The sequence below is a fragment of the Aythya fuligula genome, chromosome 1 (genome assembly GCF_009819795.1).
Source record: "Aythya fuligula isolate bAytFul2 chromosome 1, bAytFul2.pri, whole genome shotgun sequence".
NCBI classification, from domain to species: domain Eukaryota; kingdom Metazoa; phylum Chordata; class Aves; order Anseriformes; family Anatidae; genus Aythya; species Aythya fuligula.
The window spans coordinates 179742676-179886854 of NC_045559.1; the positions used below are offsets into that span (position 1 = coordinate 179742676).

The window sequence follows — 144179 nt, forward strand, 5'->3', positions numbered from 1 at the left end:
CAGGGCCGGGGGGGCCGCGGCCACAGGAGGGGCGAGGGTCCCCTGGGGAGCCGTCCTGGGGACTGTCCCCGCACCAATCGCCCCCCCTCGGGCTCCGCACCTCGCCGGGACGGCACCGACTGCCGCCCCCTTCTCGAGCTGAAGGGCTCTCGCTCCCCGTCGAGGGGAGGGAGCCCAAAATAAGCCCAAAACAACCCCAAAACACAGGCAAACACACACACACGGAGCCCCCCCCGGGAGCAGCCCGGGGGCACCGGCACCCTCCCGCCCCGCGGCGGGGGGCGGCGCGGCGCTGCCATTGGCGAGGCTCGGGCCGGTCCCTCCCCGCCGGGAGGAGGAGGAGGAGGAGGAGGAGGAGAGGAGGAGGAGGAGGAAGGCTGGAGGCGGGCCCGCGCGGGGCGGTCGCTCCAGTCGGTCGCTGCCGCCGCCGAGGAGCCGGGCAGGGCGGCGGGGCCGGAGCCGCGCCGGGAGTCGGCGGCCGCGCCGTCGGGGCCGCGCCGGGAGCCTGCATGGGGCGCTGAGCCGCCCCCACCCCAAAAACCCTCCCCCGACAACCCCAAAAGCCTCCGCCGAGCTCCCCGCTCCCGCTCCCGGCCCCGCCATGGCCGAGGCTCCGCAGCTGGTGGACATCGACCCCGACTTCGAGCCGCTGCCGCGGCCCCGCTCCTGCACCTGGCCCCTGCCGCGGCCGGACTTCAACCCCCCCAGCTCGGCCACCTCCAGCCCGGCTCCGTCCTGCGGCGGGGCAGGAGCAGGAGGAGCAGGAGCAGGAGCAGGAGGAGGAGGAGGAGGTGGCGGGGGGCAGCCCGAGGGGGCGGCCGGCACCGCCGCAGCCGTCGCTGCCGCCGCCGCCGCCGCTGCCGCCTCGGGGGCGCTGGGCGCCGACTTCATCAGCAACCTCAGCCTGCTGGAGGAGAGCGAGGACTTCGGGCCGCTGCCCCCCGCCGGTCCCCCGGAGGCTGCCGCCTGCCGCTGCGGGGACTTCCCGGCGCCCGAGGCCGGCTGCCGCCTCCACCCGCCGGGGCCGGTGCCTCCGGTGCCTCCGGTGCCCCCCGCGGCCGTGGCCGGGCTGTCGCCGGGTCCCGTGGCCGGGCAGCCCCGCAAGAGCAGCTCGTCCCGCCGCAACGCCTGGGGCAACCTGTCCTACGCCGACCTCATCACCAAGGCCATCGAGAGCTCCCCCGAGAAGCGGCTCACCCTCTCGCAGATCTACGAGTGGATGGTCAAGAGCGTCCCTTACTTCAAGGACAAGGGAGACAGCAACAGCTCGGCCGGCTGGAAGGTGAGGGGAGGGCTGGGGGCACCGCCGGGACCCCCCCGAGGGGCTGGGGGGCTGCGGGGTGCTCGGCGCCGCACACGCCGGCTGCGCTGCCCGCCGCCCGCTTTGCAGCGTGCGCGTGCCTTTCGCATCTTATTTCATTTTTCCCCCCTCTTGTTTTAATTTATTTGATCGTATTTCATTTTATTCTACCCTAACGTGTTTTATTTCATCTTATTTTTGTTTTATTTCGTCTGATTTTATTTACTTTTACTTATTTCATTTCGTCTCGTCTCGTTCCGTTTCACTTTTATCCCGCTCCGTTTCACTTTATCCCACCGCGCTTCATTTATTTTATTCCCAAAAGGAAGAGAGGGGGAAAAAAAAAAAAAAAAAAAAAGAAAAAAAAAAAAAAAGAGCCGCTTCTGCCCTCCCCCCGCGGGGCTCGGCCGGGGCCGGGAGCGGAACGGGGGGGGCCGGGGCTCGCCTCTCTCCGCCTTCCCCCCCCCTCTCCGCCCTGCCCCGCCGAAAGCAAAAGTTCACGCCGTGTCACGGCGCCGGCCCCAGGCACAGAGGATGGATTTTGGGGGATTTTGGGGGCTGCCAGTGTTGAGCCCCCCTCCGTGCGGCGGGGTGCGAGGGGCGCTGCTCGCCCCCGGGACCGCCCGGCACCACTGGGAGGGGGACCCGGGGAGCTGGGGCAGAGGCAAACGGGGCAGGGGAAGGAGAAGGGGCAGGACAAGGGTTGCAGAAACACCGTGCGTTTAATGAGTAAGCTGGCTTTGCCTGGGTGGCTGTGCTGAAGTCGGCGTGCGGGAGCGGCTTTCCCATTAATTTGTGGGGTTTTGTGCGCTCCCGGGGCAGGGAGGACCGGTGGTGAGGAACCTGTTGGGCTGGGGGGGGTTCAGCGCTGCCCAGCTCGGCGACACTTTGCTTGGGGCTGGGCACCCACCGTGGTGGTGGCCACCCCCATCCCCGTGTCACCCCCATCCCCCTACCACCACCCCCAGCCCCTCTTCTCCCCAGCCCCTACCCCAAATCCACCCACAACAGACCCAGAGCGCCCGCTTTTTCGGCACCCCGTTGTTGCGTGAGAGCGCTGTCAGAGCGAGCTCCCGCTGCCTGCACGAAGGCACAGCCTCCTCCTCCTCCTCCTCCCTGCGAAGGATGGCAGCAAACGTGCAGGGTGCATGTGCCGAACGTGGGATCGGCGTGTTGTGCTGCTGTGCTCCTGACTTGGCTCCAGTTGGGGCAGTCAGACTGCCGGTTGTCGAGTTTTGCTCGCCTCACCTTCTAGTATCTGTAATATTTGCATTTTTTTTTTTTCCAAGTCAAATCCTGCATTTATATAGATTTTTACATGCACAGCTAGGAGGGATTGTTACGTCAGATTTTCGTCAACGTCATGTTTTTACGGGGGGGGGCAGCACCCTGCTAGGGAAATGCAGATGGATCTGAAACTCGTTGTCAGCTGAAGGCTTTTAAGACTTTTAAAAAGTAATTTGTTAGTTCCTATCAATGTGTTTGACTAAAAAATTTAAAGGATAATTGTCTGAAGACATCTTTCATGAAAAAGGCTTAATAGGAGGGGAATGATTGATAGCTGACAACTTTTAGAGAAAGTAAATTGTCACCTGAAAACGCTGTTTTTTTTTTCCAGTGGTGTTTCAGTCTGTCAGAAATAAAGCAAGCCGCCTCGAGTGCCTTTGCAGAGCGAGTCGGAGAGAATTGAAAGGAAAACAAACAAAACTAAAATCAGAGCAGAGAACTCCCAAGTTCAAGCAGGCACATCGGGAGCTCTGCTAGCTGCCTAACTTATTAGGTGTTTCTTATTTTATTGCTCCTCTTCCTGTGTTGCTTCAGCCACTGACAAGCCTTGCACACCTCCTCCTGGCAGAGCGGGTGCTGCCGATGCCCATGCACCCACACTGCGCTGCAGCGGGGAGAGCTGGTGCTGGCACAGTCCTGGGATGGCTGTACCCTGTGGCAGGACGCTGTAGGAACCCCAAAAACACACACGTGCAGCCTACACACTGCCCTCAGGCCTCTATATGGCCACATTATGGGCAGGCAGCTCAGAAAGCTGCTGTGTTGGATTGTGTTGGCTCCATGCTGCGTGGGTTTGGTGCTGTGGGTGCTGAGGTCGGAGCAGGGATGGAGCTGGCCATGGCCACTCAGAGCTGGAGCATCACCGGGTCGGTGCCCGGGGTGTGTGGTGTGTGGGTGTTTTGCAGCCTGAGAAAGAAAATGTTTTGTTTTGCTCTGCTTTTTCCCTCCTAAATAAAGCTTCGTCTTGTTGGAGCCTGCGTATTTGTAAGTGTAAACAAGGCACCTTTCAGATTATACACAAACTCCATAAAATACACGAGGACTTGTAACAGAATGTGCACTTTATGCCTGGTGGCAGGGCTGCGTTCGTCACCCAGAAGTTGAGAGCTGCCTACTGTAATGCTTGTGAATCAGCACGGCCCCCACTTAATATCTGATGTTGAACTGCTTTTGCATTTTTTTGCTGAATAAAGAAGTTCAATGGTGTTGACATTATCTGGTGGGAGCTCGGAATAGCGTCCAAGTTCTTCTGAGCTGAAACTTTTAAGCGGAAATGTCATCTTAAATAAGGGTGGTAAAGGTAGTAAGATAAAATTCTCACTGTTAGCTTACTGAAGTAGTTAAAACTGCTCTCAGCTGTATGTGCAAAATAGTTTACTCCAGACTTTCTTAGCACAAACTCTGATTTAAAAAAAAAAAAAAAACACAACAAAACATCCAAAAAAACCCAGTTGAGCTCTGGGGGAGCAAGGGCTGCCCACCCAGCAGCTGGGCCCTGCCAGACCTGCCGCAGGGGTGAACGTAGGCAAGTGCCGATAGCGAGCGGTGCTGCTCAGAGAAGGCTGAAGCAAGAACAAGATCTGTTTCCGAGATAACTAAGAAATTGTTGTGAAAGTTGCATGGAAGAATGAAACTTTTGTCTTGTAGCAGTCAAGTGAAAGCGGTGTTTTCTTCTACCTGTGCGAGTGGGAGACTGTGCATGGGGCTTAGGGCAGTTTGCAGTCCCCAAATGGGATTCATCATGGCCGTAGATAACTTTTCCTTTGCTCAAATCTGATAACTTTTTGGCTGATCATCATAAGCAAGAAATTAAATGCCTTTGTGGCGGGTATATTTCATGATGTCTTTGCTTTACGTCAAAATGGTTGCGCTCTGCTGTGAAGGAGCCGTCAGAGTTAAACTTTCCTGAATGGCCTCAGGCTTTCAGCCTCCTATTGAAAATATGTTTAAACCACAACCTGTAATATTATGTTGGCTACATGCAGTGACTGTTTGGACAGAGGTCTTCATTAAGCAGAAAACACAGGGTTTTGGTGGCTCCCATCTCAAGGTGGCCGCAGTGTTTGTTTTTCCCAGCGGCAGGTGTGAAGGCCGCACGTGCATTTACACCTCCTTGACTTCTAGTCCTGAGGAAACTTGATCACCCAAATATATTTGTTGCCATTGCTGAAGGAGTATAGATGATAGATGGTATTGAGCTGCAGAAGGATGAATGGATGTAGGTCTGAGGACAAAACGGGTATGGGGAAGGAGCTTCGGGTGGCCTCACCATAGACTGGCTCTGTGGTCTCCTCTTTAGTGAATCGGCCTCCATGAAAAATCAGCGCTGGGGTGTGGTATATCCAAGTCTAAAGCCGCACGTGTGTTATCAAGTATTGGGAGGCTCTGGGAAATCCAGAGTGATCTTCATGGCTGCCAAAAGTTTTTGGTTCTAGATTGGGGAATAATTTAAATCAGAGAAATTTGTGTAGAGCTCAAGTAGTTGAAGAGGAAGAAGTAGATCTCAGTGAGGTTTTTATTGCACATTTCTATTTTGACGTGGAGATGTCACTTTAATTAAAGACTGCCTTGATGAATTGCTCGGTGTTCCCTCAGTGCTGGTTGCATACCTGCGGGTATTTAACTCTGTCCCAGCGTAGTAGATCAGATGCTTTCCTAGGAGGTTTGTGGACCCCTAGCGTTGTGTTACACATGCATACAACACACATGAGTCTGCATATAGGTATGTCCATGTGTTTGCTTTCCTATTTATGGGTTCTGCCAGGTAAATCCTATCACAGCCATGCCTTTTTACATACGGCACTGGTTACAGCCTCAGTACCTGGAAGATGCAGTTGTGTCTGCTCTGTGTGAGCTGCTGCAATCTCTCTTCCAGACCAGTTCCAGCCACTGCTCACCCAGCTGTGAGTTTTACTTTTGGTGACTCGTGTACCTGCTCGCTGCCACTATCAGTCCTCGGTGGCAGCCTTCACCGCCTGCCTCTGAGTCACCAGCCTGAATCCTGCTTAGTAAGGGAAAAGGTTCACGGCTGAAAGTTCACCTTAATCATTGCAAGGTGCCTGCACCCTCGTAACTAGTGATAAAGCTCCATGCTAACCCTTCATGGCTTGTTCCTTTTAAACTTAATTCTCTTTCTCCATCTATATTTGCCCTTTTTAATCTTAAACCTCACATGAAGGATAAAGCCTGTTCTGTCCTTAGACCTGTGTGCTGCTGCCCCTGCTTTCAGGCTTGCACTGCCTGGTGCGATGCATCCTGGCGATCCATCCCAGGTGGTTTTGAGCTTCCAGTCCAGGCCTTGAGTTATATGTTGACTATACTCTTAATTTTTTTTGCATGTCTTGTATTTGCTGTAACTGCTGCAATGCTTGTTCAGTTTCTTGTCTGGTTATGGGCAAGATTAAATGCCAAAAGAAAGCACCTGAGAGGCTTTGTGTACTGACACAGTAAGCTAAATCTTCCTGAAGTGACAGGCTTTGAATAAGTTCAACACAAAAACAAGGCAACTGGTCTCTTTGCCACTGTACTCCTTACGACATACTTGGCTTCGTTCTTAATGTCATTATTTCTTTTTTATTACATTACTTCACAAGGGGTCAGTGGAGTTGGTGGATTAGGGAATGGGCTTTTGCTGCCTGGGATAGAAAGGAGAAACAGCATGGTACAAGAGGATAAAGATGGTTAGGTGATTTTATTTTATTTATTTTTTTTATTAAATATAATAATCAACAATAAAGTAGGCAATTTATATAGATATAGTATATATTTTTAATAAGACTCCAGAAATGGTGTACTCTTGAGATGTTTGTTCAGACCTTCTTCAATTTCCAAAGCATAATGCTACCTAAATATATGCCACTCTGTTTACACAACTGGTGAATATTTTGCAAAAAGAGTGCTCAGCTTTTGGAGCAGAAATGATGAGACATTTTGCAGCCACAGATTTGTGAAATATGTAGGGCTGTGGCCACAGCCTACAGAGATTCAAACTTCAGACCCTTCTGCTTTGGGAGAAGGTTAGTGTTTGAAACAGGGATTTCTCATGGAAATGATTTTGTAACCTTGAGTAGTGAATTCTAAAGTAAGATAAATTAAAGATACCCATTAAATAATTTGTTTTCCTCTTTCAGAAATATGTAAAAGATGGATACATTTACTTTATTGTTAATTCCTATGAAGAGAGAACTTCACATTCACTGTTGGTGGCTGCAGCTAAACTATAGTTAAGCGTATGGCAGTGCATTCCAATATTTTAATGAATTTTGTAGTGTTCTGTGTGTAAGTTTGATGTGCCAAAGTGAGTTTTAAATACAGGGGAATACTGCTTTTCATAATGAAAGGCTGCACTACAGAAATGGATGAAGTGTGCAGGGCAGTCACATTTTGAAAAACGGCATCTGTGCTGCTGCACAGAGCTTCAGCATGAATTACGTTCACTTCTGAGGGCAAGTACTATTCACATTTAAGTTATTTCTAAATATATTTGTTGAATGTTACTCCTGTGTGTTCATCAAACAAAGCTGCTTCATTCCTATGCTTTAGTTTGTAATGTGCAAACATCTTCAGTTAGTGCAGCAGCTGTATTGTGCTGTTTCTCGGTAGGTCTCCGTTTCTACTGTAGGAGGTGGAGGAATAAAAAGAATGAAGTCAACTGCTTTACTGTGCTGATGATTATCTCAGACTAAGAACTTCATTAGGCCTTGTGATTGTGCTTAGATTTTGGTGGTGGCTGCTGATCTTTACCAAATAATATCTAAGGAGGTGAGCTTATTTAGTGTGGAAGCACTTCTGCAGTAAGTTGCAAAGGTTTAGTAGTGCTTTCCCTTGTGATACGTGGGACCAGAGGAGAAAAGTCTGAAAATCTGCTGGGACTCTGACAGCAGCTGCATCTTGCAGAAAGTTGCTGAAGAAGTATAGGGCCGCACTCAATTTGCCCCAGGCAGCTTGTTGTTGCTCACGGCATCGACCATCGCTACATGGTATCAATGATGTTACAGTCCTGTTTGCAAACACTTCTTGTTCTAGAGTTAATTCAGCCTCAAGGTACAAGTCTTCTCTTGTTCTAGTGTTCAAAGGCAAATTTTTGGGAATGCTAGGAATCCACACAGCTGGAAATGCTCTCGGTCCTATTGCTGCTCCACGCCAGCGGGCCAGGGATGGCTGTGGTGGCAACTGAGCAGCCTGTGTTCCCCTGACGTGTTAACTGTGTGCTGGTGTGAGCCTGCGGGGCTCCTTTTGCTTTTTGTCAAGGCTGTTTCTGTGGTGTAGTTTAAGTTTTGAAGCCTGGCACATGCATAGTTGAGGGAACACAGCATGTCTGTGTGGGGCATACTCTAAAATAGCACCTATTCAGATTTGACTTTTGATTGATTGTCATTTTGATTGGTGCTCGCAAGCAGAGGTATCCTTTACCTATAGTGTTTGCTAACTAAATACCTTCTGCTACCTCTGCTTTGTAATATGCAAGAGCTCTTATAAAGAGCTCTTATTTTATAAAGAGCATCTTTATTTTTTCTGGGTATCTGTCATTCAGAGGCCATTTCATGCCAGGCCTCCGTGCATCTCCTGCATCAGGATGTGAAAGGATGAAGGGGGCAGCACTCTGTGTCTTGCATGTTGGCATATCCCTCTAAAAATGCTGGAGGCTTAATCCCCGGCGCTACATTTAATTTAGTTAGTACCAGAGTGAGATCTCTTAAATCACACCCAAAAATCAGGAAATTAAAAACTTTATGGAATGAGATGTGACTGGTGGTTGGGCCTCGCTGTCCTGCAGCACCGCTAATGCTGGAGAGGAGGAGGGCAGTGAGTGAGCACAGGTGCTTTTCACCCAGGGCTGTTCTGAAGTCTCCTAAATCTACTTTTCTACTTTTGTTGTTGTTGTTGTCCTTTTTGGCAATTACTGTGAGTGGGCAGCAGAGATGTTTTGCTTTTGCCTTTTTTTGGAAGGGGAACTCCGGAGCATTGGAGCACAGACATTCATTTTATGGGGAAAAATGAAAATGCAGATCGTATGCTTTTTATTTTTAATTTTTTTTGCTTCCTTAATAAGGACTGTTTGCATAGTTCAGAGAATGGACTTTAATTGTCCAAATGCTGTCTGCAGCAATGAAAAAGTCACAACTTCTTCAGTTTTCTTACACTTAACTCCAGAAACTGTGACGTGGGTGGAGTTTCACTTACCCATCACTGACTTTTCAAACTACGCAGTTAGATAAGACTGAAGCAACTCGCTATAAATGTGGTGACTTGTTAGACCGCATTTATTGTGCAAATGAGCTTACATCCTGCAAGATCAGCAGAAATGCTTAATGTTTGCCTGGCTGGAAATTAATTAAAGTTTGGCGACTGAAATTAAAGGAATGGATTTGTTGCCCATTGTGTTATACAGAGTTGCCTTTCAGTTCCCATAATATGAATTAGCACGGTTGCAAATGGTTTTTGGCATGTGTGAGTTTCGGGTCCGAGCTGGTGCTGTCTTCTGGCATCTGTAGTGTTTTTAGATTGAAGCAAAACTCGTTTCGTCTTGGATGCTGTTCTGTAATGTGTGTTTGAATGTATCTGAGGCAGCTAACGGGAGTAAGGATATTAACAATCCAAAAATTTACTCCTGTGGTGATGGGGGGGCTGATTTGCCTGTAGCTTGCATTTGTTTGAAACCGATTCAAGTTAATATCCTAATTTGAATGTAATTGTTAGAATAAAAAATAAAGTACCTGTGCCGTACATATCTTGCACATATATTCAGATTTAAATTTTGATTGCCAAAAGCTTACAGACTGAGAAATCTTTGGTGTTTGCCAACTGAATTATATCTTATAGCGAGGCTTTGCAATATATAGAAACTCTTAATTAGGTATTCAAAAAATGAAGACGCTGTTATTCAGAGATGCTTCATAGCAGGCCTCCGCAGTTCTCCGCTGTCAGGATGTGAAAGGATTATCTGCTCTGTGCTCCCGTTTGCTGTTAACGTGTTGATTTCTCTTTCCAAAAATACTCTGTTCAAATGTGAACTTTCAAATTAGATGAAATTGTTTGCAGCCCCCACAGCCCCTTCTCCCAGAAAACCCAGCTCTGAAGGCATCCTGGTGGTGGGCCGAGGGAAGAGGGATTATTCCTGCTGTCGGAAGGCGTGAAGAGGTGGGGAGGTGCGAGCTGGCAGCTTTTGGGGAAAGCTTGGGGCCTGGCTGCTGCCCCAGCCCTGGCTGGATGCTGCTGTGTGGATTTCTGTGTGTGCTGGAGCCGTGATGCAGCGGCTGCTCCATGCCACAGACGAGCCTGTTGGAGCTGTCCCGCAAACACTCGCCTCCATCTGTCAGGCTGGTGTGCTGCTGTTCCTCTAGTTGTTCATGTGTGAGCAGGAGGAATGAAATCTCCTGTTACAGCAAGAAATATGTAGTAATTCACCATATATAACACTATCCAAAGATGTTAGGGTATGTATCCCTCAGCCTCTCAGGAGGATGCCCCGCTGCTGCGTCTGTCTTTTGCTGAGGTGCTTCAGCTTCTGAGGTCCAGGCCAAGGAGAGCAAGGGTTGTGCTGAAGGGAAAGATCCATGCTGCAAATATTGTGTTTATTGATCATATTTTTGATGAAATATTGATCAAAAAATAAGTGGTTATTGACCAAATTCTCTCAGGTGTATTATTACTTTCCTCCAGGAAAGGTGAGGAGGGGCTCTTTATCAGGGCATGTAGTGATAGGACAAATCTACCTCGTTTTTTAAGCCAAAAGAGGGTAGATTTAGATTAAACATACGGAGGAAATTCTTCACACAAAGGGTGGTGAAGCACTGGCACAGGTTGCGCAGAGAAGTGGTGGATGCCCCATCCCTGGAGGTGTTCAAGGCCAGGCTGGATGGGGCTTTGGGCAACCTGGGCTGGTGGGTGGCATCCATGCTCATGGCAAGGGTTTGGAACTAGATGGTCTTTAAGGTCTCTTGTAGTTATTTGTAGTGTTTCCATCCCTGACACCTCTGCTGCACTTGTCCTGCCTCTTCCCCACCTCTTGTGACTGAGCTCTGCTCTACTGATGCATCTGCAGGTCCAACAACAAGGCATTTGAAATTCAGGATGAGGACACAGCCTCATGTGTGACTGATCAAAATACGTTATGTAATTCAAACATAAATAAAATTGTACTAAATATTTTGTAGCTAGCTAGATAAATTTAGGCATTGATTAGTATCTAGAAGCCTATAGCGCAGAAAGGAATACCAAAAACTCCCTTCCCCTCCCCAATATAAATATAAGTATATATATATATATTGTTTTTTTTCAGATGTGAAAACCCATAGTGTGACTGCATGTTTAAGTCAGACCAACTTACTTTTCTGTGTAGTTGTTATGGTGTCTTGGTCCTGCCATCCTTGGGCCAGCATTGAGGTGGAGCTGGAGGCACTCCTGCGTGCAGGTGACACGATGCTTGGAAAACTCAGAGAGTGCCAGAGAGGGGTGAAGTCTTTAACTTTTGTTTGAAATGGGATGATGAATTTTTTTTCCCCCCACCTTATTTTCCCTTCTACCTTGAGGAATATGTGCAGCCTCTGAGGAGAACTGCACTGTCAGATTTTTATGGCCCTTTGTTGCAAGAGCTGAACATTTCCTAATACAACATGAGTGCATATTCCAGCTAGCGGAGCAGCAATATTGGTCTAGGGTCTGGTCTTTGGTGCTGCTGGTGCATTATGCCCTTGTCCACAAATGTAGTAAATCCATAAATGTGCTGCTGAAATAAATGGCAGGAGAGGAGGTTAAGGCAGTATTTTAAAATGCAGCCTGTTGCAATTGATTTTTGAGAAATAAGTAGATGCTATCTTAATGCAGAGTGCTCCATGCTTGTTAGGAAACTTGAGTCGCTCTTGAATAATCCAGTTTGTTTAGTCTATGAAAACCTGATACTGCACTCTTGCCTACTTCTTCTTTACAGTTCTATGGCAATTACATAGCAATAAGCATTAAAAGGAGAAACCATAATCTTCTCTGCTTGCAGTCCAAGCCAACACCAGTCATCTGCTGATGCTATGAAGTCATCCTTTGCTTTGAGGTTGCTCCCTGAAGCCTTGCTCCAGATGTCTGCTCCAGGTGAGCAGTTGTGTTTTACTCCCAGTGTGTCCAAGCCCTCTGCAGGGCATCCTTCTGGGGCTGGCCCACGGTGGAGGAGAGGAATTCTGCAAAGTTCCTCCTGCCATTTGATGGTCCTCCCTGCTTCCCCATTCTGGAACACTGGAACAAAAATGAAGATGTAAATGAATTTGCAATTATTGCACAACCAGGTTATGCAATGAGGCTGACGTGTAGGGCATACACATGTAGAAAACGCCTGCTTGAAGAGATGGCATTAAGTGCAGTTTCACCACCTTCTACCCAGAGATGAGGCTAACTGTGTTATTGGCTTCACCCCCTCCTTGGTTAACCTGAGTATTAAAGCACACAAAATATTCTGCTTCTGTTGGCTGAGACATATTGTTGATGGAGCAAAAAATAAATTAGTTCTTATGGACTGTTTATTTTGGAAGGGCTTTTTTAGCTTGGGGCCCGGAGTCCAGGCAATTAACGTTGCAGTAGTCGATCCTGGGGACGTGTGCTGCACAGCAGTGAATTTTCGTACTGTCAGCATAGTCTAAAGCATCTCCTAAGTGCATGGGGATTTTTTCTAAATGAGGGATGGAGTTTCAGTCAGAGACATTGTATCCAACAGGTCTGTGAGTGAGCCCTCATCTGGGAACTACATTTGTTATTTCCTATGTTTTAGTATTTCTCTGGAAGAAGTCACACCGTTGGCTCCAGCCCTTCATGTGAGGGAGGGGGATGGATGGCAGGGTGCTGTAACTGCATTTTTGGGGCAGGCTGGTTGGTGAGGCTTTCTTGACACCGATTGTGACACTTGTGTCCCATCCCTGGTGAAAGCAGAACGATACCACAGAAGCGTGCCTTGAGCAGATCTGTGTTCAGCTTCTGGGCTGGTGTAAATTCTTATCCCAGCTATCCCAACCTGCCAGAAATGACTGGTGCTGTTGTTAGTATGATGTACTGTGGCTCCTGGCTTGAGTTTCATTGTACTTTTTTACTTCTCTGTGGGAAAACAACCTCTCCCCCCTGCCCACCCCTCAGTTGCCTCCCTTCTTGCCCCTGTCTGCGTTAACTCCTGAGAGGCGCAACAAGTACGTGGTATCTCCATACGCAACGCTTATTGCTGATTGAAAGAAAAATTCTGCAAAATAAGCAAGTAGACTGACCTGATGACTCCTCATGACAACAGCCTAGTTGAAGTTAACATGCAGAATATTTTTATCCTAGTTTACTCCTTGGAGGCTAATAGAGGGAATGCTGCTAGAGTAATTTTAAGATGAATCATGCCATCTGCCATGCACGGTTTGCTGTTTCAGCAGTAGAGGAGCAGAGGGAATACATACATACGGTGGTCTGAAACAGCATGTTTGCTTTCACTGTAAAACTAATTTGAATTTCAGAGCTTTTTTTTTCTCCTTTTTTTTTTTTTTTTTTCCCCTTGCAGGCATTTCATATCCCCTGCTTTGGTTATCAGTTTAGCACATGGCTCCAGCACTGATACTGCTCTGTCGGATGGTCAGTGCCAAATTTTGCAGCCTCTTTGTTCTGCTGAGACTTGGAAGGCACACCTGATCTGGCTTGCTAGTATCTTGAAGTGGACCACTGCGAAGTCCTTTTTTGAAAATACAGTGCAAATGTTGACCCATGGGACTGCCAAACGGAACCAGATGTAATTTGCACCCCATTTAAAAAAGAAAAAAAGTAGGAGTAGTAGTACTACTACTAATATTAATAGTAATATTAATAACAATGAAGTTGTAGACATATTGACCTGGAGAAGGTAGCCTGGCAGTGTACTAAGGAGGATCACTTGTGGTCTGAATTTTGTATGTCTGATGCTAAGACTTGTTCTTCCAGGAGCTCTCCTGAGCCGGAGGAGGAGCGTCCCCAGCACGTGGCTGTCTTCCCTGTGGGAAAGAGCAAGCTGGCATTTGGAACTGAAAAGTCATAACCACAGCATAGCGTTGAGCGTGTCATGTCTCATCTTGTGTTTTGTCCAGGAGCAATTATTTTAGAGACCGGCGAGTCCGTTAGTAAGGTTCATGGGTTGGGATTTGGGAATTGAAGGGGGTGGAATCAGAATCTCAAGGGGTTTGTACTTCAACTCTATCCTGCCTTTGAGGACAGGCTATGATATTAGATAATGCTTTAATTATTACTAGGGTGAGTAAATTCTTCTGTTCTAATATGTTAAAAACCCTCCCTTGCTATCTCTCCCAAAGATCTAATTTTCTCATAAACTGATAAGGGTGGTGAACTGTTGCACCAAACAGTACTAATAGATTTTGTGCTTTGTTCACGTCTTAAGCTTTTTACAAGAATTTTATCTCATGCACTTGTTTTGAGTGCCCTGACAAACTATATTTGAAGAAACTGAGAGTAGAATATTGAAGCATGTAGCAATTAAACTATTTTCCTCCCTTTCTTGCATTTCAGCCCTTGCCCCTCAAGGGAATTATATATCTGGTAAACTGCAGAATTAATTATGTGAGGTCAGTTGAAGGCCTGAACAATAGCATGCTCTCTTTTTCAGGCAAGAAAGACAGTTTTTAAATGCCAGGAATTAAGAGCAAAGCTTGCTCGCCTTTGGAGAAGAGTTGTTGTACCAGATACTGAGCTGACATGCAGGCAGATCTCTGCTACCCTTAGAAGAGGATTAGTTTATGCCCTGAAGCAAATGGGTTATTAACTCTTGTAATTTTATTTTAGCATGTTTAACAACAGATACTGTTGTTTATAAAATCCATTTAATCCCTTTTTAATCACTGCAAGTTATTTTCCACTAGCTATCCTGCAGCCATGGGTTCCAATGGTTAGTTATTTACTGAGCAAAACATTGCATTTTTGTGTGCTTTTTAAAAGTCGTTCTTTAATGCCTTGAATTAAAGGGTGGTTGTTTTTTATTTTATTTTTCCCCTAAATAAGTTGGGCCTCTACTTTTGTTGCATTCTCCTCCTTCTTCATTACCCAGCTCATTGAATATCTGTAGCAGCCCCTTCTTTTGCTCTTTGGACCATCTCTGCAGAATCCTCATTTCTCTTTTCCCAGGCCACTGCTGTTGCTATTTTTTCTAGCAGATTTTGTTTGCTTGGGCTTTGCTCTGCACCTCAAGGCATTTATTGATAAATAGTGGCCTTGTATTATGGGATGTATAAACACAAGCATGTGACTGCCCTCTGCATTGGATATGAGAATGTATGAAACGGCAGCAGTGGTGGTGTCATGATGCTTCTCGGTATCTTTTAGAGCCTGTGGTATGGGGTGGGGAAAGGCTGGTAAACTTTCAGGTGTTCAGGAGGTTCTGTGTGCATGAAATAAAAGCCATCAACTTTGGGAAGAAAGAAACATATGCACCAGAAGTCACACTTAACAGGTGAAGTGTCTTTAGCTAGACATGTCTTGTAAAAGTAGCACCAAAAGATGCTTGCATAAAATACAACTCACAGCAAGGTCTTCAGGCCACTTACATGAGCTCTTCTATGGCCCCGGGCAGTGCCATGGCTGCAGAGATTTCTTCTGAGGTGGAAATCTCCAAACTGCTCCAGTTCTGACGAACAGCAGGGCATAGTAATTCACTAGGGTTTAGTAATTCACCTGCTGCATTTGTGGTGGTGGCCAGGGTGACATTTCATTTTCACGATCCAGCTCTTGGGTGATCCATCCTGCGGTGCCCAGTAGCTGGTGGCCGTGCCTGGTGGGGACCTAGTGATGTGTGCTCATGCAGCAACTTTACCTGCAAAGTTTTTGGAGTGAGTGATGTGAATCCTGTCTCCCTTCTTCGCTGGAGCTCAAGGAATGGGAAGGCTCTTCTGGATGTTTGGATCCACGTACGTGGGCACCTACCCTCAGAGAGGACTCTCAGATGTGACTGGGAAGTCTCAAGCCTTCTTGGGTTTGTCACACAGTCCTGGTCACGATGGGATAGTATGGGATCTTTGGTACCTTGCAAAAATCTGGCCTCTCTGTGCCAGCTACTGGGATGCAATATAGCAGTGCTGCTTTGCATGTGGGAGTGAGTTTTGTGGTCTCTCTGTCAAGTGTATGAGCTGAAATACATGCCTGCACCCTCTGAGCTACTTTCCAATGCAGTGTGAAAGATTATGAATGAGAAGGAGACAAGGATAACATTTATGTCTTTCTGGCCGTAGGAGCTTTGCCTCTTGGCTGTGATTAAGCTCGCATTTAGCCCATGAATATTTTTTCTTAACGTTGGGAGATCTGCTATTACAAGAGATTTTGCCACTGGGGCTGGCTGGCATAAAGCAAATACCTGACTGACTTGAAATAATTTGATTAGTCTGTCTTGCGCTGGGAGAATCCCTTGCTCAGGCCTATCCCAGGGATAAATGAATCATGCAGAGGAGAAATCGAAATTGCCAACCAAGGCTTTACGTTTGTTGCTATTAAGTGACAGAGAAATGAGCTTTGCTGTGGGAAACATGCCTTTTCCCAGAAATATCTTGAGCTTGATCTGAACTATACTGAAACGTGAAAATTCCTTTCAAATTAAAGGGAAAAAAAAATCAGGAGGCAGCATGCACTTTTGTTGTCAGAATCTTCTGACCAAGTTTATTGCTTGTGTTGCTGCTCTGCTGAAGTACCTCTTACGCTGAATTTTGTTACATGAAGTATAGAAGTAGAGTAGCAAAATGTGTCCATATTGACCTGAATATTCCTCCCCTGATAACATTTTTTTTTCCACTTCTGTGTAAATCTTGCATGAATGTTCACACAGGTAGCTTTGGTCAGAAAAATAGATCTCATTTAACATCTAAGATACAACTTTTCATCTTCTGTTGGTGACCTGAAGATTATGGGTGTTGCTGCTGAGGGAAACCTGTTGTGTGAGAGACTGATGTGGTTCTCAGAAATTTCTTAGGAATGTCGAAGGTTCATAGTGGGACATAGAGATTTATTGGGTGCTTCTGATCAGCTAGCTGGTGTGGAGACCACAGTCCTCTTCTGAACTCCTTCTGAGGTTGTCTGTAGTTAGAAAGCCTAGAAATTGCCTTCAGTTAAGTCTAGTTGGTCCTTCCCATGCGTTGACCTCTTGATGTTTCAAGGAAAGCCTTTGGTTAGACAAAAAGGGGAAAGAAGACAGCTAAATATGATGAGGGTTATATAGTCTCCTTTTGGCTTAAGAGGCTGGTCTGTTTGGGATCCTTCTGTAGGCAGTTGAAGGGTGGCAGGTTCTTGCTTTCACTGTCCACGAGGTGAAACTTCATGAGGCATAGTGAGTAACTCCTCTAGAAAGGAGGCAGCCCTTGTGAACATCCCTACAAGTCCTTTCAGGCTCAAATTATGAGACACCATCAGTTTAGGGAAAAGGCCGAGGGACACAGCTTCAATTGCTGACAAAACAACCGTGTCAAATTCAAGCCTGTAGTCCTGAGTGCATAGGACTAAGATGGTATCTCAGACCATGTTGTTTCGAGGACTTAAGTGTTTTGGCTCCATGAGGAATGGGCTCCATTTGCCCTGTCACACAGATATTGAGAGTTTAGAAACCTCTGCATTTCTCTTCGTACAGGCTGTGCTTTGGCAAACTGATTTGGAAACCAAGCTCTGTGCTTGTCCATACCACAGTAGCTTTGGGTAGGCCATTGAAAGACTGGGGAAGAAGGAAGGCTCTCCAGGAAGGATTAAAACAGCAGGAATCTCCTAGTCTGTAGAGAAGTAATGGGTGTCACATGCTGCAGCAACAGCCTGCTCCTCCAAAGAGTTGGGAAGGTGATGGGATTTGCATGGGGTTTAACCAGCACCCGGCTCTTTGGCCTGCCAGCACGAGGAAGCCTTAGCTCAGGTCTCATACAAGACAGAGCCCAGCCACACCATTTACACATAGCATAAGCTGTTTTTCAAATAAATAGCATAATTTCCCATATTTGCAGTCTGCAAGGGTTCTCCCCCTTCTCCATTTGAAAGTAAGATGGGATACAATATGCTGTGCATCCTGGTTGCATGGGGAGAAATATGCTCCCTGAGCCAGAGATGGCCAGGACGTCTGTCAGTCCAGCCTCCGGGACAGACGTAAGAAATATCTCAACTGCAAGTTGTTTTGTGCTTACTAGAAAGCCTGCAGAGTGGATGGTTTCAGTACGGGGATAAAGGCTATAACATACTGGTAACCTCAGTGGGTTGCAGGGAAATTTCCTCATGTTTGGGTGCAGTAGAGTTTTGAAAATCAAAGCAAACAATTGTGTTTTGGTTGTGGTGTTTATAAGAAAGGGCAACAGAGGAAATGAGAAAACTTTGAAAAGTGAGTTAAATAGGGATTGGCATGAGATGTGTTGTTTTTTTGTTTTTCTCTCTCTTTTTTTTTTTTTTTTTTACTTTGTAAATTCCTGCTTTCTCTTGCTGAGGCTTAGTGAGGAAAGTTTCTCTTTCTAAAGAGAAGACAACATGTGTCATAAAGAAAAGGAATATCTTAAAGGTACGCAGCCTGTTATGTAATGGAAGATTTTGTTATGGAGAAAAACTGCAACAATAAGATCTTACAGGATTTCCTATTAGTTCAGGAAAAAATACAAACTTTACCTGGAAGCATGAACTCTTCAATAACATTGTAGATGCAGAAGTGAATAATAAACATAAAAAGATCTAGAATCAAATGAATGTTATAAACAAGCTGAAATTAAAGGGGAATGTAACTTGCTGTGAATCATATTTAAGAAAAGGCAGAAAATAAAATAGCAATAGGAGTCAAAGCAGGAGCCTGTGTAATTCAAAGCATATATGCTTTTTTCAGGTGTTGTTAGTTGTCCAATACAAGGTCTGTCTGCAAATCTTGTTTTTAGACATTTATATTCCATGATATTTGTGTCTGAAGGAAGAGATTTTTGCTCTTATTGGTGTGCAATAGAAAAGAGCAGACTTTTGCTTGCAGAAGTAGTTCTGTGTAGTGTCATTGGACGGATCTGTTCACATCATTAGCCAAAACAGGAATAAAAATAATCCAGCAGCTTAAAATGCAACATGCTTCTGTACTTTTAAGGACTGAAATCCAAAATGTGAAAAGGATTAGAAAATTATAAACAGACACTAATTGATACCCATCTGTGTAATATTTGTAAAACCTCATTTCTTGCCATTCTAAATACTGTGTGCTTGTGCATCCCTGTGTTGTTATTGAAACTGTATTGATTTATAATGCTTTTTGAACAGTATCTCAGATACAAAACGTGGCCCTGAAATTATGGAAACTTCACTCAGGTTAGATTTTTTTTTTTTTTAATGAGTCATAAGGCAGTAATGAATCCAACTTCTGTGCTCGTTGCTCTAATATTCGTTATTATGGCTAACTGTCATAAAACATCATCCAAAAAAAAAAAAAAATCAGATCAAGAGCTAAGTGGCCATGCCTGGGATGGCATCTGAGCTCTGCTGGGGGCTTTGTGGCCCCGTGGAGGGGTGTTGTTGAGGAGGGACTGAAGTCTGTAGGAAACCATGGCTTGGCTTGTGCTTGCATAGCCTGAGTAGATCAGCCTTCTGCGTGCTGGTATTTTCACTCATTTTGACCTGAGTTTTGATGGAGGACAGCTGAGAGGAGCAACCCTGAATGTGCCAGAAGCTCCACCAAACACCTTACAGAAAACCAGTCTGAAGCCTAGGGAGGCCCAAGAGGAGTGGGATGTCGGTGCCCTCGCTGGCAGTGAGGGGGCAGCTGAGGAGGACAGGCAGGAGGAGAGGCTGGGACTGCTCGAGGCATCACGGTGGAACCTGGAGCTGAAGCTGGGGCCGTGAGTCAAAGTCCCATGACTCCATCGCAAGACCATTAGTCCTTTTAAGTAGCTGCGTGAGGGGCTGCCAAGAATTAGGGCTGATGGATAGCACAAGAACACAACTCGAATTATTAATGACTTTTTTTTTTTTTTTCAATCTGGAAAGCAGCATGGGGTAGAACCAAGCACTGCTGCATGGCTCACAGGCAGACCCTGGCATGCTGAAGGGTGCATGGGGAGAAAAAGTCTTGCCTGTTGCAGTTGCAGCTCTGAGTCCTGACCACGGTTACCCAAAGGATCTTGTGGTTTTAAAGGTCATGATAAATTTGAGTTACCAAAGCATGCGTAAAAGGCTGCAGAAAAGACAGGCAAGGCGTTGTTGAAATGGTTCATTTGTACATTTGAACTGCATGTTTAAAAACTTTGCAGTCCAGAGACAACCCTTTAAAAGAAACTTTGTACTTTTATCTGCCCTTTTTTTTTTGCTACAGTATTTGGCATTTGGTCTTAAATAACTTAGTAGTTATTGATTAGCAGTTCTATAGCAGTGGTGCTCTGGGAATTAACATTTGCTTTTCATACTCTGGTCTACAGCATTAATTTACAGCTTGTTATTTTATGCATAATGCATAAAAAATAAATCATTTTTCCACTACAATGAAATATTGGAGAAATTTTATATTTTCAATAAGTGTTATTTTCATACAAATAAGAATGCATTTTTTAATGTCTAATGTCACTTATTGTGTATTTCAAATATGCAGTCTCTTTGAGACTGTGCTCAGGGGAAATATCCATCAGGGCTGTCTTCATGATATTCACTCCAGATTTTTTTCCTTTTACAGTTTGTGCAACTTCTGGTCTACTTGTATTTTCTACTACTTTTTGTATTTTTCTTTCTTTCTCTTTTTATTGATTTTTTATTTGATGCTACTTAAGTTATCTAGATGTGTATTTTTAATTGATTTTTCTATGTTATTTTTATTTTTTCTATATTACTCTTTTGTTCTAAGGGTTTTATGTATATGCTACTCTGTGTATATGTATAAAATATACATGCTGTGAATTTGAACTTGAAATAGCCATCTTAATACATCTGTGCCTCTGGTCTAAGTATGTAGAATGACGATGCCTATTTTCTTCTACTGGTTATGATTCCTTTAGTTTCTAAATGGTGTGAGGACTCATTGCACCTTGCTTGCAGTACTCCTGCCATTTTATGTACGTCTGTGTTAGGTAAGGGATGAATATTTTGTGGGATGCTGGTGTGTTATCTCTCTTTTCATACTCTACAGTGAAGTTTTTAAGCAGTGCATGGGCAGACCTGCCAGAAGTAGGGCCCTATTTGCTTGGTAGCAATACCCAAAGCAAGAGATGGCACCTTTCCTCTAGAGTTTTCAGCCAGGGGTCCTGACTCTGCCAATACACAGTGGAGTAGCTTTGAGCATGTTGCACTGGAACGTGATTAAAGGCAACTTCTTGGGAGCAAAAGTGCAGGCGAGGTTAGAGCCTCGATCCTTACCTCAGCTCAGGCAGCCAGTTGTTTACAGGAGTGAAGTGGTGGAATCACTTTGGCAAAGAGGCTATTTGTCACAAATTTCATATTCTTTGGCTGTTTGGGCAGTATTTTTTCTTGTGTATTTTTCCTAAGGTATTGTTTTTGCAGACCATATTGAAAACATGCTTCTTTTTCTTTTCTAATTTGATTGTAATAAGGGCTTTGTTAATCAAAAATAAGTGCAATAAGACAGAATGAGTTGGTTATTTTTACATTTTCCTGTTTAAAAGAAAAAAAAAAAAAAAACAGCCTCAGTAAGTGAGCCACAATGAGCCGTGATGTATTTCCTCCATCAGGATGGAAAATAAGCCATTTATTATTTCAGCTCTGACTCACAGTGAACCTGCTGACACTGAGACATTTTATAATCATAAGGAACAGGTTAGGGCAGTAACTTGGACGCCAGGCTGGGGATTACCTACTTATTACAGTGTTTTACAACCTGGATGCTTTAGGTTTTCTGGCAGAAAGTCCTAAACCTCACACTAAACACCATGTTGTTATTGTACAATTACTGCTTGCAGGTCTTGCTGTAGGTGGTGCCAGCTAGACAGATGCCTTCATTATAATTATCCTTTTTACTATATATAAAGATTTCATCCCTTTAATCCATGTAAATTTTACTGTTCTTGAAAGTGACACTAATAGTTATACTCTGAGCCCTTCCTCCTTGTCCCGTGTTCCCAAAGTGACTTGGGGATGGGCTTGGTCAATACAGAAATGGGAGATTTCCAAGGAGAGCCCAGGTCCTGCAGGAAGCGGCGCTGATGACTCAGTAGACAGCACTGGTGGTCATTGCATGGTCCCCTGACACAGGCTGCAAGAATAGCAGTGCTAACTCCAGCGTCCTGGCCAAACTCCAGCTGAATAATTACTTTCTGCCTGCCTTGAATTCCTCCGCAGCTTCAGCTGGAGAAGTTGAGCTTCGTTTCCCTTCTTATAAACAATCCCATAGCGTTCGTGTGGAGCGGTTGCTCCTTCACGCCTTGGAGGTAACTGTATTTTGATGCTGGGTAGTGACTTTATCCTCGCACTCATGGATAGCCTGAGAAATGCCAACTCCTAAAATCTCATTTTACTATGAAGAGTATGACAGGTCATCTTGTATTCTATTTTTTTTTTTTCCTCCAGTAATAGCTTGTGAATACTATTGCATTTGCTGATAAATGAAGGCATCTTTGAAATTCATGACCTTTTGACAGCAAGATGTTGAAAAACGACCGAGGAAGTGATAGTGAGATCCTCATTAGAGTCCAGTGAGGCAGGAAAACTCTTCCTGCGTAGCTGTTTAACACCACTTACTGGGTCTTGCTCTTTGACAGGCATCAGAGCTGGATACCTGTAACTGGATGTCTCTAGTCTACTTGAACCTGCAGCTCCAGATGGACATATGGACAAGTAGGGTGGTGGGTCAGAAAGTGATACCTCTCCTTTGAGAGCATCTTCAGAAATAAGGGCATAGCCAGAGCTCTGCTGTGGATGTTGGTGTTCAGAGAGCCTCATCCCATTACCCTAGGAGGATAGCTAGGTTGCCCAGTGAGAAGGACCAGTCCTGCCTGCAAGTGGGCATTTTGGCCCCTTCCTCTGCCAGTATTTCATCTCTCTCTTTCCTGTAACACAATGACTTGAGGCAATCCGCCAAATTGTTGTTTGCTGGTCAGTTGGTTTATTTTGGTACCTGGTTAATGCGTTCCCTGATCTGCAAAGCTGACAGACCCTTGTGTCAGCTTGATTTTGTCAGTGAGTGACAAATTGTGTGTGATTCACATGTGCCTTTACTCATTTAACATGAGCAAAAGTTACCTGTGAGAAACAAACTGTAGGTAGAAGAACTGGTTGACAGGACTGAAGGCCATGAGCCCCCAGTTTTGTGGAGGAGACCCTGTGCACAAGAGCTGAACAGCTTTCTTGTGAGGGAGGTGGAGTAGCTAAGCTTGGTGTTGTGCTTATCTGATGGGGCCTGGATGAGCTTCCATTTGTCAGATATTCGGTACATGTTTGAATACAAATACTAAGCCAAGATTCAGTGAGACTTCCCTTGCATACAAGAGCTACCTTTTTGCTGTTTCTTCTCTTGAAGATGTTAGGCTTTGAATAGTCCACTCTTAACAGTCCTTTAATTGCTTCATCCTCTCTCTTCTTGATCAGGAGACTACTCATGACTTCTTGAAGCCTGCTACTTAACAGCAATCTGTAGCAAAACACCATATCTTCTTCATATTTAACCCACACTTCACCATTTTGTCTCCCTCTCCATGAGTGCTCTGGAAATACAGTGGTGTTGCAGCATTTGTATCTTGCAATGTTGGGTATATGCAATGCTGGATGTTTGATCAGAGTCAAAATAATTGGTTGCTTAACCTACGCAAGTTGCCTACTTAGCTGTGCAGGGCAATTTGAGCAAGCCATCAAGAAGAGTGCTTGGTAGGTTCCTGTAACAAATTCTGTTTGCTGGTTTGTTTTGAAACCATCTTTTGAGAGTATATGATACTTAACGTGTTGTCAAAATCAGGACAAAATAAAGCGTATGGATTAATACTTAGCAGAAAGAATCTGAGAGCTTCAGGCTCTGTGGAAATGGCAAAATGGGAGCTGCGAGCACTTCATCAGAGTAGCCCAGGAATTTTTATTAGCTGTGTTTAAGCTCCAGCGTGTGATAGGTTCAATACCAAGAAAAATGGGTGCTTTCTGACCATCAGTATCTGTGATAGCTGAAGGCATCGTATGAGAAAGGAATATGATAGTGAACATTAAATTTCTATTAATAAATAAATGTTAATACCAGACTTTATAATTTATTGTATGTTAGAAAAAGCAAATAATGTTATCAGTCTCCTTGCTTTCCTCCTTTTCTTTTATTTTTGAGGCAGGGAAGATCTGTGTATGAATTATGTACTTTAAAATGCTTCTTCATAAATACATGATCTCTGCATATTTGCATGCAGAAAAAAATGAACTATGCTATGAGTGTAGTTCTCCTTAAATCATCTGAGGATCAAAAACCTTATCTGTTTTTATTTTATTTTTTATTCTTTTAAAGGATTATCAGCTCCCACTGCCACGGGTCTACACAGATCTTCCAAGATGAAGAGGTTGTACTGGAGTCTAGGCTAAAATACACACTGGCGTTATCTAATCTGAAAAATCCCAGTATGGGAAGAGGTTATACAAAGTAGGCAAGTGGAAAGGCAGTGTGGGCCCGAAGGGAGAATTTATATTACAAACGTTTTATTTATCATATGAAGTATGTGGGCAATCTGTTAGTTACTTTAATGAATGATTATTATGATTATTTTTTATTTGGCCTGGAACTCAGGTTGAAGGGAGAACTGGAAGGCACAGGTTTTGGGAACAGCGGCTGACTGCATTGTGGCAGAACCGGAGCACGTCTCCCAGTACAGGATTAACATCTCAGCGCCACCGGCGTTCCCGTGTGAAAGAAAGGTAGCAATTTGGGAACCCAGCTGTACTCAGTACGTGCTTTCTTTGGGGTCATGTGGATGTGTGTGCAGGAAGAGTCGCCTAATTTGAGGAGTTATTTAGAGTAAGAAATTGGTTTTGTATGTGTATCAACAAGGAATGGTTAAGTAGATGTTCTTTGGGAGTTACAAAGTTTTTTTTTTTTTTTTTTTTTTTTTTTTTAAGCTGAGATTGTTGTGTTTGTTGTCAAAATACTTTGTATTTTCTCTCCTGCTGTTACTTGGTCTGGCTGTAGCACAATGTTGCATGTTTGTTACCACAAGTCCTTTTCTAGGCCAGCCACATGCCCAGCTAGGGTGGAGAGAAAAGGTAGTGATTTATAAAGTATTCCTGTAGAAGTATGGGTTAAAGACTGTAATAAATAAAGGTCTTTTAAGTTGGACTGCTAGAAATTTATGTAAGTGTAAGTAAGAGAGTTTTCTGCTTGATATTTTCTTTGAAACTTCAAAAGACAGATGCAAATAATTCTATATAAAGAAATGGTAAAGGTGCTATTGCACATGTTTGGGGTGAAAAAACGGTGAGATTAGAACAACTCAGACTTTCAGGGACTAAACTCTAGGTAAGTTTCCTCTTAACTTCAAGGAGGAACTCTTTAACTGTTAAGTTTACTCATTTAAGTAAATGCAGGCTAGTACAGAAAAAAATAGGGGTCTTCCCTTACAACTTTCCTTAGTAGCGTGGGGCTGGATAATGAGCAGCTTTATAATCATGAAGCAGGAATGTGGTGATGATTATATGTGCTAAGCGTCTTTCTACTACAGTTATTTGATATGATTAGCTTCACACTTATTATGAAAACTGGTTTAAGGCTAAGAATGAATGAAATCCTACCAACCCCATCTTCCCATCAGCTTCAAAAGCTGGATTTGCATTAGGCTCAAGTATTTGGGCCTCTCTCAAGACATTTACTTTATGATAAGAATTTTTGCTGAGAATCTGTAGCTGAATATATATGTACATTTTAACCTGTATTTCTGACAGAAACAAGGTGTGATCCTTGTCTCCAATCACATCATGTCTTTGAATTGCTGCTTGCTCCTGAATATTCATCTGAGAAGTCTCTGCCCCCTGCAAAGTGATATCCAGGGAAAACTGGAGAAGGCAGCAAGAAGTCTTGAGAAGTTGTATTGCAGGAAATACTTAGGTTTGGGTTTAATTCTTTCTCTGTGTGATGTGGAAACACTCCTTTTTTTTCTTAACTGTAGGGTGTACATTGGGATGGAGAAAGCCATTGCTTTCTGCAGCTCTATTCCCCTCCGTTTTTTTTTTTTTTGTTTTGTTTTGTTTTGTTTTGTTTTTTTTTTCCTTTAAATTTAGAAATAGCTTGTTCTTTGTTCTACAGCATTCCTGTTAGCATCCCTCTGTTACAAAATATACACCCAGAAAATGCTGCTTACAGAAGGAGATTGTGAATTGCATTTAGTGGCATTTGCTTTCTAGCTATGGAGAAAGGGACCTTCTAAGCATGGTCTCCACAAAACTCAGTAAAACACCTCCCTACATCCTCAGGTACCTGCCCTCAAGCAAGAGTCACATAGGGATGTCAGAGCCTGCTGTCACAAGGGTGAAGCCAGCAGGGTGATGGCCGCTGGTGTTGTTTGGACCAGAGACCACGAAGATGGACCTGGTGCCCAGATTGCTTATTTTGTTTTTCCTCTGGACAGCACTCTGTTGGTTCAGGAGGAGCAGCCCACATTTTGGTGGGAGGAAAGCCCTCCTCAGCAGCATCAGTCATCACTGTAGATTCTTCAGACTTCAGCAAAAGAGGAAAAACAGATGAAAACTGCTTTCCCCATTTTCCACTGCCTCATTTTCCCAAGGCAAAGCAACCCCCAGCCCTATGTTTGCTCCCCTACTGCAGTGGCCATGATTAGGGACTGCAGCAGGGTGAGGAGGAGGATGAACAGCTGCTGGGGAAGGACAGAGGCTCTGGCAAATGTGGTTAGTTGAGTCTGGGTTTGAGAAGATGGGGTGGGCATGTGGGAGTGTGTGTGAGCTGGATGTATGGGGGATGTCATACCGCAGGGAATGGAAAACACCTTTCGGGGGCTGTCCTCAGCTTACTGCTTGCCACCCTGCTAATGCCACCAGATTCAGTTTTACCTACGCTGTTGAGAAACCTTGAGCTGGTCCTAGGCAAGTATCAGTCATCTGTGTTTTGTCTGGGTCAGGGTCTGATGCCAGAATTGCTAATCGGATCAGGAAGTCTGGGTATGCTTTTTTTTTCTGTAGCAATGTGTGGGCAGAATGCCGTGCCTTCTGTTCCCTCGGGTGATTGAACTTGCCGGGTTTTACAGCTTTGAGACTTTGGCCTCTATCACATGTATCAGCATGAAAGTGGTGCCAGGCTAGAGCTTCTGAAAGAGGCGTTTATGTGGGGAGGCTGAGTTCAAAACCACCCTTGCAGTCACTGGCTGGAATGGCATGCTAGAGGGGCTGTAAAGTGCAAGGGAAGCTGTTACCAAAAATACGACAATATGCGCAGCTAAATCCCAGCGTTTCTGCCTTGAATAGGCTGGGCAAACAGAAGTTTCAGCTGAAATGGGATGGAGAAACACAAGTTCAAGTGGTATTTTTATTCCAGTACGTATGGGCAAACAAATCGGAGGCTTTGTCAAGATGGGCAGCTTTTAGAGGATTTTAAATTCATGTTTATATTGGAATTTCAGAAACTATAAATAAATGCATGAAGTTAAAAGTGTGGAAAACAGGATAGACACATGACCGAGTGTTTATGAACATCTATCCTGTCCCAGACCTGCAGCACAGCATGTGATGTTGTTGTTTCTCCTCCAGCAGAAGGTGAGGGGAGACTGCAGTCACTAGAGCAGTGAACACAGCTTGCTTTGGTGTGACCTGAAATCCTTTTACAGAGATTGCTTCAATTCAGAGCACATGGCATCCTGAATCATTTAAAATAAAGGTATATATTCTTCAGAGATCCTTCGTAATCCATTCTGTGTTGCATGCTCCCTGTTGCAGCCAGTGTTCAGTGATGTTAGAAGACTGCAGCCATTCAGTGCTGCATCTGAGTCTCTTGGAAGCCACAAGCCTGTGTTTTGGTTTGGCAGATGCTTTTCTGCAAAGGACTAACTTGTGGCTACTGCTGGAAGTCTTCAGAGGAACCAACCAGAGGAGTCCTTCCTCTGCGTAAGGCAGTGCTGAAATTTTTCCCAACTGGAGTGGGAGAGATGCTCAAATACCTCTCACGGTGCTAAAACACTGAAAAGCAGACCCTGGGACAAATTTTGCAGCAGCACAGAGCCAGGCAAAGTTGACTTTAAAGCTGTAAAGAGCAAAGTACATTTCCGTCTCCTCTTCCCTCCACTGCCTCCCGAAACCTGTGGCTGCAGAGGGGCCCCGTGGCGGCCAGGGCAGGGTCCTGGTCCTGCTATCGTTTCCTGTGTGAACCTCTGCCCTCCTGTCCCCGGGCACCGTAAATCCGCAGCCAGGCTGTCAGGAGTCCTCTTCCTGTGATTGTTATCCCGACATGGGCCCTCGGGTTTGTTTTAAAGCACAATGATGGCTAACGCAGGGAGGAAGGAGCGGGGAGGAGCTCCGGTCCTGAGCTGGTGTCCTTCCCCCCACAGCATTGCTGTCTGTCCAGGCAGTGCTGGGCCTGGCCTCCTCCCAGGCTGGGGGAAGGACAGACGGACAGGGGACAGGTAGTACCCCATGGTAGGGGGTCTCTGAGGTGGAGCTGATGGAGACAGGAGGTGTTTCATCCATCGTGCTTCATGTCTGGATTAAAACCAGTTCATACAAGCGCAGTTACCTCTGTCTGCCTGCAGGCTTGGTTTGGTGCCTGACTGTAGCCAAATTAAAGTGAATTTCAGAATATAAATATGACTTTTACATAATATCCTTCTACTCCAGTATTTTTCCTGGGACCTGTTGTACTTAGAGGTGTAGTCCCAAAGCACCTACAGACAACAGAGTTCCCTGTCAAGACACATATCTGTCTAGTGAGACACCTTCACATTCAAACAAGGTTTGCATTTATTTTGTAGAAAGTAGGTGATTATAACTTCAGGTAAATGATTAGGTGCAACACACTGCATTTTCAAGTTACGTGTGTATGTTCCTCAATAGTATATTTAGGTTTTCTTAGTTTGTCGTGTCAGATTAAATGAATAACAAATAATATTAATGATACCACAGTGGGTTTCTTAAGTATCTTCTATCATAGAATCACAGAATGGTTTGGGTTGGAAGGGACCTTAAAGATCATTAATTCCACCCCCACTGCCATGGGCAGGGACACCTCCCACCAGCCCAGGGTGCCCAAAGCCCCATCCAGCCTGGCCTTGAGCACCTCCAGGGATGGGGCATCCACAGCTTCTCTGGGCAGCCTGTGCCAGGGCCTCAGCACCCTCTGGGTGAAGAATTTCTTCCTAATGTCTGACCTAAATATACCCTCTTTTTTAGTTTAAAGCCATTACCCCTTGCCCTACCACTACACTTCCTGACAAAGAGTTCCTCTCTAGCTTTCTTGTAGGCCTCCTTTAGGTGCTGGCAGGCTGCTACCCCCCAGAAGTAGTATTATTCTTAGTTGTATGCATAACATGCTTGTTAAATTTTACAAATTGAGAACTATCAAGAAGGTACTTGCTGCTCATTAAAACGAAGCAATCTTTTTCTCATTAAAAAGAAGCAATTATGACAATATTAAAAAAAAAAAAGTGAATTCTCCTGTTTGTTAAAAAAAAAAAAAAAAAGCTCTAAGAGTCAGTTGTGGTCTATAGTAACTTTCAATAAAACCATTGCAGCTTTCTTAGAAAAGATGTCAACTGCAGATTCTCTCAAGTCCTGGAAATAAGAAGGCAGAATAAGGCTGACTTGCATGTGCAGACACGTTGCAAATAGCAGCAAGGACAGAGTTCACTTGTCAGCTGCGAATGGACTTGTGAAGACAAATGAAAATACTATGGGTTACTTAATTTAAACCTTTGGTTAAATACGAAGTCGGAGCAAATGTGGTACACAAAAAGCAATTGAAAACACGTGGCAGGCAAAAATGTTCTAGAATTTGTGTGTTGGCATGTACACTGCATGAGAGTAAGTGATCTGAGCCTACCCCTGCTGGTTCCTTTGGGGGATGAGCAGGGAAAAAGGAGGTGACACCAGCTGTTGTGCAATGTAAGGCTGCAGGCTGCCTCATCTAAACAGCTAAAGATATACTTATATATATACACACACACACACAATCTTGTATATCTATAATATGTTTTGTATGTAAAATATTTCAAATGTTAGTCTTTAGATGATAACTTTTATATGATGTGTATATATGCATGCATATGAAAAAAACAACAGGCAAACAAACAACCCATCAAAAACATGTAAAGCGGTTGATGCCCAAATAATTGTCCTGCTACAAAGGAAGATACTTTAATTCTATGAAGTCTTTAAGAGACAAGAAGCATCTACGTGCTAAAATCCTGTTTCTGCAGCAGTTGTCCTTGTGTCATGAATGTAAAAGTGGAGCGAGTGCATTGTGTTGCCGTCTAAAGATTAAGGTGAATCAGACTTGATACATTTCTGCTGGTTATGAGGCCTTTCGGTTTTGTAGTCTGCTAAGTTTCCAGGCAGATACTTTCTTTTTGAATAGAAACTTATGTTGCTCTCAACTTTTCTCTGTACCATGGGTCATAGTTATTTTCAATCTGCTGACACATTGTTTAATAAAGACCATTCTCATAGGAAATCACTGAGTAAGAAATACTGTTTGAAGGGTAAGATTTAGCTCTGATACAGGGCGTTGTTTTCTGTTCTTATGAGATCGCCACTAGATTTAATGCGCAGCCTAGGAGAGCTATTTTCAGTAATGTCTACATAAATAACATGGCTTTAGCAGTATGAATGGAATGAAGGTATCCCAAGACCCAATTTCAAGCTTAATCCATTTCCTCTATTCACTTTTCATTTGGTCTTTAAGGATAGAAGATATTCTGGAAACAGTCATAATCATGGAACTTGAGAGATGAAGAGGGATTTTCACTGGATCACGTGACATAAATAGGAGCAGCCTGTACATTTTGCAGGCAGAATGATCTGCTATCCCAGAACAATTTTCATATGCAGCATTTTAGAGGAATCTTTGCAGGCAACAAAGCAAATGAAGCTGCTAGCTGATCAGCTGATAGCATCTAGAAGATGAACGTCCACTTTGATTTTGCCCTTGCAGTGTAGTTTTCTGATGCATAAAGAAGAAAATGTCTTGAAGATAAGCCAGTCCTCTCCTCCATTCACATCTCTTTGGTTTCTCAGACAGTGTGGTGGTGGGAGGTTGGTGCAGAATTTCTGTCTACAGCTCAATTGTGACTTGTAGAAGAAGTCTTAATGGGTAGGTGTAGATGTTCATGGGGATGAAGGCTTGTTTCCACTGTAGTATACATAGTACATAACATCCTCAGTCTCTTTTTGTAGCCTGATTGTCTTGGGCTGTCAGCTTTTTGGGTGACTGACTCCATAAGCCTCAGTGCCTGGCACAATTAGGCCCCTTTCCGATCAAGGTCTCTGGGTGCTACTGCAGTACAAATATTTAATGATAAAACATGCTTATCTCCCGCCAAAAATCTGGCAACATCCTTATCGAGATATTATTAAATTGTCAGTTCAACCATATGCCGAGCGTTTTAGGCGAACAAATGTTCACGCTGGCTCTCGCATGATACGTGAAGACTCAGAGAGACAGGTGGCCGTGTTTGCACCATCAAGTACTGCCCGGTTCCTTACAAACAGAAAGTTGCATTAAGTGGCTCTTGCTTTATAGAAGCCTAAAAATTTATGGACTTGATATGCTTGAGACAATGTTAATTTGATTACACTTAAAATGTTAAGTGTAGATTGGTGGAACCTATGCGGTTTGCATATTAAAAATGTCTCTGCACTTCCCATGAAAAAGAAGTGGGAAAAGCAAATTTTTTAGAACTTCCCCACCAAAAAAAGCTTTTTTCAATAAAACATGTTTTTAAGTTTAATAGTGTTGGTTTTTCCTCTCAGAATAATTAATAAAAAAAATGCCTTCATCCATAAATTTCACTACTTCTAGTATGTAACATTGATAAATGGTGAGGAAAATCCTTGTGCTCTTTAGGCATTCTGTTCCACCTTTTCATCTGTTTTCTCCAGATAACATCACTTACTATTTTACACTGGTTCTTGGAATACGTGAGCTTTAAGATACACAAAATAATTGTCAGCTCTTTCATTTTATCTTCGGTTTGTCTCTTTTTAGGAATGAGAAGTGGAGATGTTGTTCTGTCACTGTACTAGCATTTTTTCCCACACTTTTATTCTTGGAAGGTAGCCTGTCTGGCAAAAAATCAAAATAGTCTGATTTTTCGAACATGCTTGGAATTTTCTTTCAGAAATCTGTAGTAGTACAGCACAGTCTTAGCTGTGGTTAATCAAAATGATATTTTGATTCATTTCATTGCTGAATAATTTTTTCTCTCTTATGGTCTTGCTTGAAAAATAAATTAATAAATTAGTCCATTGTGAGAGCTATCTACTATGACAGCTACATGTATTTGCATTTCTTTCACTAAGAACTGTATTCTGTTCTGGGGGCCCAATACAGCTTGGGAGATTTGATTCCTTTTGCTTTTTTCTTTATCTTTTCTTATTTGAGGATAAACTTTAAAAAAATATTTTTTTTTTTTTTTTTTTTTTGAGGATAAACAGTTTTGCCAAACTTCTGTAATGATAAACGAGAAAAGAGGGAGACATTAATTCTTCTTTCTTGTCTTTATCAGATGATGGCTTTTGAATGCATCAAGAGGTAATGAACTGAAAATGAATTAGAGTTTATACTGAAGTTTTTCTTCAGAAAAATAAATGTTTTTGGAATGCATAATTCAAAGGACTTTGAATGAAGTTGCTTTATTGATGGATATTCCTTTGTAATAATTCTGTTCTTACTGCCTGTGTAATTTGTTTGGGAGAAAGAATTTCCTATGCCAAAAAAAAAGTTTTTAAATACAAGCATAAAGGATATGAATAATTGCAACCTTTGATACTGTTTTAGGGGAGCTTCCCTTTCCCAAAGCACCAGCTTTACCAATGTCTTCATTATTTTTCTGACCTGTGCAGACTGTGTTTTGCTGGAATGAGAGCCTGTGACCATAAAGCTGTGGCACAGCTTGAAAGTAAGAGGAGTAATGCCATGAATGCTGTCACCGAGCAGCAGTGGCCTCCTAACACCTCCTTTGCAGGCTGAATCTAAAAAAGCATGGCATCTCCATTGAAAATGCACCTGGATGCTCTCAGAGCAGCCTTGCTGCTGAGGGACACCCCTGGGGCACAGAGGGAGCAAGGAGAGGCTCTCTGCTGCTTTGAGCAGAGCTCCTCTAATGCATGCTCATAGCTGTGTGGGTCTTTTAGGCTGGTTTCATCTTTATCCATGTAGCACCTGGAACACAGCTTGCAGTGACTGCATCTGAACACTGGTTCCCTAAGTAGAGAGGTGGTAAAGTAGCCCATCTGTTCTTCACTCCATCCTGTGCTCTGTGGAGTAGCTGCTGTCTGACTACTGTATTCTGCAGGGGAAATCTGTCATCTCACTGAAACTTGCTCCAGAGCAGTGTAAACCAAAGCTGTGCTGGGCCAGCTCTGTTTCAAGGAATAGATAAAGTATGCAGTGACATGGTTTTGGAGAGCTTGGGCAGTGATGAGTCAGTGTCCAAGATGGTTTGGGAACATGAGGCCCCTTGTAATTTTCCATTTAAGTATTTGAAAGCCTTTCTTGCTTTTCATAAAACACAGTGAGTGCAATTTCTTGTGGGCCAAGTTGTCAGAAGAACACGGAGGCAGCATGGATCAAAGTGCTGTTGCAGACAGGCTACATGGCCGTGCCTCCTGTGGCAGTGCTACTGCCTCCAGGGTGTTCACAGAGACCATCAGAGGAGACAGAGTAAAGGAGAGATCACAGAGTTGCAGGGTTGTTGAGGCAGGAAGGTATTTCTGTGAGATTGTCCAGTCCAGGTCTTGCTTGGAGCTAGACCAGCTGGAGCTGTGCTCAGTACCAGGTCCAGACAGGTTTTGAAGATCTCCAGGAAAGAAGACTCCACAGCCTCTCTGGACAACCTGCACCAGCGTTTGACCACCCTCACAGCATAGAAGGTTTGTCTTAAAACAGGGAAACAGTAATTTCATAGAGAAAAAGGAGAGGGATAGTGCCAGGCACCTGGCAGAATGGTGTCGTGAAAGCAAATGACTGCTTTTGGAATTGCTGATGTGTCTGAAGTACATTGCAAGCACATTGGAGACCAGTGTTTAGAAGCCAGAGGCTGCTTGCTCTGCAGTGGCCCTGTGTCTCTGGTCTTGAGAAAATCACCCTGACCATGCTTGTGTCCATTTGCACTCATAGCCCCTTCCCGTGCCATGCCACATCCTGCCTAACCACCTCCTTCTCCCTACTCTGTTTGTCGCATCAGATCTGGGTGGCTCATCATCCCCTTTCAGGGCCTCATTGAACCCACTGTTATTTTCCCTTCCACTTTTACTCACTCTTGTGGTGTTCACACGAACCTCTAGTTCACCTGCGGTACCTGTCTCTGTTGCCTGCTTCTTTACAAAACCTATTTTCATGGTTTCTCATGTTGGAGAGAAACCTTCAGCAAACCTGCTTCTGTATTCCCATTCAAAAGCCCATTTCAAGTCTTTGTAGTGTTTTAAAGGCCTAGATAACAGCCCAGGTTGCTGGTGAGCTCCTGCTGCTCCCTTACAGATACATGTTCCCCCATTGAGTCCTTGTTGTGCAGCTCCCATGTCCCTGAGAGGCCACTGATTTTATCCTTCTGCAGAAGGCCTAATGGAGTGGCATGCAATCCCTACGTTGATGGGATAATTAATAAAACAAGGGAGTAATGATAGATCTGTGACCTAGAGACCTATTTTTTTACCTAGGTGAATTGGGATAAATGGCTCCCTTGTGCCTGTGGCCTAAAGGGTACAGTCAAGCTTCAAGGTTAAAGTGCAAATTTGTAAAATGAAAAATCCTTTGCAAAAGAAAAATCCTAAGTACTCTCTCAGGTGAAGAAGTCTGAACTCTTCAAAATGCTGCAGCAAACCTGGCTTTGGTTTGGGTTGTGGGGGGAACGGTTGTGGTGTGATTTGATCTCCACAAAGCTGCTGTGAATCAGTTTGGGCAGAATTATTGGGGAAGATCAGTCAGATGAAACCCACAGAAAATAAAACAGAGCAAGGGTGTTTGCTGGGGATTTGGACATAGATCCACATGTCTTTACTCAATGTCCTCCATCCCTGGGTTTGGGGCAGCACTGTGGTCCTGTTGCCCTTGGTGTCGTGACCAGCTAGGTCTGGGGCTTGATGGTGTAACCCTGTCCTGCCTGTGGTTGTGTTTGTAAAGCATAGTGCCTAGCAGCTGGCAAGATTAGGTGTCTGTGAGCCCTCTGATTGCTTTGCTAAAGTTTCCAGGTGTTTTCCCCCATTTTAAGAGGAGCAATATAGGTAACATCACTATATATAGAACTGGAGTGGTCTTGCGGCAGTAATACAGAAAATGAATGTTTCTTTCTTCCTTCTTAAAATGCATCATCTGTGTATCTGTGGCCTAAAGCAGGAGTTTGTTCTTGCCACGACTGAGATACAACAGAAGTACATGACACTGAAGTGGGTGAATGAGTCCATTTAAAAGCAAAGTCACCTCTGTTTGGAAGCACAAAGATGTCTCCTCACAGCTGTGCTTGGGTGTTTTACTAGCAGCAAACCAAACTTTGGGATACTTTAGTAGTCGCACAGACACAGCAGTAGTTAAATGTTGGCTTTGAATAGCTGAGCTTTTTTTTAGTTATCCATTATGAAATAACTTCTGACCAAACTGTCCATTCGCAGCTCTTTATCATTACGATTACTAGTTTTAATACACTTTGTAAAATTTTAAAGGTTGAAATTTCCAAGAAATATACCGTAACGCACAGAGGCAAAAATAAAAGGTTTTAGGAGGTGATTCTTTTGCTGTTAGAAGCTATGCATACAGCAGGTCACTTGATTGCCTTTAGCCGCCCTATGGACAGTTTTCAGGATGAGTGTAGAGCTTCTGGTGTCCTCTGTCAGCTGGTATTTGCATGCACATGCATGCTTCAGGAGTCTGGCTTCTGCTTTTCCCGGTACTGAAGGAAGTCGTCTTCAGTTTATCAGTTTTTAAGCTCATCCAGTTTTGCTGAACTTTGTCCCCAGATGAGATAGGAAGGGAGAAGTATGCAGTGAGGTCTTATTTTATCGTGTTGCCATCTTTCCTCTTTATCAGAGAACCTTCTTCCTGCTTTCCTTGAAATCCAGAGCCTCTGCAGAAGAATTTGCCTTTCTATGGGCTCCAGAAGGACTGCAGACAAGGCTTTTTATTTTGTGTTGCCACTGAATTTCCCTTTCCTTGCTTCTCTTCCAAAGACAAAAATGTCATGGGGATCTAGGGCTGTTTGCTTATCATGGGCCTTTGGGTCCCTGCAGGTTTCCTCGTGCTCGTGTAGTTTCCTTATTCCTTATTTGAAGCTGTGCGTTTTGTAGCACAATTTTTGGATTTCTGCTGCATGGCTGTGAGGCAGCCTGAGATGGAAGTGCTTATATACTTTGGCTGAACTACTGCTCTGCAGCTGGCTGTATTCCTCTGCCCTTTCTGTGGATTACCAAAGGGGCGAGCGTGAAGGGAAATAAATGAATATTCTTTGTGCTTGGGAACTCAGACCTGTATTTACTAGATTATAAGAGTGACTCAAAGTATCTATTTTCAGTTTTCAGTTGACTTGTACATTTATTGAGCTATTTTTTCTCATTTAGCCTAATTCTTCAAGAAAGAAGAAAGATCTTTAAAGAAAATATTTTTTTAACTGTGATAAAAAGTTTTGACTACTTTTGCTTGACAAAATTTTGAACTGGCATGCAATGCTTCCTGACCTGAGTAAGCGGGTCAAGAAGAGCCACTGAATGCTTATGTAGAAGACTGACACTGAATATTTGGGGCAGAGAGCCTTACCTATAAATTCAGGCATATCTCTTGGCAGACAGTACAGATGTCTACAGATTGTGTCCAGTGGGCTGACCTGCTTGAAACAGTTACATTAGATGAGCATTAATTCAAGCCTTTTTTTTGTGTCTTTTTTTTTTTTTTCAAGAGGAGTTTGCTGTGTGGCTTAAATAAACCTTAAATGTGTTGGAAAAATAAAAACTGTGTGTGACTATTTTACATGAACAAACATATTTGCTTAAAGTACACTGGATATGATGCAGGGACAGTAAAATGCTGGGAAGTAGTAGGGTTTTTGAAGTCATCAGCTTGACATGTTTTTGTTGACTTTCTTGGGAACAGAAACTAAGGTTTGGTCTAATTGTCATTTGTCATAATACTGATAATGGTTATTTTTCTTGAAAGCTCAGGATTTGAAGTTGGAAACTTACACTGTGTCAAACAGTAAATACATTTCTCTGTATTACTTCTTAATTATAATAACATAGTTGTGTACTGTATCTGCTGATGCTATAACGTGCCAAGTTTTTCTTTACTCTTACCACATTCCTTTGGGCTCTCTTGTGTATAACCAGGCTTTCAATTCAATGTAACCTCAGAATTTTATGTCATCTCCTAAACTTCCAAGAAAAAGTTTTATTGACTTTGTATATAGAGGGAAACAGGGAAGGGAAGAAAGGAAGGGGCACCATTTGCTTATGTTCACCAGACTGAAATGGTCTCTGTTATCATGAAATCTCATTATTCCATTCTTGTTTCACTTCTCCTTTCCCCAGATCCATATCACATTTTTAAGCCTTTTATGCAAAATACGACAAGCCAGTTATTTAATCATCTAACGGAAAAGTTTGGTCTCGGTTGAGTGCCAAATTTCAAAAAAAAATTATATTAGCTTTTTCATGTTAGGCTAAAACTATGTTAATATATGCCTGTCTCTTACCAAACATTACTAGTTTTGCATAGCTTTTATGAACAGTATTTGTATACGAAGTTGGCCATTGCTGAGAAAGACAAGCCACCAGTGAAAAGCCTGATGAAGGCTTTAGAGAGTGGTGATCTAGATCACACTGACTAAATATGTCTTTTAAAACAGGTGTCTATTTTCTTACTCTTGTTTCAAAATATCCTGGAATTCCCTATCAGGTCAGTAACTATTGACACTGAAAACAAAAAATATAGTAAACATGGTTGCCTGGCTGAGTAAAGTTTTCAAAACCAAACAGAGCCTTGAAAGCAATGCATCTCAAAACCCAGGAATTGTTTAAAGAAAAGTCAGTACTACCTAGTGAACTTTGCTTCTGATGCTATCGCTTATAGAAGGAGAGAAATAATATGCAGTTTTTAAATCTCACTGTCTCTGTTTATTATAGTAGTCTCAGACATCTGTTTCTGCCGCGGTGCAGTCATGCTCCGGTGGCACCCCCTGAAGCATGACGTCTCTCTGTGCCCTGGTTCACACGGCGCCCGCCCCGGTGTTTTGGGGACAGCGAGCATTTTGGAGGTGGCCCCAGCTGCACCCCAACAGGCTGCGAGACCCAACCTGGGTCCCCACGTCCCCCGAGGGCAGGCGGGGACGTTGCTGGTGCCGCTTGGTGGGATGCTCCCTCACCTGCTGCAGCTCTGAGCTGCTGTACGTGGTCCCCGTGCAATTTTAGGTTCAAGTCTGTTGACAGCAAAATAGCTGGCTACACGTAGCGTGCTGGTTTCTGGGTTACGTGGCCAGGACGCTGGATTTGGTTGTGTTCCCCCAGTCTCATGTATGTAGCTATAACTGAGACTTCAGAGGCTTGTGGTTAGCAAGTGCCTCATGTGTGTGGCGAGGGTGGGACCCTGGGGAAGGACTGTAGTGCCCTGTGAAATGAACATCCAGTTTTTGTTTGAATTTAACTCTTATTTTTGGAACCACGGGTGACTTATTCTTGGAACCCCATTTTTCAGAAACCCATCTGCACGCAACGTTGCCAGGATTTCTGGTACAAATATTTTGTCATTTGCTCTTGAGACAATCTGTTGTTTCAGTCCTGGATGAAGTTTTGTAATATGTTGCTTGAGATATCATGGAAAAGTATCTAAGTGGTGGTGTAATCTTCTAGGTGAAAACACAGGGTTATGCATTTTTAGTAGAAAATGAATCGTTTGCTTTAATCAATAAGTAAAATCTGCAAAATCTCCATACCACTTTTCTTTCCATATCCAATTGCAGCAGTTAGACCAGAGAGATGTGACCCACTTTTTCTTTTGCAAGGAGCATTTGGAGCTCTCACATTTGGTGCTCATTTTGCTTCATCCCTTCTCACCGATTTCACTTGCTCAGAGCATTGTGCCTGGAAGCCCATTTGTTTTCATTTGATTTTTTTTCCTCTAGTGACAGGGCTCGTTCCCTTCACTATTAGGTTGCTTAGTGTATGTACAAAATCCTGTGTTTGCTCAACAATGATACAGTAGAAAATGCTAGACAAATTTACCCCATAGGTATATGTACAGAGATGATACTTTGGTGTGCTGTTTTGATAAAATGACACTGTACTAAAAGTAAATGTTGTAGGGAACCTAATCTGAATATTCTGAGACTTATAATCATCACCAGTGCTGGGCTGTCAGTGTTGACACCTCGGGTGTTGCCAGTGATGTGATCCCCAGCTTGAGTGATTGTGTGGGGGAAACAGGAGGATATTGTAGGCTGGCTTCTCATGGTAACCCCATGACTGCTACATTAAATGGTGACTGGTGAAATTCTTATTACAGGATTATTTATGGGGCTACTAATGCCATAAATAGGATTATTGCAGGATTATTTTTTCACTTTTCAGTCTGTGAAAAGTGAACATTTTGTGTTTTTCTTTTTTTCTTCCAGCCCAAAAGAATGAAATGGAGAAGTCCCCTTGTAAGGGTAATGTCAGGATAACTGTTTTTTTTTTTTTTTTTTTAATTACTTTTAGTATTTTTTTTTTTTTCATGGAGCAGGAAAGAAAATGAAATAAAAGCACTTGCAATGGTTGATACTGGAGTCCTCTTGGTTCTCCTGTTTATCTGGCAGGGTCTGAAAAGTTAAATTCCCAACCTCACAGGTAGTTTAAGATTTCAAGTTAATGGAAAAAAAACCCTCTTAGTCATCCAATATAATCTTCTGGAGATGAATCTTATTGAACCTGCAGGCAGGCAGTTCCAACACCTCTGGAAGCAGCTCCAGGAGGAGCAGATAGAAATGGGAGAAAACTCCAAAAGTTTTTTTGGATTCGTACATCTGGGAAAGCCGTGGCGGATTGCATTGTTAGCCATAAAGACAGAACACTTTCCTCGTGCTCCAAAACTGGAGCATGAGTAGAGCGCTTGCCAGGTTGACTTTGGCATAAGAAGCTCTGGAGGTGGTGGCTGGTGTTAAAGGTATGCTAAGAAAAGTTCCCTTCTGCAGTTTAAGTTTGAGAAAGCTTTGCATACTCATAAAATTCATGTAGAGTGCTTGCAAATACTGTTCCTTTAGTTGCTCACCCCTCTTCCCATTCCCGTAGCTGGCCCTAGGAGTGGTGCTCCTTGCATGACCATTGCCAAGCAATTCTTTCTCTGGGTGCTTTGCTTGCTCTTGTTTTGCTCTCTGGAGATACCACGTGCCTGGCAAGCTTTCAAGCTTCAGTGAGTCGGTGCAGGAGAGGTAGGCAGGGCTGACAGCACGTAGCTTTGCTGCTGTCCTTAACTTTCACTTGTCTCCTCTGTGGAAAATAAATAAATAATTGATGTGTGAAGGGGAAAAGCGTGGGAGGAAAAATGTCAGGAAATTCAAAGGTGAAGCTATTTCCTCCCTAAGTAATATTTTTTTTCCTGCATGTTGTTTCTTCTCTTCAAACAATGGGGTGAGTTTGAATCCATTCTTAACTATCAGCCTTGCCATTGTTTATTCATAAATCCTTTCATGTGTGTGACGGACATTAGGAAAATCCCAGAGTTGACTTGGGAGTCCTCTGGGCAGTCTCAGTGCGGTACAGAGCCAGTCCTCATTTGGGGTCCCTGGGTACCACTGCATTTCATATTTATGGTGGAGCACAACAACCATGTGTGTGGTTTAAAGGTGTTTGCTGTTAAACTGGATAACACTGCCAAAGCCTAGCTTTTTAAAAAAGGAAGCAAATGGCCCAGATACTCCGAATGAGGATTCCCAATGTTAATTACTTAAGCGTAACGGTGTTTGTTAACTTTGTGTGTGTGCGTGCATGCACATACTTGCATTTGGGGGAAGGGGTGTTATGCTGAAACAGGTGAAAGTTAGCTCTGTAGTATAAAACAGGAAGCAGATGGGTACTAATTAAAGCTCTGTTGATGATAAAAAGGTGACTGAGTTTTTGAAGCAGCTGCTTTCCTAATTTTATACATAGTTGGTATGTACTTTATATAAGAGCCGGCCTCCCCACGCTTCATTGTTTTCTTGAAGCTGGAGGAAGTGCGTGTGCATGTGCGTGCGTACGGCTATAGCTGAGGGATGGGGCTTGCAGAGCTTGTTGTTTGCTTCCTCCTCTGCGTTGGAGAAAATGGTGTTTTCCAAATGTCTGACAAAGGTGCTAGGCACCTTTTCATCTCCCTCCTCTTCTTTGTCTGCCTTTCCACACACAAATAGGCGCAATGCTGGTGGGAGCGCCTGCTAGCAGTGGCGTTGTGGATAAGGAAGGGCAGCACTCCCCTCGTATTGCAGGACTGGGTGTCTCAACTCAGTTAGGAGAGGTGCATCTGGGAGCCAAAGTTATTTTTCGTGACTTTTTGTTATTGCTCTGTTAGACTTTTGCAAAGTTAGTTGGAGAGTCAACAGCCAAAATACCAGGGAGGGTGTCAGCCTCCTGTGTGCATGACCTGCGGTCATCATTGTGGACTTTAGTCTTCACAAGTGCCCTTTATTCCTCTTTTGCTGCCTTTTATCATGAGGCTTGTAGGATGGGTTACAAACACATCCTAAAAAAAAAGATAAAAAGAATCAAGCATGTTGTATTGAAATGTAGATGAAGGAAAAACAGCACCAAAGCAGTGCAGATCTTAATATAGCAGAACTTTGTTAATTTTATTATTGTAATGCCCTTACTAGAAGATGAGTCTTGGAATTAGAGAAATAAACTGTAAATTTTGCCTTGAGTAGTATAAGTTTTGTCCATAGTGAGCACATTAAATCATTGAAACCACTTGGAATTGGTGTAGGGGATTTGGTTTCTTTGTTGGGGAAAATGGCTGTGTTCAGCCCAGGTGTTGGGGACGTCATCATTCCAGGAAATAAAGAAAACTTGGGGTGGGACAGGAGGAGGAAGAGGAAATTTTTGATGAGATGCAAGCTTGAGTTGGGTAACTGGCAGGTTCAGCAGATGGCAGCTGAGGTGTGGAGGAATGCTGTCAGTACGGGGAAACTTTTTTCATGGGCAATGGTTGGGAATTGAGATTATGTTCAGGTGGAGCTCTGACCAGGAGACCCTCTGTAAGCCCGTTTGAAGAAGCAGCCTTTCTATTGTGAAGCTGCTGCCTGGGCTGTAGGTTCCTGATTTCATGTGAATTGACAAAAACTTGTCTCTGAGTGGCAACCTCAGCTCCTACCACCCCATGTGCTGGAGTGCTCCCTCACGCCTGGCCTGTGACTGACTTGGTGGACCTGAGGACCTGAATTGTTCAGGGAAGCATTGCCTGGTTCAGCAGCTCACACTCTTCCCTCAGCATTGCTGCATGGATGTCAGGCAGAGGAAGTCTTCTGGCGACACCAGAAAGGCCTTCAGTGCTGGGAGACTTGTGCTGGATCAGAAGTGTTGACTCCAGCACCTCAGTCACTTGTCCAGTTTAAGCTTTTGTAACTCAGCTTGCCTGGGACTCTCCTTGCAGGCTTCTTGGACAATCTTTGCCTCCCGCCCTAGCCTACTTCACGTAGCTTTGTGCAATTAAACCCTGCAGTCATGTCATGCTAAAGGACACAAAGCACTGCTATCTGCTGCAGCTCGTAGAGCAGCTGTGATGAAACTGTTGTACAACCCGAATCATGTTCTTTAAATCCTTCTTTGTTAGTGCTGCTCCTGTGGGTTATTCCTTCAATATATTTTCACTGGTAGAATTACTTCTGCTGCTGGCTTATTTTAAACTGAGGAGAACAGGAGCAGTTACCTTCCTCACCATCCTTCCTGCTGCACATCTCCACCACGGGGCCATTCAAGGCCTGATTTTGGTGTTCAGGCCTGCATAAAGATAAATGTGTGGACATCAAATGTATCAATGCCGATCACACCCCAGGTAACCACTGCCATAACTGCCATTAGTTACTTGCCATTTGAAGCAGTGGAGTATGGAAAGTCTCTTTAACGTATGATGGTGGTGGCAGTGGTGTAGTTGTGAAATGGGGGTGGCTGCATTGCTGGTACGTGTGGAATGGTAGGGCCAGCCAGGGTGGCAAAAGGTGAAGTTTCTTGGTGACAGCTGTATGTAATGTTTAAATAAACACCAGAGTGCGTGGGGTGGGGAAGGTGACCACAAAGAGAGCTTTCTGTTGCTCTTGTTTGTTGCTTGCACATGAGGGTCTGACAGATCCCCTCCTGGGACTCACCCCATCAGAATGATTCCAAAAGCTGCTTGCCCCAGTGGCAGGAACGAGAGGAGGCAGCTGAGGAGTCTGCCTCCTTCCTTGTTCCTATCCCTTGATAATGTTGAGGAGTAACTTTTGGATGTCCCCTTCAAAACTGTGCACTCCTCTGCTACTGGATTGCTTCCTCCTCTCCTGGCAGGTGAAGGGAGAACCATGGCTCTTCATCAACCCTGGATGCCAGGAGCGGCCTGGGAAACCAGGCCCAAGGAGTGTGGAGGAATGGTCATGATGCCTTGCTCCTTGGACAACATGGCTCTCTTCTTGCAGGGTTTGTTTGCTGTGAAGTTGTCTGGGTTGGCTGTGTTTCTGGCTACGGGCTCGGTGAGCTGAGTTTACCAGGTGCCAGAACCTGCTCCAGGAGGGCTTTCCTTCATGCACATGCTGCACAGTTAGGGGTTGTTCTCTGCAGAGTTGGTTTCTTAAATGTTCTGGGTTTTATTACCCCTCACTGTTTGTCAAGACGCTGTTGCTGTCTGAGTGTACTTTGACATTTTACTCATGTTAATCTCCTTTGGGCTTATCCTCTAAATCAGCCTTTTGACAAAGTCTGGGGGCTGGGTTTAATATGAATTTGTTCTTGCTCCATTTCTAGAATCAGCAGCTTAATATCATTTTTTCTTTTTGCTGGTATAGGATTACAGGAACACCACTGTAGTCCTAGAGGACATACAACTGAGCCCACCTTCCCCACCTGCCTTCTGAAGGCTTTTAAAAGCATTTTACAGGCCTCAAGGGTTTCTTGGGCTTCAAGCTGAAAACAACTACAGAAGAAAGGATATGTGTATGTCTTGAATAAAAAAAAAAAAAAATTATAAGGAGTGACAAAAGTGGGCAGCCTCTGTGACAATGAAGAGTCACGCAAGCTGCTAGGCGTTAAAAGGCTGTGGTGTGCCCTTAACTGTGCCAGGAAGCAAACACATTGTCACTGCTGTGCTCTGGCAATTTCTTTCTTAAGGTGAAAGGGCCTTAAGCCTGTTTTAAACATGTTTCTGTGGTTTTTATTAGCCAACCATACAGTGCAGAAATTGCTGCAGCTGGGGGATTTGTATGTGTTAGAGACTTTTCTACAATCCTCCTTAGGGGTGACTGTACATCTTAATCTTCTGTTGATCATGCTCGTTCTTGAGTGTTTTCACATTTCAATACTTAAAAAAAAGACAAATAGGTGAGACTTGTTAAAGATTTCATCCATTCTGTTTAAAATCTCACTTCATTATTTTTTTTAAAGATGTAGAGCAAGGAAAATTGTGTTTTTTTTTGTTGTCAAAACTGCTCGGCTGCTGCTCCCCTTGGAAAATCAGTCAAAGGTGTTGAATGTATGTGTGGGGAGGGATGTGGGGGATGGCTGTTGTTTGAGCAAGATAACTCTAAGCTTCCTTATCAGATGTCCCAGAGAGCCTGTCTTTGAAGGAAGTAGGCAGCAGTGGAGGAGTGAAGCAGGGTTCCTTGTATAATTGATGGAGGAGAAAACAGAAGGATTGAGCCCACATCCCTTTTGCCAATTTCCATTATTTGAACCTGACGTGTATAATGAGTTTTTAAGTCATAGCTTCTGAACTCAGCTGATGCCTTGAGGATTTCATTAAAAGGTGTATATAACGTGGTACTAAAATCTGTTAAAACAGTAATTGGTGGAGAAATATCATAAAGGTACTGTGTCCAGATCCTTCGCTCACTGCTCCAAAGCTGAGTTTTGGAAGTACGTTTCTTACAGAGTCTTCCTTGGAAGAAAGCTCCCTCCTCTTACCAGGTAGATGAGGAGCTTTTAGTTAAATCAGAACAGTTGCTAACTGTAGTCTTTTTAAGACAGACTTGAGCTTGTAGCAAACAATGACTAGCTTCTAAATGTTGAAGCCAAGATTTGGCTCCTGTTGTTATCTGCTCTGCATTTATTATTTTTATTTCAGTGGGGGAGTAGCGAATGCGGGAAGAGAAAAGGGGGTAGGAGGGGTAGGGTAGATAAACTTTCGTATTATTATTTAAGGCCAAGCACTGTAAAGTGGATACATTAAATATTGCTCAAGTGTAAAGCAGGTAAACTGCAAATATTTATGCTTACTTTCAACTTCTACCAGTGCTTTTTTGATGCTTCAGACACCAACTCTGTCAGACGGAAGCTCCAGTACAGTATTGCTTTATTGGTGAGATGCCTTTGATGCAGCTTTGTGAAGCTGGCATGATTAAATTTAATTTAACATAAAAGTAGAAGATGGTGATGCCTGATGTCAAGCCTGGCATATGTACAACTGATGGTGGGAGACAAGGAAAAGAAAAATTAGTGGGTTGATGCACATGGTCCTGTCCTTAGGAAAACTGTCTTTGCCCCAGTTACTATTATCCAGTGGGCAGTAATAATTTGGCTCAGTCCAATCTCCAGTTGCTGTGCTTCAGGGCTGATAAAGCAACTTTGTTCATTTACAGCTAGAAAATGTCCATGAACTATTCTGATTTACAGGCATGCTGATCTGCATCATTCCTGCAACTCTATTTGTGCTTTTATTTAGTTAAACGCTTAAAATCTAGGGAAAGGATTTTTTGGATAAATATTCTCCAGGTAAGTCAGCAAGTATGTTCCAGCTTCAAAGAAGAATATTTTTGGATGGATGTAGTTCACTGAGATTTGCTCAAGTAGGTTGCAGATGTCTGTGGGAACAGGGGGCTATCTTGCCAAACATCTTCATTTCTAAGTGTCAGAAGTTTTTGTTCTAGAAAACTTGAGATCTTTCAAAGTTCATGGTAAGAATGATCCAAAATAAGATGCTTTTAGGTAGGGTTATTCTTTCTGCCCATTAAGAACAGAAAAAAAAGCTGGTTGTTGGAGCCTTTTTGTTTAGAGGACTCTAGGTATTAAAATGTTGCTATGCCAAAATTCAAACTCTTAAATGATAAAGATGTGTTTTTTCCCAAAGATGGCCAAAAGAAACATGCAGTGAAATAGTCATGTTTCCTTCTAGCGGGGCAGAAGTGGAAATCCTGCTGTATGAGAACTGAATACTTGAAAAGTAATGTCCATCTTAGCCCTATTAAAAATCCCTGAGAAATTCTTGACATGTAGTTCTGAAAATTCAGCACTGGAGCTGAGATAGTTTTGCATGGATCGGTGTGACTTTTGGAACAACATGTCTCTTTTTGATAATCCAGAGGGCATATGGAGTCCCAATGGGTCAGGAGCAATGTCCAGAGCAGACTGAGACCTGATGGGCAGTGGGGATGACATGGAGTTCACAGACTTCCAAGTCTCTTTTCTAACCTCTGTCTTAGTGTCAGAATGAACCTAGGCAAACAGTGCTGTGCCAGGGATCTACCTCTTCCAACTGGCCTGTGCTACCTGCAAAGCCTGTGGCTGTGAGCTGACTCCAGAAGAGCTTTGTTGTTTTTCCTATAATTTTATAAGTCAGCCTCCAGCAAATACAGTTATGTTATTTTATTTTCTTTTTACACTTCCTATTCCTTTCTCCTTTTTGTTTGTATTTTGTTTTGACCGGGATGTGAACCAAATCATAACTTTGTTTAAATGGTGCAAAGCTGTGTAAAGTTATGGATTATCTTCTTGCTGTTAAAAGTCAGCAGTAGACAGGAAGAAAAGTTGAAAATACTGAATGGGCAGCACATTGCTGCATAGGCATTTAATGTTGTTATAGTGTGATATAAGGTAAAATATTGCTTATTTCCTCCTTGCTGTTCAAAACAACCTAAAGCATGTTATGACCAGCATCTACACAATAACTGAAGAAGTAAAAACAAACATTTTAACAGAGAAAAGCATGGCCTGCCAAATACCACGTGTAATTTATGACTATATGAATAATCAACAAACAAAATACTTGAAAACACCTGACTTTCCAAGTTGAAGACTTTAATTTCTTTTTAAAACAAAATGATAATGTGGAAACATTCCCTGTAATATCTTTAAAACTGAAAAAGAGTCCAAAAAAAAAAAAAGAGGGCTGCGATGTCTGCTGGAGTTTGCCAGCAGCTTAATCAATCTGGGAACATAAATCCATAGATGTATCAATGACAAATGATTACAAAACTTCATAAACAAACTTGGCTAGATAAATAATATTGGAAAACAAGCTTCAGTAAACATGGTTGCTTTTTTTTCTGTTTCATCCTTGTTTTTAAAGAGGCCCTTATGTGATCCACAGAATAAATAACTTCCTGTCTTGATAGCTATTGCAAATGACAGCTCCTACTGCTGACATTCCTGCTATTTTTAATCTGATATAACTTTGTGTCCTGTGAGGGTGGATTTTTTAATTTATTTTTTATTTTTTTATTTTTGAGATGAATGCCCCATTCTGACCTAGCAAGCAAATGCTCTCAGAAGAGAGCTTGTGCATCTCCGGGTCTGAGCAGGGTGCTGTGTGTTGCCTTTCAGAGCATCTACAAGAGGGAAAACTAAACTGCAGTACTTCAGAAAAAGCTGTCAAAAGGAGATAAAAACTCTGAGCAAGTCCCTTTGGAGCGTCTTAAGGTTTTCTTGCTGCAGCCCTTTGAATTGATTAGGACACTTCAGCTTGCTTGTCTCCATTGTGGTTTCACCATAGTGCTTTAGTGCACGGCTGGGGAAAGCTAGAGGAGAGCTCCTCCACCTTCCCATCTTCAGGCAAAGAAGATGGAGAGATGAGTGGCCCATGGCAGCCTTGGTGATCAGCAAGTTGGATGTTGCAGTCCTTAAATCCAAATAAGTAGCCAGGCAGGCTTTGGCTGCCCAGAAATTTGCACCAAGCCTTCCAGGAGGAGGGAACCTAATCAGAAAGCCAATAAAAACTTTTGGGGTTAGCAAAAAGTTAGGTCAGGTTCTGTTGGGAGGAATGGGAGAATGAGTGAAATGTGCTCTGAGCAGCCACAGCGAGGCCAGTCTCTTTGCGTGTATCAAATGGAGAGAAATAGGATGGAGGGAAAATTGAGTAGACCAAGTTAGCAGAAGAAAAATAGGAATGACAGCATGCAAAATACCTGACAAAGCTCATTTTGGCAGAACAATGTCTCACTCTGCTCTCCTAGTTTGTGTCCAGCGTGGTTTATATTGTCCTCAGTGTAATATTTTCCTTTTTTAAAAGTATTTTTGGGTGGCGTGATAAATGCTGATGCACCAAAGCTCTTGGGCTTACTCTATTAGTTCCGTTCTTGTCATTAAAAGACATGCTCTCCTCTTGTCCTTTTTACTCTTCTTGTTTGGGAGAGAGGAAAGCAAGTAAATACAGCGCTGATGGTTTAAATCACTGCTGCCAGATGACATTCTATGGGAATGTGGACTTGCCAGTATGTAGATTGTAAATAGTCCTTTGATTTAATAAGGGTCTGTTAAGTACAGAGCACAGCCTACAGTAGTGAGGAAATAGGAGTGCTTCCAAAACTGGTGTGAGGGAAGAAATTCTCCTTTAGATTTCCCTCCTCTGTGTGCCCAGCTTGCTCTAAGAAACAGCGTTCTGCTTCCCATAGATAGCAGAAACCTGGGGTCTGAGCATGTCCACAGGTAACTTGGTTTGTTGTTGGTGCTGCCTGTTGGGCAAGATTGGGTGATCGTGGCTTTATAACGCTGACCAGATGTCATAAAAAACAGTGATGAGTGCCAGCGTTTCTTGAAGCTGCAGTCTGGAGAACGTCACGGAAAGCAGTATTCAAGAGGAAGATGCTGGCTTGAACATTGCAACCACCCGTCATGAGTCCTTGGAGTCCTGAGACCCCCTTGAGACTATAAACTGAAAACCCTTTAAGTTTAGACCACACCTCATTTGAAATAGGGGTGGCCGCAACTGGCCAGACAGTGGAGGGGGCAATGTACAGATGGAATATAGCTCAAGGTTATAATGAAATTGGGTTGATGGCTTTTTGTGGGCATTGCAGTAGTAAATCATGTTATATAAAATCTGCTGGGCTATGGGACCAAGCTTGGACTGGAAAGAGCTCTCCAGAAGAGACTGTGCTGGTGGTCTGGCATGCTTCTATAGTGGGGAAAAATGTACCAAGACAAATTGTCTTCAAAGAAGCTGTGTAGAAACACAATACCTAGTATATGTGCTGCTTCTTGAGGACATGCAAAATGGAGCAATTGGAAATCAGTACTTGCTTCTTGTAACTTTAGAAAAAAGAAAAATATGAGAAATAAAACTCAAAATGAATGAATATTGACTGCATATCCTTTGTCTACATATCTGGAGATGATGCAGTAGTTTAACAAGAACTTAAGTCTGATCCTGTTTCAGCTATTTTAATAAAAACGTAGAAATCTGTTTTTTCTACTGATATTTTGTTAACAACAAAACAATACTTTATTTTTTTCTAATGTGCAAGATGGATGCGGGAAGAAATGGTGAGAGGAAAAATAAACAGTAAAAATAGTGACTTCATGCACTGGACTGTGTTCATGTACAAAAGAAACCAAAGGGAAGAGAAATGTCCCTGTCTTCTTCCCTCAGTTTCTCTTGGTTACTACAGCAACATCAGCAACACTAGGTGAGGGTTGTTTTCCGAAATGGACACTGTCCCCTTACAAATGTAAGACGTTCAGCATCTTTTCCACTAGGTGTGGTAAAGAACCTCTAAAGATGCACCGAAACCAAACAAAACAAATTGACTCTATTTTATTTTCCTTTTTGTAGTTTTGGGGACTACACTTACATCTTGGTAGCCTATCATTGCACTTCATTTAGCCAAAATAGAGATCAAATGCACAGTGAGATGTAGTGTGAGATATTGTTCAGCCTGTAAATGGAAGGCTTTGCCCTTCTTTTTACAAGACTTGCAGTTTCCTTCAGCCAGGGATTTCCTGTGGGGCACAGCTAACCCTGCTGCAAAGGAAGCTTGCTGCTTTCATTGACTCTTTGTTTCTGAAAAACTAGTATTCAGTGACACCCATGTCCGGAGAATTTGGTTTCTTTGCTTGCTTGCTAAAGGAAAAGAAATGCTGCCTCTGCTATACTGCTACCAGTACATGTTTTTGGCTTTTTTCCTTTTAATCTGCACAAAATCAAACCAACGTTTTACTTCATGGCAACTGTACATCCCTCTTGGTATGTTGCTTCTCGAGGTAAGAAGTACAGGCAGGCTTGGTGGCTTCTCTGCCAAAAACCCCAACACTTCTCTTGTGCTTGTGGGAGTCATGAGCGCAGAGCTGCAGGTGTGCTTGGCTCTCTCCACAGACCCACGGCTGGAAACTGGTGTCTGCTCCTTCTCTGTCTCCTTAAGAAGAGGTCTGTGGTCAGGCAGTGGGAGTTGTTGCAGGTGAAAGGAATCCTCAAGCCTCTCCATTGCTTGTAAATTCATCAGTTCGTAACAATCATTCTAACCCTCTATGTTAGAGATGGTTTTATGAAAGCAAACGCTCTTAATCCATGAAGATGAAGAGAAGATGTGTGGCTCCCTGGTGAAGCATCCGAATGAAACCAAATATTTCGGGTTAGGTCTGCTTGTGCCTTTACAAAGGCAAGTGGCAAATGACTGCTTTGGTCATTATCCAGGGCTTTTAACATGCGAAGTTTATGTGAATACTCAGGCAGAGGCTTGGATCTTTCCAGTTGTTTAACTTAGCCTATTAAAGCCTTTGAAGTAATCTTTTGTAATCTCTCTCTCTCTCTCTCTCTCTCTCTTTTTTTTTTTTTTTTTTTTTGTGAACTTCTCTGAATGTCCACAAAAGCCCGTGTAAAAACTGAGCCCTATTTTCGGACGATGGTTTTTCTCACCTCAGTGCTTTATGCTGAGACTTTGGCCTATTTCTCACCTTTGTGCTGCTTGTTTGTCAGAACGTGTTTCTAGTGCTCCTTATAACATCGCTGCTGGGCTAATTGGTATTGATATATTTAGCGTGTATACACATTTGTGCCTCTTCATTAGAGCTAACGAATGTCAATAAAAGGCAGCTTAGATTTAAAAAGAGAAAAGAGGGAAGCTTTCTATAAACAGTGCAGCAGTCTTTGTGATGAATTGGGTGTAACCGTGGAGAGTGGCAGAGGTGAAGCAGGCTGTCTGTTAAACAGGAAACGAGTGATTAACATTTTTTGTCCTACCGATCGTAATTATTCCCACTGGCTGAAAAAAAATAAACACCCCTCGATCTCTCCTTACCATAGTCAGAGAATGAAATTTGACGTTATTAGTCATTCTGGCATCGTATGGACGAGCTGCTACTTTATTACTCCAAGTATTTGTATTTATTTTAATAAACTTATAATTGTGATTTGTGTCTACCTTACAATAACCTGTCTGTGCTCTGCATTCAGCAACAGCTTTTGCCTTGAACTATTGCCCCTGCTGCCGTGCTTGTGTCCTCTGCATAGCTTCATTCATGGTTGTTGTATTAGAGCCTGCAGTGAGTAATTGTAACGGGGCCACCGGCTTATTGCACTATAGATAATTCTAATCATTTTAATCCCTTTGATGAGTGTGCATTAGAGGCGCTGAGTAGTGCTAATCTTGGCTGTGCTGTCATTCAGAGTGGCATTGGGGTATCTGCAGGTCTTCTTTATCTTACCTTTCTTGAGAAAAGTAGTAAATTATTCAAAGAGATACATTTTTTGGTACATGTGATAATATTCTATGGGGCTTTCTTGGAAGGTAATAATCATATCCCTTACCTCTGATGGTTTATTAATTGAGTCGTCCATCAGCTTTTCTATTATATGACCTGGGACCGATGTCAAGGCACCCAGGTTGTGTTACCCATCCTCCTCCTCTGCTGCTTTGCATTACTGACGTGATTGCAGCAGAGGCTGGTTCTGAAGTCCAAAGGTCTGAGAAAGCTTTAAGAAGGAGGCAAGGAGGTCCTGATTATCAGGAGAAATTGACTTCAAAATGTCCCTCTTCAGTGAGGCTTTGTCTTGGCTTGCTTTGTCACTAATGAAGTTAGGAAATGCTCCTTCTTCATCAGAAGCATATATGCATAAATATATGCATATACATATATTTGTTCCATATTTGTGGAAAACAGAACTGTCTATCTATGAACAGGAAGCCTCGTATTTGTCAAACACTTGTCTTTGTCTGTCTGTCCTAACAGCAGTCTTAAAGCTTCAGTTTTGTAATGGCAATATTGGGATTTGTCTAGATCACAAAATACATAGTCCCCCCTGCTAGCTTTGCATTATTTTTTTCATCTGATACCCATGTCTTCCCTTATTTTCTACTATTCACAACTTTTATTTTATCCTGGTGGTTATTTGCTTTTATGTTTTTATATTACTGTGTTGCTTTCTTAATGTTGCCTTTCTTTTACCCGTTTCATACCTACAATTGATAGTTTTTAGACAAACCTGTTATCTGTCTTGGCTTCCCAGATGATTTTACCAGAGATGGAGGAAGTTCCATTTGACAACCCCCTTTTAAATATCCCTCAATTTTCATACGCATTTTCGTCTGTTGTTTTTCCTAATCAGTGTCACTTGGTTTCCTCATCTTTGAAATGCTAACAAATGTTTGTATTTTTGGTGTGTGCTGTGTTGGTATTGTATCATGCCTGTAGTGTGGTTATTATAGAAATAAATGTATTTATAAGACACAGAGTACAGAAGGGTGGTCATGAGAAGTTCATGTTGGGGGTCATTTCAATTGGAGCAGTCTCCAGGTGTGTGCTAGCCTTGTATGTATGCTTCTTATTTTATGTATTACACAGTTCATGGGTTTTATACTCATCCTTTCTAAATGGTCGTGTAGAGAAAGTAGGCAGGTGTTGCCATTTTATTAGAAACGTCCAAACTGCTATTATGGAAAAGTGCTTTAAATGAGTCTGCCTAGAATGAAGATTAATAATGTATCTGGGAGTCGTGGTTGGGAATTACTCAAATACGTGTCAATAGAGCTGCTGGTTCTGACATGTACGTGTGCATAGCCAAGTCCCTTAAACATCCCTGTCTGGAGCTGTGCGTGTATTTTCTGTTACTACATATTATGTTTCAGAGGAGAAAGCTCCAGTGGTTGTGAAATCCCCTCCAGTCCCTGGTGCCACGTGGGGCAATGGGATGCAACCTGGAGGATGGCCAACCCTTCTACAGCTGTGGAAAGGAAATGCAATAGGGTATAAATCTGTGGATTTAACTGCAGAAGGAGTAGGACTTAGATTAACACCAATGAAATAGGGGCACAATAGGCCTCCTCTGTCCGTGTATAGTGATCGTACACTGGTAATATACAATCTGTTACATTCTTGTATATTCACGGAAGGAACAAGGGATTGCTGAAATCTCATCAAAAAAAACGGTCTGTGAAAGTACCTCCATGTTCAGAGATGATGTTTCATGGGTGGTGCTCTGGGAAAGACTCTCGCTATTGCTACCATCAGTAATGAAAAGCCCAGAGATACAGTATGAGGTCCCCGTAGGAGGGTTGAAGTGTTTCTGCAGCTTTTCCAGCTGAAACTTCTTAGCCACGTAACAGCGCAGGATAAAAATGAAGTCAAACAAAGGCATCCCCCTAAGAACAAAGGACCTAAAAAAGCATGACCTGTTTGGGAGGAAATCCTGCCTTTCCACCTTCATGCAGCTGCAGGTGGCAAATTGCCAGCCTCTTCTAAATACGACTGTTTGACCTGAGGGTAAGTGACATGCTTTCTGTCCGTGCTCTTATCAGACAACCGAGAAGGTTTCTGAGCCGTAAGGAAAGAATGCAGCAATTGGGTGGCAAAGATAGCTATTCCATTAGCAACTGAAACCTCTGACACTGCAGCCAGATGTGTGGTCATGTTGGTGAACACTGTGGTACCAGGAACCCTCTTGAGAGAGAAATATGGCCTAAGGCTCTTTTATGAACAAGTGTGCTATCATTTGACCAAACATTTTTTGGTGTCAAACACCAGCTCTGAGCCAAGCCCAAGCACGAGATGCAGTATCTGCCTCTGAACTTTTCATATCTCATAGTTAAGACAAAGAGCCTGCCTTACAGCAGACTGTCATGCCTAAAGAAATCTTGCTACATCTGGAGTTTACAATGTGCTCTTTCCTCCTTTGTCTCCTCACCATGCCCATGAAAACTTGGCAAGATGGCTGGAAGGCACAGCAAAGTGGGTGCAGCATAACTATTCCAAGCAGACTTGTCTATTTTGCCAAGCATGGTCTAACTCAGCCTTGAACAGATGCCACGTGGTGCCACTTGCCATGGTTAGCCCCTGCTGCTGTCTGGCTGTTAATGTTGAAGGAGCCCTGAGCATGTCCTGACAGTCCTTTGCATACTTTCCTGGGAGGGGTTTTTTTATATAACTTATTTGTAGAGTGGATGAGGCTCCAAGAGGAAGGCGATTTGAACATCTGGAACTGCTGTAGAGTTCCAAGACATAGACCTTGAGAGGTGGGTCTGATGTCCTCTGTGACAGCATAAGGAAATCCTGGGGTCTCCCTTTTGCTTTAGTGCTCTTTCCACAGAGGGACTCTGTTGCTTCTGCTTCCTTCTGTAAGAGGTCAGTAATGTTGGTCACTGACACGTATCAGCCAACAGTGTTCATGGCATGCATCTCTCAACAGTGATGATGCTAATTGATGAGTCGATGAACTTCCATCCTACCAGTCCTCAAGCCTGACTTTCTTACCAGGCATGTTCCTGTTGCAATATTCTCTAACTCTTAATTAAAATAAATAAGCAATCTCCTGCTCCACCTCATTTTTCCCCCTTCATTTACAGTTATCTGAGAGGGTCATAGCAAAAGCAGTCTTGAAGTGTCATATTTACTGACAGTTTCTCTCCACGTTACAAATCTATTTCAGATTTTGTTTGGGGAAGTATGAGAGTTACAGTCAGGTACTGTACCCAACCTGCATTTGCAACCATTTCAGCTGATGGCAGTGCAAACTGACTAGCAGCACGTGTAGACCATCCTCTTGAATAAGGCATAGGAAGCAGTGGACTGCTGAAATGTCTTCTGAGTGAAAAATTGGTAGGCAACTGGGACAGTTGATTTTAATACAAATACTTGACCTGTGTATTGCGGATGCAGTATTCCTCTTACCTTACTGTCTCCCACTTCATTACAACTGCATCTTCCTCCAGAGGTCAACTCTTTCTGCCTTTGTTGACAGTTACTGATGAATATATTTTCCGAGATGCTCTGGTGTGCTTTATTGCAATAACATGAGTATCTGCAGCTTGGTAGCAGATCTGTGATACAAGATTGTTTTTGTAAAAAATACCAACCGTTGCATCCATTCCTTGCTCTCCCTTTTTTTGGTGGCCATCACAGCACTGTAGCTGAACAGGGAGTGAAGGAAGCTCAGTATGGACCTTCATGGGAAATTACAACACGTGAGTCTCACAGCTCCCTGGAGTTTGATCCACAGTTTGATCCTGGGAAAGTCTGCAGTGAGCCTGGGTTATTGGTGAGGTCGGCAGTAGGGTTATACAGGAGCTCTTGCTCTGCTTCCCTCTCCTGTGCATACTCCAAGGAATGCAGTGGACAAAAGATGGCCAGTGTGACTCTCTGGGCTCTCTTTAAGTAAAAGTCTACAGTGTTGTCAAGTTCAATAAAGCAACTGTGTTTTCAAGTGTGTCTTTTTAGTAAGACACCAAACCAATTAAAAAAAGAAAATATACTTCAATTTAAAGAGGGATATGACTTTTTCAGCAGTTAGTCAGGGTAACCTTAGGTTGCATGTTTTAATATAGGTACCTCATGAGTTTAAATACAGTACTAGACATCAGCATTGCTACTGGCACCCAGGGATTAAATGTCTCAGACTTTTATCATTTTAAAATATAGAGCAGTTTGAGTTTATTTGTTGTTTAGAAGAACAAGCCGGGTGTTCTTGCTTACAGTGTGGTTCAGCTTCAAGAAATGTTGGAAGAGCAGATGAACGATATAAATGTGTAGATTCAAATGAATCATTTTCTTGGCCTCATTAGTTTTATTAGCTGGTATGTGCTCATTACACTACATTTAGCAAATATTGGTTTTGCATATTTTGGCTCTTAATCAGCAAGGAATGATAATCATATCCATAGCTGATAGTCATTCTGCTGAAGAAGTATGACTGAAGTATGAAGTATGTGATGAAGTTTGAAGGCCAAACAGGAGCAGAGGCTTCCAGAGCTTCATCTCAAGCACACAAACTCAGTCCCAGGAAACACCCCACAGGTGGCAGCAGTCCTGCCGGAGTCATAACGTGGGTCTGATAAAATTCCAGCGGGGATGCTTTTGGAATGACCTGGCATGCATTGCCGGTGCATGGAAACCTGGCTGGAGATGCAGCCAATTGCTTTCTGTATCCTTCAGGTGGGATTTGAGAGACTTTGCTTCAAAGTCCTGCTGAAAGCTGCGGTCTGAAGCGTCTTGCAGCGTGCTGAGGCGGCAGGGCTGCGGCTGGCGGTGCCGCTTCTCTGGCTGCCAAGATCCACTGCTGAAACTATACTTTTTTATCAGGTCATGTTTGCGTCTGGCAAAGATTTGTAGACACAACATCATTAACAGCAGTGCATATTTTCACAAGATTTACCTCTTCAACACTTTTTTCCAAGTTAGTAAATCATAGCTTCTTTAATGTCCTGCTGGCTGCGTGAAAAACAGGAATTTATGTAACAAGCTCTGGGCCGCAAACCTTTTCCTGTTAGGAAATTTTTTTTTTTCATTGTTGGCAGTGTTAGGAGACAGCTCTGTTACTCAAAGAGCGACCTCAGATGTCCTCAGTATAATAATACCAGATTATGATATTTTTGATGACTAAGGAATAGCAGTAATTTCTTAAATATTTAACACTTCTTTTGCAGAGGAGAGGGAGCTGAGCACTAGCATGGGATTTTCTCTGCCTGATGTTTTGTGTGTTCGATATGCTTATTTTGATAGTAAACAGTAAGCCTGAGCCAACTGGGTATGTTTACAAAATACAATAAAAAAATGAACTGGCGCAGGAGGTTTTTTAATCAACAGACGTGCAGAACAACTTTCTTGCGACATTGCTAAATCTGGAATTGTGTCAGCCTTTAATTCAGCTGTGGCCCTACAGTGAAAACAAAGGGCTGGCGGGGCTGGCTCCCAACCCTCCCTGGCCCTTACAACCACAGCCACGGGCAGGTCCAGAGATGGATTTTGGGGCTTACCCTCCTGACACAGCGCTAACACTGCATTACGAAGACGTCAGGTGGTGGGGGAAGGCGGATGCTTGCCTTGAGCCCTGCAAGTCACTGAGCATTCGCAAGCCTAAAGCTATGCAGAGGTGAGCCCCAGATGATATTTTTACAGGGCCACATGTGGTGAAAATAAAATTTCAAGGCCTTCCCTAATGCCCTGTCGCTAGATAGAAGATGAGTTTTTGATTGCAGGGTTAGCATAGGCTGACTGCAGTGAAGAGACAAGGTCCTGTGGCAATTAGTTAATATCAGAGAGATTGGCTTCCTTTCAAAATTAAATGAGAAAATGCTGAAATCGTCACTGGTGTTGATTTAACTGGGATAATTTGTTAAAGATGGTTCTCCGGATTGAAAGGAGAGGTTGGAAAGGCTTCTGAAGTTAGGCAGATGCTTTGACTCCCTGCTGTGCTGGTTGAACCACGCTCTGCCACGAGGCTGCTTTCCCCCATCTTCTGCTGTCCAGGAGGGACCCGTTTGGTGTGAGGCTGTGCTCTTGGGGTATTCTCACAGTACTGCTGCATATAAGGTGTTACAGTCCTGTCCAGGAATTCTTGCTGCCTTCATCTGCTGAAGGTCTCCTCTTTGACCCCAGAGTAAGCTTTCCTGTTGAGCTCTGCAGATGGCCAGGCCTGCTTTGGCCGATTGAGCTTCCACAGTCCACAGTGTGCCATGGCCATGGCAGAGAGTTTGAGCCTCAGCTCTCTGGTTGGAGGCAAGCCCCATTAGATGACTGTTTTCACCTGGTGTGGCTCCTTCTTATGGTTGTTGCTGCTTTCCTTCTGTCAGCTGGATGTATTGAGAATGAGGCAAGATGTGCATATTGGCAGTATCTTGGAGAAAGGAAGACCCATTTCTGGAGATGCTCCTGTCACAGGTGGCATTCTGGGCTTGGGAAATGCAGGAGATAATGAAAAGCTTGAGTACTCCCTGGTCTGTCTTGGCACAAGATATCTTGTGCCATCAGGTATTACAAGGGTCAACATTGCTTGTTAAAATGTTGATTTTGAAAGAGAAAGATGTTTTAAGACTGAAGTCTTAAATGCAGTTTTGTCTGTGCTATTTGCATTCCTTTCTGCCTCATGATTTCTTAGACAATTTGTGGTTTTTATATACAAAAATTTGAACTTAGTCCTCAACTGATTTCTGTAAGTTTTTTCTCACTTAACACAAGTAATATAAGCCTCACTAATGTTCAGTGGCAATATGCATGGGCTGGCATGTTTGCAGGGTTTAGAGATGTATATGATGAGATCCCATTATAAGGACCATAAAACAGGATCTAGCATTCCTGAACATTGCATAAAATAATAATAATAATAATAAAAGGAATTGCTAAATGCAATCAGGTTCAACTCATCAGAATGAAGCTGATAATGAGATCTTCAGTGGTCTTTGTTTTCTGATATACTTTGTCTCTTATATGGGGGATCTGTAGTTCCTCCTGTATGAGGAATCAACTACTTCAGTACTTTTAACTTTTCATAATGTCAAATGTGATCTTGCCAAATGGCAGACAAATTAATTTGGCAACTCTCTGCAAGTTTTAGCCAGTTCTCAGTGGTGCACTGATAGAAATATTTCCAGACGGGCATGTTTTCCCATTTCACAATTACCCCTATATTTTCTAGTGAAATTAGAGTAAGTTTGCAAAAGCAAATAAAAACATGCCATAAAAGAAGCATCTTTTCTTCGTTTGAAAGAATCAAAACTGCAAGCAAGGGTATTAGCATGCAGTGGAAGTCTTGTTCATTGCAGCAGGTTTTCTTGTAAGGAGAGTTGATGTGAAAGACTTTCCTGAAATGTATGTAATGTTCAGCATGTTAAGTATCTCCTTTTGTACAGATGAATGTATAACTGGGGACCACAGTTAGGAATATGGCATTCGGAAATGTAGCTTCTGAAAGGACTCAGTTCTGAAATAATTTTTTCCTGAAGTGCCTCTTACACATGTAACATTATAAGAGGCCTCTCTTTCAACGCCCTCAGAAATGCATCCTGTGCTCTTACACCTTATTTTGTTTTTCAGAATTCAATCCGTCACAACCTGTCTCTGCACAGCAAGTTCATCAGAGTGCAGAATGAGGGAACAGGGAAGAGTTCCTGGTGGATGCTCAATCCTGAAGGAGGAAAGAGTGGCAAGTCTCCGAGGAGGCGAGCGGCATCCATGGATAACAACAGCAAGTTTGCAAAAAGCAGAGGCAGAGCTGCCAAGAAAAAAGCCTCCCTTCAGTCTGGTCAAGAGGGGAATGGCGACAGCCCTGGATCGCAGTTCTCGAAGTGGCCTGCAAGCCCCAGCTCGCACAGCAACGATGACTTTGATAACTGGAGTACGTTTCGACCTAGAACTAGCTCTAATGCTAGTACAATTAGTGGAAGACTTTCTCCTATTTTGCCAGAGCAAGATGATCTTGGAGACGGGGATGTGCACTCCATGGTATACCCATCATCAGCCACCAAAATGACTTCTACTCTACCCAGCCTTTCAGAGATGAGTAATTCGGAGAACATGGAAAATCTTTTGGATAACCTTAATCTTTTGTCACCTAATACGTCAATGACTGTGTCAACCCAGTCTTCATCTGCTACTCTGATGCAGCAAACACCAGGTTACTCATTTGCATCCTCGACCACAAGTATAGGTTCACCAAATCCAGACTACAGGAAATTTACGTATGCTCAAGCTAGCATGAACTCTTTGCCCCAAATTCCTATGCAGACTCTTCAAGACAGTAAATCAAGCTATGGATCGATGAGCCAATATAACTGTCCTGCAGGACTTCTGAAGGAGTTACTGACTTCTGATTCTCCTCCGCACAACGATATCTTGGCATCAGTAGACACTGGTGTTTCCCAGGCTGGTGGCAGGGCGCTGGGCCAAGGTGTGCTGATGGTCACTAACTCGGTGATGCCAGGTTATGGCAGTCAGCCACCCCACAACAAAATGATGAACCCTAATGCCTGCCCTCACCAAGGACATAACCAGCCAACACCTGCAGTTAATGGTCGTGCCTTGTCACACACAGTGAACCCCATGTCACATACTTCAGGTCTAAATCGCTTGTCGACAGTGAAGACTTCGTTACAAGTGCCTATGAGTCATCCAATGCAGATGAATGCTATGAACCCGTATGCCCCTGTTAACAGTTGCAACGGCTATGGAAGGGTGGGAATCGTTTCCCTCCACCAGGAGAAGCTTCCCAGTGACTTAGATGACATGTTAATTGAACGGTTGGACTGTGACATGGAGTCAATTATTCGTAATGACCTTATGGATGGAGAAACGTTAGATTTTAACTTTGACAGTGTATTGCCTAACCAAAGTTTTCAGCACAGCGTAAAGACAACCACACACAGTTGGGTGTCAGGCTAGGATGTAGTAGGAGGTAAGCTGTGCTTTTTATAATAAATCTGAAAAAGAGCTTAAAGGGAAAAGAGATGTCAAATGCTTAAAATCTGGGTGATCGCTTGTGTTGGCATGTGAAATGCCTCTGTTATAGTCAGTGATTTTCCAGTCCTTTATGAGTTTGTAAATCAGGTTTGCACTGGTGCATTAGGATTGCCATGTACTGACTTCTGTACTTCATGTGGAGCAGTAATGTAATGTTTTGCCATTAGTATTTTAAACCAAAAACTTTCTGGTAACTAACAATTAATGAAAACAATTTTTCCCCATTTAAGTTATTTTAAAGCTAGTTTGCGCATATTTTAATAGAATTAATCTTTTGGTGTGAATGTTAATTTGTTGTTGTTGTTGTTGTTCTTTTTCCTAGGCTACGGTTAAATTCTCCAGACTTGTCTGACAGCAGGAACTGAGAAAAGCAGTACAAAGATGTCCTTCACCTTCCTTTTTAATTTTCTTGACAGAGCTGTGCGCATGCACTAGCTTTTTTTTTTTTTGTGTCTTTTTTTTCTCTTTTTCTTCCTTTCGTCAGAGTTGGCAGCAGACAGAGTATTTTCCTGTACAGGATGTTTGCCCAAGGTTTGCAGGTTATGTGCTGCTGTAGATAAGAACTGTGCCATTGGAAATTTCATTACTCTGAAGTGCCAAATTCACTACACCATATAATCACAGCAAAGACTCTTACTTACATCATGTTGTGCTTTCAGTTTTGTACAGTATGATCTGTAGAAGAAGAATTGTTTTTTAAGACTATCTGTTTTGGTCCAAGAAAAGTTTATAAACTTTTGTAAGAATACTGTGATGATCTCATGCCCTAAGTAAGTTTAACCTTCATTGATGTTACCTGTGTTCTGATGAATTGAGATAACTGTGGACTTGCCTTGCAGCAGTATGAACTGCTTTATTTTACTTAAAATTGCCACACATTTCATATGGGAACAGAACAGCCTGTTAATATGATCCTAATAAACTCGCTGACTATTTACAACAAACAGTAGGTTAAATGCCATTTGATAAGTTACCTGTATTCATGTAAATTTATGCAAGAATATATCTGGATTTCATTGTCAGACTAATGACTTTGTTGTTGGATTTAAGATAATTTTTGGAATACTTTCCAAGCTATTTTTCTTATAATTAAAATCTACTTTTGTTACGTAGGCAACTTAAAAAAAAAATAATTCTGAGATCGGGCAGCATTCATAACCTCTTCATTTTGTACAGTATTTTAACTGGATTAAGTACATGTTTTTATAAATTTCCCTAGCACTTGGAAGTGCTAATAAAGGAAAAGCTTAATAAGTATCTTGAATACAAAACATTTCTGTCCCTTTTTTTGTTGTGTGATGTATAAATATAGACAACTTTATGTTTAGGAAATATTTAATCAGTTTTATATATGCATTTTTAGAAATGTCATCTGCTTCTACTATCATTTTAACTCTGACTACCACAAAGTGTTAAGAATTCATTGTTAGGTGCTTGTACAATGCTTCTCATTTATATTTATTTCATGGAGGTCTCATAATGTTTGTACACTCAAGAGCAGGACCATTTGGAGAAAATTCATAATTTTAGTAAAATTAATGACAAAATTCCCATTTTTATCAATTAACACTAGTTCTAGTGTCGGTGTTTCTTTTGACAAGTGGTATGTTTAAGTCAGCAGAAGTACTGCTTTTCAACGGAAGGCTAAAATTTGCATTGCCCCCTGTTCCAGGAGAAAAAAAAAAAAAAATTTTGAGTAAGAAAGAAAAAGTAAGTCGAAAATACAAGAACTTTAGAGAGAGCATTAATGGTAGAGGCCTCGTTCCTGTGGAAACACTTGCTCTTGTTTGAGTAGGCACATTGACCAGAACATTTTCAGGGTTGCATCTTGGATAAGCGATTTCTGACTTTTTTGCAATTAAATTATGCAGTTTTCAAGGATGTGTGGAGTATGGGCCTCACCACCTGTCTTTCCATTGGTTGCTACACATCATTTGTGTTAGAGAAATCTTTGGAGCCGATGGGATGAACATTAACAGTTTTTGTGCTAGGGCTGGCTGTTGTGAAGCAGGGGAATGAAATATTTTCACTGACTTCTGTTTTATATATGTACCCCACAACTGGAAAATATTCTAACTTAAACTCTTCTTCCCTGTAGTGATGGAGTATGGTGGAGAAAGAAATGGGATGTGCCAAGAAAATGAAGTTTAGCAACAAGCCATATATTTAATGATCCTGTTATGACTTTCCTAAAACTCTTCAATGTATCTATTGATGTGCTAGCATTTAGCTCCCTGTTGGGCTTAAATCACTACTAATTACAGCTGGTCTGAATTTTTAGATATCTTATTACAGTTGTCAGCAATTCCAGAGGCTGATGTTAGGCTGTCTTGTGATACAGGATCTCCCCCTGTGTGGTAGAGGTCTTTGAACTTCTGTTGAGCAAAAGAAATGTTTGTAGTGGTGAAGTCTCAATGAAACAGCCTGCTTTTAGAGTGAATCTCTCTAATAGCATCTCCACTGTCAACTTCACAGTCTCTGAGACTCAATGGTAAACCCTGGCAATGGAACAAGCAAAGGGCTCCCATGTAGGTTTCTGAAGACCATTCTTTCTGCTACATGTGCAAAAATGTTTGTTCCCACATGGGCACTGATATGCATAGGCCAATGTAGTCACAAAATTCACTTTTGTGTGCCAAGAAAGCAGCACCTAATGCTAAAACTCCATCGGGTTGTAGCTGAACATGCTACATTTAACAATATACCTCCTGTTTATTATTTACTGCTACTGTATAAATTCCTGCATACAGATATTTTCTTTATTTCTTTTTATAACTATGAAAAACATAAATGTAGCCGTTCCTGAGTTACAACAGCCTGTAGGAAGCCCCTTTTAATTACTGACAGAAAACAATTGTAGATAATCAGAGGTTTTGGGTTGTGTGGTCAAATTTATTTTCTTTTGTGTGGTGCCATTCTAATATTTTGCAATTGTAATTCTGAAATACTGTGAAGTCTGATGAAGGGCATATTGTCTGCCTTGAAAACAAACATTATGTGACCTCTAGTAATAAATCCTTTTTCAGTAAAAGTACCAAGTTTCTGGAGTAACTTAGTTTGTCAGAATTGTTGTAAATGATTGGTTTGTGAATTGTGCGGATGATCTTACCTATGCAGCCTTGTTTTTGACTTTTCTCTGGTTTGTACTGTTATTAAAAGTTTATTGTATTATAGAGCTGTTCAGATATTTTAAATATAAAGATGTATTGTTTCCATAATATAGCTATATGATATATGTTTAGGTAGTAGATGCATTAATTGGAAAGCTCTGCTTTGATAAACTGACAATTTGCCTACACTTATAAGCAAAATTCATATTGCTTATTATTGGCTTAAGTCAACAGAGCATCCCTAAGAAGAGAAGATAAAATTGGACCAATTATAAAAACAGTATAAAATTTGCACTTGTTAAACCACTGGATGTATGTTAGTACTTTTTTATTTTTTTACTGATTTGAAATTCCTATTTTAATTATGAAATTGCTAGGATCCTTAATTTATGACTGATTTTAAATAAGGTATTCTCATTGTTATTATTTTTTTTTTTTTTGGTAATCATAATGTAAAATGCAGCATGGTTTATGCAAACAAAAAGCAAATTACTTGGCATTAAAACTGGCCTCCTTTTTGAGGGTGTTCCACAAACCAGCAATATCGTGAGAGATTGGCATGTACATACTGCTAGCTCTACTTGCGAGTGGTGTGACAGCTCTTCAACGCTTCACTGCTCTGACTTAGTCACATTGCAGAATTAAAATTCAGACGTGGATATTTTCAGAAAAGTGCCTGATGTACTTTTACAGACACACGAGAACAATCCCTGACAGTTTGTTGTATAAAGCCATAAATGTATATAAATTATGTTTAAAAGGTTTTGTGTCCTTTCTTGTATACGGAGAATGAGATTTGTACCGGGATTCTACTTGTGATTAGTAATCCTTCTGCTCAGATGTTGTTGTAATCACTTTCCTTACCACGTAATCTTTTTAATGATGATGATCCCATTTGGACAATCCTGATGGCATTAGCAATTTTATACGGAAAAATACCTCATGGTACCAAGTCTTGTGTCTGGCAAGATGATACCATATTAACACGCAAACACTAACTGCAGAATAGTTAAACAAAATTTCCATTACTTGGTATAAAGGAATTTGTCTTGGAATTACTTCTGGAATTGGAAGTGTAGCAGGTACAGGAACCTCATAGGGCTGTGTTACAAGTGTTTTATCACAACATAGAGTGCTAAAAGTAACTTGTTTACAAGTCGTTGAGACTAAACGCAAGAAGAATCCATGCCTGACTCTTAGAGCTCATGAGAGATTTTGTGTAGAGGCACTTTGTTACTGGACGCTGCGTTATACAGCCTCAGACCTTGTTGCCAGTGCTTCAACAAGCCTAGTTCAGAGAAAATTACAAAAAAAAAAAAAAGAAAAAAAAAAAGTCCTGAAATCCTTTCAGAATGGGTATTTGTAAGTATAAGCTCTTAATAAAATTGCTATGACATGAGATGGTAATTAGTGTATCAGAATGTTATGTAAAACATTGTTAAAGAAAATAAAAGGGGGTTGGGATGGGGGATGGACACACGACACTAACATCCATCAAACCACAGGAAAGAATTAGTCTTTTAGTCCAAATTACATGTTAGATCCTAATGCTATTAAATGTGGGAGGGAGGCAGCTCTGGAGAGACATTTTTGTCTTCCCTCTGCTCATATTAAAGTTTGACACTTCACAAAGGCCTCTTGGCCCTCTTTTCCCTCCTTTTCACCTCTTGCCTTCCCCTGCCCCTCCTTCCTTCCCAAATTATGTACTTTCCCTAGAAGTAAGAGTTTCTTTGCCGAGCTTTTGCTCTATGTAGGCCAACCTGCACGCTGCTGCTCCTTTTGCAGCCGTGCTTTACGCTGCGGGAGTGCTGATGTGAGCGGAGAGAGCAAGAACATCTAAATTTTTTTTTTTTTTTTTTTTTTTTTTAATTTAGATTGTGTTTCAAAACAGAGCTGGAAGAAAGGAGGAGAGGCTGCCAAAACAGACAGCCAATAACACCCACGCCACAATAGTCTTGTGAGGCCCAGATCCCGGCTTGCCTGCAGGTGGGGAGGGAGAGGGGTGGTGGAGAGCAGGCTTCTAATGAATTGCTGGCAAAAATGCCAGTTTGATCTTAAAGTGAGCAGAGGTAGAACTAAAAAGGGTGAAAGAATGCAAGAGTATTGTTGCACATAAAACCAGAAAGACCTTAAGATATTTTAAGAGCAACTTTCCCTTGTATTTTATATCTTTATTTTAGCTTTGCTCCTTTTTCTTTGGTATACATTCTAGAGGTGTTTTTTTTTTTTTGCATGTTGGGGAAAAACAAGAAGCTGAAGGTATCTTCACTGACATTTTGAAAAGCCTCACTTATGGAATGGGAGGCTAGTTAAGATCCAAAGATACTCCGTCTGCGTGATTGCAAAGCCGTTGTTGGAAAGGATGTGCATCTAATTGGTACATGAGTAGTTACTGCTGTCGGGAGAGATAGTCAAAGCTTGTCTCTTGGGAAGGGACTGGCGAGCAATTTATGCCAATCTGGCAAAGAGGGATTTGAATTTGCTGATCAAGCATAGAAGCCTCAAAGCATCCTTGTGTTCTGAGTCAGTCCTACATCAATGTAATAAACATGTTTTTGTGTAGAAACATCAGCTATTATGTCATGTCAATTGATAATCCAGTTAAAAGTACAAATAGCTGTAGATGTTACAGCCAGTTATTCAGCTGGTGTGTGAAGACGGGTTTTGTGAAGATCCTGAGAAGGAAAAACTTGCATGGAGCAGTGCCTGTGGTCATGACCACTGGTGGAATTGCATGCAAATCCCTGTTCATTACCTGCTGATGTTTTTGCCTGGGGTAATGTTCTGGCATGTGCCAGAATGATAGCTAAAATGAGGAGGCAGTGGCAGCGCCCCATCCTATTTTATTTTATGTTTTTCTGCTCTCTGTTGGTCCCTGGGGCACTCAGAAATTTTGCATGTGTTTTTTTGCGAGTAAACTTCTTGCGTGGGTGTTTATCACTGAGATGGTGGGAAAAGGGATGAGGGCTTTGTGCAGTGCATCTGGAGGAAGCTTCTGATGGGCATATGGCTGTGGAGTGAAGAATCAGACAAAGAGCCTGTTCATAACTTGGAGCCTCAACATCTTACATCCTTGCTGTGTGCTCATCTAGAGCTGCTCTTGCTATCCTTAAATGCAGAGGCCTTTACAAGCAGTTGTATTTCCTTCTCAGTGCCCTAGAGTGACATTACCTGAACAGACAACTGCACAGAGCATGCACAAGACTTTGCTGCATTCCCAGGGAAATACGGAGTTTGGCAGGGATATGTAAATTGTTTATGAAGTATTCAATTGCCTTCAATTTTGCTGAAGCCAGAGGATTGCAGCTCAACATGAAAAAAGCCATCATAGAAGTGCATGCATATGACTTGCAAAGGAGTGGGGGACGAGAATTTCTGCAAGTATTCTAAGCTCTTTCCTGGCTGGTGGAACGGGGAAAGTGATTGTTTCAAATAGCTTTGTTGGATTTCTCTGGGGTGAAAATTCTCACTCAAACCTAGCAAGAAAAGAGCTTCATTTCTATTGCTTTTTGAAGTTGTGTCCAGTAGCAGCCACACACGCCACAATGTCCTGGGCTGATGTGTTGCTTGGGACTTTCTGACCAGGTAAAAACAAATGATGAGCTGTGAAACCCTCTGAGAGCTGGAGTCTCATTTCAGGAGTCCAAATAAGTTACCACTTCCTGCTCCTCCCTTTCTACCCCCTTCACCCCAACAAGTTAGAGGAGTATTTTTTTTTTTTTCCTTCCTGCCCCTGCTTAGAGCAGTTCAGCTATGCAAGACCTCAGGCCCTTCTTTCAGCCTCAACCACAATGGCTGATCTGCCATAAGGCAGTTCTTTGTCCTCTCCTCCTCCTTCAACCTCCTCAACAGAGCTATCAAATTAACAGCCAAATGAACCCCAACGCCAGGGGCGATTCACTCCACAGGTAACTCCAGAAACCCTTTGAGGTGAGACATCTTGTCCCACCCACCACTGGCCCTCTCTCATGCTGCCTTGGTGGGTTTTAACCCTTGAACTGAGCTTTGGTCTGTGCAGTGGAGCTTTCACTGGAGGGCTTTCAGAGCTGGGTTTCTGCAGGCCTTCTCTTCCAAAGGAGGGACACAAAGACGATCAAGGAACTGGAGCACCTCTCCTATGGAGACAGGCTGAGGGAGTTGGGGATGTTCAGCCTGGAGAAGAGAAGGCTCTAGGGAGACCTTACAGTGGCCTTCCAGTACCTAAAGGGGATTTATGGAGACTTATGAGGGGGAATGGTTTTAAGCTAAAAGAGAGGAGATTTAGATTAGAAGTTAGGAGGAAATTCTTCACTCAGAGGGTGGTGAGGCACAGGTTGCCCAGAGAGGCTGTGAATCTCCATCCCTGGAGGTGTTCAAGGCCAGGCTGGACGGGGCCTTGGTCAGTCTGATGTAGTGAGTGGCATCCCTGCCTGTGGCAGGGGGGTTGGAACTAGATAGTTTTTGAGGTCCCTTCCAACCCAAACCATTCTGTGATTCTATGATTCCATGTCTTGTTCAACCACAGACAGACTTCTGGTATAAGGCCATGTGTCTGGAAGTTTATTTTTGATGTAAAATAAGTGCATCTCTCCTGACTACGGACTTCTTGGGCAGTTAGTTGTATTCATCATAGCGGTCCTGTTGTGGTCGGTACAGCAAACCAAGTGTCTGCTGGTGACCAAGCAGAACAACAGGTGAATGAGGCTTATATTCATTCCAAAAATAATATTGAATAGTAACGTTGAATATAATAGCATTAAATATACTGGACTCCAATATAACTGCTGTGAGAGCCGTTGCTTAGATAGGATTGAGTGCCAGATAAATAAGGTAAAAAAATGATGATGCCAACCTTCTGAAAGGTTCCTAGCATGATTGCAGGAGCTAGGTTTGACCTCCACACAAGGTAACTTCACAGAACGTGTAACACAGAGTTGTCGGCATCATGGAGTGATGGGGGAAATGGCATCCATGTCTCTGCTGGAGGGGGCTGTGCTTCACAAATGTGGTAGAGTCAGCAGGTATGAGAATAAGGGTGATCTGCATAACCTGTGTGGTTTTCCAGTGTCCTCAGGAATTTTCCTCAGTGAAGTTCCTGAAAGAAACGGGATGTCATGCAGGTCCTCTCAGCACCTGCAACTGCTTCAGAGTGCTGTTCAGTGAGTTTGAAAAATCATCAGCAGAAGCACTTGATGACTTAAATTGCTGAGCATCATACAGGACAGGGAAATGTTGGGCTGTGCCAAGAATTGTGGAAGGGTTCCAGGATATTCTGCGACTAGGTGATAAAATGGCAGATATGATTAAGTGTTGATAAATGTGAAATATATAATGCTCAGGGGAGACGTGAGAAGTGAGCCTAGCACATACATGTAAGGATGCTTAATGAACCCTGGATGAGCTGCTACAATAAGAAAGACATTAGAGTAATTGGAAAAATATCTTGCAAGCCTCAGCTCACTGTTAGCTGTGGACAAAAAGAAACAGCAGAACTAAGTTTGTGGGACAAGAATGGTAAACCTCTGTTGTGCCTCTCTTTGCATGCAGAATGTGCCTGTATCATAAATACTGCATGTCATTTGATTTTCAAAGATGGTATTGTGAGGCTACAAAGAGTCAGGAACAGAGACTAAAAAGAAAAAAAAAAGGAGTGTGAGTACAGGTGAGTGAGGTGGTAGAGGTTTGTAAAACTGTGGATGCTATGGAGAAGGTGAATAGAAAAATGATTAATCAGTATTTCTCAGGACACAGATGGAGGCACCCAATGAAATGATCAGGCAACAGGTTTAAAACAAACAAAAGGAAGTAATTTTTCACAGAATACATAATTATATTTTGTACCTCGTAGCCACGGGATGTAGTGGAGGCCAAAAGTATAAATGGATTCAAAAAAGGATTATATGAATTAATAGAAGATAGGTCCATGGGTGGCTATTAAACACAATGGTCCGGATGCAGCCTCTAGCTCAGGAAGTCTCTAAAGAGCCAGTTGCTGGAAGCTTGGAGCATGTACCAGGGAAGGGATTACTCAGTCCGTGGCCAGTTGCTTACGCTCCTTTCACCTATGCATCCGCTGCTGGCCACTACCAGGGGCAGGATATTGGCCTAAGTAGACCTTTGATCTGACCTGGCAAGATTGTCTTCACCTTCTTCGTTGTGCTGGGAATAGGTACAGACAAAAACAGCTGCCTGAAACTCTTCTGTGAGGAGGTTTCAAACCTCCATGTGGACTTCTCAGGTCTCTGACAGTGGCCACGGACAGGCTGTCTCTGCACTGGGAGACTTATTTGATATCTTTCATGGAAAGACATCAACTGAGATTGTGTTGTCACCCTACAAAGTTGTGATGTAACGAATGCAAATTACCCAGCCAGATTTATAAGCTTTTAGGACAGAAAAAAACTCACAAGGAAGAGAGAGGATCAGAGAAAAGCAAAATCTGCATTCTTCCCAAGCAGTTCTATGGAGGTTGTGCTCAAGGTAAGGATAAAATCTTGTTACATATCCCAGCCTCTTCCCTACACTGATGACTAAAGCACTACTTTTTATTTTTTTTATTTTTTTTGCTTTTGTAAGTATGTAAGGGGTTAAAGTCATTCATGTGAGCACCTGAAAGCCTTTCAGAGATAGCCAACAGTGATAGTGGACAGTGAGTCTAGAAGAACTGGTCTGGAAGTAATGGTGTGTCAGTGGTAGCAGCTTCTCCCATGCTGACAGCTGAGGTCAGCCAGAAGAGAAAAGTGTGTGAAATATGCGGTTTTATCTCTTCCTAAATATTTTAATGATGTAGGATGGAGTTCTCCTGGAGGAGAGAACAGCATTTTCTTGCTGGATCCATAATTTGAGCTCTTTCCTTTACATGTCAACAGAATGACACCAGGCTTGTTAACTCACTGCAACTGATTAAGAAATGCTGACCTAAAGATGCAAGGAGAGAATAAGGCTTGTTATCCTGCCTATAGCTGAGACAGTCCATTATAGGACTTCATGTGAAGAGAAACTGGGTAGACATCACAACTGAGTCTTGAATGCCAGCAGCTATAAATACTGGGTGAGAGTGAATTTATGCTGTAGCTCACCAGCCAACATGCAGGAAATCACAGACTTCACTCAAGTGTTGAAAATATAATGCTAATGGACTGCCATATGCATTGCAAACTTAGCTTTCTTTCCTTAGATCTGTGTCCAAAGCTGCTTCCTCTGTGAAGCTTTGAAATGTGAAGTCTGATCAATGCTGACTCTTCTCAAAACATTCAAAAAGAATTTTTAAGAAAGCTGTCACCTCTGTATGTTCCCTTCAAGAGCAAGTGGTTATTTTCTCTAAATTTCAACCATTAAAAGTGAATGTAGTTATCTAAAACTCCATAAATGCAACTGGAGGTTGTTTCAATTGATTTAATGTTTGGCACCTCAACTGACTGAAACCTGGACTTTTTAATGTATTTTGAATTGAATAATGGAGAACCTTGCAATTTATAAAACACTACTTAGGCTTTTGAAGCAGATTCCTTTTCTTTTCTTTCTTTTTTTTTTTTTTTTTTTTTTTTTTAATCTCCTTGATGGTAGGTTTGACAATGCCTTCATGACCCCCAAAACAACTGCAGTGTCACAGACTGGGCATCCAGAGCTGCTTCCTATTTATATTGCCATCTACTATCAATTAGCAACTTCTCTTTTACTTGCTTTTATTAGCAGTGTCCACAAAATGTGAAGCACTTTCCAAGCATGATAAAAATGTTCCTGTTCTGGAAAAGCTTGCAACTTTGCAAATTTGTAATAATTAATGGGTTTTCTATGACTGGTTTTGAAGGTTGCTGTGTCTCTCAAAGTTTTCTGGTTTGTCCTGAACCTTATTTCAGCTGCATTAGCCATTAGAAATGTTAGGATGTGTTGAGGTCATTGTGAGAGGCTCAGGAAGCTCTCTGCCACCCACTCAAGAAGCTGTGCAGACACTCTGAGGCTATTCCAAATGCATAGTGGAAAGTTTGAGCCTACTCCCACTAAACAACCTTAATGTAGATGTGATTTATATCTGTTCATTTTTCTTCTTTTTTTTCCTTTTATTTATTTATTTATTTTTCCCCCATGGACAATGGTGTGGTGGTATTCAGACAGTCATTTACTGTGGCTGTGTGGAGAAATGGTAACTTCTATCAAGCAGAATTATGACTTCTTGTAAGAGCCTCTGGCCACATAAAGGGAACTGGTGACACAGCTGACCATGATAGCCCCCTTATTCACTACGTTTCTGGGCATCTTCACAATGCAACAGAGGAAGTCCTCATAATTCTCCACTGTAGGAGGCATTCGCATACCAACCTTCCAGTTGTGTTTTGCGCATTAGTTAACTGAGTGATGATATGAAGCTGTTTCTGGCAGCCAAGGAGATGAAGTGCAGCCGGCAGACCTGCTGGCGCAGGGTCTTAGGCAGGCAGCTCTCCTCTCTCCACATCTCCAGCACTGCTGTGCTAATTGCTGGAATGCGACTCCTACCCATGGGGCAAGGGCAGAGCATGAACCCTGGCAAACAAAGGCTTGCCCAGCTCACTGCCAAAGCCTTGGCCACCCCCTGCTCCAAGGGCTGCTCTGCTTTGGTAAGCTGCCCTTCCAATGCAGGCACTCAGGATCTATCCAGTGAGAGACCTGACCCTTGGCACAAAGTCCTCGATTTTCTGTTTTCGTCATAACGATTTAACTCACCTGGCTGGAAAACACTCATCAAAGGCTGTAGGTTGGATGGTCCTTGATTCTGCGTGTTAAGGTTTTGGTTTATAAATTGTGCTCAGCGGCTGTAAGAGCAGCCTGCAATTTCAGGTTCCAGCACTGCTGAAGTTACAGGCTGCTCCGGGAATATAACAACCAATTTTTTTGGGGGTGTTCTCTGCTGAAAAAAATGACCCATTTCTCCAGGGGACTCTCATTTTTAGCAGTGTTTTAAGACTCTAGAAGTGTTAAGTTCAAGATGCACTTACTGAGTTTTAAAATTATTTGCTTATTGCTCAGGTGGGATGGATTCTGATATATTGATAGGAACAGGTTTAATGAGAAGGCAGGGATTTTTGACTTACTTTTCTCAAGATGAGAAAAAGACCTCTCTGATCAGCGAATTTAAATAAAAAAACAAACTAACTGTATTCATTCAAGTTCTTTTGGGTTACAGACAGTTCTGAAACATACTTTAGCTGTGTATATGAACAAGGTACACCTTAGTTATTAGGTATATGGAAAGAAATATTCAACTTTTAGCATGACACAAGCAGAAATAAATCCATCAGTAATGTGGAGGACAGATATAAATGTAGTCCATGACAGATGATGGAAATCAAGGGGTGCTAGGATTTTGGACACCTGGTTTAATTCAGGTTCCTACAATCCTTCACTCTTTGGAGAGTTTTATAGCACTACTTTTCAACATTGTACATGGGGGAATGGGGCCCCGCTGGGTGCGTGTTGGAAAAATCTACTCCAGGAAATCATTTCTGACTTGCAGCCTTTATGGTCTTTGTTGCAAAAAGGGAAACAGGGTGGGGAAAACAAATAAATTGATTTGAGTAGCTCGCTGGCAACAAGTGTTATGATCCAAATCTTTTTTATTTGTATTTGGTACGTGTAGCAAAAGAGAAGCTAAGGGGAAGGAAGACTGTAAGAACATGAGTTGCAGAAAGGAAGAGAAGTAAATGAAATGGTATTAGGAAGGTGCAGACTTGGAGGGAGTAGGCTAGTGCAAGCTGCTGGTCAGGGCAGAGCAGAGCGAGCTGAGGAGAGGTACCAGGCGTTCACCCAGTGGCTGGGCAAGTTCCCTGGTCTGAGAGTTACTGTGGTCCAGAAAGCCAGCAAAAATTTCTGGTGCAGCATGATCTCAAGCACAAGTCCAGGCAAAACCATTTCTGAAGCAGTCGCTCCCATGTCGTGGTGTATAGACTTAATGCCAAAACTCGTAACACACCCAAAGCAACAAGCTTCATATGTGTATTTGTAGCTATATGTGTGACTGTATAATATTAATGAGTGCATTAACAGTCCTGTATAAATGAACAGTTTAGACTAAGCGTGGAGAGTGTTTGGTCACCAGACTGCTGGGAAACCAGGAATCCCAGCTCCTGGAAGAGCCCTTAATAGTGTTTGTGTGGTTAATCAGGTGTGAACCTTTCCAATCAGGTGTGCACCAGGCAAGTGACCACATTTTTAGTTGCTGGAAAAGTCTGACACCGAGTATGGACATTCACAATGTGAGAGTGGTACCAGTGGAGTAATTCAGCCAAAAAGTAACTCACCAGGGAAGAGGGCCTGAGCATTACCGAGTTGGAGGAGAGTAGCTGTGGCTTAGTGATAGAACTCTGCTAGGTCAGCATTTCCTCCAGAGCAAGGCACAGGGAAACCCAGGCATTACTACCCAGTCTACAAGGCAGGTGCTGTGACCTACATGTACTTATGACTGTGCTTGTGAACATAAGTGACAAAGAGCACTGGCCAAACAAGGAAGCTTTCACATTTTTGAGAGCCCATAAAGACTATGGGCTCTCATAAGGACTAAATATTACTTCACCCATGCCCTCCACATTTTTTCCTCTGCAAAGTCATGTCCATTTGATCAAGAGTACTCCAACTAGTGCTTCTGGTGTAGCAGCTTTGGAGTAATTTGCTCTTTTTTTTTTTTTTTTCTTTTTTTTTTTTTTTTTTCCCCTCTTACCAACCTATTTCAGTTGAGAGTGAGATGGCTGGAAGCTAAACAAATGCTGAATCTGAGCCCTTAAAACTGGAAGACATTCATGGATTTAGCAGCTTAAATTTTCTAACAAGTTTATTTCTGATTTGGGGTTTAAACTTACTCTTGGGATGGGAGCTCTCCAGTGCTTGTTCTTCCAATGCTGCTTTGAAAAGTTCAGCCTTGTTTATGGTGCTGGCCATCACATTCCCATTTGTTTGAGAGAATTCATGATAATTGACATCCCTCCTCCCCCCTTCACCCCCCCAAGGCCTCTGGTTCACACAGTTTAACCCTCTAGAGAAATTAGGAGAAACAAAGACATACATACTTTGCTATGTAGAAGGATTTCTAGGAGGCACTTTACTTTCAGAAATGGATGGAGCCATGCAAAACAAGACTATCTGTATAGAGCCCGATGATCAGATTTACCCCCAGCTCTTCCTAATTCTTTTGGAGGTAAAAGCCTCCAAGAAGGAGAAGACTAAGTCTTTTTCCTCCTCAGATTCCTTCTCCAGGAGTACAACCAGGTGTAGCAAGTTGCTGTTTCCAGTCTAATGACCTGTTCAAACATGACTTTGTGATAAGGCATGAGCATGCCCATAACACATGATACTTGGAATAGGTCACTGTTGGGATATTTTGCTGTGCTTTTATTAAACTGGCTGATGTCCTCAGTTTGAACTGTCTGGTTCTAGCAATAAAACTCAGCAGCTGTGAAGTCTATCAGGTGCTGAGGGACCTTTGGGCATAGGTTAAGCCCAATGTCTTTAGGTCTGAGATGTTCAGCTTTGGAGACTTTATGCTATAAAACTGCATTTGCTGGAAAATTTAATCTGCTAAATCCACAAATGTGTTCCAGTTTTAAGGGCTCACATTCAGCATTTGTTTCTAACCAGCTCACTCTCAGCTAAAATGGGATGAAAAAAAAATGAGTATAAATGACTCCAGAGTTCCTACAGTGTCCCCAAAGCCATGGGTGTTCCTACCCGTTTCACAGAAGGTTTTAGGAGCTTAATTAATGAAAGATTCTAAATATTTTGAGTTCTTCAGATGAAAGTACATGTATATTCCTGTATGTTGTTCCTACAGAGGTCACTTCCTTAGACTAGAGCTTCCCTCTCTTCTTTGTGCACAGAGCAGAGAGGTGGTTGGTGTGTGGTACAAGCACCTTGCACAGAAGAAGTGAAAGATTCTTTGGCAAGTCCCTGATATTTCCAAGGGACTGAGCTGACACAGCAGGTGTTTGAGCTAACTCGCAGTTTTGAAAAAACACAGGGAAAAAAATGCCTGAAAACTCCTCGGCTTGCAATAGAATATTTTTTGTCACCTGGCAATATAGAAAGCGACCAGACGTCTTCTGTTCCAAGCAATTTTTCTTAGTAACACTATCCTCTCCCTGTGGTGGCTCAAACATTTGTTAGTGGATTTGTCTCTTGGTCGGCAGCTGTTCTTATTTGGTGTAACAGTGACCCAATGAATCTGAGCTACATGCTGTGCTGAAGAGAAGATTTCACTTGGTAGTTTGAAACCAGTCACGTCCCTTTTTTTTTTTTTTTTTTTTTAAATCTCATTGCTTTATTATCTTTGTTTCTTGGGCTGCTGAGACAGTGAGAGTCCCAGTGCCAAGCTAACTTGGACAGCTTGAGCTGATTGTTTGCCTCTTGGTCACACATGGGACTGTAATAGCCCTTGGCTGGGTTTCAGAAGGCAAAGGTGTGCAATTCCGTGGCAGCTCCACCCCAGCCAGAGATGAGGGAATTATTCTCCATAATTTACAGCAGTGAGAGCAAGCGTTGCCTCCCACAAAGTTGCAACACCAGAAGTGAACTGGCCTAGCTAACGCCTGCTTTCCATCTGGCTTCTGCCTTATGCCGAGGTGGAAACTGAAGAGCAGAAAAACAAGTAACTGGTGTGAGTGTTGTTATTGGAGATGCTAGGCTGGTCTTTGTAAGGATCTTCTTTAAAAATCTCAGTTTTTACCAGGAACATGGACAAACCAAGAAGAAATGATAGAAAGACGTTATGTCTAGTTGCTGACATAGACAGTGATTGCAAAAGAACTTGAACAGTCTTTTTTTTGATGTGTTTCTGCTGCAGCTCCTGCCTCTCTGGGTTGAGGAGAATGGCCACCACTTCAAGGGGGGCCAATCCTCACCACAGTATCCACAAACCTCACTTTTATTTTTTCTTTTCTGCATATTAGAAAACTGGTACTTGAACACTGTAAGTGTCTAGGTGGAAACTGCTACTCTTCTGAAGCAAGGATTGGCTTGATGAAGGAAGCCACCAACAGCCTAGATCCAAGTGTACCGGAGTGAACACTCTAGCTTGCTCATTACTGATCAAGATTGAGACTTAAATGTGAAAACTAAGTGAGAGAGTGTGTGTTTGTTATATGCATGTGTTTATGTATGTGTATACAGGCACACAGTTTTCATTTAAATCTGCATAGCATAGACACTATTTCATGGCAATAGGCAGCAAACAAAGGCTGATGGTGTAAATAAAGGGAATCGCTCATGTGAAGAATTCAAGCTGCCTTGCATGAAATTTAGCCAAACGGGGACTGATGGAAGGCCAGAAGGAAGCACCGCAGCAGCGCTGTCTGTCCACCTGCACAGTGCAGCCATGGGACTTGTCAAACAGCAGTGCACCTTCTGACCCCAATTTAGATGCTGTTGCTGAAGGAAAATCTACTCTCTCTCTTGGTATGTTGTCCCAGTGCTTAATGGTTGCCAAAGCTGAATCTGATTTCCCTTTAGGCTAAGTGGGTTTTCTGCCTCCCAGCTTCAAATGTCTACAGCATGGATATCTAGATCCAAGCTTGTTTCCCTTCCAGATTCTCTATCTGATCAATGAAGAGATATAAGTACTTTTGAGGTATATTTCATCCTAGTTTAGACCTACCCCCTAAAATGGGGGTAGATGAACCGCGTGCTCTAAGACCCTATGTTTGTCTATTGACTATAAAGGAATCCTGAAATGGCCAACCTTGACGTAGACGCTAGACTAGTTGCCTAATCTCTGCATTCAACCCTTGTCCTAATATTTTCTGATAGAGTAGATAAATTTCAATTCGCTGGTAAATATTGTGGTTTTCTCACTTAAACTCCTATTAGAAACAATTTGGAGTGGTTGACAGGATTCTTCATAAGGCACATTTTTAAAGCTCTTTATTCATTCCTGGAGTTCCTCTCTGATTTCCAGTGTTTCCATAAGAGCTGAGTACACTGAATCAGCAGCAGTCATACAGTTCCCAGAAAGGATGTAGTACAAACCTGTTTGTAAATCCAAAGTGTACATTTGTATTTTGGCCTTAGTGTATTACTGCAAGCTTACATTATCTATCAGAGACAGAGATACCTGAGGGGTTTCCCTGTCTATGAAGCATTCCTTAAGGCAGTTGCTCGATGGTTCTTGACATTGACATTTTGACATTATCAGTTTTGATGAAACTTGTCATGCATTTTATTGATTTTATCATGCATTTTATTTATTTCTTTATCTTTTGCCTTCCTGTGTCCAGCAAAATACTTTATATACATATAAGTAGTTCTACCACATCTATTACTGCTATTAAAAAACGTGTCATGTTAGGACATCAATTTAATTTGATGGGATTTATTTTCCATAGATCCACGTTGCTTATCATTAACTGTATATAACTCTACACCATTCTCAAGCATTTTATCAAAAACTCCATTATTTTCCTGTATCAGACTGATGGTGTTGATTTGTTTATTTACCTTTTAGACTGTCAACTAACATGACATTGCAATTTGTCCATTCTCTGCCTCTTTATCCAATTTTCTTCCATCTTTGAGTGCTGAGGTGTTTTGAAGTCCTGATGCACCTCTGTCTTCAGCTTGTCTGATACCTGTATGTTCAAAATTTCTTATTGAAGAGTAGAAAGGCAATACTCAACTCTGAGTTGAGTCACACAGAAGTTATGGCATGAGGTAATCAGAGATATGACTATTTGGACTCTCTTGATTATCTTACTCTACAAACATCATAGTTGCTGAAGACTTATAGTTTTTAAGGTTTTTATTCCTCTGGTAGCATGAAAATATTTGGCTGAAAGCATGGAAACTAGGCTGTAAAACAGGAGCAGTGATTTTAAGGAAAGTTGTTGTTTGTCTGCAGATACATAGAGGTAAATATTTTTTACAGAAATTTAAGCCATGTCTGGACTGTCTGTATTAATAAAGTCCACATTAAGGATTCCTGAACTGATCTCTGAGGCTATGGTGAGTACCCTTTGTATTTCACTGGCACAAAATATTTACCAGCCACAATGGGATGTCTTCTCTTATACTGGGAAAGATGGTATGATGCTGATGTGCATTCTGGTAGTAGCCCACCTTCTTCAGCCCCTTTGAACACCGCCCCTTCACTCTGTGGCACAATCACCTAGGACCTAGGAATGAGCTCTGAACAGCAACAAATTTTGTGCCTTAGCTCTTTGCAGCTGGTAGACCTCTGCAAAACAGTCCTAATTATCACAGAACAGTCACTTAGAGGCACTGAAAGGCACTGCTGTTTGCTGTAAAAAAGGGTGTGGACCAAGATATACTGCTAGATTTTTTGGAGGCATAATTAAGAGGCCATCTACAATGTAAACAGTACCAACAAGGTAGGCAGAGTCACTGCCAGAAGCTAAGCAGTGAAAGCCAACTTAGCTTATGTTAGCCCACTGACTACATTAGCTTATTGTCCTGAAGTTAAATCCTTTGCAAAGGGTTTAATGATGTTGTGTATATTGGATTTTTAGTTGTGCCTTTGGGTTATAAGGGTGTATCAGGCTAAAAAGATTTCAGAAACAAAGGAAGAAACCTGTAGACCTGTCTGACTGGTTGATCTTGGAGGCAGCACAGCTATCTAAATGAAAAATATCCTTCTAAGGATATTTTATGATGGAAATGGAGTTGTTTAGTGGGAGGAAATGGATATTATCCGGTCGAAGCTATTGCCAAGGTCCTTCCATTATTCACAGAATCAACATATTCCTTGCTCTAGGGAGAGGTACTCCACCAAACAGGGTTATAATCCAGGAGTTATTTCTCTGGGAACAATAGGAAACTCAAAAATGTCGTGAAACCTGCAGAGGGGATGGGATATTTGCTCTCCAGGATAGTTGTTTGTGAGCAAGCCGGGTGCTCTCCGTGGGAGGCATCAGGCATGTCTCTGCTAGCAGGAGCTAAAGCACATGTCACCCTGCACACCTACGCAGCCGGGTGCTCTTGCCAGCTGGGCACTCCACACTGGAGGAAGCCTCTGGTCCTGGGCCTGTGTTATGTGCGTGAATCTGGTGGGCCATATCCACCTGATTTTGCCCTATTTGGGCCAGCAGGGAGAGCTTTCTGCTCTGGCATAAGAGCTCTCGCCACCTGGATAACTTCTGGCTCACTACATCATGATGCACAGTGTCAATTGCCACATTGGCCTCCCAAGACAGCAAACTTAGCTCTGATGGAGAGATGATGGCAAAAAGCAAACCAGACAATGAAAAGAGCAATTCAGAGGCTCCAAAAGCATATCCATGTCTGACAGATAATACTTTGAAAGCCTTCATTCACTTGAGGAGCATTTTATGACTACCTTGGTACTGATTTTCAAACCAAGTAGTAATGGTGCATGATAGTAGAGACAAAATGGAAAAAAAAAACACCCTTAAAACACACAAACCCTTTAGAAACTGAAGGGTTGCTGGTGCACTTGTGTCTCTGCTGTGAATTTTATGTCTGCCTGTAGATCAGAACAGGAAGCAAGGCTTTGAGAGCTTTTGTCAGAAAACCTCAAAGCTTTTGATGGTATTATAAATGTCAACTATATTTTAAAAAGGAGGAAAGTACCAGACTCTGTTCTGTGCAAGACAATAGGGACTTTATAATATTACAGGAAGCTGCATGTGAGAATTGCAAAGAAGTTAAGGTCTGTGGTATTAATGTACAGTAATAACTGAGCTCTCAATACATTCAATTTATCCCTCTTTTGGTGTATTCCCAGGCACACACAGTATCACACTGATTGAACTGTGAAGTGTAGACTTGTCATTTAAGAGGCACTTAAAGAGAATTTTCCTCCAAGTTATGGTCCTCTTAAGTGAAAAGGTTAAAATAAAACAATCAAACCCAAGATTGTACATCAGATAAGTTTGTCATTAAAGAGCATTTTCTTTACCTGCTGGTCATGAGAAAATGAGAGAAATGGTGAAGTTAGAAGGCCTGAGAGTGGGAAGGTAGATTATTTCTGGACCCTACATGAGGGGTGAGCTGGTAATTGTTCGTATTTCAAAGACATTTGAAGTAATCATGGAAGTAAAAATTTCTGTCTTGAACCTGGATATGTACTGAACATAAAGAGCTTGGATTACAATATGTTTGGACATACTGTAGGAAGCTCAGAATAAGAAGTGACCCTGAAAATACTTCAGCAATCTTCCACTCCTTTGCTGCTGGCCTTGTACCGAGCATCTACGATTCCGTCTTGGCTGAACTGAAGCAGAACCTATTATAATCCACCCAAGAGTAAATTGTCTGCAGATAATTGGACAGCGGAGAAACTGAATTATAAAGTACAAATGTATCCATGGGAGAATATAAAAAACACATTAAGGAATCCCGAATGAGTGTCCTGTCTACCTTATTTGGCAGCCTTTTAAGAGAGTTCTTTGTTCTTCATTTCTTACCATAGATTGTTGTGGGGAAGATTTCTGAGCTGATAATATACACGGCCCAAAAGCACTATGTTAAGCCTTTCAGAGAATTTTTCTCCTTTATACCAGTAGGCCAATATTGACTCTGTATAAAAATGGATATATGTAATTAACCAAAAAAAAAAAAAAAGTTGTCTTTGTAAACTGAGAGAGAGAATAACAAGTGGCATGGACTATCAGAGATCAGTGGGGCTATTTCTAGGCTCTGTTATGTTGCTGTGAAATATTTATCCAGTTTAATGAGTAGAAGGGAGAGAAGGTATCCTGTAAACTTAAGGAACTTCTTGTAATTTCTGTAATTTATGGGCTCAAGAAGAACCCCCCCTTTGTCACCCTTCTGAAGTATTATCCTTTCCTGCTAGCCTTGCTGGAACATGCCAAATCCCTCAGACTAATAAATTAGAGAATTGTAGAAGTGGTGAGGATAAAATTTCCTGAATGACTGGTGAGCACTAGGCTGAGCTGTCACTTTTAGCTGCTTTGTGCTTTCTCCGCAGGAATAAATGACAGGCTGCATCATGGCTTGGGAGACCCATTACTATTTTTCCAAGTGGTTTTGGCCATTGAATTATTTTTTTTTTCTGGTCATGTCCGTCTTCGGAAGAGAGTTGTCACCTTGGTGGACAACTGCCTTGCTTCTTGGAAACTTGTCTGTCCATCCCTTAGGGACTGATGCAATGCCCTGAAGGGAACTTACCAGCCTTTTCTGACAACTCTCTGAAAGTTTGCTTGTCTCTGCCTGTATTTGAATCTCTGCCTGAATCTGAAGTAGGAATCTTCCCAGGTGTAAACCAAGGTCTGCTGCAGCCAGTAGCGAGCCTTGCTTGCAAGATGGGTCCTTTCCTGCAGCCAACTGAAGCACGTGCATGACAGGTAAGGGCCCAGGGATCATACATGGACGTATCAGAGGGAGATGCCTGCAGGTCGTTGAGGACAGGACTTTGCAAGAGAAGCAGCTGAAAAGCAAGTTTAGATTGGTGTAAATTCTAACTCATTTACCAGCTGGTATCTTTGTATGCTTGTGTGCAAGGGCACATGTACATGCTTCTCTAACTGTGTCTTTTGCTGCTAGAGAATGAAGAGGAGAGAGTCAAAAAAAAAACAACCACCATGCATAATTTTCAGGAACTATTTTGAAGTGTTATAAAACTAACCTTCTGGTAAATCCAGGAAGTTAAACTTCACAAAGATATTTTGATAATTTATGTTTGCGTCTTGAGATTTATCATGTCAGAGACTTGCACTTGCTCAGTATTACTTTACTAACTGTGCTGAATCTCAGTATCTTTACATTTTATTAGTCAGATCAAATTCCTGGTGCCTTGAGTAGGATTTGTGTAGGCAAAGAATGAGGAAGATTGAAGTCTTGGTAATCATTATTATTTCAGCTCTGCTTTCATGCCTTCAGAGGTCATAGAAATCATCCCTTGCTGCAGATATTATTTTTCACACACTAAAAGGAAAGATTAGAGTAGCTTTTTTTTTTTTTTTTGTCCTGGACTTAGTGAAAGACTTTCAGGAAGTATATTTTCCTTTCTCAAAACAAAAATATGGGGTGATTGAAATGCAGGGAATCATTTTCATATTGTTCATTTCCCACTGCGGCTCAAACAGATCACACTTCGGAGCTTCCCAGATCACAGAGATTTTGATAACGTTAAAGATATGCTCAAGATCCAGTCATTCTTGAGTTAAAAGGATGCAAACTGTCTCGCAAACATGGCATTTCCATAGGAGATTTGAATTGGTTTGCTTTTGTAGTGCTGTTGCAAAACAGGCACACAGAACCACCTCACAAGCAAAACAGAGGCATCAAAAAGACAATATACCTTCCTTCCTGAGGCAGATATTTCAGGAGTTGGGGAAACACAGTTTCCTGTGTTCTCACACAGATTTAGATAATGAAACTCTTGGCTGGTTCAGGAAGAATGAAGCACTACACGGTTGCTTGAAAATAGTGCTATGTTATTGTACAACATGCCGCAGCATTAATCTGCCAGCTGTAGTGAAATCTGTGTACATGTCCTAGAAAACAATCCTAACCCTTAGCCTGGGGATGATGTTTCCACAGTGTACTCAGGCTGGGATGGGAGGTGCTGGAGAAGAGTGGCAGACAGGAAATAAAAACCAAACCCTTGGACCAATAATGAGCAATAAAAAGGTTAGAAATGGCCAGTTCATTTATACTCTTTTAAAGATGTGATTGTAGGTGGGGCTGGTAGCTTTAATTATTATTAAAGTCATGTGATACCTGGCAGTTCCAGGCTGTTTTTAATTATTACATTCTCAAAGCTCAACCATGTGGGTTGAAATTTTCAATGCAGTGTGCCTACTGCCATAAGGTAAGTATAATGAGAAATTGAGACCAGGATTTTTATTTTTTCTTTTTTCAAAGACAGTTCTGATAAATTCAAGATTTTTAAAAACTTTGTGAACATTTTAGTGATTTTTGAATGCTTTCATTTCCATGTTTCCCTGTGCTTTGTAACAGATGTTCAAAATGCAATAGGAAATTGTTGCTTTTCTGTCAGAATTTTTTTTTTTTCTCCAAGCCTGGAGAGATTTTTTGTGAAAAATCTCTCCAGGCTTGATCAAGTTATAAGCCACTTGGAATGTGCATTTTCCTCAAATTTGATGAAGAAACTTGCAGGCCTTTTTAGAGTTCAGATCTCCTGAGGATATATTCCTCACTGGCCCTGGCCATACTCCAGCCCTGACAATGTCTCATGTGCATGCTCCATCTCTGCAAAGCATCTGAGTCTGTGATGGGTTGGAAAGTATCTCCCATAGCTGTGCCTAGACCTGCTGTGGGCTGAGCTGGGAACAGTGGCTGGAAGTGAGAATGGAAAGGAGAACTGCTTTCCTGTTCATGGTCTTTTCCTGGCACCCCAGCTGTGGGGAGGAGAAAGCTGTCTTGTCCCAATGTGAAGGGGTAAAATAAGGACCTTGGCAGGTATAGGTGATGAGGGGAGAGAAGCAGTGTTGGGAGGCTGAATGGGGGAAATTCAGTTTAGGAGGATGAAGGAACTAACAAGGAGGTAGGTGGGTAGGAAGGCAGCAGGGGTCAGATATGTGGCTGAAGAAAAGGGGAGACTGGGACTGATGATCAAGGAGAACTGGAACCAGTGAAGGGAGGCAGATGGTCTGGAGTACAGACTAGAACCATTGGGATACAGAGACATGAACTGGGTAGAGGAGCATGAGTCAAGAGTACATAAGATAGGCTGGGAAAGAGGCATTTTGGAAGAGTTTGGAGGAAATTAACCAGTGTATTCACAGTACCACTCAAAATCAGCTCTCCTGCTACTGACAGGTCATTTCTGTGCTATCCAGTCTGCATCGTTTCCACTCTTCCACTGCTCTTTTAAATTGGCCTTATACTGCTCAAAAGGAAGAAAAGTTCTACACAATTTCAGACTTTTAAAACCTTGAGTTCTAAATAATACTGATATCACATGAAAGCTCATGGTGTGAAACTTTCTACCCAGCACATACCATTACAGATAGATGGGCCCTTCTCCAAATTTCTTTCCATCCAGAAGCAACGTGAAATGAGAGGCTGCTCAGGGAGGCTGTGGAGTCTCCTTCTCTGGAGATTTTCAAGACCCATCTGGAAACCTACCTGGGCAATTTGCTCTAAGGAATCTGCTTTGGCAGGGGTGTTGGACCCTATGACCTCTTGAGGTCCCTTCCAACACCTACAATTCTGTGATTCTGTGAGAGACTAATACAATGAGAAGGATGAGGAAAGTACATACAGCAGTGACTACACACGCAGTGCTGGCAGACACTGCATACACTAAGTATGCAACTGCAGAAACAACATAGAGAACTCACGGGATGACCATGGGCTTTGATGGTTGAGGTCCATTTGGCCTCGGTGTGATAGAAATGTTCAGTTTCCAATGTTTGATGGATTCTCCCTACTGTGAATGAGGGCAACAGTGAGGGCCTTTCATCTTCAGATAGGAGCCTGACCTGGAAATGTTAGGTCCTTCTCAGGCTTCTGATGAAAGGGTCACTATTCAAAATAGCCACCATTTTCTAAAAGAACGTGAGAACATGGAGAACCGTAATGACACTTGCTAATATGGATTTGGCAATAAGACCTCAAAATGTGGATTTGCCAAGAGAGGCTGTGGATATCCCATCCCTGGAGGTGTTCAAGACCAGGTTGGATGAGGCCTGCGGCAACCTGATCTAGTAGGAGGTGTCTCTGCCTATGGCAGGGGGTTGGAACTGGTCTCTTACAACCCAAGCCATTCTATGATTCATTCTATGAAAACACCTGAGAGTTTCTCAGTGCTGGATGGCATTTTCACAGTACTTTGGGAAAACAGCTGAAATTATAAGCTCTGACTGGAAATAAGTTCCTAAACCTCTTGAAATATTTCCATTACTGCTGATACGTCTCTGGAAGAAAAATGGGTATTTTTGTCTTCCACCTACTTCATGTCAGAGCCTTGCTGGAAAGAACACAACACAGCTGTTATCAAGAGGCTTGAGTTCATATTCAGTTGGAAAATTTGGTGTACATGGTGCTGAACAGTCCTGAGTAAGCATGGCATCAGTGGCACTGCCTGTCAGGCTTGGCCACTGCCTCTCAGCATCAGGCCTGGGACAGCTTTTGGGTAAACAATTTGTCCTGTCTTTGAGAGCATTACCATGTCATGTTTCTTCTTGAATAGAAAAAAGATCTTGCTGAAAAAGTTACTGAACTGTGGTTAGTGGCAAAAACATGGAAATTTTAGGCAACGGTAATCAAAAGATTGCCTCGACAGACTAGGTGAAGTACACCCAGGTAAGGTAAGACTGCACTAGTAATTTACTGGTGGGAACATGAGCCTATGGGGGTTGGAGTACATCTAATTGTAATGGGGGCTTCTGTCAGCTAACTCTGCTGTAGAATGATGGTCCCTGTTTCAATTTTGTTCTCCCATTTCCTTTTTCTCAGTTCAACAGAATTAGAACTGATGTGTAAAGTGCTTATATTACTAGGAACAACAGTAGGAAACCCTTTGTTAACCTTAATTTCCCATCTAATATTTCTCTGCAGCGTCAGCCAGTCTCCAAGGAGATAGGGTTGTTGACAATAACTCCAAATTGCTATGTAACTGTCAGATTGTGCAGCTTCTAAAGAGCAATTTGTTAATTTTACCCTTGCTCTTTTTTTTTTTTTTTTTTTTTTTTAAATTATTTTTCCTCATTTTCCCAGGAGATCATACAATATCCAGAACTTGTCTGTTCACATCTCTTGAATATTAAGTGAATGAAATATCTGATTTTCCTACCAAAGAAATAGTATAATTCTATTTCTATCAAGGATTAAATCCAGCAGGTTGCTGAGATCTTACTGTAAAGCACTGAGCATCCTGCACGTTCTAGGAAGTCAAGAGAAGGTGAGAGCACATAGTATCATAGGAGTTACACAGTTGGGTGCAGGATCTTGAATTTGTCTTTTAAGATAGGTCTGTAGCATTTCAGATGAAATCCTAAGATATACAGAAAGCCTGCTTACCAGCCAGAAAAACTGAAGGCATCCAGCATGGTGCGAGGTCCCATTTCTGGACTGTATGGAGATGGTTTTGAGAGTCCATTTTGGAACGTATCCAGAAGAAACACGGGTATGTCAAGTTCTTGAAACTCTCTTGCTAATTACAACACCCCAAAGTGTTTACTCAGTTTTGCTGTTTTACACAGTCCCGTTGATGAAAGAACCTTGGCATTTCATGAAGGAGCAATTTCATATTCTCAGGATGTGTTCATAAGTAAAACAATGAGTTTTCAAAATGTATTTGGTTCAACAACTGTAATCTTCCAACAGAGCCTGTGTGATTTCCTCTCACCACCCTTCTTTCTTACCTATGGTCCCTGCTTTCCAAGGCTGTTGGTGTGACTCTCATTTGCCTGGCAGGAGGAAGTGTTAAGACTGAAACTCTCAGATGCATTTCTCATATGGGAATGGTAACAAGGTGGTCAGCTCAGGTTTTTTTATGTATTGCTGGGGTGTGAAAGCAAAGCACAGACCCAAAATAAGAATGTGTCTTACCTCTGTGGCAGAATGAAGAGCTCTTCTACCGGCTGGAAAAGTGGTAGGTGAAACAGGAGAAAAGCATGAGTCCATATTGTCATTCAAGCTCCATCGAACTCCTTGAAAAGAATGTAGCTTCGCAGAAGTTATATTTTATGTACATGAAAACACAGGTTTAGCATTTTGATGTTTTAGCTGCTTTTAGCCATTAAGTAGATTTATGAAGGCTGGAACTTCCAAACACAGGTTTGGAACATCAACATACTCTTGGAAAGGAGAAATAATATATATAAGAACATGAAAATAGAAAGATGCAAAGTAAGGAGCAAAACAAAGTTGTTTTTTTTTTTTTCTTTCCTTCACTTCTGAAGGAGAAAAAAAAAAAAAAAGAGTGAGGCAATTCATAGAAACAGTGACTCAGAGCTGTAATGATTAGTGAAAGAAATAATTAGTTTATGATTAGCCTTTTTTCCTGTGTGTTCTCATGTTTGGGTAGAGCATATTGTTCTTACAAATGTTGAGCGGACATTTATCACATCCTCTGTCATAATTATTAGTGACAAGTCAAGTCTCAATGAAAACAAATGGAAGAAGTAAATGTTTATCTCACTGTGAATTCTTTCTGATAATGTCTCGTGAAATTCTTTCCATCTTGTATTTGCGGGAACTGAAAGAGAATTTTGGCTCTGGGACATACAGGGTGTATTACCATCTTTAATTGAAAAGGGCATCCCCTTTAACTCTTCCAACTGTTAAAAAAATAATAAAAAAGGCCAGCTTTATTCCTGAGAACGTTGTACCTCTATTGTTTTCACATATTTTTTTGTTGAATTGTACTTAGCTGAATAGTACCAGGCATCCACTTAGTGCCCACCCTGCTCATAAAACACCCAAAAGTGTTTCCAAGTTTCATACTTGGAGAGTTAAAGCTGACAGTTTCCTCCCGTATGAACTGTTTTTCCAGATGAGGAAAACTTAGAGAGGATCTAGGATTCCCTCTGGTAGTGTGGGACCAATGTTTTGAAGAGTAGTCCAGTGTCTAGAAAGTGAGAACAGATGAAGCCTCTGGCATTACTGGTCATTCATTTTACTAGTGGTGCATTGGTGCTGGGAGTTGTGTTGTTTATCAGTGGAGGAAGGAAACAAACCTGCTCAACAGAGAATTGGATTAATGCTATTACTGTGTGTTTGCTTCCAGAGACTAGACCAGACAAGGACAAAGAGGGTGTAAAGGTTGGGGGACATTCATAAATGCCCTGTAACGGTCACTCCTTTTGAACTCTGTGGTAAAAAAACAAACAAACAAAAAAAAAAAACACACACATGGATTTCAGAAGTAGCTTTGTCCTGAGGAAAATTTTAATTGTTTGGGAAATTTATCCTAGGAAATATCGAGCAGTCTTCATTTCTGAAGTCATCTGGCTCTGGGGCAACCAGGATATCACAGCAAAGAACTCCAAAGTTGCATGAAAGAAACTGCTTGTTTTTCTTAGTGTTTGGATAATGTGCTTGAGGAGTTTTGTTTTGAGATGCTCTAAGGCATTTTTACTTAAGGCACAAACTGAACCAAAATTTCCCAGGGGTTAAGGAGTGCAGTACCTGAGCATTAGGCAGTGTGCCTGATAATGAGGAATGAAATTGGGTGCTTTTCATGCTGTTGCAGCAGAAACACTGGAGACCACTGTCAGGAGGGCTGGGACACTGTATGTATTTGACTGCAGGAAAATCATGTGAGTTCAAGCTGATCATGAGTCCTCTTGGGCTTTCCTTACCTCTTTATAGCATGGCTGCTCTCCAGAACATGTCTGTTGGACTGGGAGAACACAGAGACTGGGGGGGCAGCTGGCAATTTCAAGTTGCCTTCCCGTGCGTTGGGAAATGAACCCCCGCAACCAGCTATTAAAGGCAGTCTCCTTTGGAGGGAGAAGGACAGTTTTGTAGGCAGGCCCAGGAAAGCTGCTCTTTCCCTCTAAAATGTGCCAAAAGGTAGAGTTATCTTTATCTGCTTTGATACCTACCAGTCAGCATGAAACAAATCATCATTTCCATGTTGATTGATCTAGCACCAAATGACATAAAGTCTCTGCAGTCTTAAGTGCCTCAGGAGCTTGGTTTGGGCTCCTAAAAGTTGAGTGCAGCAATAATAAATAAAGATCTCTTTTTAAAGTGATGCTTCTGTCCTTGGCATGTTAAGAAGTGTTCTGGGTGTTCATTTGGGCACAATACTGACTTCTTGATACTTTGTTATGGGGTGGGGTGGCTGAGATGTGGGGATGTGAGAGTAGGGATCCTGAGTATTAAGCCTGAAAATCATGGAAATAGAGCTTACGCTTCAAGACTGTGATTTAGATGCCAGGTTTGAGCCAGGTTAGGGAGAGAGCATCTGCCCAGCACACAAACATGACATCTGAGTCCTGCCCAGCATAGTGGGCTGATCTGTAGCAGCGGAATTAGATATGTCAGATATTATGTGGGTAATCTTGGTTGGACTCCATAGCACATGGTGAAAGGAAACACTGCTGGGACTCAGCTGCTTGTCTTGATGCTTTGAGACCTCTGTATAATCCTGTCCATTGCATTGGCCTCTGTTTTGGAGGGTGTACTGTTTTGCAGAAATGTGGTGCCAGCAGTGTGCAAAGGCAGTGGAAACTTTGTTGGAGCTGCTTCTGCTGTCTTTTCTTGTATGTCTGTGTGCATCCTGGCACTTCTTCTCATGATCCTGCTCAAGAGCAGCTCTGAGATTCCTTCCCCTGCATTCATATCCTCCCATAGTCAGCATCTTGCAGGTGATTAAGGCATCTGTACCTGGTCATGAAGCTTTCCCACGTCAAATCCAGGACCAGACCTTGGCCCATATGGAAGTGTTGGGTGAATGCCCTCCAAGGAGCTGGTACTGGAAGGGTGCATGCTCAAGGCTGGCAGCCTGGTTGGAGAGAGGTGCCAACCCAGCCCCAGAGCAGTGACCCTTACACAGGTGTGAACACAGGTTGAGTATGAACCTTTTGTCTTTAAAAGCCAGCTGCATTTAATTTGCTTGCTTTTGGGGAAGTTGCCTCAGCAGATGAATTGAACTGGGAAAAGAAAGTGAACTCTTCTGGTTTTAGACCACAGCCACTCTGGAAAAAAAAACAGGGGAGAGAGAACTATTTCATGGCGAACTGTCTGAGGCTGAAATCAAAGGTGTTTCAGGAGCAATGAATTTGACTGTAGCAGCTGGTCATCCTTGGTTAGTCTGTGGCACAGCACCAGATTGGACTGGACAGATCTGTATATATGTCACATGAGTCCTTAAACAGGCAGCTTTCCCGAGGTGAACAAACTGAGATTCCTTTTAGGCCACTGTTCTTTCTTTTTAAATTTTCAGTCCTTGGTGAGCTGAAAATACAGTAAAAAATATTTTTTTTCATGTGGTATTTCTCTATTTTCCCTCCTTGTCTGAACAGAGGAAGCAGAGAAGAATAGGAAAATAAATAAAATCAAGTAAGTTTTTCTGGAAGATCAAAAGAGTTTTATTTGAATTTTTGGGCAGAAGCTTGAATCACTTCTTATTTTCTATGAGTTTATTTTCCTTCCACCCTGGCTCTGAACACTGTGTACTTTCAAGATAACATTGTTCAAAATCCTATGAAATTTACACATAAACTGTCTTGAATGAAAGGGAATATTTAAGTTTGGAGATAGTTGTAGAGTGTCATGATCTAATTACAATAGCATTTTTGAAGGATAACAAGCGTCAAAAGAAATAAACTGGATGTTACGGAAAATAAAATTAGGGCCAAGAATCCAAGGCTAGTCAGAGAAATTAAACATTGAGGCTTTTCCTTTGGAAGGTTTTAAATCAATTTAGTGTTGGAGAAATGTGCCAGATTCAGAGCAGAGGAAAATGATGCCTTTTATTTATTTACAGGCGAGGCTGGCATGCGCCTGTGGCAGCATCTCTTCTTTAGGCTAGCAACGTACTTTGACGCTCAGCTGAGCTGACCACCAGGAAAAGCAGCTGAAAAGTCCTTCTGTCTCTCTCCCCTTCTGTCCTCTGAGCTTGCCAGCAGCCTGACTACGTGTTACTTATGAAAGTGTTTTCAGTCATGTGGATCTATCCATCAAGAGCTACGCCGAGACAAATGACTCCTCGTGTTCAAGTCCAGGAACAGCTGTTGGATGGTTAAAAAAATCACAGCTTTTTTTTTTTTTTATTTGCATGCAAATTCAAATGCCTGTGGATCAACCGAGGGACTGGGGTCAGAATTTAATTTTTTTAGCACACACGTTTCATGCCTAGGTTTATTCACAGTGTGTTTCCACCATGCAGTGGGAATAGCAGGCAAGGAGACCCTCCACAGATGTTAGCTGCCCTGCAGCGAGGCAACGTGGAGAAGTGGCTAAAGAAGGAAAGCAGTGTTTTTCAAACTGGTTGTAAAGAGCACAGATTATGATGGTCGGAAATACATCTCTTAGTTCTTCAGAGCAGTTTTCTTGCAGGGCTGAGCCTTCAAAATTGGCTAATGCAGCAGTATCTGCAGACTTTGTGCAGTCCCTGTGGGACTCCTTGTGGGAGTCCTCAGGTAGTAAGTTAAGTTGGAAGATCAGGAACTGTTCCATAAAACCTATTTTCTTTCTTTATTTATTTTTAAATGATGTTTTACCTCCTACTGAATGTAGAATCAGGGTTGAATGAGGGAATTCATTTTTGCTGGATGTTCAGTGAGTGGCTGAAAACAGAGTCCTTTCATAGCCCCTGGTTTCAGTGGTGGGGGCTTGATCATGGTGGGAGGAGCACCCAGCTACCTGGCTGTCCCCTTAAAGCCCATCTCCTCTCCAAAACGCACAAATCCAAATATTCTGTGGCTCACACAGCTGTTAAGATATCAATCACGTCTCATTTTCGGGGAGATTTGCCAGCCCTGTGGTCTCAGACTCCACATAGCTGGCTGCTAAGGAATCAGGCCCGAGATACTCAATATCTCCACGTCACTCGGAAGAGGGGAAAGCCGGCAGTGCCTGTCTGCAGCTGCAGATGACACGGCTTTGAATCATCAGGGCTACTGGGATCCACTGACTAATTGAATGTTTATAGTAGGCAGCCACTTGCCAGGGAGGTGAGGAAAGGGAAGGTCTATAAGGAACTGGTCTCCCTCTCTGGCATGTGGTACCACGGATGCTGCAAAATTTGGCTTGGGATAAGTCAGGGCAGTTGCACGGAGCCTGTTTTGCATCTGGGAGCCCAGGGCCTGGGTATTACAACAAAGGCCGAAAAGGAAATGGTGATCTGGTTTGAAAATGAAACATGATAATGCATTGCAAGGAAAGACTGGAGGGGAAACAAGTGCTCAGAGGGCTGTTCCTCAAACAGATGAAGTCAAATTCCTAGGAAGAGGGCAAAAATAAAGAGAAAGTTGAGGTAGCTCTGGGACCTGTTATGTCCCTGGTGTGGACAAGAGAAGAGAGGCTGGCCTCAGGTTTTATGTTCTTGATTGCAGCCAGTGGTGGGGTGATGCCCACTCCCCATCCAAGCTCCCCTGAACCCCAGCCCCTTCCTGCAGAGTTTCTGTGCTGCTGCAACCCCGGCAAACTCCCTGTGACTTGTGGCTCGGGGAATTGCTTTGTTACACTGAACAGGGGGAAAGATCAAGCCCCTGATTCCTGTGGGTGGCTGGCTGGCTAGGGATGGTGCTGAGAGCTGGCTGCCTCTTAGTGGGGTCAAGTTTTCAAACAGAAACCTTGACTCTGGGTCTTTCAGGAGGGACAGATGTCTCCCTAAAGAATTCAAGAGGAAAACATGAAAGTATTCCCCCTGCCTCTGATAATAAACTTGACATAGCCAGAGGAAGAAGTACTTAGTGGTCACAAAAATGTTTGGCTCATGGAAAAACCCTGGAGACTGCAGTACTTCACTGGTTTGTATAAAGGCTCTGCTCTGGTACAAGGGCTTGCCAGCTTTCATGCACTGCCCCACCAATCTAAATTAATTTGAGATCTTTGGGACTGACTCCAAAGGTGATAAAGCCGGTCAGCTTTCATTTCCTTTCATTCTTTGATCTCTCTCCTGAGGCTGCCTTCAATGAAATGTAATGAATTGATTTTATTGTTATTCCTGATGATGAGATGACATGGCCCCAGTGGGAATAGAACAGAAATCATGATTTTTTTTTTTTTTTTTAATTTTTTATTTTTCCCAGACACAAGATTTCAAGAATTATAATTTACTAAGACTGTGTTTTAGGGAAGCTGCATTGCTGTCTGCTGATCTCTTTTCATTTACATGGAAGATGGAGTTTCTTTGTAAGGTGTCTATAGCTGGGTGCTGTGAAGTCCCTGAGACTCCGCAGTCTCATTTCTTATCAATGCCTCCTATATTCTTGAAATAAAAATACAGATGTTGGTTATCAAACCAGGATCTGGATATTTCTCTGACTGGCAGAAGATGGTGCTTTGGAAAAAACCATATATATATATATATATATATATACATATATATATATATATATTTTTTTTTTTTTCTGCACTGAATATATATATAAAGTAATCGCATAAAAATATTCAATGTTTAAATGCATTTTTTTTGCACACATCATATAGAAAACTTACATTAGTTTTTCCTATTTAATTATTTTCATATTAGGACTACTTAACAAAATTTATGTGTAGTCAGTTCTAAATCCTTGCTCCTCTGGAAACTGGAGTTCGGCTGGATGATTTTGGCACCAAAACACAGCCTTATCACTAGTGTTGCAAATCTGAGTCTTCAGAGGTTGCCAGTGATGTTAATGAAATTGGCAGCTGTTTGACAGCCGAGGTAAAGAGAGTTTTACAGGAGTGGAGTCTTTCGAATCAGGATTGCCATCTCTACTGGCACTTTAGAAAGGAAGACTTTTACTGTTCCTGCCTGTGATACAGGATCTCTTTGAGTATACGGAAATGTCTCCTCCCAGTTTTCTGACCTCCCAGGAGGAAAGAAATGCCTTAAATTTGCCTTACACTTCTCTGAAATGTGCTTTCATATGCTGTATATACAACAATAGCTTTTACTATTTAATTCTCCAACATGTATCCTCTAGTGTTCATATATCAAGAGAAAGGGAAAACTGTGAGCCTGAGGACTTGTGGAGACTTTATTTTTATTTTTATTTTTATTTTCTTTAATGTGGTAGTAGTCTGAGGTTTTATAGACACTGAGGCTGGGGAGAAAAGAAACAGCAAAGAAACAACAAACAAACCAAAGACCTACCAAAAAGCCCAAACCAAAAAGCTTTGTTCATCCATCCAGTGCTTAGTTCCATGCTTCTGTTATCTGACCTACTCTAATCTGGGGTCTTTGCAGTAACGCTTTCTCTTTCTACACAAGGAGCATGAGGGGTTTAGTCAATCCACAAATGCTTAAATGATTTAAGTATTTAAAAAGTATTGAATTATTAAAATGTTTGGAGATTATGTACCTGCTCCTCCCACCACTACTTTGCTCTAAGGTAGAATGGATTAATGTAGGCTTCCTACTCCCATGTACCTCCCAAGCAAATTCTTCATCTGGTAATGGCTCGTTCAGGCAGGGAAACTTCCCTGAGTAACCAGCAGCCAGCTTGCCAGCCAGTCTTCATTCCTCTGCCTTCCCCCCTTTGTGGTATGTTGTTGGTTGGTTTCCTCATGTCTACATGCAAAGAAAAACTACTCCATCCTAAATGAAAACAGCATTGCCCTTGGGAGGGTCTAAATGGAGCTGCAGAGGGAACTGGGGTGATGTACCTCGTGTGTTATTAATGCATACCTAGGTGGGGCCTTCCTGTGTTACAAATCTCCCAGTACTGCAGGCACCATCCTTTCACCGAACTGACTGTGCTCCATCTGGGAACAAAGTTTGTTTTTACCTCTTTCTACTGAAATACTGCTCCAGAATCTCTCAGCCCCCAGCTTTTTTAATTACTGGTCTGAATTTATGCAAGCCTAATTTACACCCAAACTCAATTCACATCTTTATCCTAATACTGTCTTTCATCCTCAATAACTGCTCCTTGCCTGGTGCTCTCAGTGATGTGTACAGACAGGAATCACACCTTTTCTTTTAACCTCAACGTGTATGATGGACAATCCATTTCTCTCATTCTCTTAGACTGATTCTATACTTCAGTACTCCTTCAAGGTGAAGTTAATGTTCCTTGGGCATGGATGACTGAATCAGATATGCAAACATCAGCTTTATACTCATTAACAGCTTAAAAACTCATTAAAAATGAAAAACAAAAACAAAAAACAAAACTATGCCACTATGCCATAGACTAGCTATGTCTAAATCTGTACCTTGACCATTCCTTGAATGCTTAGTGTAAGTAATCACACTCTTCTTAGCTTTGAAAGAGTGTATTGAAATGATTAAAATTCAGGGAAGGGTACCATGGATGATCAGGGATTTGGGGTGACTGAATACGATGGGGGCATGTTCAGCCTGGAAGAGAGGTTGCTTGGGAAGATATGCTAGAAGGTCTATGAAATTTGGGAAAAGGTAGTTGTGTACTGACTGTTCCCTGTTTTCAATCCAGCACAAGAATTAGGAGCCACCCACTATAATGACAGGGGACTAGGTTCAAAATGAAAAATGGGGGGCTGATTTTTCATGTGATAAGCAGTAAATGTGAGGAAGTCCTTGCCAAGGGCACAGTGGATGCAAGGAATTTACAATGGCTCAAGGGTAGAATGAGAATCATGTGGAAGAAAAATCCATTGTGGGGTTGCTTAATAGTCAAACCACAACTAGCGAAGGAAATCCCCTGAACTGAAAAATGTTTCGAGGCTTGTGAGAGTATCAGAGGGAAGTCTTACAAGTGCTTGTCCTATTCTTATTCTTCCTGTTCTTTCTCTGTCCACTGTTGAAGATGGTGGTAAAGGGTTTGGAGGACCCTTGGTCTGAAGTAGTGCAGTCGATTTGTATGCTGTTACCATTCCATGTCGCTCCACTGTTTTTATGGTATGACAACTGTTACCTATCTCTCTGGAATGCATTGACTGACATATCCTAAGATCACATTTGCTTTTTTCTTACACGTGCATCACTCAGTAACTTAAGTCATCCTATTAATTAGCTAATACTTACTCCTGCTTCTTCTCCTCATCAGATCATCTCCAGTTAATGAGCTCTCATCTTATGGTAGCAATTCTCATTATACTCTGTGAATATATGATCTTGTGTTGAGTAGCTTTGTGTTTGATTAGCTTTGAATTTCCACCTCATTTTTATGTTTCCAGTCACCTTGCTCCTCCATTTCAAGGAGGAGCCTTTGGAAGCTTCCCCCTAAGGGAAAAATGGGACTTTGAGCACACAAAGTTGAGCACACTCACTTTGTTTATCAAGGTCACTTGGCAAACACATTAAACAAGACAGGGACAAGGCTGCTCCCTGAGGTAATGCTCTTGTAGCTTCCTCTACAGACTGATAGTTCCCCTTTCATCAAAAAACTCAGTGCTGTCTTTTCTTCACCTACTTCCTTCCCACTTCGAAGTTCTGCTATTTGGGCCATGATTTTGCACAACCTGTCAACCTGTGCATGTGGAGCTCAAGGACAGGGCCTTCTGGGCTTGGTCTTCAAAGGCAGGTAACACTACCTTAACTCTGCTCGATGGTAATCAGCAGCAGTCACCCACGCCCTTGACTTCAGTGCTGGTGGTGATGGGCCAGCACCAATATCACAGAAAAGTGCCACTCAGGTCTTTTTTTGAAAGAGCAGACCTGCTTTCATAGCCAAATATTTGGTTTCTTTCATGCAAAAGCATGGAAAACTACATTAGATTCAAATTACTGTGTTTGCTTCTCTCCCATTTAGCAAAATTACATAGTGGCACTGATAACCTTTGTTTAAAACTTACTTCATTCGCTTCTGAACTACGTTTACCTATGCGACATTAATTGGTGGGCTGTGGTTAAAGCCAGAAGGCTTTGCTATCTGATTGCTATGATTGCATGGAACAGGAGGCAAATTACAGGGATGCTGCTAGTTAATTCCTGCAAGTTAAGAGACATTTTTGAGGGAAACACACCCCCCTTAAAAAAGGGTCAGTAATAACTGACTGTTTTTGTAGAAGAAGATGAGGACAGTGCTTGTGAAGATGTCACTCCTGGGGAGTGAAGTTGACTTTGGAACAGATGCAAAAATTTAGCAGATGAAGATGCACGAGGCATTTTGATGTTAGTTAGTGGTTCCAGAGATCTGACTTCAGTGAGAGTGGAGCACTTTTGTGCTACGATCCCCATTCCCTTTCTTTCAGCCTTTTAAGTACTTTTTTATGTTGAAAGAGACATTTGAAATTGTCTCATAGATCGGTGTGTAGCTATTTCTGTGCACAGAGTAGTGCATTTTGGGCACCAGCACTTCAGGGGTCTGCACCAGAGGACTGGTGAGTGTGGTAGTGCAGGCATTTTCAGGGATGCTAATTTTTAGGTGCCTCTCCTGAGGGGTTGCTCCTAGCTAAATTACAATTCATCTTTAAGACTGTTTGTTAATCTGCAGAACAGGACCAAGAAGTAGTTTCAATGTAAAGAAGGCAGTGTCACTCTTTGTCTTGGCAGGCTGTTCCATGTTCCTTGAAAAGTAGGCCTTTGAAAGAAGAGAGTTTGGCAGACCTGGGGCCTACAGCAAAGCCCCCACTCCCCAAATCCTTATTTACAGGAAGCAAACAAACAAAAAATGACTTTTGATGGAGTTACCAAGGGAAGTAACACAGGGCAGGACAGACTAGCAATAGCAACTAGAACCGTCTAAAATTCCATCATGTGTCAGCTGCTTTTTTGGCAGGAGTGTGTAACATACTTATAGCTTCAACCAGTGAGCTCTGTGGAAGTGTGGTGATGGAGGTGAATGTTCCAGAAAATGTCTTTTGCATGCAGGAGCATAGCTGCAGTGGCTACCCTCCCAGCCAGCCTCGCTGTCTTGCCAGTGCCGCTCACTTTGTGTACTACACAGTGCGGCTCCAGGGAAAACTAAATTACTTGCAACTTATCAAAAGGTTGCTCAGCTACTTAATCATTGTAATGGCTCACTTGCAATTTCCTCAACCTGTGGTATGTGTGTTTGCATATTACGGAGACTCAAACAATGAAATTCACATTGTTTATAATTGGATGTCCCATTGGCAAAAATGGACAGGACACCACGGGTTTTAGGATATGCACCTTTAAGGAGCAGTGCAGGGTCTACAATTTAATCTTCTGCCTTCAGAGAAAGGGATTTTTTCTACTGTCTACACTCAGTAATTAATTGCCCCGTGGCCTTTCATTGATTGAATACAAACCCATCTATTTGAGAGTGCTTGCATTTAATTTGCAGGAGTGTGATAGCAGCTGTTTAGTTACATTACCTGTCATAGCTGATGTGCACAGCAAGGACTGTGGTTTTACTGTCCCTAGTTTAAAAGCAATTGTTTGGATCATTTAGTGCTAGAGGCAGTGATTTCTAAACAGCTTTAGAAACAGCATTTCTTCCTCTCATGGCATCTGGTCAAGGGTGATTTACAATTATGCTTTCAGTGAGTGAATGAGAAGGAATTAATGTTTTCCTTCGCTACTCATAGTAATGCTGTTTCCTCGCTGCTAAAGGAAGTTCCAGCACGGTGCTGATGTCTCTTTGAAGTGTTACGATCCCTCAGCTAATACTTGGCACTTATCTCATATTTTTTATGTTTGTAGATCTCCAAAGAGGGTAAATATTTTCACCTCTGTGACTGAATCTGACAGAGACCTATTCAAGTCAAGTGACTTGTGCTGGAAAGAAAACATACTCTTCCCAATGTTTATGCACTTGCCATCACCTCTAGCTTATTGCAAATCCCAGCTCAGCTCCTTTGAAGTGAGCTGAAGTGGATGGAGCTCAGCACTTTACCTTCTGTGGTCCCTTATTCTTAGCTATCATGAAACAACGTATAACAGAAACAATCTTTCCTGATGCCAGTAGGCAAAACTATATCTTGTATGTAAGAGAGCAAGCAATGACTCCTCTCCTCTCCTCTCCTCTCCTCTCCTCTCCTCTCCTCTCCTCTCCTCTCCTCTCCTCTCCTCTCCTCTCCTCTCCTCTCCTCTCCTCTCCTCTCCTCTCCTCTCCTCTCCTCTCCTCTCCTCTCCTCTCCTCTCCTCTCCTCTCCTCTCCTCTCCTCTCCTCTCCTCTCCTCTCCTCTCCTCTCCTCTCCTCTCCTCTCCTCTCTGTCAAAAGCAACACTTTTATGGAAAAATTGTCCCTAATTCCAACAGTATCTCTGTAGCCACTTCTTCACCTGGAAGGGAGGAGAGTAGCCATTGTACTTAGTAGTTGCCAATAGATTATATTTCTCTCCAATCTCTCCAAGTTTTATAGATTATATTATATTAGATATATTAGAATATAATAGATTATATTTCTTCCCAAGCTCTCCAAGTTTTCACAAATTCTATGAACTTGTTACATTGGCTTTTTAAACTCATGTAAATGTTTAGCATCCACAACAACCAGTTGCGAGGAGCACAGCTGAACTCGGTGTGTATTTGTGAAGTATTTCCTTTTGTTTGTTTTGAATCTGCCATCTGCTAGTTTCATAAAATGCCCCCTAGCCCCCTGCATATGAGGGGGAAATGAAGAAGAGTTCCCTGTTTTGTCTATACCATTCAGGATTTGATTTATGTGTCATTATATATGATGTCATATTCCCCCTCAGTCCCTGTTTTCCCAGGCTGATGTGTTCTTGTCTCCTTAGTTGTTACTTATACAGAAGCTGCTTCATATCTTTGCCTTTATATCAATCATTTACTCCTCTGTTTCCAGTCCTACTGTGCACTTTTTGAGATGGAAGGGCCCAAATATGCTGCAGTTTTCAAGATGCATCTACATCGTGAACATGTGTAGCAAGGGTCACACTCACTCAGGAGGCTGAGGGGTCCCCATAGGTGAGGTAGGGTGGTGGTGGTTGGGGAACAAGACCCGGAGAGTGCATAGCCAGGAACACGTTCTCACCCTGGGCGATTGCATTTGATACCATCAGCAGTCTGCAAATCACTGCGGGTGCTGCTCCTTTACTTCTGTTTAATCCACTGGCAAAGGTAGATGAAAACCATGCTTGGAAGTAGGTAAAATGATTGAATCCTCTCTGCTGACCATGGTGCAATGAAACTAGGTTCCTTGCTGTCCTTGGGTAAAACATAATGCCAATTGATGTGTCCCTCTATAGAACAACTTCCTCATTCCTTCAGCTAGCTAGAAGAGAATGCTGGGTTTGCTTTTCTTTTGAAAAAGACAGGATAAGAGAAGGGAAACCTCTCATGCCCAGGCACAAAGCTGACAACTCAACTTGATAGCTTAGGCTTTGCATGGTAAAACAGACATTGCTGTGCTCTGAAGCCCTGGACTTGGAGATGGGACCTGACCCACTGTTCTGAAATGTGTCTCAATCTCATTAAAGTATCATTTTCACAAATACATGTAGTTATAACAGAAATTAGGCACACCACCTTTTCTGCAAAGCATAGTATTAACTGAGAAAAAAAAAGAAGTGATTGAAAGTAAAGAATGAGCTCTGTGGTGAATCATCTGAAACTATTTAGGGCTCTTGTGTTTTTGTTCCAGATTTGGTCTGTTAGATAACTGCCAATGTTAAAATCATTAATGCCAAGAAGACCTATGCAGCAAGAGGCTGGTGTGTAGATAACATACACCCCACATTTCTTAGCTATGCAAAGGAAATATTTTATGGAAAGCTTAATTTAAGCAAGATTTTTTTTTTTTTTTTGATCAAGTATTTCAGATCATTTAGCAGAGTCCATTTGACAGAAAATCTGCAGAGTTTCAGGTACCAAAAAATGTATTGTCGGTATGTCTGGAGACAACAGCTCCTAGCTGACACAATTAAAACTGATTCTGCTGGTGTATTCCCTACAAGAGAAAGTCTTGGAGGATAGTGTAAGATCTTGGCCAATTCAGATGAATGCCAGGCCTAACTCTAGGTCAGGTGAACCACAGCCCTTTTCTATCTTTGCTTCTTAATCTGTAAAATGGGACAAATACATTTCTGTGCAGGAAAGAGTTGGTGCTGTTGCTCATATCAGCAGGAAATGACTTCTTTCTTGACAGTTAAATCCACCCAGCTGAGGCTGTTCATGAGTGATTCTCACGGAGCTATGGTGAGCAGCTGGCTAAGGTGGAAGGTCTCACTGAAACCCAAGGTCTTTTCTTTCTGCTTGTCAGGCTCACGCAAAGCTCTCCGGCTGGCCTGGCACTCCAGTCACTGCAGCAGGACATCTGCAGAGTTGCACCAAGGAGACAATTCACGATGTGCAAGCAAAGGGGAGGAAAGGGTTTGTGCTTGCTTTGGCTTGTCCATTCCTCTGCCATTGCAAGGGGTGGTGTTTTGTGTGTGTGTGTGGTGGGGTTTGGGGCAGTTATGGTTTGCCTGCCCAAAATAATACCATACTTCTTTTAGCTACTATCACGTGCTCTCTAAACACACATATTTCCATATAAACATGATGTGGCTAAAGGGCTTCTCTCGTTAACACAAACCTTGAAAGTCAAAGCGGTAACTAGGAATAAGTCACGGGGAGTCTACATTATTTTTCACCCCGTATGACACCTGCAGACCATGCCCTTCCTGGGTAAGAGGCAGGAAGTCTTCATAACCAAGCACACCAGCTACACGCTCACCCGTTCTGCACACTATTGGTGTGACTTTCCCAAAAACATGCTGTGCAGTTGTTTTGTGCCGACATGGCAGGGAGGGGATAAGCATGAGAGGTCTGGCTGTAGACTGCAAACAGCAGCAGTGAGATGGGTTTGGCTGCAGTGTTGAGGTTTGCACCGGTGAGGTTAGCAGTCTTGCAACCTCACCTCTGCGTTACGAAAGGTTTTGTACAGTAACTTGTCATATGAGTTTGCAGCTAAGCTGATATTCACACAGATAGCATACCACACATCGAAGCAGATCCTTCACCAGACGCGCTTCTTTTGTAACTGCCTCATCTCTGCTACTTTTCCCAAGCACGAGATCATCCTGCCAAAGCAGTTTTTTTTCAGCATCATGCTTTTCTCCAGGCAGACCTTTTAATTTGTCAGGATCGAACAGCTGAGGCATTAATGGGACCATTTTCTCTTATTAGTTTCTCTCATCATTTCTCTCATCTCATAAGTTTCTCTTATTGCTGAATCTCACTTTGCTCCTGACAGCAGCAAAGGTGCTCATGTGTTTTCCTTGATAGCGGTGGCTCATTTGTATGCTCAGAAGATACAGACCCTCAATAACTTATGCAAATTTGTCTTTTAAAGTGGTCAAAGTGACGGTTTTCACTACGCCCTATGCAGAAATTTCTGTTTCTACCAGATGATGAGGTAGCAAAAACTGCAACCTCAGGCTGCTGTCATGTCCCCCTCACCTGAAACCTCAGGGTAGCCCCTGACAATTTGATGGGCTGGGGCACAGAGCTGGGAACTGGGATCTGGACTAAATTTCCTCTCTCTTATTATTTCACAGGGCCATGCAGCAGGGATAATTTCTCAGAAGGGCGAGCCCAGTGCTGTCAGAGCTGCACACAGCACTCTGGCACCTTTTTGGCTAGTGACATCTCTCTCAGGAGGCTCTCGCATCAGGTGCAGATGCTCTGGACCACTCTGTTGTGAAGAGGTTGCTCCCACAGCCCCTCCCAGCTGTGCGGTTTGTGGTTTATCAGGTCTGCTGGCAGCAAGGGGAGGAAATGTACTTGCTGCTCAGCCCGCCTTCCCGGAGCTTGCAGACCTGGTCCTCAGATATGAAAAAGCGTGCGTGCTTCAGACAGCACGTTAAGGGCTGGGTCCCCCAAAACTTGCCAAGGGAACCCCCCAGATCCTCAGAGGCTGCTTCTGCTCATGCAAGGGCTGCACCCCAGCTCCCTTTATCTCTCTATTAGCTGCATAGCTGTTTTCCAGAGACATGCCAAGGGGAGATCTTGGTGGCAAGAAGGGAGTTGTTTTTCCAGCAGCTGCCCTAAGTGAGATGAAGCTGTTGCTTTTGTCATACAGGGAGGGCTGGAAAGTGTGGTACAGCCTGTCCTGGCAGGTGGCAGGTTTTGGTTTTGAACTCCCTGGGTGCAATAGCAGGAGAGGCAAAGGCACAATCCTAACATCAGGACAGCCTCAGTCTAGTGCCCAACTCCTGAAGAACCTGTATGTAGGATGCATTTACATGTATTCTCTCCCTTGTCAGCTGCATGAAATCACCAGGATAGGCTACTGCAGCTAGGGAGCCTTTTGCTTTACCCGTGGCCTTGCTGCAGGCTGGGGAGCAGCAGTAGCTGAAGGACCTTGCCCATCACAGTGACACAGGGTTAAGTACTGCTGGGACACAGGGATGCTTGCATGTAGGACTTTTCCTCATCTGGTCTTTCTTTTATGTGTTCCTAGCAGAGTAAGCCCTAGTGTTCAGGGTATATTTCAGTAGATGAAGTATGGTGCAGGTGTAGTTTCTTTGAAGATCAAGGGAGGGAAGGAGGAGTGGTGGACAGGACTGAAGGCCTACTACCTTGCCTGTCCCAGTCATACTGAGGAAATCTGGCCCTTTTGTAATAAGTGGCCCCTTTAATCTGCCATGGCAGAAGAATCTGGTCATTAGCTTTATCAACTTCACATGGAAACAGTATGAGCAGTGTGGGGTATGGGCCAAAATGGCTCTTCAAGCTGGCCAGCTGCACCATCCCAGCTCTGTTTTGGCCAAGCTGCAGCTCACAGCAGTGACGATTCCACCTGGAAGAAAGCACAAAGCAAACACTGAAGCAGAGGGAGCACTGCAGTCAGGACATGCGTGCCTCATGGCTGTGAAGAGAGAAAGTGTCACAAACAAGAGGCAATAAAGGATGCTTTCCTGGAAAACTGCTGATGTGACAGGCTGGACTGAGATCTCTGTGAGGTGGGAAAGCACACCTGCAACTGATGGGATGGAGAAAAGGAGGGGGTAGGTCATTGACTAACATCACAGTATTTTGTACTGAGCAGATTGCTTCCATGGGGATACTATTTGCCATGATCACTAAGCTTTACCATACTCTTGCTGTAGGAATGAATGGGTATGTTTATGCTAAGATGCTTAGCATATTCTAGCAGCTCTTTATAAAGATCATTATCTATAATTAGGTAAGTGTGCATAACTGTTATTGCTCTTGTGCTAAAAATTGCTGCAAATGGAGCTGAGGAGGGAGAGGATTATAATTTAGACATCAGATAATTGGACTTAATTTACTTAAGAGAACTACTGGTTGTGGCCACTTGAAACAGTAGGTCTTAAGCTAAGGAATAAAATGCTTTTCTAAAAGTATTTAGTGTTGCTGTTCATATCTGTGTCAATATTTCCATTAGAGATAAGTGGTTTTGTGACTGAAACTTAGCATGTGAAAACGTCAGTCAGAGCACTGCTGAACATAATAGTCCTGATTTTGCCTTTTCTCACAGATGTCTGAAATTAGAAACAGGCTGCTGTTTCCTAAACTTCAGCCAGTTCTGTTGATCTCTTGTGAAGTTCACTTGCCCCTTTCACACTGATTAGATTTCCAGGCAGGGCTTAGAGTTGCAGTTGCTACTCCTGTGGTCGCAAGTGTGGTAAGAGTGGATTCAGATGGGGCTATTAAAGGCACTGTGAAGTTAGTGCGTGTTTCCTAAAGGCTGAACTTCACCTCTCTGTACTAGCCTCGCCCTAGGTCTAGATTTCACCGATGTTTTGTGAAAAGTTGTGCTGTCTTTTCTTGCTTTCAGAAAGGAATTGATAAGCGAATGCAACTGCCCACAGTACTTCTGCTGCACTGCACCAGTACCCAGCTGCCCTTACACCTTCTGAATCCGAGCTGGGACCAGCACTGCTCCTGCATGGGCTGACTGCAGCAGCGTTAGGGTCACAGTGCATGGGATGCAGAGTACTCAGGGCTGCATGGACTGTCATCTTCAGTGCAGCCCAAACTTGCTGTAGATGTCTGCACAAGGCTGAATTTTGTTCTTGCTCTCTGTCCTCCAGGTCTGTAGCTTGTTCAGATACCTTTTTCAGGATCCTGAAATACAGCCATGCTGCTTAAACAAAGCTGACAGTGTATAATATTCAGGGCTTAGTGTTAGCCCCTGGATGTGAGCCAGTGCTGACTAAAGAGTTGATAATTTTCTTTAATTCCTGTGCTGGAACCTAACCTCTGGAGTGTGTAGGCAATACGGGCTGATGGCCTTCATGGACAAGCCAGTGGTGGACACTCAGAGATCCCCAGGGATGCTGGCCTGCTGCAGGCTGTATCCTCCACAAGCCTTGTAACAAAGGCATGCTCCTAACTCCAGAATGAGTGAGAAATCCTGTGAATATGAATCCAAAGTTTTCACAGAAGATTATTGCAAGGAAGTGGCCCATATGGACCAAAGCTCTGTTCACCAGGTAAGCAGCCATGGCATGAAAGCCCTAGAGATTGCTAAATAGTGCTTGCCATGGTGCCTTTCCTGCCATTACTGCCATCGTGCATGAGGCCTTGAATCTAAAGGTCCTCCAAAAAACTTCTGTTGGTGTCTTCAAAACCATGGCTGCTGAACCCCCAAAATCAAGCCCTAAGCACACGCATAGGAAGGGGTATGGATTACAGGTTTCTGCTGTTGGGAGCTAAGCTGCCTCCCGCCATGGTGCAGATAAAGTTTGGTCAAAATTTGTGTGTGCTCAGAGTGCCTTGGTGAAGGCTGTACATCCATCAGGCAGGAAAAACAGAAGCCTTGTAGTTAAAGCATCACCCCTCGGCTTCAAATCCTTCTCTTTGATGTATGTAACAAGCTGAACTTTTCACTATGGTGACTTATGGCACAAAGCTTTCTTAATCTTACCTGTTGGACACTGTACAAATGGCTTATGAGGAGGATCTGAACCTATCTCTTGTATCTCAGATGAGAGCTCTACTGGGCAGGTTGTAGAGGCAACCACCAACAGACATGAAATAAAGGAAGAACAAGTCAAATGGCTCTATCTTGAAGCTCACCTGGAGTGTCTGAAAGCTTAAATTGAGATGTGTTTAGTCTCTTCCAGCTCAGGTAGAAGAATCCTACAGATCACCAGGTAAGTAACCAAGGAGATTTCTGTGTAAAGATAGATTTATTTTTTTTTTGTTTTAAATACCATCTTCTAATAAAATTATATAAAAGTCATCTGAGAATATGCAATCATGTTCTGTGTATACGCTTGCTATCTCTCCTCCTCCATCCCCCATTAAGTTTTAAATCCATCATCTAATTTCAGCTAAATTCAGTAACTAGAAAGAAGTCTCAAAGGTACAAAATTCCTTTTTTTTTTTTTTTTTTCTCTGTACAGTGCCTTTGCACTGTACAGCCAGGAGACCACTCATGGCTCCTAGTGCCATTCTTTTTCTCCATGAGAAGAGGTTGATAGGCTCAGCTGGAAGCCAAGAGAGGGCAGCTGGACAGACAGTACGTGTGTGAATGCTCACTGGACACACTGCTGACCAACTTAGCCACTCAGTCCATGTCTGTACTTTAACTACTGTACTAGCATTTTGTCTTGTTGGATTTGAAAATAAAGGTATTGGGTGTGAAGTAGTATACGTGCAATATGGGTGGCAAGGGGGCTAAGATACAGGAGTAAGCAGGGGAGCTAAGCTTTTAGATAATGGAGACAACCCACATGTACTTTAAACATGACCTCTTTCCTCCGTGTCTTTGCTAGCTTAAGTGAATCCCACCTTGGCTGTTTTTCCAGAACCCTTTATTTAGACCATCCATGCTTCTTGGTGGTTATGTGTACCTGGGGATGAGGATTCCACCAGAGAGTGGGGTTCTCTGGGGTCAGACGTTAATAAACATTGTGTACCTTTGAGGGCATAGGCTGAAGCAAATGATGGAATGAAGGATGTGAACATAAACATTTAATCTAGAAAAGAAGCTGCATAATATTTTTTTTTTCTTTCCCCCAGCAGTGATTTCATAATGAGTCTTAATGCCCTGATTAGGTGTGGCTGTAGCAGAGAATCACCAGCCAGCCTGAGCTATTGCGGCTTAGCAGAGAAATGACTGAAGACATAAGGTAACTGTCTACTCCAGAACCCATGTGTATTACCACCACCTGAGGAGCAGGGAGATACAACTGAGTATCCATCTGCAATAGTCATTGTTGGCTTATTGGCTTGATTATTCTCCTTGGATATGTATTCACTCAGCAGATCACAGCAACCCCAAAGAGGTTAATTACGTGTATTTTTAAATTCCCTAAGTGCATATTTGCATAACTAGCATTTTTAAATATTCATAAATACATATTTGCTTGATAGATTGTAGCGGCATCATTTGCAGCTTCAAAAGAGACATTCACTTAATCAAACCAGAAATGGTAATCATTTCTTGAGGCTCAGACATATGATCAGCATATTGTGGCACAATAAATAGATTGAGCATCAGCTGGGGCATGGTAATTGAGTGCATGCTCCTGGCCTATGGCACACGGGAGGAAATCTGACCAAGCTTAACCTCCTAGCACTGTGGTTTAGCTAGACCCTCTTTGCATTTACTACAGACAGAAAGCAGACTCATAAATTACAGCCATGGATCAGCTCATTTGGGTTAAGTGGATTGTACATCCTTGCTCGTACTTGCTAGCTCTGCTTCCCCAGTGAAAAAGCCTTGCAAGGCCACTGCTGTGGGCATTCCTATAGCGGGTGTGTGCCCACATGGCCCTGGCACTCTCAGCCTCAACGGGTATGTCCATAGTGTTAAACAGAAGAGGTAGGAAGCAAGCATGAACCCTCAAGTCATAACTGACTTTACTGCTTAACCCATTCCCTCTTTCTTTCTAACTCCTTCAATTATCTGAATCCAAGGCACAGCCCCAGCAGAGTCCTGGGGACAGCTCGTGGTGCCCACCCAAAGTGCACCAGGTATGGGTGCCTCCACCCTATGCTACTGTCCAGCGCAATCTCGGGGGGCTTTGTGTCCTCACACACTCCTGGATACCTTCATGCCACATCAGGAGTACACAACATGGACTCTCAGTGCCATGAGACCATGCCACTGGGGTGGAGCAAAGTTCTCACTACTTCAGAGTGAAGAAAAGCATAAGAAATCATGATAATACTGTTATAGGGGACCAGAGTGATGGAGATCCAGGGTCTTGTGCTCTATAGTATAGACACTGTTGGCCATAGAGGTCCTGGTCCCCAAACAAGGTGAGTGCAGGCTGGTCTGTGCCATTTGGGCTCCCTCCACTGTGGCAGTACAGCCAGAGCTGCTGTAGCCCAGAGCAGCTGAGGGTGCTTGTATCTCAAACCGACTGATTTGCAGTTCCCTGGTCCCCACTCAGCCTGGCTATGTGCTTATTTAATTCTGATTGCAGGGAAGTACTCCTGATTGTCTTCAACTTGAGAGAAAGGGGAGTGTAATTTTTATTCATGCAAGCAGATCATGACCAGGTGTTACAACCAGAAGGGCTTCCCCCCAGTCCCCCCCCCCCCCCATTTTCCTTTGCACTGCTCTATGAAGAGTCTTTGCAGTATCAAAGCAGGAAACCTCAAAGCAGGGTGACAAGGAAGTTAACTCCTTCTGAGCCTGCCTGTGAGGTGGTGAGTCAGATGTGAAGGGTGGTCCCTTGGCAAGCAACCGAAAAGAAAAAAGAAGGGCAACAGCTGTCCCCACCAGCTAAGTTTTGAGCTCAAGTTCAGGAAGAGAGGAGCATGAATTCATAACGCACGAGCAATGCCAAAGCTCAGGCTCACATCTAACAGCCTGAGCTCTCGTGGCTAGGAGGTGCAGGAAATGGGGCCCCAAGAAAGGATTAAGAAGCATTGCTTGCTTCGTGTGTCTGCTGGCTGTGGGGAGCAGGGGGAAGGCAGGACAGTGGTTTTGGAGGAGGGAAACCCAGAAAGAGGGAAGGAGGATGATTCACACACTACAGCATCCCTGAGCTCATGAAGAGGGGGTTGTGAGTCTGGGCTCTTGGTCCTGAACCCATGGGTGATTTCTGGTGTCAGTAATGGCTGAGTTCCTGCACATCTGCTGTCCTACCCTAGGTGTAGGCAATGCAGTACCCTGAAGAGCTGTCGGCTTGCAGGGTGTTTGCCTGGGAAGAGGAAGGCCACCATGAAGGGGGAACCAGTGACCTGAGCTGGTGCGTGATCCCTCCTCAGCAGACCACATCCCTGAAACCCCGTTTTGCTGAGTCAGTGTGGGACATGTGCGCTTTGAGCTTTTCCGCTGGGTGATATTGCATAAACTATGACATCTACACCAAATAAGATCCTCCCTGCCTTGGCAAGTGGGAAGCGAGGCTTTGAAAGCAAAGCCTGCTTGGCAGGTTGCCCCCAAGTCAGCCTGATGTCCCAGTGCTTGTATTTTGAAACATTTCTCAGCTTCACATCCCAGCAAAACTGATCTCCTGACTTTAATCATCCAGGACAAACTCATTTTGGGGTCCAAGTTTATTTGAGTCTCAGTAGCTAAGAGTTGCATTTCCTTTTAAGAAATTATTGGGGTTTGGTTCATTGAAAATAAAAGACAAAATGCAATTTTGTATATCATTTTTTATATTATTATTTTATCATTTTATTTAAAAATGGATATTTCTTTATGGCTGTATATCAGCCCCTGCTCATTAGAGTATCCCCTGTAGCCACTGAGTTTAGAAGCACAAAAATTCCAGTTAATCTTAACAACAGTTTGATCACTGAGAAATAAATAAACTTTTTACCATAGCTGAAGGCTAATCTTAGCAGGTATCTGCATTTGAATAAATTTTTGTCAGGAACCTGCTGGCCTTTTAAACCTCGTAGCAGAGTGGTGGAAGATCCTGAGGCATCAAAGTTTCTGTCATTTGTATTTCACTGCCAACAGTTCCTTTTTAGAAGAATAAAGCCACCTCTATTTTTTAATTGGAGCTGTAAAGAAAACCTACCCCTGCAGTTTTGGATGAGTCAAGACTGTGGTGGCAATGAATGATTAATATTAATTCCTGCTTCAGTGGTACTGAAATAAGCACCCTACATCAAAGAGGAAAAGCAGCCACACATGGAACAAGCCCATCTGACCAGGCCTCAGCAAAGAGTGGAGGGAGGAGAGAATAACAAAGTGGGTTGCTTTCTAAATTTATTTTTGTTGTTGCTTTTGGTTGTTGTTGTTTTTCCTCTCTGTACAGGTTTGGTATCTCTGGATATGTAAACAGGAGGAATCTGGTGGTGGATATAAAGAGGCTGCAAGTTACCAGACCCGTTAATTAACCTTTCAGTTCCCACCTGATTAGCTTCCCTTTGGATGTATGTATATACCTGTTATAATTTTGATGTGGCTGAAACCTTGGGGGACCAAAGATTCTTGGCAGTGTCAGACCTGCAGTGGTGCTGGTCTTAACCAAGGATTTAGGGAAATAATGTCAATTGTTCAGCATAAACTTTTTGGAAATCGTGATTACTTTTTTTCTTTTGCCCACTCTAAATCCTCCTAACTTTCTGCCTGAACAGATTTACTTTTATCATTAGCAAGTAATCAGGGTGCAAGATGAAAGTGCACATAATCATTCTTTCTAAAATAAGTTATTAACTAGCCTTTATTAGGATAAGGAACCAGCTCTGGATAACTTCATGGTGGAAAGGAAAAAAAAAATAGACAACTTCAGTCATTTCTTTTTCTTCTTTTCCTACCTATTAGTGACAGGGCAATTTTTGCCATTCAATACATGGAAGACAGACCAGTTAGCAGTTCTCAGGTTATAATCTTTAGTTATATTTTCCATCAATAAAATTTAATATCCCTATCTAACCATAATTTCTAGGTCTGTTTACCATCAAAAAATAAGCTCTCATGACAGTGCACAGGTTGGTAACACAAAGCTTCTCTTAATCACTAGTCATGACCAAACCAAGATTAAATAATACTTCTTTCTAATTTTTCTTTCTTCTTATGGTCTCAGTGATTTGGGCAAAGGAGCATCCCTTGAGTGGTGAGGACCCTCTGCTTTCCCTGCACTTGCATCTCATTGCTTTTTCTTTTTGTGCTAAGAGGAGGTGACTGGGATAGGACCAAGGACAGAGATGATGGGTAAGGTGCTCCCAGACCTACAGCAATGCGTCTACCCTGGTGCTCAATGTGGAAAGCCACTCAGTTCAGCGGGGAGCTTGCTCCCACCTGAGCAGCAGCTGCTCTTAGGGCAGGCTGCTTGGCAGAGCCCGCTCACCCAGAAAGGTGCTTTCCCAGCACCTGGGGCTGTGCTTCCCCCGCAGGCTGCACGGCCCCGGGACATGCAAGCAGACATTCTCTTGGCAGTCCTCTGTTGCAGCCTGAAATATCAGCCTCAGGCTGGGGACAGGGAAAAAGAGGTAGTGTGACATGCAACTGAAAAACCACAGGCTGAACTGTACTGATCCTGTGATTGCTTGTCCTCGGGAGCCCAGAAAGGTTGAGTTAAAAAGATATGGGGATGTTGCCACAGCCTCTCCAGGCCACAGCCTCAGTGCTGCAAAATGAAGAGTCTTGGTTGCAGCCAACCATAAGCCCTCTTTAATGATCATGTCTGCAATATGTGAACACTGCTAAAACGCTGGCTATGTCCCTGCTGTCAGAAAATGAGAGGTTTGATTGAGAACATGGGATACATTTTCTGGGGACAGTCTTGACTTTAGGTTTTTAGATCCTTGGTGCAGAAACTGGAGGAAAAGTCACATGGAGACACGTATATGTGCTCAAACACACACATAGCCAGAAAGCAGCCTCTTACTGGGTATTAGTTCAGTCACACTGCAGGACCTGTGTTATAGACACATTCTGATCACAGCTACAGAGATTAACTGATCACCCTACCTGCCAGAATGAGGACTAGATGGCCCAAACCAGACAGAGCTACTCTGAATGCCCCGTGTCTTTGTGGTTACATCTGTTTTGTAGAAGTAATTGTTGAAATACAATCAGAAGGAACTTCCCCAGTGGTTCTTTTATTGTCTTTTATTTTTATTTTTATTTTATTTTTTATTTTTTTTAAGGTAAGTCTTAAGGAGACGGGGTTGCTATGTTGTCCAAGTCCTGGAGAATCTAAAAGGGGTGAAAAGTCCTTTCTGTACTCTGCATTCAAACTCTAAACTTTCTTAGAGGTTATTTCTTAAAATAGTTTATGGGTCTCTCCACTTCGTCATAGGTCCCTGTGTCCCTCGATTACCATCTCACTGCAAAAGGTGCCTAGCAAAAATGCCCTGTTTGCATCCCACTGTGCAGTAAGCCCAGACTGCATCCTATCTAATTTTGGACACTAAAGGAAGTTTCTAATTGAGGAGCCTGAATGCTCCGAACTTCCCCTGCTAACAGTGGTGGAAGAGGGAGACCTCTGTGAGCAATGCAGATCCTGGGTGGGGCAGGAAATCTCTTTCTCTGTTGACTCTGAGGTCACCAGAGGTGAAGGAACACTTCAGTTACATGTCTGATTTGGAGGGGTTGAATCCAGGCATAGGTCCCATGGAAGTTTGTTGTGGGACCACCAAAAAAACAGTGCAGTATTTATCTGCTCTCACATCTAGTTTGTTTCATGTGCCTTCTGCTTCTTCCTTGAAGTTGTAAGGTTTTCCTGTATGCGTAGCTTCCCTGTACATGTTTGAGCCTTCATACAAGCACAAGGCTTGCTGGTTTTCTTGACGCTTAGTGGAATCAAAAAAGTAGGTGGATCAGCGTGCTCTCTCAGCCATCATTTGGATGAGGACCAAATGAGTGCTAGGATCTGAACAGAATAAAATTTTAATGGACGGCTTGTGACTGAAGCTCGGAGTTTCTGTTTTGTTTTGCTTTTTTTTTTTTTTTCTTTCTTTTTTAACCCTCATTATCTGGTTTCCATGGAAAGCTTTTTCAATAGAGTAGGAGAAGAGCTTCAATATTTTTCTTACAAAAGTTAATGAAGAAATACGATGCATCTCAGTCTCTTTCTTTTCTCAGGAATTTCAGGCATGGAAAATTGAATTAGCTAAAATGGATTAAGAGATCACTTTTTTGCAACTTCCATTCCCCTCATGAAATGTGCACACCAAAAAGGGCTGCTGGTCAGAATATTGTTGGAAATGGCTTTTCTTTTGCACCATTAAACAACTGCTTTATTTTTCTTGCATTTGAGCAGCCGTGCACAGAATATACATGCATTCTCTTGACTGCCTGTCACTGAAGTTATGTGATTATGTTGCAGGGAGTGCCAGTTTAAATTAGAAACTCAGCAGGCCTTCTTGGAAACTTCTTCTCGCTCATTGGCAGTAAAAACTTGGAATATATATTTGGCCTAATCCAGTCTAATCTGATCTGTTTCACAACGCCATCTGGATCTCATCGGGGGCTGGATGCTTTCACTATTTGATCTGGGCACTTCTCTTTTCTTATTATTTTTTTCTTTCCTTAATGGCTATTCTTTAAGAATTAAGTATTTTGGAGATGTGCTGGAACCAGTTCATTCCTATTCATCGTGTGGAAGATATCCAGCAGCAGCAGCAGCCACTGAGATATTTATTGCCTCTAAGGAGCCAATGGCTGACTGAATCTGAATCAGTTGCTATCAGTTGCTGCCTTGGGAGTGGCTCAAAAACATTTCTGTATCTTTCAAGAATGGTGTATTCCTGACCAAATGTTAAGCGCAAGTAAGCACCTGGTGGATTTGGATGACAGCACAGCATTATCTCAAAGCATTTCTCAGCAGCTATGATATATCTTCCAGTAGATGATCCTACATACCGAGAAGAAAAACTTTCTAATGATAAGGATAGTTATGCCCTGGCACAGGTTGCCTAGGGAGGTGATGAAATCTCCATAACTGGAGATTTTTAAGAACAGGTTAGACAAGCAGCTGCCAAGAACCCTTGACATATAGTCAATTCTGCCTTTGGGCAGCAGTAGATGACCTCCTGAAAGCCCTTTGATTTTTTTGATCACTGAGCTTAGATCTGAACTATGAACCAATCCGTAAGAAATCACAACCAGGGAATTGGAACAAATAATTTGTGTTTGTGTGTTTCTCTAAGACTTAAAATTATATATGGAGTAAAATCATACTTTATGTATGACATTCCATTAAAAAAAAAAAAGGAAAAGAAAAAAAAATCTGAATCACCAGAGAAAGAGGCATTTACAAAGATATATACCTAGGAAGTTAGGCACAAATGTGGGAAACCCTCTTTTCCTATTCCTTTTTGTGTTTTCCTTTATCTCTTTCTCCCTTTTTCTTTTTCCTTTCCTTTCCGTTCCCCTACCCCTACCCTTTTCCCTTTCTTTTCTCTCTGTCTTTCTGTTCCCTTTTCTCTCCTTCTCTCCCTTACTTTTTCTCCCTTTCTCTTTTCTTCTCTCTCTCCCTTGTAAAGGGCAAACGAGGGCTGTAGGGCTCCCCTGTGAGGTAAGGCCAGGACTGCCCCATGCAGGACACAGCCACTTCTAGCTGGCTCCAACAGCCCTGCCTCAGGGCCCAGCAGCCAAGATGGTGGTGCTTCTCGAAAAACATGCTTAAGACAGGGCCAAACAGCCAGATGAGCGTAGTGAAGAAAAGCGGTGACAAACAAAAATTTGAACACCAGTGAGAGGGAAGGAGGCCAGGGAGGAGATGGGCGAGGTGCTGGAGCCTAGTCCCTTGCAGCCCGTGACAGACCCTTGCTGGAGCAGGTTTATCCTGAAGGACTGCAGCCCATGGAGGACCCTTGCTGGAGGAGAGGAAAAGTGTGTGGAGGATGGAGTGGCAGAGAGGAACTGCTATGGACAAACTGCAGCCCCCAACCCTTCGTGCTGCTCTGGGGGGTTGCAGGTGGAAGAAATGGGGATGAAGATGTCAAGTTGAGCCTGGGAAAAAGGACAGTGGAGTGAAAGGTGTTGGTTTAATTTTAGTAGTTTTTCATCATCCAAGTCCATTTTAACTGTCATTAAATTAAATTGATTTTTCTCCACGTTGAGTCTGTTTGCCTATGATGGTAATTAATAAGTGATATCCCTGTCTTTATCTCAACTCACGAGCTTTTAAATACTATTTTCTCCCTCAGTCCTGTGGAAGATGGGGAGTAAGAGAGTGGTTGGGTGGCTGACAAGCAGCTATGGTCAACCCACCACACTCCTATGGCACACCCAAGCAGAGGGCCATGGAGAGCTTTGGGTGTTGTTCCTGTGCACGGCCACCCGCACAGGAGTGCCCACCTTTTAACCAGTGCTTGGTGGTAGGAGATTCTGAGTGACACAAGTAGTGACCCAGTGCTATGGAGATCTCGACAGACTCCTGCTGGTGGGGCAGGGCTTGCATGGGTGCTCAGGAGCAACCATGTGGCTATGCCAAGGTGGAGAAGGCAGACGTGGGTGCATGTCTTCATCCTTTTCCCTTTCACAGAGAAGGTTGCATCTCCATGATGGACTGAGGCAATTTGGAGGTGCAGACCTTTGTTCAAGATCAGTTTGGGCAAACAGAAAGCCTTCCTGGCTTAGGGATTTTTCTCTTTTGCTGCATTCTACTATCCATGCATATATTTTTTGAAACCTCTAAATAAAAAGTTTCAATGCTTCAATCTCTTGTTAAAAATGGTTAACATGGTTGCCTGACTATAATTATTAGCATGGACCAGAATGTCTTTTTTTTTCTTTTTTCTTTTTTTTTTTTTCTCCTGCTCCTTCTTGCTCATCTCTCCTTAGTATTGACTGACGTTAGCAGTTCTTCCCCATGAAAAGCACAAATCCACATGTTACCATGATGCAAAAAGCAGGTTCTACACTTTCAGGATAGTTTCTCCATTCCCAAGTGAGGGTTCGTTAGTGTCATTAAGGCTTCTCACTTGCATATGACCTCCCAGAATGATCTGGCAGTAGCGCTGAGACATATGCAAAGGAAAGACAAATTTAAGAATAGTCATGTGCTAAACATGACAGTTTATGAATTGGGTGTATAATACATTGCTTCATAATTCAGGAGGAGATTTTGTTCTTTTTTTTTTTTTTTTTTTTTAATTTTAGCTAACCTGTGTTGCTTGCTTTGTGTGAAGGCCACAGCAGTAAGACACTGAAGAAAGATTTAGGTGGCAGCGTGACTGCACTCCAGCAAACCAGAATAGGGCTGAAATTCAGTGCTTATGGCTGGGGATATAACATGGCAAAACTTCACAAGGAGGGAAAGGCAAAATCTTACTGCTTTCAAGCTTCTTCATGTGTTCATCCAGGGGTTTTGCAAAGACAATGAAAGGTGCTTGACAATATCTGTATATTTCTGTTCAGTTACTAAATAAGTTTTGACATGTAAAAAAGTATATCTCGTTCTCCCTCCTCTGACTAGATGGCATATTTATGTTTGGTGCAGTGCCTGCTCACATGCAGGCACAACCTGAGCTAATATATTTCTGAAGAGTCTGACAGAAGTCCAGATGAACTATGTTTGCTTCAGAAAGCAAATTTTGACCCCATGAGAATTCTCTGCCTCTTTCATCCCTACTGTTTATTTATTTATTTCACATACAGAAAATATTTGAACAAACTACCCAGATTCTAGTGCAGATAGGAATATGATCTGTTTTTCTACTCATTAGCATGGGCACAAAACTCTCTGTTAGCATTTCTAAGATGGTGGTGTCTCTCCACACAGATTATTCATTCTTTTTTATATCCCCCCTTTTTTTTTCTCACAAATTTCAGAAAATTTTAAATTTTAAATACCCATTTTGAAGGGCCAGATTCATGACCAAAAATGTGTAAACGTTTGTGATTTGAAAGTGGAATAGGAAGTCAGAAGGAAAAAAGAAGTAATCAGTTTTGTTATTGGTTGGATCTAGGCCCAGAGACTTAGCCAGGGTGTGTGTGAGCACAGCTTCTATTTCACTTAGCAGGTGCATCTTTTTATCTTGCATAAAGTGCTGGTCCTATCACTTTGGTTTTCACTCAGATGGTGTAACAGCCCATCTGTAAACCAGAACAGCAATTCTCAATCAAGTTTTACTTTTTCCTCTCTTCCACATAGATTTTCATTCAATAACAATTCAATTGGATAATAATTTCCATTTCAGTAATTTGTCATCCTTTCTCTAATCCTCTCTCCAGTCTCCATCTTCCCCATATACGTGACATTTCCCTGGGTGTAGCAGTTGGTATCTACTCATACCACTTTCTCTCCATGCAGCAATCCTTGAATTCCTGTTCTGGCAAATCCCTATATGTGCCTGACCCCAGATCCCACAGGAAGATTGGAGATGGGACTGGTCAATGGGCTGGCTGCATCAGCCTTGCCATGTCTTTGGGCCCACTTGCCTCTAGCTCCTTGTGAATCAGCTAATCCTTCAGGAGGCTGTCAGGGAGAAGGAAAGAGGGTTGGGGAAATGAAGTCTGTATAGTCTGCTCCTGGGGCTTCTTCTTTCCCCTCCTTCTCCATTAAGAGGACCAATGAGCTAGACGATTCTTCACTGGGGTGGTTTTGCTTTTAACAACTAAGATCCTTGGCTTTCTGTACAAAAGGCATTTAGGTTGGCAGAATGCGTGATCTCTTTTTATTTGTTACTTCTGTTTAAGATAGAGGCACTTAAATGATTTCTTCCAGTGTGTCAGTGACCCTCTTTTTATTATATTGGAAAAGCATTTCTATAGGCTGACAATGTCATCTGTATTGCACTGATTTATAAGATTCTTTCCTCAGCTCTTACTCTGTGTTTATCCAGACCTCCCATTGACTCTCCCATTGACTCACCGAAATCAATGTGATCCAAGGTTTTTTCTTTTTTTTTTCTTTTCTTTTCTTTTCTTTTCTTTTCTTTTCTTTTCTTTTCTTTTCTTTTCTTTTCTTTTCTTTTCTTTTCTTTTCTTTTCTTTTCTTTTCTTTTCTTTTCTTTTCTTTTCTTTTCTTTTTTATTTTATTTTTTTATTTTTTATTTTTTATTTTTTATTTTTTATTTTTTATTTTTTATTTTTTATTCTTATTCTTTTATATACCTTTGAGGACTGATTGTACAATGGAACTTCTCTGATTAGGCTAGGCCTAACTAACTACACAAATCTCAGAAATGTGTAGCAGCGGGTCTGATGGGAATTCAGCTAATTAGTGGCTTAAAAGATGTTAGAGTTTAGCATGAAGTGGATAAACCATCTAAATAAATGGAACTGAAGCGTAATGCAGGAGAAGTATTGTTGCAACACTGAAAACGTATTTTAGGTGCATATCTCTCATTTGAGCAGTGTAAAGGAGTAAGGGATAATGTCACATGTATTCAGTGGCTCATGAGCAGGGTGCTCTGGTCCTTGCATCACATTTAGATCAGTGGCCCCTAATTGTAGACTGCATTTTGTATCATGAATCTCTATAATCAGTTCATTTGTGCACTAGCTTTCCTAACTCATTCATCTGGTACATATACATGTCTTAATATTATAAGATTTAGACCAGAAACATTTTAGAGATTAAAGAGATCTTCTTTTTACACGATGGAAATTTGAAATTCAGAATTATCAAAGGGATGCATATGTTTCCACTCAGTTTTATATCCTGCACAATTTGTTGTAATTGATGTGATAATAGGGGTAAGAGGTGATAGATTTGTTTTACAATCTGTTGCTCTCGTAATCAGCTGATCAAGGAGTGCAATTTGCAAAGACCATTGATATGAAACCAAATGCTTTTTTAGGTTATACATAATAATTTCTTTTAATTAGCAAACAGAACTGGTCCACATTTAAGGTATAGATCAATTGGCATACTTTCTCTATCTCTTCTTCCATATTAAGTCCCATGCATTATGAAATCAGTCGTGTCTTAAATCCACCCCTACAGTTTGAAACAAATCTGCCAGAATCTATTAGCTTTCTTTCTGCCTTTCATATCTTCAGAACGTACAGCTTTCCTGGGATGTGTAAAGCTTTGACACAAAGAAAATGTACCGAACCCTGGTAAGGGGGATGTTTTGGGGCACAAATAAAGATATATGGGAGTGAGGACCGTAGCAAAAGGTCAAGAATCAAATAAGAATATTAAGAAGTGGAGGGATAGTGAAACTGAAGATTTTGACAAGGAAAGAAAGCTGACTGCAAGGAAAGAAAATTAAACAAGAAACCATTGTGCAAGGGTTGTGTCTGAATGAATGGCTGGAGACAGGAAAGATGGTTTTGTAGGTTGGGTCTGTGCCCTGCCAATACAGTTCGTACAGCTGGTTAGTCTGTTAGTCTCAGTTTTCTATCTGTAAAACATGAATGACAAAACCCTTGCTAACTCATCAGGGTCTTTTGCAGCCTGTTTGTACTATTTAAGAAACAGAGTGGTGAAGAAGGGTCACCAATGTTACAGGAAGAAAGCAAGAAACAACCAAAACTAAAGAGAGAAAAAGGAGAGAAAGAAGCTTCTGAAAGACTGAATTAAGACAGGCCAGGGGAAATCTGGCTGGAAATCACCAACCTTATTATGGATTTTTCCTCCCAAGATATTCCACATGCTCTATGTGGCTGCCTTGCAATGACAGCTGCTTTGGGGGGAGAGAGAGGGAGGGTGGGAAAGTCAGGGCACTCGGCAACTCAGCTTTTGCTTTACAATGCACCAAAGTCTTGTTGAAAGCAGGGAAACTTGAGAAAGTCTCAAGGCTGTTGCTCTCCCTCAAGGATCTTATGGATTTAACTATTTGGAGCACTAAATCCTTGTTTCTTTTCAGCAACAGCAACCATTGCAAGTTACGGTTGTTGTTCCCCTCTTTCAACCCTCCCGGCTTCCCTTTCAGCTGACACTGAAGATTAGCTTCAAGCTCTAAGACTGTAATGTCTTTGAGGAAAAGCCTTAATGAGGATCTATACTTTTAAACTTTGATCTAATTACTCTTCGAGCAATGTTTCTATTTTGGATGCTGCAAACAGATCAAGTTTGCATGTTTGAAGGTGGCACCATTCGGTGGACAAGAAGTAAATCCCACCCTGTAGGTTAAATAAATTTTCATACATAAATAAAAACATGAATAGCACCTATGTAAAGTAGCTGGCATTATTTCAGAGAATGTTTGAGAGCTGAGCCTGGGGAGCTACTGGAATGCAGAAAGATTTTTTTCTCCCCTTGCTGTATGTTTACCAGTCAAACGTTAGCAGAGGATATTTGAGGCCACAGTGGTGTAATCCATTGAGTATATCAGCAGGGAAAAAGGGCAAAGAGGACTGGAAACTACAGACCTGGCCATAAAGTTCGCTCCAGAGTTGCACAGAAGCATTTTCTTGGGCGTGATTAAAACCTCATAGGCTCCAGCCCAGTGATAGAAAGAAAAGCAAGCTGAGTCCTATAAGCCAACACTTTCACTTGATCTGTTGTTGCAGTTTCGGTGTTTTGCATGCTTTTTTCATGCATTTTTATCACCTCAGTCAGCCACTGCTGTGATTTGAATCTATGTGCTGAGCTCCAGCCGGTGTGTGAAAGCTGGTTCCCCTCTGCTGTCATGTGCACTGGGCAGCTTTGCCCAGCGTGGAGCACATTTGAGTACATACCTGTAGAATAAGTGCTGGCAGAGAAGAGCTATCTGAGAGCCTGCTGACCGGGACATGGTTGATTTACAATCTTTGAATCCCCCCCATGCTTTCTTTAAGAGATGGAGGAACATTGCCTGCTTTCCTGGCTGTCCTTGTGTGGATCCCTGTGCTGCTGTTTGGCTTGGCTGGCAGCCTCCTGAGTGTCAAATGCTACCACTGGCAAGTCAGGTGTGAAGCGAATGTGCCATGTTCTGCTTAATGGGGTGTTACTGTAACTTCAAACCTTTGTGGTGACCACTTCTAGGTTAACACCCTTCAGTAACTAACCAAAACACAAACATTAAGCAGGAGGAATGTTAAAATGTGATTACGAGCCATGGTTTTGTCCAATTAGCAGACTGTGCTGCAGGCTTGAGTCAAGTGGCTTGTCTATATAAGGATGTATTAGTCATTTTCTTTTTTTATTTTTTTGACCATAAAAACAACAGATGTGATGCTCTGCGGTCAGCATAGATGAGAATGATTCATGGCTAGGCATATTTAAACCTCCACTAGAAAACTATCCATCTGAGACCCTCTTCACCTCTTCCCCCTCGTTCCAGACAACCAGAGCCAAAAGCACCTGTCACATGATACATCTCAAAAATTATCAGTGATTCTCTCCATATGTCTTAGTTTCGAGGTGGCCAGGAGACATCAGCTGCTCCTGCCTACTCTCTTGGGACTGCCTGGACTTCAGCAACACTAAGATAGCAATGGAGAAGAGGATCCTATGTAGTGTTGATGTGGGTGGTCATAGGAGCTGTTGTGGATGAGCAAGGATCAACTCACACATTGTAACTTGGTCTTGTGTAAGGTGGCAGGCTGCATTCCCATGTCTGCTCTGGAGCCATCTCTGGAGCACTTTGGAGAGGAATTCAGCTAATGTTAGAGTCAATGCTTTCAGCTGGGGATGTGGGAGTGGGATGGGCTCAGAAAGTAAGGAAAGGGGTCTGTGAACATGGAATATGGAAGAGGTCAGCGGTCAGGGCTTCTGTAAAGTAATTGCAAGGGAAGCAGGAATCATGGAAGGGGAGCTGTGTGTGGAGCAGTAGAGCTCTGGGCAATGATAGAATCAGAAATCCTCTTCTGTATGGCTTGGGGATCCTTGCATGGGAAGCTGAGGTTTGGGATGGAGTAAGAAGAAAGCAGGAGAGAGGAAAAAGCTGTTATCTCATGACCATTTTGGTGGCAACATTGAGGCTGCTTGGTTATCCTTAATCCATAGCCATATCTATGTGGAATGGCCTGGAGCCCCAGGAAGAGTGATCTGCCCAGGCTAGGATGTGTTTGTGCAAAATCAGCCACAGTACAATGAGCTTGGTCTTACTTATGAAGTGGGAATGGAAAGCTGGGGCTGGATGTACAGTTGCCCTCTCAGTACTGCTGCCAGGTCTGAGCTCCTCCTGCTGCTCCAGTAGTCCCTGGCTATCTGGTGGCCTCTGAGACAGGCACACCAAGGAATGGCCTGCTAATAGTAGCTCACATCTGAAGGTCCCATCTCCAGAGGAAACTAAACCAGGAGTCCCACTGGTCTGAGCCCCATGGAGGGCGGGGAATAAGCAAGAGACACAACAGCATTTAAAATGCTTGGAAAACAGCACAATGAAGTTCAATGTAGGTAAAAATAAACCAGCCCTCTAAAGGTGATGTAAGGTCTCCTCCCACGGAATGGAGAAACTGGTGGAGCAGTAAGCTAGAAAAACTAGGATGGGGGACAGGTAATGGAGATGAGGCAGCCTTGATGAGCCTTGTCTGACAACAGATCAGATGTGAGATTAGGTGCTGTAATCTGGAGCACAAACAAGACAGGCCAATGAACTTTTTCAGCTGAAGAGTCAGAAGCAATAAATCACAAAGAAGGAAAGCCATGATTTTGTACTCTTGGCTTCTGTCATAACCCGTCCTGTGCTATAAAGTACAAATGTGCATGTGCACAAAGCACATTACAAGAACTCTGGGGCTGCAAAATTCAGCTGTTTCAAATTAAACCGGGAATAAAGGTTCCTTTTGGACTTTTAACTTATTAGCAATTTACTGTAATCTCCTGTGCCTATCTCCTGGCACAGTCTTTAACTTCCTGATGGTGGGCTCAGAAGCACTGCTTACTTCATTCTATGGGATCAACACATCCTTCTGCTTTGTCCTGTGCCAAATCTGGCTCCTGTTCAAGTCCTTTTCTGCATGTCCAGCCAGCTTCCTTCCCTCATTTTCAGCTCTCCTGTCCCAAATACCAACTTTCTTATTCAGCAGGTCCTGTGATAATTTCCCACCATAAATTCCCAAGGCAGTTTTGACTAGAACTGCTCACTCCCAACCTGCCCCTGCAGCATCTTCGTGTTGCCACCAGTTTTTCTTTGTCACTGAGTTCTTCCCTTTTATCATTCTCCTTCTTCATTTGTGCTCCTGGTCATTTCTCCATGGGTTGTTCTCTCACTGGGGTTGTTTGTCTAATGCCCGTGTCCTGCCCCAGTGTGAATCTGCTCAGATAGTTCTAGTTCTCATGCTCAACACAGCTCTTTGTCAGGGCATCCATTGCCTTTCTCTGAGCCACAAATTTTGCAGTCAGCCATGGGAAGGGAGAGGTTCTCCCTGGCTCTTTCTCCAGTATCAGGCTTTTTTCTCATTGTTTGGATTCCTGTTCTTCTTATTTTTCTGCACACTTTCAGTTTCTCTCTCTCTCTCTTGCTCATGCCAGTCATCAAGGCATGAGGACATTTGATAAAGCCTTGCGAAGGAAAGGGCAAGGCTTTTTAAAGTGGAAAAAGCAGTAGGTAAAATTAAAAATCCATCCTCCTCTTTTCTTGAGAAGAGCAGATTTCTCACTATGCATCATTTCTAATGCTACTCAGGTTCCCGGGATTCCTTGTGATCTGTACCCGTTTGGGTGAGCTCTAAGCAAGAACCCAGGAACCTGGTATCATGTGGAATTTGTGAAGTCTACAGAATGACTGCTGGCATGAGGTCAGCCCACAAACCTGCCACCACTGTGTTGGAGGCAGTGTCTATATGATCAGTGAAGCATTTAGAAGGGTCTCTATAATGGCTGGAAATGCCTGGTCCTTGCCTACCTCCATAAGCTGAGGCCATCTCCTGTCTCTCCATTCTCATATTCTTCTAGATAAGCATGCCCCAGGTAACCTGGTAGATTAATATGTTTTACCAACATGTGGTGAGTCCCTGAAAAACAGCCAGGTAGTTACCCAATGCAGAGAGTTATCATTGACGAAGATAACTCAAGAACTGAAACTGGACAGAAATTTTGGTGATTGAGCTAGTTAATCCTAGAATTACATTTATTTACTAAGGTCCAGAGCTGTGCTAACATGACTCTACTGCTGTCAGTGGCCGTGCTAATGGTGCTAACACACTGGGTGGTGGGGTTGTACTTGTTTGGTCAGGAAGCTTGTGGGGATCTCTGAACTATGCAATGAGAATGGAAGTTCCTGCAGTAATCAAGTCTCTGTTAACTAAACTGCAGAGAAACCCACACAGATGATACCAGTGATAGATCCTAAGCTGGACACTGTTCAATGACATGGAGTTTATACATGATAGAGAAATGTGAGATCCATTCTCCTGTAAGTGCTTGCAGAATGAAAGTCAGGAAGAGAAAAAAAAAATCCAAACCCAAGAAAAAGCTGTCTTGTAAAAGTAACTTTTATGTAGGTTCTGAGACTGTTTATAGGCTGAGGTGATCATTAAAATTACTTTTTACTGAAGGAATTATTCCCCTTGTTCCTTTGCAGGCGCACAAACAACTCTGCTATAGTTTTTTTTTTTTTTTTTTTTTTTTTTTTTATGAGTTGAATAGTTGTAAATAAAACTATTTATTCTGGTATCTGGCAGAGGAAGTTAGGTAAAACACCTAAGGGCACTTTATTGATTCTATATGAAATGTACATTTTTCTTTTGGCCACCATAGCTGTATTTCACACACACTGGCACTGCATCTTTTCTGGGAGGCTGAGATCCAGTCTCAGGTAAGCCCCAGCTCTAGAGGCCTTCTCTGGTTTTGCATGTGTTCTTTCCAGTTGTTGCCAAAGTAGTTTGGGGCATAAAACACTCCTTCCTTTAAAATTTGTATTTCATTTGCTGTTCTTGTTTTTAATACTTCCAAAAGCAATTTCATTAAATCGTGGTGGCAGGGTGAAGAACCACAGTTTTGTCTTTGTTGATTGCAAAAGCTGAAAACCAGCCCCAGAGGCACATTTATTTTTAGTTTTACAGGACATAGTTTAATCGATCAGAAATGGTCGTGATCACATGAAAACTGTTTACCTTCTGAATCTATGCCAATAACATAGTGAGATGGCACTCAGGACCTTGAATAAGCTCTCTGAATTGCTCTGAAAAGACTTTGTAAGTGCCTGTCAGTCCTTATTGATTCTAGATACAAACTTAACTACTATCCCACTTTATCTGAATGTGGCCCTTCAGGCAGTATCCTGTCTGCCTTTTAGAGAGCATCACACAGGCTTAGCTGACATGCTAGTTACAAATGGTATGTTTGAGAGAACTGAGAGCTGAAACAAGCTGCTTGCTATCCAGGGCTGCAGAGTTGGCTTTTTATCCAGCCAACAGGGATGCAGGGGCTGTGTTTTCCAGCCGATACTTATAAAGTGCCTGATGTGGACACTGTGTCTATTTATCTCCTAAGGCTCTGTGAGGAGCCAACCCAAACCAAATGGCTCCTGTTCCCTTGAGCTTTGACTCCAAAGCTGGAGTGTTTGGTGCTATTTTAGGTAGGCTGAATATAGTCCTAAGCAAGTGTTTGTTATAATAGCAGGCTGTAAATGTTTGGAATTAATAATGGTACTAAGTATGAGCTGTAGTTTTTATAAGCTTTCGGAAGTCCACAATTAACCTAGTACTCTCAGAGTTTAAAAACATAAATAAAAATATACCAGTGTGACCACTCCTTTCAATCCGGCCTTTGGAGAGAGTAGGCAAAGAATGAAGACAAGGGCCGGGTGCTTGAGTTGGTGTAGCCCGAGAGATAAACAACAGGGCAGATGTATCAGATATTACCTGCTTGACAACCAGAATGTTTGCCAGGTATCAAGAATGATGAATATACAACAACCAGTTAGGTTAATCGTTTTTATTTATCAGCAAGAAAGCTTACTGCGCCGTTCCATGTCAATAGGCTACTGATGTAACATAAAGTGAGTTTTGTTTTCATACAGGGGTGGTGACATCCCCCGTGCTCCTGCAAAGTAGCAACAAACAACAACAGGAGGCAGCAGGAGGCTGAAGTGAGCATGAGGTCTGCAAGCAACAGGAAAGCCTGAGCAGGTCTTCACACCATGCAGCTCATTTCTGCAGGGGCTGCTACTTATCTTCCTGAGGGCCAAATTAAAAAGCAGTCTCTGTTACCAGCCTGACAGACACAGCATTAACTGCCTAAAGGCACTCTTTTGTTTAATACCCTCCTTGGTGAGGCCCAGAGATAGCAGCCATGCTGCCACAGGCCCTGTCTGGGAATCATTCCTTGAACAACCCAACTCAGTGGCTTGGAGACAGTGCTGTCCCCTCAGTATCCAGCAGAAAACATGTTTATGGATAGGTGGGAAAGCAGTCCTTGGTGGATGGCCCCTTTCCCTGCTGTGAAATGGAGCCACACTGGGATATGCACAGGTGGCCATGAACCAAAAGCACGCCAGGAACCATCCTCATGGGGTAGTCACTAAGTTTCTGTGCCTGGGAAAGTTCCCTGTTATATCAGTGCAACCTGTGCGTCACCATTTGCAGGGTTTCAAGAACAGAGGAAGCTCTTGTATGAAACCTCTATATGAACTAGACTTTGAACTTCCCTAAAATTGGAGTTATTCAGGTCTGAGGTTTTGCTTTGGGCCCCTCTCAGTGTTGACTTTTTCTTGCATTTGGACTGTCTAGGTCAATACTGGATCTTTAAACCCTTAAGAGCACCTATTTTTAGTTACCAAAGGAGACAGTTTTATTTTTAGGAAAAAAAGGTGGTATGAGGAGAGGTTTAAAGCTGTCCATCCAGATACTGTGGATAGTGCCAAAGTGTTCTTTGGCACTATTACAAATAGATTAATGCTTGGTGTGCTGACGTTTGTCAGCCTTTCTGGTGACCTGCTAGTAAATGAACAGTTCCTTCACAAGTGACCATCGATTTGTTCAGCAAATAGAGATGAAAGCTGATGGGACTGTTGCCTGTATTTCAGCTCAAAATGCAAGAGGTTTCACGAGTCTCCATTTTGAAAAGTCAGTTATAGCTCCATTGCACTTATTATTACTTTACTGTTATAATTATTGCTACTAATAATCAGTAGGAGTTTAATATACTGGTGTTGTAATCAGTGTCACTTTTAGCTTTATTGAAATGCACTAATATTTTAAGTATCCCAATTTATTTTCAGAACATCTGGAGGTCCCAGCCAGGCTGGGACACCACAGCATGTGATATTATTTAAACAAACAGCAAATTCTGATTTCTACTATACAAAAACCCTTGTGATCTTGCTTAGGCTTTGTTATGCAAACCCTATAAGCTTGCCCCTAACTCTGACTATGATGTTTTTCAACTGTGGCAACATATTTGTCTTAAAAAAAAAATAAATCTTAATGCATTTGAAGCAAGATAAGTGCCAACCAGAGGACAAAACTGCCAGATATTCCTTTGTAAAACACTCCTGGCAAGGATGGGAAAGTGTTTCACACAGCTTTTAGGAGAGGTAGTATCAATGGAAATGTCTGAGAGCCCTAGGGACTTCTGCCCCAGCATCTCCCATGCTTGCAGCAGGAGCTGTGGCAGGGCACAGGGACCACAAGCTCTCACCAGTCCCTACTGTCATGTGAAGAAGCAGCAGCAGCAGGAGGAAGGCACTGCTATAATGCATCTACCTCCCTCAACTCCCTGGCAGTGGGAGAGGAGCCTGCTTCTGCTCTTTGCAGTCATCTTCAGCTCCATCTGTTTCCAAAAGCTGCAGGTGGGGATTGGGCATTCCCCCTCCCCACCCACTCCCCACTTTTCCTGGCCAATAATTTAACAATGGAGAAATGCAGTTTTGAGCTGACTCCGATATTCTGTAGGTTTGAATCAAATTAGTGGAACAGATGTGATGGAAAACCTTTCTTTGGGAGATACACAAAATAATGGGGGGACAATGTGCCACTCTTCATCTGCTAGAAGTGGTTATTTCTCCCTCTGCTTTCCTATGGGACTGGGGTGCTCCTCCTTCCAGTTGAGCCCTTTGGGAAGGGATTGGAATTGGAATAATGTTGTATTCTCCCTCTGGCAAAGGAAATTTGAGGTGTGTCTGAGTGTTTTCATTGACAATCTGTCAGTCAGTACGAGTTCCCTCCTGCAGTCCCATTGCGCCACCCTCTACGGTGTCCTGGCAGCCCAGGTCACTCTTATGGGTACCTTCCCTGAACTGCCTGCACTGCTGCTTGGCACGTTTATCAATAAAATGACTTAAACCTCTTTCATTTGAATTTCATGGAGTAGATTGATGCTGCTGTTCCTAAAAGTAGATTTTCCTCAGATAAATTGTGGAAAATGATAGCAGCAAAATGTCAAATTTAGAAGAAAGTGGGTGGAAACCTGAATTTTGTCACTTCAGCTTACTGCTTCAGCTAGCAATAAATTGGAGTTTTCAGCTCCCCGCTCCCTCCCTCACCTCCTTCACGGCAGGCGAGTGTGACTGTGCCTAAATTTGATGCTGTGAAAGGGTCACTGTGAACTCCTCTTCCCGCGCCCAGGTGGAACACGGCGTACGGAAGCGCTGTTGCACAAACATGAGCTCCTAACACTCGCAAATGTTACACCCAGCTACGGTTACAGGGGAAGGGTTTCCATGATGCATTCCTGGTCCTCTGACATAGTTGTGGTGATTTATATGCATGCTGGGGTGAGGCAGGGGAGTTTGGGTGAGCAGCAGGTGTTTTGGGGAAAGCCACTTCCACTGGCTCTGACCCTGTAGCCTCAGCCTGGCTCCTTGTTCCTTGGGAGCTTTTTTTACTCCAAGGCAAAGGTTTCTGTGTGAGGTTTGGAAAGAATGCAAGAGGTGATTTGGGAATATTATATAAGCAGAAGTGAAGATATGGCAGGCCTTGTGGTTTGAGAGGGTGATATGAAGAGAGGCTTGAAACCCACTGAAAACTGGTAAATGTAGCCACACCAAGGGCGTGAATGCCCAAACAGGGCCACTCAGCACGTTTCCCGGCTGTGGTTTATGGTCCAGGTATAGCAGCCTGACTGGTGCCATTGGGTGAGGATTGCTAGCTCCCAGGGGAGATCTGATGGGTATCCTCTGCGCAAGGCACTTGTTCTACGCACCACAAACCAAAATCTAAATGTCCTCCAAACATTTAATGACCAATCACACCATGGGGCCTGCCTCTCATCCAGCAGAAGGTGGTCCAGAGTGCACTCTGCTGGCCCTCCTCATTCCCTCCTGAATGTCACATTTGTTTTTCTTGTCTGCAAGGAAGGCTAAGTGCCTCAGTTATAATACTTCTTTATGTCTGCCATATGACCATGACACAGATCTAAGAGTCATTGAAACAACCTAGACTTCATGGCCAGGCATATGTGGTTATGAACTTGATATGGTGATGTGCTGTGACTGGCATGGAGAAGTCTAGCCTGAGATGCTCCATCAGTCACCCACCCTGCCTAGAACTAGTGGATCCTCAGCTATGAGAAACATCTGGGTTTGGAAACTGGGCTTCACGACAAATGTACACCAGTCAGAGGGAATTCAGAATAGGGCCATGTTAGTGGTCAGTGGTTTAGAAAAGCTGAGTTGTGGAGAAAGACTGAATGACTGGGTGGTTGATGACAAGAAGAGTGCTGGGGAGCAGAGGGTATTGTAACGCCTTCGGATATCTGTAAGACTGATGCATAACAGACAGAAGCAATATGTTTCCATGTCCACGGTGAGGAAGATAGGTTGGGTTTAAACAGCAGCAAGGGATGTTGAGGTTAGATCAACAGTGGGGATAGGAAGTACTGGAGGGAGTTGGGTGGGGAAGATGTGGATCCCCATCTTTTGGTGCTCTGACGTATAGGTTGGACCAGATAGAGGTATACAGTTAGGAGCGATCTTGCCTTGGAAAAGCTTCATGACTGGCCTATGACACTGTTGGAGTAAAATGACTAATGTGACACTGAGTGTAAGGTTTCATAGGTGTGGGAAGTGAACAGAAACTGAATCAGGATGCTGCACCAGAACACAGGGAGCAGCTAAACAGGCTCACATACCACAAATGATCCTTAAAAGTATATGAAGATATCCCCCCAGCTTTTCCATAGCTTTCTTTCATGTCATCCTTACATTCTTTTAACAAATTTTTAGAAACATTACTGTGGCTTCTGTGAAAAAGGCATGTTGTGTGGCACTGTGTTCACATACTGATGCCATATAAAAAATGTAGGCTGTGTGGGCTCAGCATTTCAGCTCACTAACATCTACTGAATCAGAGCCAGCAATAAATCAGGCAAAGACCTGGTGTGGGCAGTTTTTTGACCTTGTTTATCTAAGGTTTGGTGTGGTTGGCTGTAAAGTCCACTTCCTTGTGAGAGCAGAATTTGTCTGTTTGAAAGCAGGGGTAGCAAGTCGTCATAATTTTGGAGCTAAATTAAATTTCTGGGTAAATGATATTATGCTGTATTTTATTAGCTGTGATTAGCAGTGTGAATAGCCCCACTATTACAGAATTTGATGGAGATAGTCCTGTTAACCATACCAGAATCTCCTCACCTGCCTCAAGTGTTTTACTTTGTCTTGGAGAGACGTGAAGAAGGAAAACAAGCAAACAAACAGACTCATCCATTTCCAAGAGGATCACAGGGAAAAGAAATAGTTTCATCCACATTAAAAAGCTCTGGTGGCCTTTTCTCTGAGAACATTTACCTCCCCTGCAATGGGACATGGATTCAAAATTTGGCAGGCTTGTGATGGTCTTACATTAGGGAGGCACCTTTGCATCTGTGTGGAAATCTGCTTGTGACTGCAAAACTCTCATCCCTTTATAAATAGCCAGCTTAGCGAGGCTTTGTGACTTAAATCCATAAAGGCTTTGCTCCTATCCACATGGTTGTACTGAGGGGAGCAACTGAGTCAAGAGGGATTCCCCCACAGCCTGACATTCCTCCTCTGCCATGTCCCTGTCCAAACACAGACATGGGAAGTCACAATTGTATTTCTCATTTACCCTCAGTGTTTTGCCAACAGGGCAGCAGAAGCAAGCTTTGGGAGAGCTGGGTGAGGAAATTTGGACTATGTGGGTTGGCTAGCTAGTGGGAAGGGACTGAAGGGGAAATGGGAGATCTAGGAGGCACTGTGTGCCTGAGAGGATGGTGGGTTGCAGAGTGACTGAGGATAGAGGAAGAGTAGAGGAAAGAAGCATGGTAACTAGAAGGGAAGGCAAATATGAGCTGTGGGTCTCATTGCTTGAGAATTTTCTTTCTCTTTCCCTTCTTTTGATCCATTAAAAAAATAAATTATATATAAATAAATGCTTTCCCTGAATATGTGCACAGGAAATTAAGGAGCTAGAATCATTGTAGATAAAACAAACAATGAACCAACAACAACAAAGAAAGAAGTGGGAGAGACTTTTACTATTTTCTTAAAAGACAATAATATTAATAATCAAAACTCAGGTTTTATATAGCATTGTACTTGAAGATGTATCAGAACAAGGCAGGTATCATTATCGCTGGCCTGTGGATGAAACTGAAATGAAGACTTGCCAAAGGTCAGCAGGGATGGAACTAATCTCATATAACCATACATCTTCACCTGAACTAGACACCTACACTCTCTTAGTAGGCAATAGAGAGCAATTGGTACTTCTTGAGCCTGACTCACTTGACCTATTTCAGACACCTACTTTAAGATGGGGTGAATCTCATCTTAGAGATGGTTGTTTCCCTGCAGTGCATACCAAGGGCAGCCCTCGGGTGACCATGTCACCTGGAAATGTCTCTTCTGTAGAGGTTTACAGCTAGATGAAACAAACCCCATCCCGCAGTCAGGATCAGTGCCAAAGCCATAGCAAAATGGTGCTGTAGGATTTTGGCATGTGACAACCACCTCTCAGTACAGAAAGCCTGTCAGGCTGGCTTGCTCTTTTCCAGCTCTTGGTTCTTATGGCTTGCACACTGATAGTGTAGAAAACCCCTGGTGTTAGAAACACAAAATGGGATGTTTCCCTCAGCAGCACCTGGGTCTTTCATTTTTCTCTAAGATCCCTTTCTCGTTGAGGAATCACCTCTGCTAAGGGATTGCCTACACTGCTAAATTCAATTCAATATAAATGTTCAGAACAGGGTTCAAATACAGTCATGTTGGCCTTACACCCAATTCAGCAGAATGACTCAGAAGAGTAAAATCTAGCAATCTTGGTTCAAATGGCTTATAAGGAATTTTCCAATCCACCAGCTCCAGAAATACCGTGATCTGGGAATGGTGCTTGCTTTCCCTTTCTTTCTTTGTATGCATAAGGGGGAAAAGGGAAGTGGAGACCTATGTGCAGTCTTGTACTCCTTGTTATTCTTGCATTTGTTTGATATTTTCCATTAATTCCTGTGTTTTGTGTTTCAGCGCCTTTGTTTTCCTTTCCTCTCTTTTGAGGAGGCTGATGGTGAGCGCTATGTTATTATTAGGTTTGGCATTACTTGATTAATTTTTTTTTTCTTCTCTGCATCTCTGTGATTGGGATTAAGTTTTTTCCTGCCTCTACATTGTAATGTTATATTTGTTTTTACAGTCAGCACCTTGCTGTGCAGTTGCTTGAAGGAGGAGGAGAGCAGGCACGTTCTTCGGCTCATGTTTTGCAAGACATTTTTAGTCCTCTTCCATGTGTTAGTAACCTGGCCTGCTCCTGCCTCCTGGCCTGTTCCCATTTTGACAGAAGTAAAAAAGCCTCCTCTCTGGGACTGTGTCACTGTTAGGGCTTTCAGGTTTGACGGGGCTGAGTCAAAGTAATGGTTGTTGAGAGACGTGTTCCTCTGAAAAATGCCACCACCAACACACCGCAGCAGTTTGGGAAGCAAAAACCTGTGACATTTTGTCATTATTCACTCCAGTTGAGATGATTTATGAGCAATCAGACAGCTAGAAGCTGCATTTCAGGAGTTAAATGAACTTGCCCAGCTCCGTTTCCCCACTTGCAGCTTTGGTCTTGCAGGGCTGGAAGGGAGCACCGCTGCCTGCATCTCCCACACGCCCCCAGAAGCACGACCACCCCAGCTCCTCCCAAAACCAACTTTTTTGGCTCCACACTCATTTCACACTGCAGAACAACACGTTCCCTCTGCCAGCCCAGCCCTTGGGTCTTTGTACAGCCAGCCTTCCACTGACGGCGGTACGAGTCTCTTTGCATAGAGAGTGGGTGCAAGAGCCTCCCACTCCCAAACCTCTCTGTGGATGGGTGCCAGCCTCCTCCGTAAATCATGGCTCTTCTCATCCCCCGCCCCTGGAAAAGCAGCCTCCCTTCAGACCGCCTAAGCACTGCTGGGGGCTGAGCCTGCCCTCAGCATCCCAACAAGTCGCATCAGCACTGGTGCAGCCCCACTGGTTGCTAGCTGCAGAGAGGCTGCCAAGGTCGGCTACCCCTAGGCACTCTGAGCTGTCTAGACCAACTCTGAACAGAGCCAGGACATTGCCACTGGAGCAAAACTTCCTGTATTTGCAAATCCATCTACCTACTCGGATGACCCTAATCACCATACATCTGTATAATTAAATCCTCTTTCTAACTTATCTTTTTCTCAGGCCCAGCTCAAGCTCCTTGCCCTGCTTGACTTCGCTTCTTTGCCTATCAGCTATCATTTGGCTGAATGAAGCACCTGGGAATTCAGTTTTTAGGAGGTGAAGTGTATATTGTCCCCCGAAGGGAGGGAGCTTGGGGAGGCAGGATGGCAGCCAGCTCTTTCCTGGCAGCGATGGGAATGCTGACGTGGAGCTGCCAGTCGGTGGGTGGGCGTAGCACAGCTGCCTCCTTCGGTTGGGTCCAACCCCTTTGCAAATGCGGGTGAGGGAAGGAGGCTCAGGGTGACCAGTTCCCCCTTCATGCCATGGCTGAGGCCCTTTTCTCCTCCCAGCTCCTTTCTGGTGACAAGCCGGTGTCTGCGCTTTGGTGCTTCAGAGACATGTAAAGTCAAAACAAAATAACGATTTTCAGCAAAAAAAGTTCTTTGCATGGTGAGCGTGAGTGGCACAGATTTCTATCCCATTTGTCCCAAGCCGTACGTGTCAGATGTGGTTTCCATATGGCAGCTATATCTCTCAGTACACCCACACTGGATGTATGCATTGGTATACCAGTGGCTGTGCTGAGCCGCAGATAAATGTTTAGCATTCCTTAGTCAACTGGAAGCTCTGTGTGTATGTATAGGGTGTGCGTGGGGGTGAAGCCCAAGGAATATAAAAACAGGCATATGGCATTTTTTAACTCATCACACAGATAAAAAGGAGAAATAAATATAAGGCAACACACTAAAATAGCATCAACGTCTTTGAAGTAAACCCACTAGTAAGAGAAACTGAAGCGGAGGCTGCTGCATCAGCCCACAGCTCCAAGCCCAGCACCTTGTCCTTGCATTTTTTGGTGCCCCACATTTGATGAGATCTCAGGACGTGCTCCCTTAAATAGGGAACCTTGGACTCACAGCACTTTATGCCTCATTGGCACAACCATGGTTTAGACACACCAAAAGTGACTTTATCATTCTTCCAAAGCACGTGGACAGCTCTAGTTCATTTTACTGAACGGAGGTTGTGCTGAGTTAAGCACAAGACCATCACTCTGTATCCTACCCTAGGCAAGATGCCTGCTGCATACATCCCATAGACCTGATGCAGTTGTTTAAGCCTAAGCAAGCAGTGTTGCCTGAGGCACCCTTGGGTTTTGGCATGTCCTTTGGCTGCCTTTCCAGTAGGGTATGACTGTCTCTGTGCTGATGCTTCAGACATTGTGGGGAGCTGGAAATAGCACCGCTCACCTGTGCTTAGCAAGTGAATCAAGCTCTCAGCCTTGACATAGTGCCTTGTGCTAATAGAGAGGCTGAAGTTCATCAGAAACTGAAGTTCATCAGAAAAAAATGCTCCAGTGAAGTGATGGTGCATGAAAAGTTTCACCAGAAGGTCTTTTTCCAAAAGGTACAGAAGTGCAAACAAAAAGGCCACTGAAGAAGCAGGGTCAGCCCCTTCCCTGACAATTTGTTTAAGTGTGAATTTTTCTATACCACACATGAAATTCTGGATAGACGTGCTATCAGCATTCACAGTATTGCTACTTTGTCTGCCTGGAGATATCTCCCTTCCTCCTGCTTGGAAATACCTTCAGCACGTGTCCCTGTAAGATGGAAAAATCGCCTCACGGTGTGGTCTTGGATTGAGTGGTTTGAAATGCAGGGAAATTCCTCCCTCCTCCAGCATGGGAGGAACCAGGAGAGAGTGCTTATAGTTAGAAAGATGGAAGTATAGTTAGAAAGATGGAAGGGTGGGGAAATTCCAGGGCATGAGCAACCCCAAAGGGTTCACGGGATTCTGGGTTTGCCATGGTGATGGCTCTCTCTGAGGATGCCCTATGCCTGTCTTCACCTGCCCACCCTTCTCCTCACAGACCCTGTACAGAACACATGGAGAAACCTGAAAATCAGCTCTGTATTTCAGGGGAGTGAACCTTGGACAGTGGGATACTCCTGAAGTTCTGGAAGGAGGACCTTCAGCCTGAGTCTTCCCCTTGAAGGGGAAAAGATGGCCTTGCCTGGGCTCTTTCTGTTCCTGGTTGTGCAAAGACCTTTATCTTATGCTACTTTAGGCACTACTTGGGTCATTTTGGGTTTTACTGGCTCAGGGTTAGCAGGGGGAAGAACCCTTTGAACAAAGGCCTTTTATCTTAGGAAATACTCAGTTCATTTTATTCCTTTGGGACAAGTGAAGCTGTTGGTGTCTGTTAGTGGATTTGACATAGCAAAGGTATTTTTTATTTTCTTTTCTTTTGCCCTGAACTGTTTTTCTAGGCAGAGTCTGAGATCCAGATATGGGATGCCTGTGTGAGGAAATAAGCAGTCTGTGTAATGAAGCACTGGCCTGTGTTACGATAAATGCAAAATGATTAAGAGGTGAGAGGAAATAGACTTGGGAGAAAAAAATAATAAAGAAAATAAGGGACAAGTGTTTTGTCCGTCTTGGGGGGCAATGGATTTTATTACTTGCTGAGGGTCTATTGCAGGGCAAGGTGCCAAAACCCAAATGATTTCCACCATCTGAGTAGGGTAGCAAGCTATCAGAATCTTGTTGCCCAGGTCACATTCATTCCTCACATGTGCTGGAAATTCATATGGAGAAGAAAGAGTGTGAGAGAAGGATGTACCAGGAAGCTTAGATCTTGATGTCAGTGACACCCCCGGGGACAGGGCATGTTGTCCCTGGCTGGCCATGAGGGCCAGGGGCAGGCAGGACAAGCCACATGGGAGCTGATAACACTGTTGGTGTTCATGTTTCCCTCCTGAGCTGATTCCTGTGCTGTTCAGACTGCCAGCATCCCTACTGGAGCTGGCCCCAAGCTGTGGCCTGTAAGGAGGAAACTTTCCAGTGGTGGTGTGGTCATGAAACCACGAGCAGATGAGTGTGTGTGGGTGTGATTACACAGCCCTGCACAAACAGACTGAAGATGGAAACGTGCCCTCCTCTCAATTCCGGGCTGCAGAGAGGTATTGGATTTGGGGCTCACAGCTGGGGGTAGTGTGGTGCACGAGTTTGGAGACCAACCCTCCTGCAGCTTGGGTGACAGCATGACAGCATGTCACGCAGGGATGTTCTGCTGGTGGTACAACAAGGTACCACCCCCTGGGCAGGGATGGAGAAAGCCCCCAGTCAATGTGCGTCCAGAATATGCAATTATTAACCTGAACTGTCTTATTTGGTTAATGCAATCAGCAATAATGCATTACAACTTCAGATGCAAAGGACTGAAACCTTAAATAATTGTTGTTGCTCAGTAAAATAGTATGGCTCCAAGAGCATCAATGAATTGGTTGATGGGCCCATATGGAAATCTTTATTGGTGAAATGTATTTTTTTTTCCTCTTTTTGTGGTATGTGATTTGGTCCACTGCAAGCAGCTGAACGATTTGCAAAATCTCAAAGCAAACTCAGGGCTCAGATGTAATGTCACTCACCAGTGCCACAAAAAGTCATCAAAGGTAATTGTCCGTGTGTGCACTTTCAGCCTTAGACAAATATAAGGTATTTTGATCAACCGACCACAGCTCATGAGGAATCAGTCAGATGACATTGTGTGTGCCACTGGCCAAAGATGCCAAGTTAACTGATTTCATGATAGTCATGGCTTGATCTTGGGCCTGAGCCCACAGATTTAATTCTCCAATTTTATGTGAAAAAGGAGGTGTTTCCTTAATTTGGGGCAAACCTGCCCACCAGCCAGGTTCATTCAGTAAGTTTGAAACCATTGATGAACCCACGGGTAAACTTGCTTCTGAGTTTTGATTTAGCAAAGCCTAAGCTTTAACGTATCCTGAAATGATTTCTTGAAGGGTTTGATCTTTGCAAAAACACGCTGATGGCAGTTTGGTATTGAGCTCACACACAAAAAATCTAATAGACCAATACTTGATATAGTCATTTTTTTCCGAGCAGCGGTTTTCCTGTTTGGAAGAATTTTTCTCACACACTGGCAATTCTGTCTTTTGCTGGAGCAGCTCCAGGACAGACGAGTTAATGCCCTGTGTAGTTTGTTTTCATATTGAGCAAACCCTGCTGAGAAGCTGGAAAATAACGATTTGAACTGATAAGCTTGCAAAAGACAGCTGACTCATCAAGTGCCATGAAACAAGGATTCCCACACTGTGATACACCTGGAAGTGTTGAACTTGTACAAGCCCAGTCCTCCACCCTTCTTCTGGAGGTGTTGGGGAATCACCAGATGCTTCTGCTTGGCCAGGGTAGAGTTGCTACCTCCTATCACAAGTTCTTTCTTCTAGCAGTTGTCCCCAAACAAATGAAGGTAACCCAAACCACAGTGTTGGTGCTGTGTTTGCAAATGCAGATGGGACTAGACAGTCCAGTAAACTCCATAACTACTTTGGGTGAGAGCAGGGTTGTAGCAGGTGGCACCATTTGATCTTAGGTCTAATCAAAGTTTTGAGTGAGATTTTGGGGCTAAAAGATATGAAATAACTTCATTCAGAATATATCCCCTGGGGAATACTGGGTTGCTGCTTTGAAACAGACACTGCTTTCAATTTGCTCTGCACCAGAAGACCACTACTTGAAAAATAGTAGGTATGGATCTTGTATGAGGCATATTATGAATCTCAATCAGAGGGCATTCTCTCAACAGTCAAAGTGCCCCTGCCTTTTTCTTGATCTCACTGGAGCAGACTCTCTACTCCCATGACAGAGGATAAATGGAGAATGTTTGGGGTCATAGTCAAGACGAGGCTTTGGTTATTAAATGAGAAAAATGGTGGCATCTTGTTTCTGTATGTGGAGCTTGGTGGACACGACCAGGCCCAGCACCATTCACATTTCTGTGCTTGCAGTTCCTCCTCTGAAGGGGGTTGCACACCTTCCAGCAGGTGTGGTCAGCGTGTGGTCTTCTAGCCAGCACCTGACTTGCTGTAACTTCATCTTGCTCCTTTCTCTGGAAGTGTTGCTGTAGTGGAGGGCCAGGGAAGGCTCTTGGTCTTCTGGGAATGTGAAAACATCTTCACTTATGTGCTGACAGTTTATCTGGGTTGTTAGCACATGGAAAGGAGGAAAAGCAAGCCTATGCAATGGGGCATGACATCCAGAGGCTTTCCAAAGAAGCCTACTTTTTCCAGAAAATATGTTAAAATTTTGAATTATTGTTATTATTATTATTATTATTAATGCCAAAGCACAGCTTCTTCTGACATGCCCTTTGGAAGTTTTCCCTGTGACATTACAGGTACAGGTAAATCATGATTCTGGACAGAATATACCTCTTAGGAAAAAGCGGAGATTTTCTGCTAGATATGTTTCTGGCTCTTTTCCTGATCACACGCGCATTTAAGTGCCTTCACTTCATGGTATCATGATCCAGAGTGAAGCTATCAGCACTTAGTGCTGGAGGAGGCCGAAAGCCAAATGTCTGTGAGAAGGAAAGCTACAAAATTCGTAACAGAATGAAGTTTTACTTGGAAAACATTCTGTGATTGATTTATTTTTTTTTTCCCCACTGAATTTTGTAAAAAGATTGTACATTTTTATGCTTGAAAATAATTTTTCTTTGCTTGGCAAGAACAACAACTGCCTAACAAAGACATGATGGATGATTGCCGGGCTCCTGCATCTTTCCTGACAGCACCTGGTTATGGCCATTTAGCTTCCCTTGTACATCTGCTGGGCAGCTGTCAGACTGTTGCAGAGTGACAGTTTCAGAGGAGGTTGCTCTGCCTACCCCATACCTCTCACCTGTAGATGAGATCAAAGAAAAGAGAAAAGGGGAAATTAACTCCAAAGAAGCAAAGCCTGAAATTGGACAAAGCTTACACAAGCCAAGTTGTTTAAAGATGTAATGAGAGTTTGTAAAGGAAATAAAGGCCAGGGACAAAACTATCAGTGGACACATGCACAGGGCAGCCCAGAGCAGAGGAAGCAGCTCTGATTCCAGACCTGTGCTGCTCCCACAAAGCACCACCAGCTTGACTAGTCCCCAGCCTGAGTAATACACCTGTGAAGGATCAAGAATTACCTATGCTGTCTCTACTGTCTGCAGTGTCTCTATACTGACGTGGTGAAAGAGAGAAAAAATGCTCTGTTTGGTAAGGGATATCTCTGAGTCATCTGCCACATCAAGGTGTGAGAAGATGCATGGTGTTTAAACTCAAATTCTCCTGTAAGATGCAAAGTGCTTTTCCTTTACTTTGTAGTATGCTCTTACCTCCAACAACAGCTCAAAATTTACTGCACAAGGATAAGTTTTTTTCTAATTACTTTGTTGGTAATGCAGGACACCTTGTCATTTTATCCTTGGGAAAACTCAAAATCGTATATCTCTGGTATTTTTTTATTCATTAAGTCCAAAGTGTAAGGTGTTCCCAGCATTCATACAGATGGCAGCAACTTCGGTCAAATTCTGAACTGGATTATGCTTGTGCAAGGAAAGAGAGTGATGATGCTGATGTCTGAGGGGCCTGTGAGATCCCTCATGGTGATCTGCTCTGTGGAGAACATGCAGTCACCAAACCCCTACCCAGTAAATGCACCTCCTAGATGACAGATGTTAATTAAAAGCCAAACCCAGTTTAAAGCCACTTGAGACAATGACTAAACTTGTGTAGAACAGCCTGTTGACACCTGAAAATGGCTGAGCACAGCCAGCCACCCACATGCTGAGCTGTGATGCTGCCGTGGCATGCCTGGCACACTGCTTGGTGTGGTGAGGTGAGGAGGACCCCTGGCAGCCCCTGCATTGGGCTGTGACTCTCCAACAAGGGCCTTTTGGCTGCACACCCTGATGAGATGCATCCTTTGGCTGTGGCTAGCTAGTAGCGGCTCAGCCAGCACAATCTGCCTGGTTGGGATGTTACAGAGTGGGACAGAGGCTCCAGCACTTTGCTACAAGTCGTAGAGGATATTCCTTGCCTCGGGGAACCTGGTGTCAGTGCAGTAAACGACGGTGGGTGCTGTACAAAGCATTTTGTGCTACGTCCCTGCTTCCACAACAAGCAGTAGCTGGTAGATGGAAAACATTTTGTTTCTGAGATGAAAGTAATCTGAGTTCTGAGTATATTACAATATCCATGTACTTGAGGTTTGTAATTCAGCCTTCTTCAGGATATTGGAACATCTGTTTAAAAAACGCATGAGAAGAAGGGAATATCTGTTTCAGCATTAGTACTGAACATTCTGGGAGTATATGTGCACAGAATTTAATTATCTAAAAGATGAGGACGCAAGGGAGGTTCTGAGAGGTTTGGGAGGTTCTGGGAGGTTTAAATACTACTGCTTGGATTCACTTGCTGATCTGTTACCAAATGCACTGATGAAAACTGGAATAAGATAAAATGTGAATGTGACCAATTACCTGTGCTTGTAGACAGAACCACACATCACTATGGTTCGAGACATAGTTGGCTGTCTTTGAGTGACTGCCCATTTCGAAAGAACACAATGAGGCATTATTTCACAGTGATGGGATGTAGAAGTGGGTGGAGATTATGGATAAGGAGGCCACATCAATAGACAGCCAGCTGATTGCATATTCCTCCTTTAATACCTTGTTTCTAAAACACCACTGGCTTCTGACTGTGTTCACTAATCAACATAGTTTGAGCCACTGGCCCACAGAAGCTCAAAAAGTCACAAATGGAGGTATGTCCTCTCCCCAGATGGTTTTCCTTTTGTCATTGTGCTTCTGCATATGGGGAACCCTCCCCCAGTTATCAATAGCTGATAGGTAAGCTGATTCTGAGATGTCCGTGGACTGTAATCCAGCCCTAGCTGCTGTTTCTGGAGGGTTTGTTCACGTTTTGTGTATCACCAGTTCCTCCAGCAATGGCTAACCATTAATACCTCTTCCTTCATGCTCTCCACATTATGGCTTATGTGTTCTAGTCCACTGTGGAGGCAGGGAAGGCAATGTTTTGGAAATGCAGGACAAAAGTGGAAACAGCTGATGATGACGGGATTCTGGAGTTGTTTTCTTAATTGCAATTAGGACTCTGATGCATTTGCTTGGAAGGTGGGTGTTTTTTGTGTCTGTTTCTGTCCTGAGTCACTTGTATGTCACAGCGATCTCACTCCAGACAAATCAGCGACGGTACTGAAAATAGCACAGTGCTCTTCGTGATGAGGACAAGGAGTGGGCTTTCACAGGGAGGCTGCCCCTCATCTCTGCAGTTACCATGGATGAAGGACAACCCTGGCATCTGGAGTGCCAGAAGATGAATGATATAAATATGTATCTACTTGTTTCTTCTTTCTTCTCTCTTCAATGACTGATGAAGCCATGTAATGTTTTCTTCTTATAAAAACATACTAGGAGGGTACAGCACAGGTGGGAAGGGAAGACGAAACATTGGAGCCCAAAATAATGGATTTTGGTGCTTCTGCTCAGGCAGTGTGAATCTGTCAGCTTGTGTTCAAAAAGCACAAGAAGTTTCCACAAAGGGCTGCCAGGGAAGAAGAGGGACAGTGACCAGTGGCAGGCTCTTGACTGTCCTGGAGCTGGTGGGTCATCTTCTCCCTGTAACCCTTCAGGGAAGGACACTGCTACAAGCTGAACAAGAACAGTGGAACTACCCAGCAATACCTACCTTGTGTGTTAAGGCAGGTGAGGGCACAGTAAAAAGGTGGGTGTCCCAACCAGTGTAGTACGAGATATCTGACATCTGTACTTTGTGCCATGCCTCCTTTCAACTTGGTGGATCTGAGCAGATTTGGTCCTGGAAGAGCAGGCAAGTCCTCATGAGCCAATATATAAGGTGCAAGGCAGGCCTACAGCTTAAAACCAGAAAAGGTGCTAGCAACAGCTGGTGTGCTCCACTGAATTCCTGAATTGCATTTATGAAACCTCTTTCCGGATGCTCTGGGTGTTCTGCTGAATTAAACTCAATTGAATTGACCATCCATTATAATCTCTTAAACTACAATTAACATTTACTCTAGAAATAAAGGAAAAATAAAGGAAAACTTAACAATGAACTCCTTTTTTTTTTTTTTTTTTTTTTTTTTTTAACAGAGATAATTTGCTTTTCTGGGAAATCTCAGTGATCTGTATTGGAAAAAAACACAGAAGCAAATTGTGCAAGACATCCCAAAGGAACACCAGTCCAAGCTTCTGACACACCATGTGCTCAGTGGCTGCAACATATTTTAAACAAAACCTATTAGAGAAATGCTCAGTCTTTTTAAAAATAGCATTTTCCCACTATTTTTTTTTCATGTGTCTTACTTTATGAAAGCCAACCCCACCTCCCACCGCCCAGCCAGCTATCTCAATCTGGCAGGGAATAATGGTTTATGGCCAGCAAAATGTTAGCTCAAAATAAGTATCAAAATTTATATGTATGTAATAATATTATGGTTTTAAGGTCTACTAGATTTGTCACCTGAAAAAGTGTCTTCCATTGTGAAAGGTGTTACTTGTTTGTGAGAGATTCCTTTCAATTAAAATAGACTTGTAAGTCATTTAAAGGCTTTTCATTTTTTTTTTTTTTTTTTTCCTAGGCAGAAAAAGAGTTCTAAAGAAAAACATTTGCTTCTTTCATTCACTTCTGGTCTCATCTCTGATTAAGATCTCAGGACCCATCCCAATGCTGATTAGCAACTTGCACGTGGTGGATTACTGGACATGGAGTACTGCTTGACTTCTGTAACACTGCAAGGTACTGAAATGGAGCAAAGTAAATCTTGGCAGGTGGTTATTTTGCTTTATATGATTATTAAATATCAGTAATTTGAATCTGCTCAAATCGAATACTATGTAAGTGGATTAGTGTACAAAGAGCAGGTGAGGCTGTCAAAAATCAAGTGATTTGTTGCACTGCTAAGCTCTGTATGCCTTTTGCCTCCATAACCACAAAGAGTATAGCAGGAAGTAATTTCATCTGCACAAATATTGATGCTGTTTTTATATAAATGCATATATAAGTATGTAAACACATTTATCTTTAGTTTTAAATGGATGTATATGTGTTTATCTGTGAATATAAGGCATATCTATAATATGGATTGAATGTAAGAAATACATAACCACCAATATACATGTATTTTTCTATGCCATCACTATTGCTTCAGCCTGGCATACTAGTTTTTTTACAAGGCAAAACATTCTTTTTAATAAACTTTACTTTACAATTTATACTTAACCCTCAAAAATATATTTGGGAAATTCTGTTGAAGCACAGCCCATTGCATCAGGGAAAAGCACAGCTCTTGTCTGAAACAAAGTTTTTGGTGCATTTTCTTGAACTGGGAATTGTATCCCAGTGAGTGGTGACCAAAACTTCACATTCCGGACATAGCAAACCTTCCCGTTTGTGGCAGAGGCAAGGAAAAAAACAAGAGGGAATCAGGGGAAATAGCTTCAAACTAGAACAAATTGCTGGATAACTCTGTTGTCAAAAGGTCACATTCTTTCCTTAGGCAAACCTGCACAACTTTGCTTAGGTCAGAAGAAGGAGTATGAGGAAGAGGAAAGCATACCAAGGAAATAATCCTTCCTGTATGACCTCTGGGTGCTGCTGCTTGACCTGAGTGCAGCGCAGATGAAGAGAAGAACTGGAAGAAACACACACAGCTTGAAATTTATCAAAATGTTGATTGGAAAGGACCTCTCAAGCTCATCCAGTTTATCTGCCTGCTTAAAGCAGGACCACCACTGGTATTAGGTTAGGTTGGCTTTCTCCAGCCAAGCCTTTAGGACTGCCTGAGATGGAGACATCAAACCCTGTCCCGGTAACATGTTCCAGTGCTACCTGACTTTCCCAGTTGAGAAAGCTTTTCTAATGTCCTACCTTGAACCTTCCAAGCTATGTTTTTTTTTTTTTTAATTATTTTTATTATTTTTTTTTATTTTTCTGTTGCCCATTGCTGTACCGTCTGTCACTACTAAAAAATTTGGCTCCATCATCTTGGTAGGTGTCCTTCAAGTAGGCTGCACTTTAGCCCTCTTCTGAAAATGACCGTTGAAGGTGACTGCAGAAAGCAGTCATGGGACTGCTCTGCCAGCCCTGGGAATGATCTTTCCTCCCAG

General features: G+C 42.8%; 1 protein-coding gene across 1 annotated transcript; it reads left to right on the plus strand.

Moving 5' to 3' along the window:
• Positions 1–541: 541 nt before the first annotated feature.
• FOXO1 (forkhead box O1) lies at positions 542–64927 on the plus strand. The gene is made up of 3 exons (XM_032207460.1): positions 542–1282; positions 59075–60431; positions 60819–64927. Exons 1-2 carry the CDS (start codon positions 602–604, stop codon positions 60416–60418), a joined length of 2025 nt encoding a protein of 674 aa, XP_032063351.1. The 5' UTR covers positions 542–601; the 3' UTR covers positions 60419–60431; positions 60819–64927.
• Positions 64928–144179: the final 79252 nt, after the last annotated feature.

Bases quoted from the DNA above. Each gene is read 5' to 3' on its own strand.
- FOXO1 (XM_032207460.1), top strand. From the start codon at position 602: ATGGCCGAGGCTCCGCAGCTGGTGGACATCGACCCCGACTTCGAGCCG. The intron at 1,283-59,074 runs GTGAGGGGAGGG...TTTGTTTTTCAG, and splicing joins ACAGCTCGGCCGGCTGGAAG to AATTCAATCCGTCACAACCT.